At 29.4% G+C, this 141732-nt stretch overlaps 16 protein-coding genes and 4 long non-coding RNA genes across 54 annotated transcripts in view; 10 read left to right on the top strand and 10 right to left on the bottom strand.

Annotated features, from left to right (window-relative positions):
- Positions 1-3367, top strand: part of LOC149876924 (uncharacterized) — a 3441-nt gene extending 74 nt beyond the window's left edge. Inside the window, exons 1-2 of the long non-coding RNA XR_016448299.1 lie at positions 1-2874; positions 2958-3367. The exon at positions 1-2874 is cut by the window's left edge and continues 74 nt beyond it. This is a non-coding gene — a long non-coding RNA (uncharacterized LOC149876924). The remainder of the gene's footprint in view (positions 2875-2957) is intronic.
- A 3923-nt stretch (positions 3368-7290) lies between these two features.
- LOC149876923 (uncharacterized) lies at positions 7291-11069 on the top strand. 16 transcript variants are annotated; one of them, XR_016448357.1, is made up of 7 exons: positions 7291-8600; positions 8801-8950; positions 9145-9260; positions 9438-9505; positions 9964-10063; positions 10150-10347; positions 10447-10850. It is a non-coding gene; the product is annotated as an uncharacterized LOC149876923 (long non-coding RNA). The 16 variants fall into 16 exon arrangements; XR_016448346.1 differs by having other exon boundaries at positions 9135-9260; XR_016448352.1 differs by having other exon boundaries at positions 7567-8361; positions 9135-9260.
- A 971-nt stretch (positions 11070-12040) lies between these two features.
- On the top strand, positions 12041-23027 carry LOC145182757 (3-galactosyl-N-acetylglucosaminide 4-alpha-L-fucosyltransferase FUT3-like). 6 transcript variants are annotated; one of them, XM_090074558.1, is made up of 4 exons: positions 12041-12533; positions 12626-12717; positions 13138-13597; positions 16769-17877. In XM_090074558.1, the coding sequence occupies exons 3-4, from the start codon at positions 13417-13419 to the stop codon at positions 17767-17769; spliced, it is 1182 nt and encodes a 393-aa protein (XP_089930684.1). In that variant the 5' UTR covers positions 12041-12533; positions 12626-12717; positions 13138-13416; the 3' UTR covers positions 17770-17877. The 6 variants fall into 6 exon arrangements, with proteins under 6 accessions (XP_089930684.1, XP_089930683.1, XP_089930682.1 ...); XM_090074557.1 differs by having other exon boundaries at positions 12068-12533; positions 12626-13050; XM_090074556.1 differs by having other exon boundaries at positions 12068-12533; positions 12626-13597.
- A 417-nt stretch (positions 23028-23444) lies between these two features.
- LOC149876922 (zinc finger MYM-type protein 1-like) lies at positions 23445-24684 on the top strand. The gene has a single exon (XM_090074555.1). The coding sequence runs from the start codon at positions 23445-23447 to the stop codon at positions 24681-24683; it is 1239 nt and encodes a 412-aa protein (XP_089930681.1). The 3' UTR covers position 24684.
- Positions 24685-25996: 1312 nt separating this feature from the next.
- LOC149876921 (uncharacterized) lies at positions 25997-28797 on the bottom strand. Its single transcript, XM_090074763.1, has 3 exons — positions 28595-28797; positions 27810-27962; positions 25997-26576 (listed from the first exon to the last, which is right to left on the bottom strand). The coding sequence occupies exons 1-3, from the start codon at positions 28674-28676 to the stop codon at positions 26086-26088; spliced, it is 726 nt and encodes a 241-aa protein (XP_089930889.1). The 5' UTR covers positions 28677-28797; the 3' UTR covers positions 25997-26085.
- A 1031-nt stretch (positions 28798-29828) lies between these two features.
- Positions 29829-30578, bottom strand: LOC149876920 (uncharacterized). The gene has a single exon (XM_090074765.1). The coding sequence runs from the start codon at positions 30576-30578 to the stop codon at positions 30222-30224; it is 357 nt and encodes a 118-aa protein (XP_089930891.1). The 3' UTR covers positions 29829-30221.
- A 1401-nt stretch (positions 30579-31979) lies between these two features.
- On the bottom strand, positions 31980-33255 carry LOC149876919 (uncharacterized). Its single transcript, XM_090074647.1, has one exon. The coding sequence runs from the start codon at positions 32765-32767 to the stop codon at positions 32246-32248; it is 522 nt and encodes a 173-aa protein (XP_089930773.1). The 5' UTR covers positions 32768-33255; the 3' UTR covers positions 31980-32245.
- Positions 33256-39166: 5911 nt separating this feature from the next.
- LOC149876918 (uncharacterized) lies at positions 39167-40917 on the top strand. Its single transcript, XM_090074659.1, has 5 exons — positions 39167-39246; positions 39976-40095; positions 40258-40360; positions 40626-40685; positions 40786-40917. Exons 2-5 carry the CDS (start codon positions 40012-40014, stop codon positions 40860-40862), a joined length of 324 nt encoding a protein of 107 aa, XP_089930785.1. The 5' UTR covers positions 39167-39246; positions 39976-40011; the 3' UTR covers positions 40863-40917.
- A 7224-nt stretch (positions 40918-48141) lies between these two features.
- LOC149876917 (uncharacterized) lies at positions 48142-48699 on the top strand. The gene has a single exon (XM_090074872.1). The coding sequence runs from the start codon at positions 48254-48256 to the stop codon at positions 48581-48583; it is 330 nt and encodes a 109-aa protein (XP_089930998.1). The 5' UTR covers positions 48142-48253; the 3' UTR covers positions 48584-48699.
- A 5476-nt stretch (positions 48700-54175) lies between these two features.
- LOC149876916 (NAD(P)H-hydrate epimerase-like) lies at positions 54176-60847 on the top strand. The gene is made up of 5 exons (XM_090074705.1): positions 54176-54313; positions 58048-58254; positions 58930-59069; positions 59565-59823; positions 59927-60847. The coding sequence occupies exons 2-5, from the start codon at positions 58056-58058 to the stop codon at positions 60136-60138; spliced, it is 810 nt and encodes a 269-aa protein (XP_089930831.1). The 5' UTR covers positions 54176-54313; positions 58048-58055; the 3' UTR covers positions 60139-60847.
- A 1975-nt stretch (positions 60848-62822) lies between these two features.
- On the bottom strand, positions 62823-63896 carry LOC149876915 (uncharacterized). Of its 2 annotated transcripts, XR_016448376.1 has the most exons (3): positions 63518-63896; positions 63183-63241; positions 62823-63003 (listed from the first exon to the last, which is right to left on the bottom strand). It is a non-coding gene; the product is annotated as an uncharacterized LOC149876915 (long non-coding RNA). The 2 variants fall into 2 exon arrangements; XR_016448375.1 differs by having other exon boundaries at positions 63183-63896.
- Positions 63897-64472: 576 nt separating this feature from the next.
- On the top strand, positions 64473-67703 carry LOC145186308 (uncharacterized). Its single transcript, XM_090074802.1, has 2 exons — positions 64473-64919; positions 67572-67703. Exons 1-2 carry the CDS (start codon positions 64473-64475, stop codon positions 67701-67703), a joined length of 579 nt encoding a protein of 192 aa, XP_089930928.1.
- Positions 67704-69679: 1976 nt separating this feature from the next.
- On the top strand, positions 69680-71339 carry LOC149876914 (E3 SUMO-protein ligase ZBED1-like). 2 transcript variants are annotated; one of them, XM_090074855.1, is made up of 2 exons: positions 69680-70690; positions 70896-71339. In XM_090074855.1, the coding sequence occupies exons 1-2, from the start codon at positions 69680-69682 to the stop codon at positions 71211-71213; spliced, it is 1329 nt and encodes a 442-aa protein (XP_089930981.1). In that variant the 3' UTR covers positions 71214-71339. The 2 variants fall into 2 exon arrangements, with proteins under 2 accessions (XP_089930981.1, XP_089930982.1); XM_090074856.1 differs by having other exon boundaries at positions 70936-71156.
- A 366-nt stretch (positions 71340-71705) lies between these two features.
- Positions 71706-77840, bottom strand: LOC145194085 (uncharacterized). Of its 4 annotated transcripts, none has more exons than XM_090074757.1 (9): positions 77783-77840; positions 77054-77093; positions 76479-76530; positions 73741-73816; positions 73273-73556; positions 72787-73122; positions 72498-72691; positions 72192-72351; positions 71706-72085 (listed from the first exon to the last, which is right to left on the bottom strand). In XM_090074757.1, exons 4-9 carry the CDS (start codon positions 73794-73796, stop codon positions 71997-71999), a joined length of 1119 nt encoding a protein of 372 aa, XP_089930883.1. In that variant the 5' UTR covers positions 73797-73816; positions 76479-76530; positions 77054-77093; positions 77783-77840; the 3' UTR covers positions 71706-71996. The 4 variants fall into 4 exon arrangements, with proteins under 4 accessions (XP_089930883.1, XP_089930884.1, XP_089930886.1 ...); XM_090074758.1 differs by having other exon boundaries at positions 77626-77788; XM_090074760.1 differs by lacking the exons at positions 77054-77093; positions 77783-77840 and adding an exon at positions 75336-76318 and having other exon boundaries at positions 76479-76540.
- A 1744-nt stretch (positions 77841-79584) lies between these two features.
- On the top strand, positions 79585-94198 carry LOC145182690 (acetyl-coenzyme A synthetase 2-like, mitochondrial). Of its 2 annotated transcripts, XM_090074694.1 has the most exons (14): positions 79585-80171; positions 80588-80684; positions 80841-80987; positions 81322-81374; positions 81533-81711; positions 82426-82578; positions 90841-91126; positions 91399-91491; positions 91571-91683; positions 91978-92104; positions 92251-92378; positions 92902-92965; positions 93162-93283; positions 93979-94198. In XM_090074694.1, exons 1-14 carry the CDS (start codon positions 79823-79825, stop codon positions 94168-94170), a joined length of 2103 nt encoding a protein of 700 aa, XP_089930820.1. In that variant the 5' UTR covers positions 79585-79822; the 3' UTR covers positions 94171-94198. The 2 variants fall into 2 exon arrangements, 1 of the variants encoding a protein (XP_089930820.1); XR_016448405.1 differs by lacking the exons at positions 93162-93283; positions 93979-94198 and adding an exon at positions 90670-90776 and having other exon boundaries at positions 90863-91126.
- A 1812-nt stretch (positions 94199-96010) lies between these two features.
- On the bottom strand, positions 96011-96843 carry LOC149876913 (uncharacterized). The gene is made up of 2 exons (XR_016448406.1): positions 96712-96843; positions 96011-96231 (listed from the first exon to the last, which is right to left on the bottom strand). It is a non-coding gene; the product is annotated as an uncharacterized LOC149876913 (long non-coding RNA).
- A 1872-nt stretch (positions 96844-98715) lies between these two features.
- LOC149876912 (mRNA decay activator protein ZFP36L2-A-like) lies at positions 98716-101780 on the bottom strand. 3 transcript variants are annotated; one of them, XM_090074697.1, is made up of 3 exons: positions 101641-101780; positions 99309-100252; positions 98716-98854 (listed from the first exon to the last, which is right to left on the bottom strand). In XM_090074697.1, exons 2-3 carry the CDS (start codon positions 100235-100237, stop codon positions 98836-98838), a joined length of 948 nt encoding a protein of 315 aa, XP_089930823.1. In that variant the 5' UTR covers positions 100238-100252; positions 101641-101780; the 3' UTR covers positions 98716-98835. The 3 variants fall into 3 exon arrangements, with proteins under 3 accessions (XP_089930823.1, XP_089930821.1, XP_089930822.1); XM_090074695.1 differs by lacking the exon at positions 101641-101780 and adding an exon at positions 100673-100844 and having other exon boundaries at positions 98722-98854; XM_090074696.1 differs by lacking the exons at positions 98716-98854; positions 101641-101780 and adding an exon at positions 100673-100844 and having other exon boundaries at positions 99030-100252.
- Positions 101781-104742: 2962 nt separating this feature from the next.
- Positions 104743-130049, bottom strand: LOC149876911 (uncharacterized). Of its 7 annotated transcripts, none has more exons than XR_016448402.1 (24): positions 129703-130049; positions 129500-129571; positions 129203-129274; positions 128989-129060; positions 118086-118157; positions 114473-114544; positions 114039-114110; positions 113597-113668; positions 113179-113250; positions 113016-113093; positions 111901-111972; positions 111721-111792; positions 111573-111644; positions 111246-111317; positions 109553-109624; positions 109362-109433; positions 108910-109066; positions 108631-108836; positions 108202-108474; positions 107793-107983; positions 107389-107479; positions 106779-106862; positions 105898-105965; positions 104743-104959 (listed from the first exon to the last, which is right to left on the bottom strand). XR_016448402.1 is itself a non-coding variant. In XM_090074691.1 (23 exons), exons 1-23 carry the CDS (start codon positions 129879-129881, stop codon positions 104811-104813), a joined length of 2331 nt encoding a protein of 776 aa, XP_089930817.1. In that variant the 5' UTR covers positions 129882-130049; the 3' UTR covers positions 104743-104810. The 7 variants fall into 7 exon arrangements, 2 of the variants coding, with proteins under 2 accessions (XP_089930817.1, XP_089930818.1); XR_016448400.1 differs by having other exon boundaries at positions 108910-108981; XM_090074691.1 differs by lacking the exon at positions 105898-105965 and having other exon boundaries at positions 108910-108981.
- A 2-nt stretch (positions 130050-130051) lies between these two features.
- Positions 130052-133323, bottom strand: LOC145182748 (uncharacterized). Its single transcript, XM_090074693.1, has 6 exons — positions 132808-133323; positions 132178-132310; positions 131051-131114; positions 130863-130955; positions 130624-130689; positions 130052-130539 (listed from the first exon to the last, which is right to left on the bottom strand). The coding sequence occupies exons 1-6, from the start codon at positions 133238-133240 to the stop codon at positions 130246-130248; spliced, it is 1083 nt and encodes a 360-aa protein (XP_089930819.1). The 5' UTR covers positions 133241-133323; the 3' UTR covers positions 130052-130245.
- Positions 133324-134967: 1644 nt separating this feature from the next.
- On the bottom strand, positions 134968-139213 carry LOC145182688 (uncharacterized). Its single transcript, XM_080057889.2, has 3 exons — positions 139042-139213; positions 137581-138723; positions 134968-136463 (listed from the first exon to the last, which is right to left on the bottom strand). Exons 1-3 carry the CDS (start codon positions 139100-139102, stop codon positions 135166-135168), a joined length of 2502 nt encoding a protein of 833 aa, XP_079914015.2. The 5' UTR covers positions 139103-139213; the 3' UTR covers positions 134968-135165.
- Positions 139214-141732: the final 2519 nt, after the last annotated feature.

Raw genomic sequence — 141732 nt, 5'->3', positions numbered from 1 at the left:
CGGGAACGGGAATTCCCGTTCCCGTATTTTAAAAAGCGGGAACGGGAAAATCCCGTTCCTGTTCCCGCTTTTCACCTGGAACGTCTAATATTTCCTGGTTTTTTTTCCTGCTTTTTTTTTTCTTTTTTTTTCCTGGTTATATAATTTGTTTGTTTTTTTTGTGGTTTATTTTGGTTTAGGTGTTTGTTTTTTTTTGGATTCTTTTTTATTTTTTTTTTTTATTTTTTAAATTTATTAACTTAACAACATAGAAGACTTTTACAACATAGAAGATTTTTACAACATAGAAGACACACAGGGGAGTTTTAATAAAAGCTATGTACCTAAAAAAAAAAAAGGAAAAAAGGTTAATTCTAACTAATAACTTATATTCAAAGGAAAATAAGGTAATTAACAAGAAAGATACCAAAGATATGAAGAAAGTTAGTAAAGAAAAGACGCAAGTTAGCAAAGAAAAGAAGAAATTAGTAAAGAAAAGAAAAAAGTTAATAAAGAAAAGAAGAAAGTTAGTAAAGAAAAGACGAAAGTTAGTAAAGAAAAGAAGAAGTTAGTAAAGAAAAGAAAAAATTAGTAAAGAAATGAAGAAAGTTAGTAAAGAAAAGACGAAAGTTAGTAAAGAAACGAAGAAAGTTAGTAAAGAAAAGAAGAAAGTTAGTAAAGAAAAGAAGAAAGTTAGTAAAGAAAAGAAGAAATTAGTAAAGAAAAGACGAAAGTTAGTAAAGAAACGAAGAAAGTTAGTAAAGAAAAGACGAAAGTTAGTAAAGAAAAGAAGAAAGTTAGTAAAGAAAAGACGCAAGTTAGCAAAGAAAAGAAGAAATTAGTAAAGAAAAGAAAAAAGTTAATAAAGAAAAGAAGAAAGTTAGTAAAGAAAAGACGAAAGTTAGTAAAGAAAAGAAGAAGTTAGTAAAGAAAAGAAAAAATTAGTAAAGAAATGAAGAAAGTTAGTAAAGAAAAGACGAAAGTTAGTAAAGAAAAGAAGAAATTAGTAAAGAAAAGAAGAAAGTTAGTAAAGAAACGAAGAAAGTTAGTAAAGAAAAGAAGAAAGTTAGTAAAGAAAAGAAGAAAGTTAGTAAAGAAAAGAAGAAGTTAGTAAAGAAAAGACGAAAGTTAGTAAAGAAACGAAGAAAGTTAGTAAAGAAAAGAAGAAAGTTAGTAAAGAAAAGACGAAAGTTAGTAAAGAAAAGAAGAAGTTAGTAAAGAAAAGAAGAAAGTTAGTAAAGAAAAGAAGAAATTAGTAAAGAAAAGAAAAAATTAGTAAAGAAAAGAAGAAAGTTAGTAAAGAAACGAAGAAAGTTAGTAAAGAAAAGAAGAAAGTTAGTAAAGAAAAGAAGAAAGTTAGTAAGGAAAAGAAGAAAGTTAGCAAAGAAAAGAAGAAAGTTAGCAAAGAAACGAAGAAAGTTAGTAAAGAAAAGAAGAAAGTTAGTAAAGAAAAGACGAAAGTTAGTAAAGAAAAGAAGAAGTTAGTAAAGAAAAGAAGAAAGTTAGTAAAGAAAAGAAGAAATTAGTAAAGAAAAGACGAAAGTTAGTAAAGAAACGAAGAAAGTTAGTAAAGAAAAGACGAAAGTTAGTAAAGAAAAGAAGAAAGTTAGTAAAGAAAAGACGCAAGTTAGCAAAGAAAAGAAGAAATTAGTAAAGAAAAGAAAAAAGTTAATAAAGAAAAGAAGAAAGTTAGTAAAGAAAAGACGAAAGTTAGTAAAGAAAAGAAGAAGTTAGTAAAGAAAAGAAAAAATTAGTAAAGAAATGAAGAAAGTTAGTAAAGAAAAGACGAAAGTTAGTAAAGAAAAGAAGAAATTAGTAAAGAAAAGAAGAAAGTTAGTAAAGAAACGAAGAAAGTTAGTAAAGAAAAGACGAAAGTTAGTAAAGAAAAGAAGAAAGTTAGTAAAGAAAAGACGCAAGTTAGCAAAGAAAAGAAGAAATTAGTAAAGAAAAGAAAAAAGTTAATAAAGAAAAGAAGAAAGTTAGTAAAGAAAAGACGAAAGTTAGTAAAGAAAAGAAGAAGTTAGTAAAGAAAAGAAAAAATTAGTAAAGAAATGAAGAAAGTTAGTAAAGAAAAGACGAAAGTTAGTAAAGAAAAGAAGAAATTAGTAAAGAAAAGAAGAAAGTTAGTAAAGAAACGAAGAAAGTTAGTAAAGAAAAGAAGAAAGTTAGTAAAGAAAAGAAGAAAGTTAGTAAAGAAAAGAAGAAGTTAGTAAAGAAAAGACGAAAGTTAGTAAAGAAACGAAGAAAGTTAGTAAAGAAAAGAAGAAAGTTAGTAAAGAAAAGACGAAAGTTAGTAAAGAAAAGAAGAAGTTAGTAAAGAAAAGAAGAAAGTTAGTAAAGAAAAGAAGAAATTAGTAAAGAAAAGAAAAAATTAGTAAAGAAAAGAAGAAAGTTAGTAAAGAAACGAAGAAAGTTAGTAAAGAAAAGAAGAAAGTTAGTAAAGAAAAGAAGAAAGTTAGTAAGGAAAAGAAGAAAGTTAGCAAAGAAAAGAAGAAAGTTAGCAAAGAAAAGAAGAAAGTTAGTAAAGAAAAGAAGAAAGTTAGTAAAGAAAAGAAGAAGTTAGTAAAGAAAAGACGAAAGTTAGTAAAGAAACGAAGAAAGTTAGTAAAGAAAAGAAGAAAGTTAGTAAAGAAAAGACGAAAGTTAGTAAAGAAAAGAAGAAGTTAGTAAAGAAAAGAAGAAAGTTAGTAAAGAAAAGAAGAAATTAGTAAAGAAAAGACGAAAGTTAGTAAAGAAACGAAGAAAGTTAGTAAAGAAAAGACGAAAGTTAGTAAAGAAAAGAAGAAAGTTAGTAAAGAAAAGACGCAAGTTAGCAAAGAAAAGAAGAAATTAGTAAAGAAAAGAAAAAAGTTAATAAAGAAAAGAAGAAAGTTAGTAAAGAAAAGACGAAAGTTAGTAAAGAAAAGAAGAAGTTAGTAAAGAAAAGAAAAAATTAGTAAAGAAATGAAGAAAGTTAGTAAAGAAAAGACGAAAGTTAGTAAAGAAAAGAAGAAATTAGTAAAGAAAAGAAGAAAGTTAGTAAAGAAACGAAGAAAGTTAGTAAAGAAAAGAAGAAAGTTAGTAAAGAAAAGAAGAAAGTTAGTAAAGAAAAGAAGAAGTTAGTAAAGAAAAGACGAAAGTTAGTAAAGAAACGAAGAAAGTTAGTAAAGAAAAGAAGAAAGTTAGTAAAGAAAAGACGAAAGTTAGTAAAGAAAAGAAGAAGTTAGTAAAGAAAAGAAGAAAGTTAGTAAAGAAAAGAAGAAATTAGTAAAGAAAAGAAAAAATTAGTAAAGAAAAGAAGAAAGTTAGTAAAGAAACGAAGAAAGTTAGTAAAGAAAAGAAGAAAGTTAGTAAAGAAAAGAAGAAAGTTAGTAAGGAAAAGAAGAAAGTTAGCAAAGAAAAGAAGAAAGTTAGCAAAGAAACGAAGACAGTAAACTACTTAAAAAAATTATAATTAGGTCTTAAACCTAATTATAATTTTAAATTATTATAATATTTATATATATTTACCTTATAGTTATAGTAGTTTGTTCCTAGTATTAGTACCAAATTTATAACATAAATCTTAAAATCTTAAAATAAACGGGAATATATGCGCGCAAATCATAAAATAGCGGGAATCCCGTAAAAAAGCGGGAAACTTGGTAAAATGCGGGAAACTTGTAAAAATACGGCTTTTCCCGTATTTCTTATATTATATTATAATATATAAATATATATATTATAATATATAAATATATAAATATGTATATATATAATATATAAATATATATATTATATATATAATATATATATAATATATATATATTATATCATAATATATAAATATATATATATTATATATTATAATATAATAATTACGGGAAAACCCCGTAACATCGAATGACGTACGGGAACAGGAACGGGAATTTCCTGTTCCCGTATTTTATTTATTACGGGAACAGGATCCCGTTCCCGTATTTTAAATACCAAAAGCAGGAACAGGATCCCGCTCCCGTAGTTCCCGTAAATACGGGAACTTGGCGCACTCTAATCTGAATCTATAAATTTTATTCATATTGCAGCATTTGTTACTATTTCTCACACATTACAGCTTCTTTTATTCTTTTTAATCCAACCAAGACTTCAAGCACTGGCAAGCTTGAATGGTATCTGCAGAGAGAAGATTTCTTTTGTCAGTAATAAGATTTTTTCCTAATGAGAAGAGCCTTTCTGATGATACAGATGTAGCAGGAATGGCCAGGTAATCTCTGGCCATTCTGGATAGGTTTGGATATCCAGGACAGTGCAGATAGGTTTGGGTCCAGGACAGTGCAGATAGTAAAGCAGTCACTAGTCAAATTATAATATTTTGACATTTTTGCGAGCGCTGCAACTGTAGAGCGGTGTAGATTATCTTCAGGGTTGGTTTTTGTGGTCATCCATTCAGTAATGTGATCCAAAAGAATATTGAAGAGAGGAACCACCAAAGACAATGTGGAATATGAATCACCACTAATGAGCTGGGTAAATTCCTTGAATGGTTCAAGATACAAAACAATTGTTTCAAACCTGTTCCAAACATCTGCTGAAATTGATAGACAACAGTCTGGATTGTTTGCAGTTGAGTCAAAATCGCAAAAATACGCAATGAAACCAACTTTTAATTCCATTGCTCGTTTAAGCATATCAGCTGTTGAGTTCCATCTTGTAGGGACATCAAGTATTGGTTTTAAGGTGCAATTTGATTGCTGGAAACCTTTGAACCTAGAATATGATTGAGGACTGGATCGGATTTTTTTAATTCCTGTTCTAAGTTTTACAAGATCATCTTTCAAAACATCCAAACCTGCTTGCGCGCCCAAATTCAACACATGAGCAAAACACCGGATATGCTCAAAGGTGGTTTTAATTTCGTACTTGGAATTTAAAATATCCATAAATGAATTATTATTGGAAGCATTATCTAAGGTAATGCCCATTCCTTTGCTTGTAAGACCGAATTCAATCAAAACTGACAAGAATGCATTAGATAAATTTGAACCTGAATGGGAATCAGGCAAGGATTTGAAATCAAGAGTTTTGGCATGTAGGTTCCAGTCTTTGTCAATGTAATGAGCCGTTATGCCCATAAAAGCAATCTTGTTGGGTGATGTCCAGCAGTCAGTGGTGAATGAAACCTTTGAGTCAAGATTCAAAAAAAGGGTCTTTAGTAATTGTTTTTTGGTGTTGTAAGTGTCCATTATCTGGCTTTTTAATTGGCGCGCACTCATGATTGACAAATTTGGTTTCAGTAGAGTGAGTAGTTTACGAAAGTGGCTGGACTCTACCTCATTAAATGATTGATCATTCTTGACAATCAGCTAACTAAGTATTCATTGAATAGATCTGGAGAATAAACGATTGGTGTCATTATCATGTCATCTAAACGTCGTTGCTTTGGTTCTCTGTCCCCAAGTAATTTGCTTTTGTGTTGAGAATTTAAATGGTTCATTAGATTTGTTGTCCCACCTTTATTGTAAGCATACTTGTTCTTGTGCTTTGGACAATGCTGGCATATGGCCTTGGTTTTGTCATGCTCATCAACTGTGAAATGATCCCATACAATTGATTGTGAACGTTTGGTGGTTTTTGTAACAGAAAAAGATTCGGGTTCTGGATTATCCGACATAATTAGGAATGTAATATATATTTCTGAAATAGATACACTTCAAGGTTGTTTACAAATAGTAAATATACTAATATTAAGTAAACACCTAATGAAAATGATTAAAATAATAATGGTTTAAATAATAAAAATAATATTAATAATAATGATAACAATAATAATAATTATATATAAGTCACTTGTCTTTATAAATACAATAGCTACATAAACAAAGTTAGACAGTTACAAACAGTTAAAACTGATAAAACGTAAAAGTAAACAATGACATATAGCAACTATTATAATGAAAAATAATTAATGAAAATAAGAATAACGAATATTAAAATAAATTTGAATTTGAATACACGACGGAAAATACAAACAATAGACAAACATACAAGACAATATACAAAAACGCACAGAAAATTAATAAAATTAAAAAAAAAATTCTTTGCTTTCAAGCAAGCCATTATTATATTTTTTTATTATTTTCTTTTTTCGAATGATTGTTTCTTTCAATGAATGTTTTTCGATTCGTTATTGTTTTACTTTTTCCATTTTTATTGTGGTTAAATTGTATTTGCAATTTTTTCTTTTGATTTTTACATATATTTTTTTCTACGTTTTTTCTTTTAATCTTGTACTTTGTTTACATTTCTTTTCTTTTTTTCTTTCTCTATGCTCTTTACTTTCTCTTTAATATTAACAAACTTTAATTAAAAACTCTTTTTTTTTTTTTTCCGTTATTGAAAGGCGACCGCCATTCCGGAAACCACTGCAAAGACCCCGGAATAAAGTGATATATATGAATATATATTGCGGGCCAGTAAAATTTGGCGTTTTTTTTTCAAACGCAAAAATTGAGAACAAAGTGAATATTTGAAAATCAAATCCAAATCCTCCAGATATTTGTCAAATCAAATTCAAATCTATCCCCTCAAAGAACAGTTCAAATTCAAATCTTTAAAGGTTTGACGTATATTTGATTTTGCCGAACACTAATTATTCAGAATTAATCTTTGTCAATATCTGTCATAATGGTTCTAATCCATAGTTGTTCCGTTCTGATAGCCCAACATGGTGCAGCAGCGATTTGAAGACTTTTTTCTTTCTACTTTCAACTTACAAAATTTAACAGATAACCTGCTTACACAGACTGGTGACAAACTTGCTGATGATGATTGCTTGATCAAGAAAACGAGAACTCTTAACATACCTCAATTTTATCAAGACTTCTATCTCACAATAGAAACACATGAGTTCATTTAAACTCTGATATTTTAAATGTGTTAAAAAAAGTTTAAAAAGTAAGTTAAAAAAAAATTTTATTCTTCGAACTGATCAAGTTTTTCTAGGACAAGAATGTCTTTTCTAGTAATCAATCAAAAGGTTTTTGAATCATCAGTCATTTACATGGAAAACTAAACTGGCTAAAAGAAGAGTTGAAGAGTTTGAAGAGTTTTTGGAGAGGAGTTTTTGAAGACAGTTTTTGAAGAACAGCTTTTGAAGAGGTTTTAAGATGGCAAAGTAAGAGTTAAGAAGAGTAAGAGATTTAAAAGAGAATTTTATGAGAAAAGAGATTTAAAAGAGAATTTTATGAGAAAAGAGTTTTAAGAGATTTAAAAGAGGAATTTATGAGAAAAGGATTAGTAAAGATTAAAGAGAATTCTATGAGAATTATTTATGAAGATTTTAAAGAAAAACTTACGAGAAGAATTGGTAAGAAAAGATATTTGAGTAACTTTAAATAAGCGTTATTATCTGTATTGATTTATTGATATTTGCATGAGTTAATTTTAAGAGAATATATATTGATGAGAATATTTGAGAATATTTATTAAGAAAAATAAGTAAGAGAAGAAGAACCAGTAGTAAGTACTTTTGTTTGCATTTCGATTATTAATATTATTGTTGTTATTACTATATGCGTTAAATACTGTTATTGAAAAGTTTAAAATTTACCGCGCACCTTAGCATATCCGCGCCATTACACTTACGTCACACGAATATAAGAGTGCTTACCGTTACACCTTAATAGAACATTTGTTGTGTTTTATATTATAGAATATACTGAGGACGGCGAATTTAAGTTAAGCCTTTTTGATTAGACCTTGCTCATTCCTAACCAAACTATTCCCAAACCTAGCCCTTTCCTAACCAATTACTCGCCAGACCATCAACCTAGTTCCCAACCACCATATACCTAATCCAAACAACACCAAACCCAAACCTTCCCCTTACCCCTTTCCCTCAAACGTAAGAAAACATAAACATATAAATAAAATAAGAAGACAATATAAATATAATAAAACACCACCGCCCTCACATTACGCTTAACTTTATTCTTTACCTCTATAACTATTTTCTTTATGTTTATGTACATTTTATAATTTCTTATTTGTGTATATGTGTATATACGTATGTATATGTAAATACATTATAATAACTATTTGGTCTATATTTTAACTTTTTTAAAAGTCTGTTTTATAAGTGTTACTTACAATTTTTGTAAAGTTCTACTTTTACTATGTGACTAGTTTATTTCTTATGTTTTTCTCTTGTCTTTTTTTTATCTTATTTAGGTCATTACGTTTTATTAGTGAATTACTATTTGCAATGACCAGTGTTTTTTTTGTAACATCCTTAACACGAAATATATTCATATTGATATTGATATTGATTGATATTGGTATACAAAACTTATGTAGAGGAGAGTTTTTTAGTATAGGAGAAAATGTGGAATTGAAACGTTCTGTTCCCTGCGAGAAAGCGACATGGTTAGAAAATAGATTTGCTTTAAAGATTTTTGTTCTTTCATATAACTTCTAACTACTGATTGACATTAATCATGGTTATCACATTTTATTTGAACTATTTTTAATGAATTATTAAATACAATAAAGTTATAATCCTATAATACCAACAAAGTATTTGGTGTATAAATTTAAAATGGTTTCAAGAATTGAAAGAAGAAAAAGTCGTGATCAACTTAATATTTTTATTTCAAGATTAAAAGGTAATACAACAATATCTGTCGTAGCCAATAATCTCGATAATTTAAAAATATCAAGGTAATGTTATAAAGTAATTATACTATATTGTTGCTTTTATCTCATCCTGTTTACTGACTGTCAGACAAGTATATGACTGCCTTTTTTTTATCTAAACTTTTTTAACTTCTTTTTAAAAAGTTTTGGGCAAATATATTTATTTTAGTAGAATCTTCCAGTTATATGAAGCAGGTTGAGCTTGTTATAGAAGAGGAGAATATTAAAATTGGAGGCGATAACATTGATAGAAATGTGCCTACCGTTTTTGATGATGTGGCTGGATTATATGACAAAATGGAGCACGAAAGCAACAAATGTAAATTACGATTTCCTTTGTTTAATCTAAATTATTAATTTTTGACACTGACACTCACCAAACACGCACTACAAAAAAGATTGCTGTCAGTTTTTTTACTCAGTGTAATTAGTCAAACTAATTGAACAAACTTATACATTTCTGTACCTTACAGTGCTAAAAAGCTAATTTAAAAAGAAAATAGTTTTTTTCAGGAGAAGTTCCATTAAGAGAAAGTCATGAAAGTGAAGAAGAATCCATGTGTCATCTTTCATCTCTCCACATAAAGCTGTTATATTTCTGTTTGAACTTGACTGAAAACAAAATTCAAGTATTTAATATCATCATTTGATAATATCATTTTCATTTAATTCAAGTCTGATTGCATAAGAACATCTCTTAGTTTATCTGATATAAGTAAAAGTTATTTTTCTGCTTTTTTTTGTGATGAGGTGATTTATTTGTTCTTATATGAATGGGTTTTGTTGCTAGATTTTTTTTTTTAAAGGTTCCCAGTTTTTAACTACCTGAATCACCTATCCAGCCAATTGTTAGTTTTTGAATACTGGGATCTAGGTATATATTTTTTGTACACAAAAGTTTGATTGTGTTTTTTACTGATTTCTTATAGGTTTCAAGCATTCTACAGTCAGATTTTTAGTCAATTGTATGCTGTAAACTATTTATTGTTCATGTATAGGTTTTCTCCTAAGCTGATTTGCATTTATAGCAATACTACTTATATCTGGGTTTATAAGGCTACCATGCTCTAAAACCTTTGGATATAAATAATCATGAGCTTTGATATGAATCTCAGCGTCCATATGTAGGAGTACATATGGCCCAAGGAGTACATGCAAAATATGTATTGGTGTGCATATCTTATTAAATCAAATTAGAAATATACTTTTATATTAGCTAAGCATTAGTTTTGTAATTGTACAAAAGTGCTATAGATTTTTTTTTTTTGAAGGGGAAATTGTAAATCGTTCGAGTTATATAACCATTGAAAATAATATTTGTTGTAACTTTAGTTAAGTCCCCGTGATTCCTCTGATTCAAGTTAACTGGGTATGCATGATAGTATGCAAGATGCTTGCAGCCGGCTTAAAGTTGAATCATTTAGTACACAAGGTTTAAATGTTTTGTATTACTATAAAATGAATGGCAGTAGTATTATATTTTAAGTAGTATATTGTTTATTGTGGTTATTTTCATAGGACAGTTTATCATAAGTGTGTACATTCTTCGTGAACTGAATACAATCCAATCTAAGTTGACCAATCTTAATCAATGGCAGGGAAGATTGGAGGAATGTGTTGCTAGCGATCCTGGTGATCAGAATGCCTGTAATACGCAATTTTCTACCTTAGCTTCTCTGCAGTAACATTCTGAGATGGAAAAGCACTAAAAATATAGTAAGTTCTTTTCAATTGTCATGATGTGTTAATCTTGGCATGGGAGTATAGTATAAATGATGGTATAACATCCTTAAGTTGTTAACTGATCTTTTTTAGTTAACATTGATGAAGCATGAGGGAAGGTTGACTGTAATGAGCACATTTCACGGGTGCTTAACAAAATGGTGGCGCATGACTTACAGCAGAAGTTCAATAGGCCTGGAACACATGGGAAGCAGAAGTTTTTTGATAGCCTGGAAAATCAGCTCAAAAGTGAGTGCAATCTACATCTTCTGTGAAAAGTAGTACAAATCTGAATCTGTCTGAGTGTGATTCAACAGTTTGACTCGTGGTGTTTGACTTGAGACAATAAAATAAAATAAAACAATTAAGATCTTTTTATATGCAGATATTATTTATATTGTCAATGGGACAACATCAAACTATACAATATCTAATACATGTGAACCCATTTAATTAGATGTAACTATAGAAATTGATTATATAATGATTGATTTAAATTAGTATTTATTAAAATAATTTTTCCCTTTTTTTTTATATGTAATTAAACAACTATAGCTTTAACTCTTCACTTATTGCGGCGCTGCAAGAAAAAGACACAAGTTTCGATTGAGGAAGAGAGTAAAGACGATGACAATGAAGGAAAAGTAGACGACAGTGAAAACGAAGATCCTTGACAAAAAAAGACTTAGAAATAACTTTTATAATAAAAGATATCATGTAATGATGATTTATATAAATACTATTATATAAACTGTATTTAACTATTGAGTAATATTAACTAAAAAAAACAACCACGCTTTACTACTCATACAGGATGAGTAGTAAATCGTGGTTTTTTTTTGGCCGCTTTAGGGCAACTCCTTCAGGGACCCTGAAGTTTTTTAAAAGCGGGTAGCCGGCGAAAAAAAGTTCATTTTTGTTATTTTTTCAAAAAATTACAAAATAAAGTGCAATTTTTACTCTAAAACAAAGTTTGAAAGGTCAACTTTTCACACAAATTTTTTTTACCCTTTTTAAACATGACATTTTATATTTTATGATATTTTTTCTAGGAACGTGTTTTTAGTTGAAAGTCAAGTTTACTTTATATCTTAGTTAGTTATTTAGTTAGTTGCTTAGTTACTTAATTAGTTAGTCTCATAGTCTTAAATCCTATGAGACTAAATACGTCCTTTGGATTTTAATGCAGGATTTTAAAATGATTCCTCTTGCTTATAATAAATCTAGGTTAATTTATATGTGCTTTCTGATGTTGGTTACGTCATTAGGTATTCTTACAGTTAAAAAACTCTTTAGCGCATCAGAAAAAAATTAAGTTCGAACTGCAAAATTTTCCTTTAGGTATAAATTAGTAAGTCATTTCCTTTCAAATTTATTCTAAGGGAAAATTTTAATATTTGACTAAAATGTTTTCGTATCGGTAAGTGTTTCGTATTGGTAAATATATTCGTGTCGGTAAAAATACCTTTAAAAAAATGAAACCTTTACTTATTTAACTCTGTTTTGTGTACAAAGATACAATCCGAAATCTTTTTATAACTCTCTTACAAGAAACACAATAGCGTATCATGGGAAATTCAGATAAGTAGAAAGTTAAACGATTCTATTTATCTACCTGCTTACCCCCGTGTTTTTACCCCCGTGTTAGTAAAAATGTTTAAAGTAAACAGAAAAAATGTGTAATTTCGTCACATTTTTAATGATTGAGTTAAAAGGTTGTGTCTTTTACGAATCCAGCTTGTTATCATTTTGCAATAAATTTATTTTATATTGAAATAATTTTTTGTTTATAAAGAGTAGAAAGATGGTGCAAAAAAGTGATAATTTGAATTTTACTCCTCAACATAGCTTTTATCTTACACATTGGTTACGATTGGTTATTAAAGCTTATGTAATAATAAAATATTAATGACTGTATATTTGCTTTAAGCAGAAAACATAAATTTCAAACTGGGGGTACTGATTTACAAAAAATATAAGATTGAAAACAGAAACCGGAGCCAAAACATTTTTCTCAGTAAAAATCAGCGAATCGTTGAGATGTATTTTATTGATTTCTCCCTATAGTTATTATAAAATCAATTTCTTCAATATAATATATTTTTAAACATATGAATGTGCCTCTTACTAGGAAATAACGCTTTCGAATCAACACGTTGTTAGATGCCTGTCAAAAGTTGGTATGTATATAAATTTGATAAAATTTATTTAGCTTCAATCCATAGTTTACCTGGTTTCACTGATGTAATATTTACAACTAATATTCCAACAGAGTCAGAGAAAGAAGAAAAACTAGCGTCGTGTTTCTACAAGCTGTTATTTTTCCGCAAATGTTACAATTTACAACTTGAAAATAGCCGCAAGGTAAAAATTGTTAATAAAAACCACTAGAAAAAAAAAACAAACTTCTTTGAGAACTTTTTATAAACACGTTGTTATGACTTAATAAATTTGAAACGCTTTTAACTTCCTTACAAAACGCTTAACGCTTTATGATTTGAAGTTTTGTTTGTTTTTGGTGTTTTCCTTTTTTTAATTTTAAAAACAGAATAGTTGTGATTCACTCTGCGGAGGGAAAATTATTTGCAAAATAGTTTACAGTTAAAAAAAGTTTTTACGAACAAACAAAAAGAATGCTGAAGTTGAAAATTGTTTTTATCGAATTGTAAAATTTGTAATTTAACTTTTCAAGTAAATGTAAGTAAAGATTTTTTGTGGTAAAAGTAAATTCTCTGAAAGGCTAAAGCAAACTTCAAATAACGCGTTCATATTTTTTAAATGTAGGTAGAAGGAGAAAAAAAAGAGAGATATTAAGAAGTTTGACAAGAACGTGGAAACAGCAGCATTTTCTTGCTCAGACACCTTATTGCGTTGTCTATTTTCATTACAAAAATCAAATTTCTGTAAAAATTTTTCAAACACTTACGACGAGGTGTCATTTCACTTTTAAACATTAATTTTTGAATGAAAGAAATCGCTTTTTTAAAAAATCAAATCAAAATAATATATCAAATGCAACACGCACATTCATCATTTCTTTGTTAAAGATTGTAGTTTTTGAAAATGGAGTTTTTTCAATGGAGAATTATATACTTAATCTTTATTTTTTTATTCATTTATATAATTTTTTCAATTACTTTAAATTACTCAAACAACTCTATAATACTTAATCTTGTACGATCACGAATCATCGAGAAAGTTCCAAATAATGCATCCAATACAGATGAAGAGGACAGAAGACCAGGTGAAAAACATTTTATTACAATATTTATTATAGTTAACTGAATTTGTTCTGCTGCATTTTATTAGTTTTTAGCAATAAATAAACACATTTTTTAACTTTATTGATTTAATTTTACTTATTTTAAATGTACTGTTAACTGGGTATACTTAGGACAAGAGGGGCAACTTGGGCCTTAAACTTTAATTCAATTTTAGCTTCAATTCAAGTTCAACAGCCCTATTCCATAAAAACAGCATTGAAATTGGCAGGTTTATTGATGGTATTAGTTTAATATTTTAATTTAAATAATTATTCAATACCAAGGCTGACTTGCTGAAAAAAAATTAAATTTTTTCGTCCCAACTCATCCCTGCTGTCTCAAGTATACCCCCTGTTTCTTAGTTTCATATCAGCACTTTGAAGTGTATGCGGCAATTTTCATGCTTCACAATAGCAATCTTCCGATAAAATAAATAAGAATTTCTGGTTGAAATTGTATGTATAAGTGAAAATTTAAAACACATCAGATAATAAGGTTTTTATCAGTACAGTTCGTTTGAAATTTTCGCTGAATTACGCGAATCAATTACAGTTTTTGAGGTCAGTTTTTGAAGTGTCGATTGGCTTTTTTTTTTTTTTTTTTACCTAAGAATTTGAAAAATGAAAGGTTCCAAAATGTAGTTATCTAAAAGATGGCATTGTCTAGTTTTATTCTGTCTTTTTTTTTTTGGAGAATTTTGTTTATATTTTTTATTTTTTCACTTATTCAAATATACGAAGTTTTAAATTTAGGTTTTCTAATAATCAGAACTATTATTAGTATTTTTAAAGCCTATAAAGCATATTTGGAAGTCCTTTTTACAGAAAAGCACTTCTGATATCATTTCAAATATCGACTATAGTTATGGTAGATTTTCTAACCTCTGCCATGCGAAGCAGTCATAAATCATTTTAAACCAACAACATTATACAATAATTAAAGTCGAAAAAGATACAAAAAATACACAGTTGAAGTCGTAAATGATATGAAATATACACTAGCCTTTTTTTTTTCTTCTCCGTTATATATTTTTTTTAGACAGAGGGAGAATATTTTCTTTTAAATTTTTTTAATAATGCTTACTATTCCCGCCAGACCTTTAAAAATTATTTATCCAATAAAATCTTAACCTATTTATTGTTTATTTGTCGGTAAAAGTAGTCAAACGATCAAATGTAATTTATAATGTATTGTTTAATAAAACTCACATTATTATAAATTGCCCTGAAGAATGCTTATGGCTCTTCAAAAAATTAGATCAGATTTTATGGGAGAATGGAATTTGTTTCTTCAATCTTTAAAAAAATTGTTTCTTCAATCTTTAAAAAAAATTTCCAAATAGAAAAAAAATAGTGTAAAAAAATATTGTTATTGTAAGAGATCTTAAAACAAAAAATAATCTAAAAAAATTTATTTCCTAATTATATCATTGTTTTACAAAACGTCATGATCCTACATCTTTATTTCCTATCATTGTTTTAAAAATTTATAAACCATCATGGTCCTGCATCTTGGTTCTAGAAAGAAGCTATTTCCTCTCTATTCTCCTCAGGATGTTTCCAACCAGAAACCTGTGTCTTTTGCTGTATAATTTTGATCATTTAACTCGTGCTTTTGGTTTAGGATAACGGAATCCTCTTTTTCTAGTAGTGAATGACCGAATTTTCAGCCAAAGCCAAAAGTACCCAGATTTCCGTTCAGTAGTTGTAATCGAAACGTTGACCGAAATTCGAGTGAAGCCGAAACCGAAACTTGGAAAAGAATTGTTACAAATCCCTAAATAAAAAAAAAAATGTAAATTTTTTATTTGCTAACTAAAAATGGATACAATAACAATAAGCTCAATACAAAAAAAAAAAAGTCAATAGAAAAAATGAACAGAAAACATATAAAGGAATTCTCAAATAGCTCGAACAACCCCCCCCCCCTTCCCCGTGCTTACCCTTTCTGGCAAGCTTTGCAATTCGTTGCATTTGAGCCAAAGAAAGTTGGGTTACCGCTTATTGATCCAAATGATTTGAGTACTTATCAGAACTATCTTATGCATGTGATGGAGTTTCGGAAGGTAATGTATTATCTTTTTCTCAGCGTGATCCTAGGAAGATGCCACATTTACTTTTGTTAACGCCTCTAAAAAAATTCTCAGGTTATAAGTAGCTACAACAAAACCTTCAATTACAAACGAGGTATACTTTTCTAGTTTGTTTGAGATAACAATGAATTTTACATAAAGGGATCAAACTAAGTTACTAAAGTACTCAAGAATATAGTGGATTGAATATTACATAGAAATGCGTCTTTTGACCATCCAAAATTATTCAGCTAATGATGTTGGCTGGCAAACAAAAATACATTCGGAATTTAGGTTTACGACGGGTTCTTAAAATACAAAAGTTTAATAAAAGAAAAAGATAATCAGGGCAATGGAGTTTTCAAAGTACCAAGATTGAACTTTAATGCTAAAGGTTATGTTATATTGATTGATTGGGAGTTCGATGATGTCACTGAGCCATGATTAACCAGACATTTCTACAGTGGATTTAAAAAATAGCTATCTATGAAAATAATGACGTTTTGAAACTACCTTGCCACACTCAGTCGGTGGAAATGAGCATTAAGCTAGTAGTAACAGAAGCTTCATCTTCAGTTTGTGGCTAAAAAGCAACAGTTGAAGTCATTTGAGTCACTCCTGCATCTTGAAACGACTTATCTAAAATTGAAATTAAAAAAATGTCGGCTGATTCTACAGGCCACCCTCTACCAAGTACTAAATTTACTATATTGTTGTAAATGATTTTTTAGGCTTCCAGTTTTGTAAAATTTTAACAGTAAAAAAAAAAGTTTCAACTCTCTCTTTAAACTTTTGCATTGTAGTTTTTAAAAAAAATTTTGTAAATATTTTTTTTTGAAAAGAATGAAATTAACTTAGAGTCATGTAAAGTAAGAGTTATGGTACAGTAGAGCTTCTGTGAAAGGAAAATGTTTTCTAAGAAAAATTGAAAAAATTCGTTCCCTAACATCTGAACGTTATTGTTTGAATGCTTACACCCAGTGCGTATATGTACTGTATACGCATGCGTTTCATTGCTTAATCTTTAAATTCAAAACTCGCTTTTTTAACATACGTCATTGAAATTTTATCTTTTGTTTAGAACTTCCTCCAGATCCTAAACGAGAATACGTCATACTGACGTATACATCCTTTTTCGGTAGCTTACCGTGGCCATATTTTAATCCTGTGCTAAAATGCAATTTTAACACCTCTAACTTTCGTATGACGTTCGACAAAGCATACTTTAGCAGGAGCGATGTTGTGATGTTTCACTCACGTGACATGCCATCAACAGAACAGTTGGAAAACCTATCGAGCATGCGAAAAAAAGGTCAGCTGTGGATTTATTTTACAATGGAGTCTATACCCAATAATCCTAGTGTGGAAAATATTGATAAATATTTTAATGCTACAGCTACATATGGAGTAGATACAGACATTCCCCTACCGTACAGGTTTCATAGCAGGCGCCATCTGCTCGAAGCCAGCATGAACAAAAATTATTTTTTAAACAAAACCAGGATGGTAGCATGGGTTGTTAGTAATTGTGGTGGTGATGCTAGAAACGCTCTTGCGAATAAATTAATCACCTACGGTGTAGACATTGAGGTTTCAGGATCGTGTTCAACAAGTTTTCCGAAGAGATTTACTTCAACTTGCAAGGGACGACCGTGTTTCACAGATTTAAAAAACTTTAAATTTTATTTTTCTGCCGAAAATTCGTTATGTGATGGGTACATAACAGAAAAGTACTGGGAAACTGGGCTAAATAATGATTTAATACCGATAGTATTAGGTGGTTCTAACTATTCTGATCCTAGATTAGCCGTCCCAGGTTCTTTTATTGATGCTATGAGTTTTAGTTCGCCAAAAGCTTTGGCTGATTATATTTTAGATGTGAGTTCAAATTCTACAAAATATAACTCTTTTTTCGAATGGAAGAAACGCTGGCAGCTAGATAATGACAATTATTTCTGTAGGCTTTGCAAAAAAATAAAACGTGGTTTAAAGTTTCGCAAGAATCCTTTAATAAAAACTATGGGTTCAGAAAAGTGTTCCCAACCCAGAAAAAGATTCGACATTTGGATAAATAAAAGCTAGAAAAGTATGAAGCAACTTTTATATTAAACTTTCTCACTGGCATTTTTATGGTTTATTTAGTGTTAACGTGCAACACTTTGTGTTGTTAGAATAGTGTTATAAATGTTCCTTTGGCTCTTTTTTTTTTCAACCTCTGCAATCCGTAATGCCTTCCGACGTCCCTGATACAACTATAATTACTCATTAAAAATGTTTAAAATCTGAAAATATTTTGTCTTTGTTTTGAGTTAAATTGCGAGCATTGTTTTTTAAGATATACATATACATATTAAGAAAAACATATTAAGAAAAACATATACATATTAAGAAAAACATATACATATTAAGAAAAACATATACATATTAAGATATACATATACATATTAAGAAAAACATATACATATTAAGAAAAACATATTCGTTCTTTAAGATTTTTTGAAATTATTGATCTTTTATGTTATTAGATGTTTTGATATATTGAAAATGAATTTTTTAACCAATCAGAGCATTTGTTTTAACCGTAAAAAGACCACGGCGTATATTATCGAGAAATATAGGTAAGGTGAGCTTATCCCAACAAAAGTCATTCTGATGTGAGAGAAAAAAATGTTTGTATTTTTTTGAAACTTTCAGCCCTGGATCAAATGAAAGTAAGAACTTTTTAAAGTAATGTAAACATACAATCGTATATAGTTTTCTCGTTTGACCGAGGACTTAATATTTACAAAAGAAGGTTTGATCTTCAGAAAGATCCAACTCTCTTTGCACTGATACTCCTCCTCACGATATTTAATACGGGGTCTGACAATAAGTTCTCATTAGGTCTCTGTAGCCTCTTTACTCATCTTGATGATAAAATGTTCTCTGAAGTTTTTAGTTTGTGATCTCTGTGCTCTCTTGGAGTTTTTCTTTAGTAGGCTTCATCTTCCTGCTGAAAGACAAACCTACTAAACTAAAGCTCATTTAAAATATATCTCATCATTTTAGAGCCTTATCTTTAACACGGAATATGTTAAAACCAAAAATATATATCAGTTTTAGTTAAAAAAGTGAAAAAATAATAAAAAAAGATTTAAGGTTATGAAAAACTTACCATGGTTTATTCGGTTGTCAATGGTAACCGATCCTCCGGATTTAGACAAAACAATCACCAGGTCTAGTTTTGTATTCTAAACCTCTTAAGTCTACAAAACAACATTGAGGAAGGTTTCTCTTTGGTCCAAGTATTTGAGATACATAAAACATGTATGGGAAAGATTCATCTCAGTACTCGTGCTTTTTCTTAAGCAATTTTGAGATATTGATTGCCAGCTCATTCTTTTTTCAACAGCTCCAGATCTGAATCTTGGTATTATGTTTTAAAGTATTAATTATCTATAATTAGAACTTTGAGCCGTATCATCTTATGCTATTCTGCCCTACTTAAACAGTAGTACAGCAATAATTAGAAACTTAGATAGGTGATTGACTTAACAGTTCCTCAAACTTAAATTTCTTGGACCAGTATGAACCATTTTCAATAAGAACGCGACTCCGCTCTAAAGATCGTCACATTTTAAAGAAATAAGCGAGATTTTACATCAAAAATTGGTGAGGTTTTAACATGAGGTGAGAGATGATCACTGATTTTAATTTTTGAAAAAATTAACATAAGCGGAAAATGAGTCGAAAGTACAAATTATCAAACGCTTATTGGTCAGGGTCGCAGGTGTATGGAGTAAAGTTTTACTGCTACTCTTTTTAGACATGTTACGCTTTTTGTTAGTTTTGATTGTTAGTTACGCTTGATTGTACAAATGATTTCGTTGCGCGAACAAGGAATAAAAAGAGTTGAAAAATAATCAGTTTGATAAAACCAAACAAATAAATAATTTTATTTTTGTGTCTTTATTTTAACACTATTTTTTGCAAGTTGTGACCTTAAGTTTTTATTAAGAAAATAAAGCAAATTTTTAAATTTTGTTTATTGAAGAAAAAAACTTTCATTTTCGAGGTCTTAACTAAGTGCAAGGTCCAACAGCGCAAAACATTTTTTAACCAACATTTTGTCTTAAAGATAAAATTACAGAATGCTAATAAATTACAGAATACAGAATACTGAGTGTTAATAAATTACAGAATGTTAATATATTAACTTATATTTACTTGGTTATCATACAAAGCTTTAAACCTGTTGAAAAAAAAAATTATTTGAGATCAAGTTATCAAATAAAGTTTTAATAAAACTTGGTTACTTTTCTTTTGACGAAATAAATACTTGAAAAATCCGATTTATTATATGAAGTATTTAATACAGAAAAAAAACTGCCATCTTTTAAAATTTACGAGAGGACTAGAACATTCACAAGAACGACATTTTATTTTTACATTACAGGTACGTTAATTTATGATTATTAGCTTTTTCTTAACATTTTTACCTTTTTGAAAATGTTGGATAAATGCATATTATTCCACCATCAAACTTTTTCAATGTAGACGAATTTGGATTGTCTGTATGCCATAAACCAGGAAAAGTTGTTGCCCTGAAGGGAAAACATAGTGTTGGTGGCTTAACAAGCTCCGAAAGGGGAAAAACAATCACAATAGTTTGTTGCCAATCAGCAAGCGGATTTTTTGTCCGTCCGATGTTGATTTCTCCACGTATTCGAGTGAGACCTGAGTTTTTAGATAAAGCGCCAATTGGTTCTATTTCTGGTAACAGCAAAAATGGTTTAATCATTTTTTACAAGCAGTCCAGCCACAGTCAAGAAACCAACCAGTTCTTCTAATTTTAGATGGACATTCAAGTTATAAAAAAATCTTAGTATTATAAAAGCTAGCGAAACAAATGTTATTATATTATCACTTCCGTCCCATTGCACTCACAAACTGCAACCACTTGATGTTTCATTTTTTAAAAGCCTCAAAATATTCTATGATCAAGAAGTTGATACTTGGCTTCGTCACCATCCAGGTCGTCCTGTAACTGAATTAAAAGTTAGTGATTTATTTGGAATAGCTTATGGGAAAGCTGCAACTGTTCAAAATTGTCAGTCAGGGTTTAAAAAATGTGGAATATATCCATTTGATAGAAATGTGTTTATTGAAGGAGACTTTGCTGCAGCTAAGGCTACTGATCACTCATATGTTGTATCAAAAATTTTAAAACTAAATATTACCTCTGAAATGCACCCTTCTCTCGACAATGGGTTAGACTCTGCTAAAGATTTAGATCATATTGATTTTGTCACAGAATGTGTAATTGCTTCTCAGAAAGGTAAATCATTTTAAAAGATGTACTATTTTTACCATCTTCCACCATTTATTTAAAACATAAATGTAGTTTTTTTTAAATCAAGCAAAATGATAACTCATCTGTTGTTTTATTAACCTAAAAAAAAGTTTCTTAAAAAAATTGTTCAAATTTTTTTAAAACATTTAAACTATTTTTTTTATAATTTACATGTTGCATAATTTTATTCACCTTTTTTAGTTTAATATTTTTATATAAAATCTGCTTCACCAAACTCACCATTTACACTTCAGAAGTCATTAGAATTAGCCACCTCTGATGAAACCTCACAACCAGTGGCGGAACTACTGGACGCAGGACTCTGCGTTGCGGGGGGGCCTACCAGCTATTGGGGGCCCTCATATAAAAAAAATTATACTCTCAATAATATTTATACTATAAAACTCTTTTCCGCAGGTATAGTGGGCCCTAAAATATAAAACTTGGATAAAAAAATGTCATCCATCGTCTTAAAATATATTGTTCAAAAATTTTTTTTTGTATTGGAGTGCGTAGTTTACATTTAAACGAAAAGTTTTAACCTTTTTAAAATTGCTTACGCAATTGAGAAATAAAGTACGATTATCAGCTGCGAACTGCCAGATATTATTGTATAGTTAATTTTTATACCGTTATGTTGTGTTTGTGTATGAATTAGACAATTAGGCTGAATTCGGTAAAAGTAATAATTTGTTGCGTATAAATTTTTTTTAAACTGTAAGAAGTTCTTCAATTTATAAGTTCTTAGTTGCATATTCAATATTTTTAAAATATAAACAATATTATTTGTTATGTCGTTGCATATCAAGGATAATGATTCTATAATCCTTGTTGCATATACAAATTAACTTTTAAATGTATGTTCTCATTTTCAATTTTATATTAAATCTTCCGTTGTATTAAGTTAACTTTTCATTTCTTATTTTATCTGAATTACTAGTCTCCAATTTATTTAATCGTGTTACGAATAATAAAGTATTGTTGCACGAGAGTTTATTACTTCACTGATATTATTTAATAAAAGGTAATTAATAAATTTGTAATAATTAAAAATTTTACAACAGGTACTGAATTTATAAATTTGTAATAATTTAGATTTTGACTCATAATAATGGAAAAGAAATCAAGTAGTACAAGCGGTGCAGCAAAAAGAAGAAAGTTAAAAGAAACAAAAGCTACTTTAGCTAAATTGCCGAAGCTTACAACGTTTTTGAAACCAATCGAAAAGCGAGCGGAAACGGAAGTGGAAAGTCAAAACTCTGCAGAAGTGGTATGTATAAATCAGTCAGTAGAACATGATGATATCGAAGAAAACATTGCTACTGGTAATAAAAATGTGAACGAAGAAGATGTGAATAGGTCTCCGAGAAACCACCGAAATGAAAACCAGGAAGATTCAAACTCTGATACGAATGACGCCATTGAACAAATTAATTTAGAAAAATCAAGTGAATTATTTTCTACTGACATTGCAAATTTTCATGGTAAAATACTAACAAAAGATATTAAGAAAATAATTGTATTATCGGAATCGTGTCGGCCAAAAGGTCCTTTTATACGCGACCCCTTGCAAGAAAACCGTAGGTTTTCCAAGAAATATTTTAAAACTACCACAAAATATGGATCTATAGAAAGAATGTGGCTTTGCTATTCCCCAAAACTTGATGCCGTTTATTGTGAGCTTTGTTGGCTTTTCTCAGAAGAACGAAAAGCAAAGGATAACTGGCGTGAGCATGGTGTCAGAGATTGGCGTGGTCTTTCTAAAAAAATTAAAATTCACGAAAATAGTCAACAACATATATTTGCTTGTTGCATTTATGAAAAATGGCGACATAATGAAACAGTTGATAAAAATATAGAAGAACAAATACGATACCAATCAAATTTTTGGGTGCAAGTCTTTGAGCGGATAGTAAATATAACATTAGCACTTTGTAAAAATTCTTTGGCTTTTCGTGGTCATCGTGAATCATTTGACAATGAATATAATGGTAATTTTTTAACCTAAGTTCAACTTTTAGCTAAGTATGATAATGTTATGAAGCAAGTTTTGAGTATGCCAAATGGATCTATAAAATATTTAAGCCATCAAATTCAAAATGAAGTCATACATTGCCTTGCAACACATTTAAAAGCCACTCTTACTGCTGATATTAATAGTTCACCTTTTTATTCAATTATAATGGATACAACACAAGATATTACTAAAAGAGATCAGCTCAGTCAAGTATTTAGATAAGTAAACATTATTAAAAATGAAAAAGATGAAGCCACATCAATTGAAATTAAAGAAGTTTTCTTGGGATTCACGGAAATATATAACCACACTGCTGCTGGACTATATGAAGAAATTTTAAATCTGTTAGAAAAACATCATATAAAATTAAGTAACTGCAGGGGTCAAGGTTATGATGGTGCGAACGTCATGAGTGGGATATACAATGGGGTTCAGGCCCTTTTTAAGAAAAATCAACCTAATGCTATGCATATGCATTGCGCAGCTCATAATTTAAATCTTGTTATTAACGATGCGGTTAAATGTTGTGTTGAAGTTGCTTCATTTTTAGAAGATGTGTATTCATTTTTCGGAAATAGCATAAACAGGTGGGATCTACTATCCAAATATACAGGAGAATCACAAATAACATTAAAAAGGTTAAATCCAACGCGATGGGCAGGACGATTTACTTCTCTTTTCGCCGTTAAAATTCGCTTTCTTGATATAATGAAAGCTCTTTCCGAGATATCAATAACAAGTACAAAACGTGAAGAACGCGAAGAAGCAGTACGAATACAAAAAAATATGAGCAGTTTCGAATTTGTTTTTTTATGCGTGCTTTTGTCTAAAATCCTTAATGAGGTACATATACCATCAAAATTGCTGCAAACTAAAAATTTAGATCTTACGGCAGCTTCAGGTTCTCTAGAAAATGCCAGCAAAAATTTAAAACAATATAGAAAGATGTTTGATTCAGCAAAACTTGAAGCGGTAGAAATAGCGACTACGTGGCAGATTCCTGCAATATTTTTTCAAAAAAGAAGAAAAATTGTGAAAAGGCATTTTGACGAATTATCTACAGATCACCGTTTTGATAGTGAGGAAATTTTTCGCATCAATATTTTTATAAAAATTTTGGACGTCGTTATCAACCAACTCGACAATAGATTTAAAGGAATGCAAGAAGTGGTACAATTATTTTCCTGCATCCATCCAAATAAATTAATGGTAATGAAAGAACGTGAGATCATAAGCTGTGCAGAAGCCATTCAGAGAAAATATAGTGAAGATATAACAACTGAATTTCCGCTGCAAATGGTTATGGTAAAGTCAATGCTACACGATGAAATATCAAAAATATCATTTATACGTGAATTGGCTGACCTTTTAATAGTAAAATTGTCAACTATAGCTGCAAGCGTTCCACAAGTGATAACAGCATTGTTATTGTTTCTTACATTACCTGTTACTGTTGCATCAGCTGAACGTTCTTTTTCGAAACTTAAAATAATAAAAAATTATTTACGAAATACCATTGGTAAAGAACGTTTAAGCGACCTTGCAATAGTTTCTATTGAGGCAAAAGCGGCTGGAAAAATGGAAATGAAAAACATCATTACCGATTTTGCCAATATGAAATCAAGGAGGAAAGTTTTCACTATTTAAGTTCGGTTAAGTTTTAGTTTCGTTTTGAATTTATCTTTATCTTTATTTAATTTTTTGTTTTTAAATATGATATATGAAATAAATATCTATTTAATATGTGAAGCTTTATTTTTTTTTAAAAAAAAACATTCTTTTGCGGGGGGGCCCAAATTTTGAAGTTCCGCCACTGCTCACAACCTCAAGGTGTCCTGCAGATATATCTATTAAATAATAGTTAAAAGATTGTTTCAAACTTACAAAGTTTTATGTAAAAGTTTTTTAAAAAATACTCAAAAATTACAACTTTGGGACCTAGTATGGTAATGATCAGCTAGTGATCCAAATGTAACCATTTGGATCACTAGCTGGACTTGACATTAAAAATACAAAACGAACAGGTATAAAAAGGAGGGTAAATCATGCTGAAAAAATTACTGAATCACCATATAAATCTCAGCTAGAAGAATCTTTAACTTTGAAATATAAGGACAGGCAGCCACGTAAAAAGTTTTGTATTTTATTTTTTTATGTTTAACTATTGAAGTTATGTAAAATATTATTTTATCAACTACTTATGAGCTTGTAAACATGAATTCTTATTTAAACAGAATTTAGAAATAATCATCGAAATCATAGAAGTTAGTAATCATTTTATTTACAATTTTACTTTGGAAGCACATTTTTCTAATAAGGTTTCTGTTTTGGGTGATGTATTCATACTTTACTAAAATAGGTAGTTCAAAAATTATTAATCTTTGCTATTGCAACGCCCTTAATTAAATGCCAATTAAATGTAACAAATTCCATTTAAGAGACAATTACTTTATACAATGCAGATTTATAGCTGTTTATAATATTTTAATTATATTAATGCGTTTTCAGCAAACGTCTTGTAAAGTTGTAATTTTTGAGTATTTTTTAAAAAAACTTTTACATAAAACTTTATAAGTTTGAAACAATCTTTTAACTATTATTTAATAGATATATCTGCAGGACATCGATATGCATGATTTTTTAACGTTATTAAAGCAACCATTGTCTATAAACAACAAAATAGCTTAATACGCCGAAATTACCCTACTTTACCGTATATATATATATATATATATATATATATATATATATATATATATATATATATATATATATATATATATATATATATATATATATATATATATATATACTTTACCGTATATATATATATATATACATACATAGTCAAGTTAAAAACTATTTTATTCTAAGATAATAAAAATTTTTCAAGATGTTATATATATATATATATATATATATATATATATATATAAACATTTTGAAAAATTTTTATTATCTTAGAATAAAATGGTTTTAAACTTGACCCAAAGTTCTTTTTCTCCGAACTTTTATTGGATTGTGACAAGCTCTAAATTTCGAACAATTACTACAAGACGTCCGCAACACTTTCACCGCTCCATCTTTTGTAATAAACATTTCGATAGCCAATATTTGACGAATGTATTGCAAAAAAAACAGCAACTATTGAGAGAGTTTGTGAATCAAGCGCTATTGTTAAACCGGCGACTGTAGAGTTTTTGTTCGGCCTTCCTTCATGGTGTAAGGACGATAACGAAGTTTTGTTAAAATGAGCGAGCCTGATGGCTTCTTTAATTGACAGTTTTTTGGGCTCCAAGCAAAATTTAGTGACATTTAAATTTATTTTCGACGAATTGCTGATGATTTTCTTCGTTGCAAAATATCCACTTTCGAATTTTTTAATATATTTTTTACAAAAATCTGTAATAACCTTTGGGATGATTGATTTATGAGAGCCATTAAAAGAATACTTCACATCTGTATCACATTCTTGATTAATATATGATGATAACGGCGCTTCAAGGATATCACTTGGGTTCGGAATCAATGATTCTGGTGCTAAGATACAAATATAAATTATATATATATATATATATATATATATATATATATATATATATATATATATATATATATATATATATATATATATATATATATATATATATATATATATATATATATATATATATATATGTATATATATATATATAAATTTTAGGTCAATTTTTTGAGAAAAATTAAAACATGGTTACATTCAAAAATGGCGCAGAGAAAGCTCCATTCCTAATCTAATCTTTTTTGACAACAAAATTATGGTTTAAGATATATGACAATCTTGTTGAAACTTCTTTGGACGTTGAAACTTCATCTTCTTTTGGATGTTGTTGACCACCTGTTCTAGAGCCTACTGCAGTATTATAATCAAAAAATCTTCTCCTTTAATCCCACCATTTTCAAAAATTATTAATTAGCATAAATCATAGCAGTAAAAAATCATTCCACCGTGAGCGATTTTAATGAAAATTTTTTTAAAGTAATTTTTTAAAAGAATTGAGAGAGAGTTACGGATTAATTTTTATATTTTACAATCAAAGATACACTTTCCTAATGAATAATCAATTTTGTATTATTTTATAATTGAATAATTCTTAATATATTTATATTTACTAAAACCTTTTATAACTTACATCAAAACATTATTAAATATCATGGGAATTTTATAACTACTTGCGTACAAAATGACGCAAAACATTTAGAATAAAGATATTGGCGTAAAACTCCAACATCGGATTATCTTTTTTTATTAGTATAATAAGCTTTTTTTTTTTTGTTTTTTTTTGTTTTGTTTTTTTCATATACTAATTTGTTTATAAGACACTCGTACTAGAAGCCCCAAGATCTTAAGATACTATTAGTACTAAGTTACTTTTCGATAAGAAACTTACTTTATTAAGAGTTCGAGGAATATTTCCAAATTTGTGTTCTGTTCAGGGACAAACCTGAGGATTATATTACATTGAATGATGTTGATGGAATTCAAATAATTTTAGTTGACAGTAAAAAATTTATCTTACTTGTTGACATGTTTTTCAAATTGCATTTTTTTTTTTACTTTTTTTCTCTTTTGATACTTAAGAAACTCTTAAGAAACTTTTAGTACTAGAGTTGTAAAAAAAAGTACCCTTTAAAATAAGAAACTTTTGTAGTAAAATTTACTTGGTTTCTTATAAAAAGAAACAGACAAAAAAACAAACAACAAAAACGTGTAATTTCATCAATTGAACTCACCGGAACAAAATTCTTTTGGGCAATCTTCGCTCTCAATATATATTCCTACACATCCTCCTGTTCCAAAGGCACATTTTCTTTCCCGGTATTTAGAACCACTGTTACAATAATTAGATTGGCTGCATCTTGTCCATTCTCCCCATTGCAACCAATCTTACAAAAAAAAAAGTTCAATTGAAGACAAAATAATTCAAAAACGCGTAACGTATCCCCCGTTTTTTGTTTTGTATATCAACCCTTTTTTTTTTTTTTTTTTTTTATCAACTTTCAAATGAATTGATTTTTTTTCTCTCTCTACTTTGGCTCTGAATTATCTCAAAAATACAACATGAAAACAAATCAAACAAAAAAGTGACAACTCAAAAATCCTGTCGTGAATAAAAAAATGTTCAGAAAAATGGAACATTTGATGTTTTTCAGTAAAAGTTCAGATGTGACATTTTGAATACATCATAATTTTTAGGAATTTGCCTACGTGTATTTTAATAAATAAAAACGTGGGAGAAGTTGCGTTACTTTTATAAATACGCGATTATTTTTGTAAATACGTGACCATTTTCAGGTACAACAGGTGCTTTTTAACCTTCGATTTTACTGCGCATCGTAAAACTTATTTAAAATTTTTTTTCTGGATTAAAACGATTAACTTTCTACAAAAATACTTTTCGCGCCAGTTTTAATTATTGTTAATATTTTTCATTGAATTAAAAAGAATTTTTTTTTTATCGTTGACGTTATTCATTACAGTTAAAGCTTTTGTTTACAAAAAAAGTTTAAATATTTACCTGTTGTAAATTGAACGTATTCGTCGTCTGCGAATACATTGTAAATAAATAAAATAAAAAACGAAAACCTTCCTAACTTCATTCCTTAACACATACCTAACGTGAACACATACCTAACGTGATTTCTTGAGTTGTTTTCTGTATAACTTATAATCATTCAGATGTTTAGAAAACTTCTTGTAGATCAACTCAAAAATTCACGAACTTGAGAAATATTTTTGGCAAGTGACAGTTTAAAAAAAAAAGCAAACAATAACAGGCTTATTTTTATTAGGGAAAACAGAGTTTTAGGAATGAACAAGGACCGATAATCGATTATTTGCGTTTATTTTAATACTCTTTCTAGCATTCACCTATTTCTACGACGATTCATATATGTTTTAGGTCAAGGATCGTTTCGCCCTGAGCAACAAAAAGATGCATTAAAGTATTTTAACCATCAGGTGTGGGCTCTTCATGCAACTCATCTGTTTATCAACCGGAATGTGATAAAGTTACGGAGATGAAACTAGAGGTGAAGTAACAATAGGAAAATCGATCGTTTATAAAAGCAGTAGAAACCAATTTTAAAGCATAAGGGCACAATTAGCTTGGCTGCTGTGGAAATACTGTTTAGTTTCTTGCCTAACGGCAATCATACCCATAGTATACATATGAAAAAGCATTTAGAGTTACATAAATGGTTCAATAAAAAACTGATAATCATATTACTACAAAATAGTGCTGAATTCCTTACTTGCGTCATCCGTTAATGCAAAAAGAACACTTAATACCTGCTAACAGGATTATGCTGGTTATCTGATGTATAAGCAGCGATAACCTGCGTGAGTTTTGAGGATGTAAAAGATTAAAAAAAACTCTAGGACACATTTTAAGACTCAAATTTCACGAAAATTTTCTGCAGTAAAAGAATTTGTCGCTGCTCGTTACACCGCGTAATTTTGCAGTTTTCTAAATTACGGGGTAAATGAGCGGGTAAGGAGGGCCATTTCACCTACCAAGTTTTTAAAAATGCAATAATAAGCGCATTAATAATTCCTTTTTTTAAACCATTTCACCGGTTGTTATTCGTTTTTCAATTATTGCAGCGATAAGATATCAATTTAACTTACCAACCTCGTACTTTACTCTTTTTTACCCAAACCTCCTACGGTATTTTTTTAAAAACGCTTTAAAGGGTGAGGAGCAAAAAAACATAATGAATTAAAGGGAAAAACACGAGATTTTGTAAAAATAAGAACAGTATTAAGTGTAATTTTGAGCAGGAGAAGATTTTGACATTTTCTTCAGTGAGCAATGTTAATTCTACCTATTTCAACAACCTTTTTAATCTTATTCACTTGAAACGAGTCGATGTCAGCGATTTAGACAAGAGATTTTCCCTTCAATCGGCAAAATAAACCCTAGTGGAGGTTAAGAATCGATCAATAGTTGTTTTTCATAAAATCCGTTTCTTGATCATTATTCACGTTTTCGTTTTCTTTGAGAATGAAAGCTTTCATCGTCCCTTTTAATAAACGATTTGCTTCCATACCATACAGGTCGAAGCTTTCTCTTCGGAATAACATTCCAAATGTGAAAATGCAACTGGTATTCATGAAACTTTACTAAAGAGAAATAGTACTACCTACTGAATTCCACATTCTTTCGGTTTAGAAAGCTCCTCAGCGTTTTCAGTGAATTTAGCAACAGATGGGTTGCTAGGGTTGTTGTAGTTGCTTGATGCCCTACTACCCTTTAAGCTGTATTTTTCACGAATATTTGACCGGAGCTTTTCTCGTTCAATGTTTCGTTTTTGTGCGCGCTCTTCGCGTTCTAATTTTTCTTTCTCCTGGCGTCTCTCCATATCTTTAAGGAAGTTCTGGCGTTTTATCTCATTTGCCTTTTCGTCATCTTCTGACCAAAGCGAACTCACATTTTTTGTCATATCATTTTTAAGATTTGATGCTTTAGTCTGTAAGAGTACCTGTGTCATTTTATCCATTTTTGTATTATTTCTAAAAATAATCAAACAGCATTTAGTTAATAAACCATATTTGCATTTGAAGACATCACAACTCGTTTCGTCTTACGGAAGTTATAAGTAACTTGCGAACAAAAACAAACTTTCAGATCTTTTTTTTTTTGAAACAAATTTTTTTTAAAAAAAAAAACAACTTTTATTTACTGATCTTCATCGCATTAAAGTATATTGATAATGGTGGTCTTTGTGCTTTCCATCTAAAAAAGAGTTAATCCAACCGTGTTTTTTTTTTTTTTTTTTTTTTTTTTTTTTGCTCGAAATTCTCACCTCCTTGCGAAACGACTTTCATTTCTTATGTTTACTTACACTGATCAATTAATCCAACTATCCGGTTGAATTTAATTATCAAAGACACTCCTTCACAAACTAATTATACACACTTCTCCTCTACGATATTTTTTTAATATGAATGTAAGTTGCATAACAGTTAACGTTATTTATAAAAGTAATTACCCACTTATAACAAAAATTTCCATATAATTAAGTATTAAACTCTTTAATGTCGAAACGCGCTTAAAATTTTACAGGGGAAAGTTTCCCTTTTTTTCCCCACTTTTTCGGGATTTCTGTTTTGATTATAGAAAAAAGTAAATTTTACATAATAATAGAAAAAAGTAAATTTTACATAATAATAGAAAAAACTAAATTTTATATAATAATAGAAAAAAGTAAAGTTTATAAATAATAGAAAAAACTAAACTTTATATAATAATAGAAAAAAGTAAAGTTTATGTAATAAAAGAAAAAACTAAGTTTTATAAATAGAATAATAGAAAAAAGTAAAGTTTATATAATAATATAAAAAAGTAAATTTTATAAATAATAGAAAAACGTAAATTTTATATAATAATATAAAAAAGTAAAGTTTATAAATAATAGAAAAACGTAAATTTTATATAATAATAGAAAAAAGTAAGTTTTATAAATAATAGAAAAAACTAAATTTTATAAATAATAGAAAAAAGTAAAATTTATATAACAATATAAAAAAGTAAAGTTTATAAATAATAGAAAAACGTAAATTTTATATAATAATAGAAAAAAGTAAGTTTTATAAATAATAGAAAAAACTAAATTTTATAAATAATAGAAAAAAGTAAAATTTATATAACAATAGAAAAAAGTAAAGTTTATATAATAATAGAAAAAAGTAAATTTTATATAATATTAGAAAAAGTGAAGTTTATAAATAATAGAAAAAAGTAATATTTATGTAATAATAGAAAAAAGTAAAATTTATATAATAATAGAAAGAAGTAATTTTTATATAGGGTAAAGGAAGGTATGTTCGTGATAAATTAACTAGATGTGTAATTACAAAGTCAGTTTCAGTAATTTTACTTAATTACTTTAATTGTTTGATGTACATAGAGTAAAGTTACTAGAATCTATGCAGTTTTGGGATTTTAAGTCCTTTGATAAGTTTTTATAAAAGCTCAAAAGTCATTGAGAAAAGTTAGGTAATTTTGTGATATGATATTTAATTTCGTGATAGTGGTTAGGTAATTTCGTGAATACACAATAATATTTAAATTTTTCTTTATTAATTAAGTATAACATCTGGTATAATATAACAAAAAATATCAACACTTGTTTTGAATTCATAACTATTCAATCAGACTTTAAGTTCATAAAATATAAATATAGTCAGGCTTATTTTTTTTTACATCACTGTTGTAACTTTTTTTACAAACACCGCACTCCCAATCATCATCTTTTGAAGCATTTTTATTTTTTTTACTTTTTTTAGAACATACAGGAATAGAATCCTTTGAAGTTAATGGAATAGGTTGATCAGGAGGAGTCAGACACTTTGCACTTGAATCCCTTTTTGGCCTATTAGGGTTAGGTGTGGTTGGCTCTACAGATGGAATAGTTAACAATGTTTGTATAGCAGTATTACTGTGTGGTTGAATTTCTGTACTTTGAATCTCTCTGTTTGTCAATTGAGATGGAGCTATTGCTTCTGGAGGAATGGCATTTTTATTTAAAGGGCAAATGCCACTTTTTTTAAATGCATTTTCTATATTTTTTTTAGAAAAGCTTTTAATAAATGCTGGATTCAATATTGTATGAAAAGTTGTCCGATTTGGATAGGCTTTACTGCAAAAATATTTGCAGATTCGTATAGAGAAAGATATTATTATCATTTAACTATATAGTTATATCGTGCTTAAAACAATTTTTAATGTCATTATATTTAATAAAAGAAACATGATTAAAAATGTAAATTCATTTGAGGTGAAAACGTTAAGAAAATGTGTAACTGCGATAAGGAATCATAAGTTATAGGAAGTTAATAAAAAAACAAAAGTTTTACCATTAAATCAAGCATCTTTTCTAGTTTAATATTTAATAAAAATAATTTACTTACCTTAAAACACAAGTCTGGAAATAAAAATGTTGGACAAGTACTCCAAACAAATGTGCTGAACGCACGTTAAATAATGCTAAAGAATGTACAAACTGATAGTAAACAATTGACGTATCACACGCACCCAACGACTATTTGTGAATCGACAGTAGTACCCCGGGGTACCATTTGACGCAATTTCGATGTTTTTGACTAATAGGTATGTTCGCTACAAATGCCGAGCGAAATATCACGAAATTACATATATCACGAACATACCTTCCTTTACCCTATTGATAGAAAAAAGTAAAATTTTTATAATAATAGAAAAAAGCAATTTTTATATATTGATAGAAAAAAGTAAAATTTATAAATAATAGAAAAAAGTAAATTTTAAAAATAATGGAAAAATGTTAATTTTGTGCAATATTTTCCTAAGATAATCATCAGTTGACGTTAAAGAGTTAAAAAATAGATTTCCCCATGAAAAAGAGGCTTGAAGTTCGTCATATGATTCACAGAGCTCTAACAAAAATCAATTTTCCATTGAGAGGAATATTTCCTTACGATCGAGGATTCCTCCATGGAAAATAAATTCTTGTTTATTATAAAATTTTTACATTTTTGGTTTGAAGAAAAATTTCATCTTGTGTTTTTATAACAGGATCTTAAAAAAATCTTTCACCAGAAAAAAAGTCTAAAACAGTTTTAATAAAGATACGTTTTTAGTTTCGAAAGCTGTTCAATTAACTGTTGTTAAATAAGAGCCTAAACTGATTAGTGACCGATCCGGATAGAAGAGGGGGGAACAGGGTAATGTTACCAGAATTCAACCCTCCTCCTATTTCCCCACCCCTACCTCGCACTAAAAAAAAATTGCGCCGAATCGAGTGCTTACATAATGGCTTAACAGTTCATTTATTTTCGGAACATTTACTTCCATCTAGAAGTTAAAATATTCATTTGTCTACATTAAGGACAACTTATATACATAACCACCTAACATAAGACATCTTTAAAACGTCAGTAACTTATCTTTAACTCGTCTAGTCGTCTGCAACTAGTTAAAGACCTGTTTAAGACGGCTTTTACACGTCTTTAAGACGTCTTCCGACAATCAGTTTAAGACGTCCTTAAGACATTTTAACAAGATGTCTTTCGGAATAACCAGTTTAAGATGTCTTTAATCATGGAAGTATAAGAGATGGACGTGTAGCGAAATTTTTTTTTTTGAAAACCATGCTGGTTGCGCATTTTTAAAAATCTATTGTTTTAAACAAATAGAAATTTAATTCTCTTAAAGTCTGTCGGATTCATCCAAAATTTTTGGTCTTGCCTAACCAGTCACTTCAACTTCCTTTTACTTATTAAAGATAACAGCAATAGAACCAAATTTTAAGCTGAATTTTATATAGATAGACTTTCTTAATATTTTAAGAAATAATGCGGTTGATGAAAAGAAATTGAGATTATTTTACTTGACTGCTTTGGTACATGTATAACTTGAGAGATAAGAAATAATGCAAAATATCAATTAGTTATGTAGCAGTTTATGAATATTATAAAATTTTCTATTTGGGTTTGCTCGATTAGAAACTTATATATATATATATATATATATATATATATATATATATATATATATATATATATATATATATATATATATATATATATATATATATATATATTTATATATATATATATAAGCGCTATTTTCGCACCCACCTACCCCCCACCCCCACCCCCTATTTTTATTACAGATTATGAAAGATCGTCGTTTAAAAATAAGAAAAAGTATAAAAAACAATATTTTTAGACCAACTTAATGTACTCTAAGCTCAATTTGAAAAATTTAAAAACTCGTACGAAAATGCGAATTTCGTCATTTTTTCAATGCGATGACGATTTTAAAAAGATAAATGTTGCAGTTATAGCCCTAGTTTTTATTTCTTGGTCGTTGCATCATAATTTCCGCTATGATTAGCAATGGAATGAAACGTTAAAAATTTTAAAATTTAAACAGCAGTGAAAACCACGTTTAATTTCTAAATAATTACTTTCACTTTTTAAGTATATATATATCAATGATATATTATATATGCTAGATGTCTAACTTCAATCCGAAAAGTGAAGCCGTGGAAGCCATTTCTAATTCGAGCAAAAACTTGTATTTTTATCTTTTATTTCGCACGTCGGACATAGCTTTTGCCCTTATTACAAATGGTGGATTCAATTTGTAAACATAAAAAGCGGCTTCACTTTTCGTCCAATAAAATCCCGCAAGTTAGACATCTAGTATATATAATATATCATTGATATATATATACACACACACGTTTTAAGAAGTCAAGCCCAGTTTAAGACATATCAAGACGTCTTAAATTCGTATTTAAGACGAATTGTTACTGGGTGGGTACATACATACATACATACATACATACATACATACATACATACATACATACATACATACATACATACATACATACATACATACATACATACATACATACATACATACATACATACATACATACATACATACATACATACATACATACATACATACATACATACATACATACATACATACATACATACATACATACATACATACATACATACATACATACATACATACATACATACATACATACATACATACATACATACATACATACATACATACATACATACATACATACATACATACATACATACATACATACATACATACATACATACATACATACATACATACATACATACATACATACATACATACATACATACATACATACATACATACATACATACATACATACATACATACATACATACATACATACATACATACATACATACATACATACATTAAATTGCTAAAATATTTTTTGATGATGTTTGTCCATAAAGAAAGTTCTTTGTCAAAGTAAAATTCGTGTCCAAGTCCCTACGAAACGAAATAACTGTTTTGTTTTCAGTCAACAAGATATTATTGTCATAATTAAGAAGTTAGAAGTTCAGCTTTGTTCTTCATTTTGAAAGATTTTTGTTGTGGAAAAAAACCATTTGAAGTTGTATAAACGAAGTAAAAATTGGTAGCATGATTGTTTTTCATCCCAAATCTTGGTGAAATCCTAATTGGTATTTCTATTTCCCTGGCTGACGAAGGTTGAAGATTGTCAAAACGGACCAGTGGAATTAAAATTAATAATGGTTGCTGAAATGACTAACAGGTCGATATTTGTGAGGTACAGGTAATTTTTTTGTCGAGAAACGTAAAATTAAGAAATTTTTGTTGTTGTTTTGAATGATATTCTTTCTGCCCTGTGTTTCTGAAATAGAATGCTACTAAAATTTATGGCATCTGAAATAGAATGCTACTAAAATTTATGGCATTTGTAGGTCAAAATGTTGGTCAAAATGTTGGTCAAAATGTAGGTCAAAATGTTGGTCAAAATGTTGGTCAAAATGTACTTTTCTGTATTAAAAAATATAATTTTCTTATTAAAAAATGAACTGAAGTTAAGGATTCTAGAAACTAAAATCGTTTCATTACTAATCAAGAATAGAAGAATGGAGATAAAACGCCCTTATCAGCTGTGTATCGTTACGGACAAAGAACAATCGATTAAAGGAATATAGTAGTGAGACAAAATGATTATATGTTTCATCGTTTGTGCTTTTAAAATATACATCTATGCTTATTGTTTCTGCAAACTCAACCAGAATGAATTGTAGGTGTTTTACGTATTTAAATGTCTTCTTCTTGCCCGGTCCTTAAATTTGCATCCATAGTATTTTCATATAAAGAAGTTTGGTATGTGGCAGTTCTATGCATTATTGGAAGACCGTCATATGTAAACTTCTAATTTAATCATGTTGCGAGTTGAACTAAATATTAAATTATCTCTGTTTTGTGTGTGGCGTCAATAATAAAAAGATCTCTTTATATTAATTTGTTTAGAAGCTTTTCTGTAATTTAAATCTTATAATTTATACATTTTTGCGTACAATTGGTTTGTTATTGTTTTAAATAAAACTTATAAACAAAATGAGTTCGGATGAGTTCCAACAGTAGTTTATCTGCGAAAGAGATGGTCATATCTGAGTCATCCATTAGTGACTATTAACGTATTTTGCTTCTTTTTACATAAACTACAGACCAACTTCATTAATCAAATGCATGAAGTTGATTTCTAATGTATGTAAAAAGGAGCAAAATATGCTATACATTACCGAAACCTTAAGCTTTATCATGCGGTTGGTATGAGTGTCACAAAAGCGATGGAGAACTTGCACCATAGCATTTAGGTTGACTTGGATTGTGGTTGAAAATAGAGAGGATGTGTCGATTTACCTTAGAGCTAATTTACTTGTCGCATAAAATATTTATTAGAGACCTGGTAACAATATTAGCAAAAAAATGAAACTCAAGCTGAACACCCAATATAAGTTGGCCAGGGTGTCTTCGATCTATCTAAAAAATTGATGAATGACTACTGGTATAATTGATGAATAACCACTGGATGAATGAGCACTGATGTAACGATCTAAAGTTAGATATGGTGACAAGGTTTGCTATGTTGCTCCAGATTGAGACTGAAGATACCCACAAATATATGCAGGAACACTCGGAAGATGTTGGTATCCGCAAATTCCCAAGTTTATTTTCCAGATGAATGTAAAGGTTGTTTTATAGCAGAGTTTGTTGTAGAAAATCTCAATAACTGCTAGCAGGTTATTATACCTCTGTTGAATTTGTAGAACGATTTATCACAAAAGCAAAGCACAAGTTCTTCAACCTTTTTTGTTTTGAATCGCTCAGGAGCCAATTGATAATCGCTCTGTGAGCCATGCAGCTCTTTTAGATATTCCGAGTTTACTTTTCAAATTAAAATTTTTGCAAATTTTTCAGAAGCCAAAGATATTCCACCTCTAATTCCTATCTCAATTAACTGTATCAAGATCGCAACACCCGAAGAAACATTTTTCATCCTTTTTTTTTTTTCATATTGACTATGCCATTTAAAAGCTTGCTTTTTAGAAAGCGGAAATCAAAAATAACGCAACGACTATTTTTTGTATCGAGGCTAAATTCAGTTAGTCGAAAGTCCCATATCTGGGCAATGGGGTCATCCATAATTTACGACACGTGCTAAGGAGGATGAGGCATTCATGTTTTTATTTTCCTCTTTTCTAAGCATTCAAACAAAAGCAATCGTAAAGTTAAAAGACTTCGAGCAAATCTACAAAAAATGCCTCTAACAGGTTTACTCTTTTTCGTGGCTTAAGATGATGAGGCAAAATTTTGATGTTTCAAGATTAAAATACTATTAGCTGCAACCACACTCTTGATTTTCAGGTGAAAAAAAATTTTTTTATTTGTCTGAAAATCAAGAGTATGACGCACTAACAGTATTTTAATGATGTTATTGACTTTATCTCCAAAAAAATCAACCAAATCACTCCGGATTTTTTTTTTTTTTTTACAAAGTTAAGAATACCGTAAAAATTTGCAAGTATTAAAAATCGGTTAAAGCCATCTGGCATGACGTCAAACTTTACAAATTAGTAAGATGTCACTAAAACGCGCAACAATTAAATTGACGAATTATTGTTTCAGCTTGCAGCGAAACTAAACGCACAGAGTCCATTTTTTTTTAATCAACTTCAGAAAATTTAATCTTATAGAACGATAAAGAAGTAAATTTAACTTTCATCCAAATTACTTGTTAAAAACAAAAAAAGTTTAATGAAAATTTTAGTAAATATTAGTACCGCGGTAATTGGTCACACCGCGGTATTATAAAAACCCGATAAATTACGAAAAAACAAATTTACTGGTGTGCAACAAAGCGTGAGGAACATTTTGGATGGTTTAATGTCTGGGAGGGATCATAAACACAACAGGCAGCAGGTGATTTTTCAGCCAATACAAACTTTGAAACAATTTTCTGTACCTATTTAGTTTCTCTTTATTAGATTGCAAATTACACGAAAAAAAAAAAGATCAGTTGCACAGAATTTCCCCTTTCTTTCCACTCTCCCCTTTGACTGCCAGATTAAAATATACATTGCGTTGACGTCTTAAATTGGGTGGTAATATCCATTGTTAAAGGATAATTTTTTGTTAACCTCAAAAGCCTTCTTTTTTTTAACAATTATAATTCTTTCGGATCCAGGCTCCAAAAGTTTCACATAAATAAGCTTTGCAACGTTAAATTAGAGGTGTGATAAAGAATCAGATAAAAAGAATCAAAGTTTTAGGTAAAACTTTTTGTATTTTTTTTTTTGCAAAAATTTTTTTTATCAAAATTAAGCATCGGCCGCTTTGATTTTCCGTTCATTTATTTCAAATATCAGACATATGAAATAAATCGAATTTTAAAATAATTTTTTTATTTAGACCTACAAAGTTGTAAGACTCCAGAAAAATTTTTCGATATCTTATTTTGTTTTAACCCATCAAGACGCATGCGCAGAATTGCAATTCGATTAAAACCGTTATACTAATTTTCCAAATGTAACAAACTTGTGTGTAAAAATAGTTTTTTTTGCACAAAAAAAAAATGCTGTTTTAAATGCACACAAAGTGGTATTTTAACAAACTTTAGAAAATTCAATTTATTTTAAAAGACCGATATAAAAATTTGTCTTATTATTATTTGTTTAAACGAAAAAACTGAACGCCGAAGCTTGATTAAAATGTTTTAAAAGGAAAAAAAAATGAAAAAAAAAAAAAAAAATTTTCTTCTTGTCGTTAAAATTCGCAGAATAAGGAAAAAACGCTTACGGTTTTTCCTTTACATTTTATGATTTTATTAGTAACTAAATTTAGAATCCTTAGCAATTTATCCTACTCATGTTGTATCATTACTGCTCCGAAAACTGGCTGTTGCCAAAGGTTTCTAATTAAAAATGTCAACTTTTGATGGCATTTTAGGATCAAAACTTGAATTAAAAATGAAATTAAAGTCTTAGTTTTTTTTTTTTTAGCCATCCTTTGAACTGCCAATATCTTGATCAATCAATATGAAGATTCAAGTAGCTTTTTTGACTGCTTTTTTGACTGCTTTGCTTTCAAGTGTTATTGCTGTCCCAACCTATGAGTTTGTTGTAAGTTATCAAGCATATTCAGAGACAAAAAATAGGATTTGAGAACTTAGGAACATCAATTTAACTATTGGTGTATTAATATATTGCGCTGTTGATGTGTGCAGGTTTTTTTGTTGTTGTTATTTTTCGATTATATTTATTTTAATTAAATCAAATATTTAGTGCCCTTCTGGAACTGAATTAAAAGGACGAAAGGATTGGACTGACCAGCAGCCAGTTGGAACTGCATTTGCTGGTTTTACTTGCTGCCCGGTCGGATATCCAAGTGAGGATGATTATGATTAATAATGAGATTTGTAGTGCAAATCTCGCACTAAAATTGATAAGCTTTTTATTTGTCGATGAAGACAAATTTTTTTGTCTACATTACTTGCAACATACTAATTATAATTTTTATAATTATAATTTATATAATTAATTATAATTTTTATTAATGCATGCAATACGTTTTTTGATTTCTATTTGCACACACCCAGGCATAAAATGATCACTTTTGCTCACACGATGTTTTTCCCGTTTTCTATTTGCAGGTTTGCATTATGTCAACGAAAACTATTTTTGCTGCGAAGCTGGTTCCGGTGCAAGTTGCAGTGAGAAGTTTATTTTTAAAATTAAGATTTTTGAGTGACGATTTTTTGATTCAAATTATAAAATGCCTCTTTTGTTGCAACTGCAATCTTTTTTTTTTAGTGAGTAATTCGTGCAGATGCCACAAAGGAAAATTGAAGGGTGGAGTTATACCAAATATAAAGAAAACAAGCAGCTGAATGAAATTTCGCAAGTTTGTAACATTAAACTCGAATAAATCATTAAAAATTTAAAGTTTTTTTTTTTTTGTTTTTTTTTGTTTTTCATTCACCAATTTCAAGTTAATTTAACCAAATTTCTTAAAAATACGTTTAAAAGTTCGTTATGTCAGAGTCATATTTAGTAAATTTAAAAAATTTATTTCATTTTTTATTTTGTAAGTTAAATCACGAATTTGAGTTTTTAATTGAATTATGCCATTAAAACATTTACGTAAGTTACCTAAGTTGTATAGAAATGAGAGTGGTCGCCCATAACCACGATGCCGACCGTAAATCCAAAAATGGCGAAAATTATGCTTAAATTTATGGTTTCCATAATTAGACCATAAAGTCCAATTATTAAATCACCAAAAAAAAATTTGGCTATCAACCATTTTAAGCAAACCTATTAAAGAAAGCTAATTAGAAATCTTGTATGTGAACTATGGGTGCGTAGCACACAAATAGTAGTCGAAAAAATAAAAGCAAAATTTTCAACTCAACAACCCTGCTATCTCGTTTATGAACGTCACAATGGAATTCCATTCTGTTATCTCGTGCAAACATCTATCAAAAAGAAATTTTAATGCAGATGTCTATCGTACGCTCCACAATTTTTTAAAAATTCAATTTTTTCACTAAAATTTGTACAATTGTACATAACTCTTCACCTTTATCAACCCAAATTTTAGTTGGTTTTTGTTGATTGAATAACTTTTTAAATCCTTTTTGCAGCTGTCTTACCTGTTTTATCTTTTAGCGGAATTAATCATCCGTATTTTAAAGAAAATATCAAAAACTACTTACGAGTATTTTTATGTCTAATTAGATCAGCAGCCTTTTTTTCGTCAACACCATCAACAACGACTTTTCTTCTGACAAGTTTTCTCCTCACTTGTTTATGTAATCCATCTGCGAATTGTGTTGTGTGTAAATGGTTCATGTTCTTTTTAGTTCTTTTTAACCACGTGGCAACGATGGCACGCCAAACCCATTCCAAATTTCATCTTTGTTCCAATAATATTTTCAGCAATAGGTTTATCTAACTTTTCTCTTAGTGTTTGGTGAACGATGCATCTATTTCTTCTAACATTTTTTTTTTACACACTTTATTTTGAGTTTATACATTTTTATTTAATAGATGCATCATGATGATATGCAGCATTATTTTCCTTCATTATTACAAAGAAATCATTTTTAGTTTTACCAAGATTCTTTGAAAAAAAGACTATCATATCCCCTTAGATAGTGAAAAACGATGAAATTTAGAGGTTTGCAATGAAATTTAGAGGTTTAATCACACATTAAAGCAATTTACATGCCACTGTTCTTATATATTTTCCAGTATAGTGACACAAATATGGTTTATTTTCATTAGGCTCAACCATTTGGTTATGAAACATGCTGCACTTTGATTCAGTTTCAAATCTCTTTTTTTTTCTTCGCCATTGAAGAAAAAAAATATTTGAATAAGCAAAATGTCTGTCATATTTTTGACAATCAGACTTTTTGATTTATTCTAAGTGGGTATACAATTGTTTGTTATCCAAATACGCTGATTGATATATCTAAATAATATTTTTCAAACTTGTTTATAGTGGCATGTATGAGGTACTTTTAATAGTTCGTATTTAACAGTGCAAATTTTAAGAGATGTTTTATTGATCAACCACTACATTTCTAATGAAATTTGAAAATCTTTTAAAAAAACGATCAGTTATACTATCATAAGTTATCAGAGCTTCTAAATTCAATTCTATTTTTTAGAATGAAAGTCAACATCTTGTTCAATGATATCTCTAATTACAATACTAATGCTTTCCATTATACATTTTAGAACTAGCTCTCCTTGGTTATTGTGTTGTCAGCCAAACAATTTTTTACTTTAGCTCATATAGCGCATTTGAAAAAAGATTTAGGACCATATTTTTTACCATTAATTAATTATATTACATCAGCATCAATAGCAATAGCATTTAAAAACTTTTTCAAAGCAAGCTGTAATTTTCGGATTAGAAAATTTCTTGAAAGCTTCATGATACAACTTAATTTTTATAATTAGCCCTAAGATTGGGAGTTGTGAAAATATTTTTGGACAGATGTTCAGAGTAAATTAAAGACTCATGTAAATGAAGAAATTAAATACTTACGTATATGAAAAATTTTTTAAGCCTAAATGGTGCATATGCACCAGATCGTTATACAGCCCATCTTCACATATTACCTCATACAGCTAAGTCATAAATATTTTCCCTAAAAACCTTTATTTTGTAATATACCAGGTTCAACAAATTTTTATATTAAATATTATGATACTATTAGTAATACTAATAATAAGATTGTAATAAAATTGACATTGGATTAAGTTACTGCTCGGCGTATTTCTAGTCTGATATTCCAACTCCTTGCCTTGAGTCAACAATCGTTCTTATTCAAGCCTAGTTTTTAAGTTTCTCGCCCGGTGTCCTCCTATTCATTTTAAAGTTGTCATTTCTATTGGAATAGGTTCCTGCTCTGTGTAATTCTAGCCTAAATCTGCAATTTGTAACCTAGTGTCAATATTCGTTTCAAAGTTGACATTTTCAACTGGATCAAGACTTTGCTCAATGTAATTCCAGTAAAATTCTCGTACTTCTTGCCTGTGTCAGCATCTGCTCAATTTGTTAATAAAGATGGGATGTTTTATGGCTTTATTGTTATTCAAGTATTCTAATTGAATTCATATCAGTCTAAATTTCAACAATTACTTTAACTTGTTAATATCAACTTAGTGTAAGTGTATACACTTACACTAAATTGATATTAACAAGTTAAAGTAATTGTTGAAATTTAGACTGATATGAATTCAATTAGAATACTTGAATAACAATAAAGCCATAAAACTCCATATATGGAGTTTTATCCATATATGGATCGTTTTTCAATATTCCCAATGATTTCATATGCAGCTTTTTTTTATTTTGTTTGATTTGTTCACGTTCCGAGCACATTCTCACTTTTATTATCCCCCGCCTTAATATGCTGGCGTTATAACAATGCTAATGACCGATAGAAAGTTTATTACAACAATTTTGTTGAAACACAAAGGTGTTGCCAAATCTAAGTTGATTTGGCGAAGATTTGAAATTTTGGTCCAATATAACGGCACAAATGGTTTCATCAATAGGTTCTGATTTACCAATACCCTGCCATGCCATACATCCCTAGACCATACATCACATTTTCTCTACCATATTTAACCGTTTCTTTCGTGTAGCTCAAATGAAAAGATTCTTTCCTCTTTCACCAAACATGTGCTCTAATCAATTTTATATAATATATTAAGCCTAGTTTTATCAGACCAAAAGGAGTTTTTCTAAAAAGAAAATGGGATCAAATGTTACGTTTTTGCAAAGTTCACTCGTTTCTTCTTTGAGCTTTTGTTAAAAACGGTTTCTTACGAGTTTTATCAGATAAAAACTATTTCTAACTAATATCGATAAAAATGTGGTAACTGTAATATTTTCCAGATTATTTGCAATTTTAATTGCACTTTCAAAAGATTCCAGTAGTCTTGCCCAGAGTTTACCATTGATGAGGTGTTAGCTTCACATGATTATTTAGAATATGGATATATTGTAGAGGCTGATTCTCAATATCTAAACAAAACGAGAAAAAAAAAAAAGAAGCAAAAGACAATCATGTTCATAATCGACTCGTTAATTTTTGATCTCCAAGTTGCACTTTTATTTACATTACTTTCATTCCTTGTGTAAAGAGTCTTGATTGGAAGAAATTTCCAAGAAACTTGAGTTTAACTTGTTGTGAGTACTTGCTATCATTAATAGACTAGTATTCTTTACTTAAATCTTAAACTTCGTCTCAACAACAGCTTTTAAGTAATAGCGTGAAAATTGCTACAAGAAATCCTAATTTATCTTAAAGTCTTACTATTTTATTACAAATAGTATTTTATGTAATTTACTTGTAGATCAGCAAATTTATAAATCTAAATCTGAAAAATATTAAAATAATTAGTAATTGTTATTATTCTTTTTTAATTACTAGATTACTTGATTATTAGATTAGATCTGTAAATTAGATTTTATTAAATTTGCATGGAATTAAATGTGATAGCAAGTTTGTAGGCTTGCTGTTGCATGTGAATCAACAGTAAAGGGATATTTACATCAAGAAGTGCTGTACCAGGGTATGCGGCATATGAAGATAACAACTAAGATATACAAGAGAGGAAAATAACACTTAAAAAGAGCAAAAAATATTCCTAATAAGTCAAAACCGATGAAATTGTTGGGCAATTCATTTCTACATACAGAAGTTTTAGTTTCTGCAAATTTTTTATCAGAATATAGTTTGTTTATGTCAGCTCTGTGTGAGTGCCTTCTGCACCATCTAAAGAACAATAGAAAGCTTCTTTCTTTGTCTGTCATGATGGAAAAGGAACAGAAGGATCAAATGAAGTATGCTCATATGAACCTACCTCAAAAAAATATCCCTTCCATCATGTTTTTTTCCATAGATTTTAGGCACAAAATAAAATCATACTTTAGTTTGATTGATGTGAATCTTGTCATGGTTAGGAGGGAGGACTAAAGAACTTATAAACATTATCTTTAAGAAAAACTCGATCAGCATAAAACGTATTTAATCGAAGAAAAGTTAGAGACAGGTTAAACACCAGATGAACACACGTGTACAACTTCATGAACAACAAATCAGTCGCAACATTAAAGTTTTAAACTGTTTTCGCAATGATGACCGAAAATAATGACCAGAAGTTCAATTGTAACTTCACTGATAAATTGATAATAGTTCAATTAGTAACACACCCGACAGCTCTGTAATTACTTTATATGATTTTTTACAAACAAGTCGAGGCCAGAGACAAACGTTAATAGATAGATAACTAGTAAAGCCTCTTTAGATAATCATGACTAAGAGGTCAAAACAAAAGCACTTAACAAACTTGAAGATAAAATCCATTGTCTATGCAAGGACAACACCTGATTTAAGAAACATCTGTAGACACATAGAAAAAGATCAGTTAAGAAAAACCGGAGGATGGATTGAAAAATTTTATGGAAGATTGATAGAAGATTTTATGGGAGCATTGATAGGAGAATTTGGGAGATTTTTAAAAGAGAATTTAAAAGAAAAGGTAAAGAAAAAAAACTAAAGGGATATTTTCAAAGAGAAGAAAAAGAAAAAGAAATTTTCAAAGGTTTTAAAGTAAGAATAGTTCTAATATAGATAGACACTTTGGCCATGAATCCAAACGTGATAAGAGAATATTTTAAAGTGAATTTTGATTGCATATTATCAGTATTTGAAAATATTAAAAGAATATACTTGAGTTAAATATTTGAGACTATTTATTAAGTGAGACGAGAAAGACTATTAGTAAATATCATTTCATTTACACTTCGGTTAGTAGTTCCATTAGGATTTCTTTGTTAAGCTTTACATATCGCGAGGTTAAAATTATTTTGTTCTATCTTCCATTTTAAACGTTGGAAGAAAGTGAATTATTAATTTTAGTAAATAATGATTACTTTTAAAATAGATTTTAATTTTTTAAATTTTTAAAAAATTTTGCTTAAACATAGATTATTTTAAGCATAAGTTATAATTTCTTTAAAAGTTAAAGCTAAAATTTTAAATAAATTTTACTTTTAAAAAAAAAATCTAAAACTTTCTCCCAACGTTTAAACTTGAGGATAGAACAAAATAATTCCAACCTCGCGATATGTCTAAAGTGTTTAAAGTCGAGGAGTACATCGTTACACAAACAATGCACTAACCAAACCCTACCCGAATCACACACAGTCACACACACCCACACAACACTGAGGGCAACCCAATAACCCAATCATAAAACCCGAAGACTAAGCACACCTCCGCACTAAACAAATCACCGCCCTTACATTATCTCCACCCTCACACCATCTTCCCGCTCACAATCACCGCCCTTACTGTATCAAATAATAAAATTTCAGAGAATTCGTCAATACTTTCCTATTCCAGTTTATTTATTGTTGTCTCGCAAAGGAGGCTTTGCTGTTTTTAAAAGGATTTAAAAAAACAGATCGAGTTTACACTATTGAATAATATGCTAAACAAATAACAAGTTCCACGAAAGTTCAAAGGTTTGAACTGTTTATGGTTGACACTGATGAGATTAAAGTTTATAAGTAACTGGGGCAAAGCAAGAAAATGATAAAATCAACAGCTTTTTATCGTTTATTTCGTATTATGACTCTAGAATGGTAGCTGATGTCAAAAAAAAAAAAAATTGTTTATTTTTTTTTTTATCACGGATTAAATCTTGGTTTACCATTTTGAAATAATAAATAATAAGCAATCTCAGCGGGAGATGTAGCCATCGCTATATAATTCAGACTAATAATTTAAAAGCTTTGTCACCAAGAGGTGCAGGTAATAAGAAAACAGTTTCTTTTGATTTCTCAACAATTTGTGGACAGTGGCTTATAGGCTTTCTGAAATAACTGTTTCATTCTTTATAACTCCAAAGTGTTTAGCTCATTTGCAAGCTGTCTGCTTAAAGTGAATTAGGTTTTACGTAATAAAAGTTTAAACAATCATCTTGATCTATTTATAAATAGAGATAATCAATTTTAAGCCTTCGTTCTTCTTGCGAAATAAATCTGCGGAGCCTACTAAGAAGAAATAGTTAAAAAAGTGCGATTCAGCCCTTTTGCCTTCTTTATTCTTTCTACATTGGCGCTCTGCATACTTGGGTTTTTTCGTCATCCCTCACTCGGCTATAGTGCCAGTCCCCCACTCCATATCAAAAAATTTTGAGTTTATTTCTTAATAATCTAAATTTCCTCGATTTGAATTTTGCAACTACTGCGAGCCTGAGAACGAGCCTTTTTTGAACTTGCTGATAGGTGCACACTTTTAAAAAACGTTAAACGTTCCTTAATGTTAATGTTGATAAGCGTCTGAGATACTAAGCCTTCGAAACAACGTAAGATATCAAATAAATTTCGAAATACATAGGATTATTAAGGCACGAAAAAGGCACATCTCCTTCAAATATTTATTTTCTATTTCTGGATTAAATGAAAAAAACAGAAACAAACATAGTCTCTTTTTACTTTTACATTAAAATGAATTTAAATGATTGAAACTGAGACATCAAATAGCACTTTTTAAATCTAAAAAAACATCTAACTGGGACAAATTGCGACATCCAAGCTTTTAAAAGCTGCTACGTGGTTTGCAAACAAGTAAATGAAAGCTTAGACCGTTTTGAATGACATCAAGTGTAACCGAGCTAATATTATTTATTATTCTTTCTAGTTAAAAAAGCTGAACTTTAAGAAAAATACATTTCAAGATTCAAAATGGGAAACAATACTTTCGAGAAAGTTCTTTTTGCGCTTTTCTTGATTTTTTTCTTTGAAGGCATTTACACAAAATCCATCAAGAAAGATTCGTTGAGTGATTTGACAGATGATTTATCGGAAGAGATCTTAGATGATTTAGAGGATGAGATCGAGGAAGATGCTCATGTTAAATTATCTGACAGTCGATGGAGATTTCGCGTTCCTTCAAAAGCTAGATTGATTTGGAGAATGATAAAACCCGGATGTCTTGGTTGTGCTGGAATTTGTGAAGAAAAAGTTCCTGGTAGATGTGCCTGTCGACCAAAGCGAAACTGCAGATTTGGTTAATAGCAATAGAATTGATGCCTTTAACTAACTTTATAATTATCTTTTATTTTTTGCGTTGCTGAAATATTTTTACTTTGTATTACAGAGTTCAAAATTATTAAAAAAATTTTCTTCAATTTCCTACAAAACAGTCCACCCCTGAGTTACAAAAGGTTAGAAAAAAGTGATCATCTAAACTGCAACTGGTGAAGTGGGAGGGAATCAAATTATATCTAAAGTAAAATGCATATTTGCACCTCAGTGCTTGTAGAAAGTGAACCTTAGGCGTCACTGAGATTTAAAGTCTTTTGTATGAACCTTCAAAAACTTGAACATTTTTTGCATAAGATAAAACTTTGTTTATTTTTCCTTCAAATAAAATAGCATTTTAAAAACTGGAGATCTCAAGTCTGCTTAGATCTGATTATCACTTAGATTAAAACTAGTTTAAGTCTAAGTAGTAATTAGGACCTTAAGTGTTAATCAGGGCGATAAGGTGATAACCAGGGCAATAAAAGATAATCAGGACGATAAATGATAATCAGGACGATAAGGATTTTAATTTTCTTTTTTGGAATTCCACCATCAACTGCTTATATCTGGACTTTGGTCATAAATGACTTTAACAAGAAAAAAAAAAAAGAACGTTAAATATCAAAAATATCAAATAAATATACATAAATATCAAATAAATATACATAAATATCAAATAAATATATATAAGTAATAAAAAGTTTAAAAAGAGTTTAATTAAAGCAAACAATTTTTTTCTCATTTCAATTTGAAGAAAAAACAAAAGTTACTTATAAACAACGTTGAGAATTGAAAATGGATTGACTTTTTTTTGTTTTTAGTTGCATACTCACTATCTTATTTGACTGTTTCACACCCAACTGTCAGTTTTGAAGTTCATTTTCTGACCAAATCAAGTTTTACTTAAATATGATTCATCTCTCTTTACCAACGCCTTGAGTTAAAGGAAAAACAATAAAACATCGTTAATACATTTCAATAAAAGTTTGCACTTAAATTTTAAGAAGTAGTTGGAATTGTTTGTATCATAGATGTGCAGTCTTTAGTTTTGATACTTTAATACAAGTATGATAAAATACAAAAGAAGCATTAGAAAAGCAGTTTAACAATACCAGATAACTTTGAACTTAAGTTGATAGGAAAGTATTCGGATCTGTACACTAAGTACAGATCCTAATATTTTTTATTTAGGTTCCCCCCTCATGAGTCAATGAATTGTTTTTAGCTCCAACCTGCAAAGTAAAATATTAACAAAATTTGACTGCTTCATTCCATCCAGATGTAAAGACTTTAAAATTTTAGAACTACTAAATGTAAAAGATATTTTAAATAAGTAGATAATTTCTCGAGGCTTTTGCGAGCTCTGCACGCGGTGCTCAAATGAGGAACTTTTTTTAACAGAGTTGTATTAGGAGTAATGATGATTACTCATAAATATTTTCAAGTAATAAAAAGTAAAATTTCACTAATCTTAAAATCAACTTTTCTTTTTAAAATTATTTCTTGGAAAAGAATTGCTACTTCTTAATAGCAACAATACCCCCTCAGTAACCTTGGAGGGATTTGTAAATCTTTGGTAGTTTATCACTTATACTCAGTCAAGACTAAAAATAATTTCAAGAGTTAGACTTTAATATAGCGCCAAAATAAATAAGAAATTCGTAGGAAAACCAAAAAAATCACGAAGATCTTCATGAATAAAAGTGTTTTGTCTTGTCTGGCCACTGTAAATTTCAATTGGCAAAGAAATTTGTTTTTCGTGAAAAAAATTCGCCGCGTGGAAAACCTCTTTTGTAACATTGTGGCTTCCGCGTGGTTTGTAACTTATGGTTTTAGCACTCTGTTACTTAACAAATAATGTAATCAAAAAATGATGTTCGTAATTTTTTTAGTAAACTTTTATTTCATAATAGTTGAGTTTAGCTACTTCATCATTAAAATCAAATATTTCGAAATCAATGTTTATTAACAAACAATCATTAAGATGGCCGAAGATATCAGTTCTCAAAGTAAGATGGCCGAATATTTCACAGCAAAACTGAAGATAGTACAAAATAGCAACATTTATTCATCTGTTGTGAGAAAAAAGCCTTATCTAACATTTTCATGCACAAATTCTAATCAAATTTTTTGAAAAGAAAAACCAGTGAAAAGGAAAACAAGCAAGATCAAATATTTCTTCTACGGGGGTTTGGCAAACTCACGCAAGATTTGAATTTGCCGCAATTTGTGCAGTAAAGTGTGGGCAACAACAACAAAAAAGTTTGACAGCTGACAGTTTTGGGTAACTAAAAATGAAGCGTTACACGTGAGAACTACGCGTTTTCATTATTTAACAATATTTCAAAAATAATTAAAGTTTGGCGGCCACAGTTACGAAGTAAAATCAATATTCCGATCACATTTTGTACGAAAAAAAATTTCGTACAAAATATGATCGGAATATTGATTTTACTTCGTCGACTGAGAGGATTTGTGATGCAAAACACATTGGTTGTTCAAAAACAAGCCGCTCAAATGTCAATATGAAAGCTGTGCGTTTGAGTGGTGAAAGTCCAGGAACATCAATTCAGCGTCGTGTACAAGAATTGGAAGTTTCAAGAAGCTCTTACAGCGTATACTCATGGAAGATCTACGTCTTTATGCTTACATAGTTCAATTGACACTAGAACTGAACCCTAATAACCATGACTGATGACCAGCGAAGAAAGTTCGTGGATTACTGAACATTAACAAGTGAATACAGATTTTTCGAGCAAAATCAACTTAAGCGATGAAGCATATTTTTACCTTGATGGCTTTGTTAATTTTCAAAATTGCCGCATTTGGGGTTCTCACCTACATGTGAATGTGACTGAAAAAAATAAAATCCATCCACAACGTGTCACTGTTTGGTGCGGATTTCGGACTGGAAGCAACATTGGGCCATGCTTCTTTGAAAATGAGGTTGGTCGAGTAGTGACTGTTACTGTTGCTCGATATCGCGACATGATCGCAAATCTCTTTCTACCTATATTGGATGACATGTGGTTTCAATAAGACAGTGCCACATCCCATATGCGTATGAGCCAGCAAACTATTGGAGAACATTTCCCCAATGTACTGTTCCATAAAGAACCCTATCTTATGTTTTTTATGATTCAATAAAAAGATTACAATCGAAAGAAAAAAAAATTTTCTATTCAATTCAAATCTTGCTACACCCCGTAATAATGCTTACTTAGAGAAAAACACCTCTTGACAAGGATATTAACTATAAGATTGTAATTGATTACGTGAAGGTTAAAAAAATTGTAAGCAGTGTTCGGCTTAGAAGTGCATTTATGTCAGAAGTCTTCATTATGCAATGAAGACTTCTGACATAAATGACACAAAAAAAAACAACATTTTCTGACATGTTTTTCTTTTTTGTATAATTTACTTGATATATTATCCACAAGTATGGGGGCTATTGAAAACCAACTTTCAAGATAACAGAGGGAAAAATTTGATTAACCGACGTCAATTTGCTTTTTTATGTCACCTGTACAGGTTTCAAAATGGAAGTTTTAAGATTGTTTATCAATACCTTTTTTCAAAAAATCATAAAAAAGCAACTATAATAAAAGCATACTTCTTTTTATTTTTTCTTTGGTTAACAGAAAGTATATTTCTCTACTAAAACCACTAACAAGTTTATTAGCTTGTCCATTTTTTTAATAATTTAATTTACTTACGTGCATATGAAAAACATAGAAGAAAACTTTGTAAAAAAAACACAATATTTTAAAATGATTTTTGTTCTAATTACTTCTCAAACCAATGTTAGTTTAATCATTTTTCAAAAAAACGTTGCATAAAATTGTTAAAAATAACAAGTTTTATTTAAAAATGACGTTAAAAGTTACGTTAAAGATTTTTTGAGGCTGAAAGTTAAAATGCATAGATAATGATCGAAAAGCAGTAAACTTAGCAACAAAGTGGGATATAATAGGCATGAAGGATGGTCAGAGGACATAATAGGTATGAAGGATGGTCAAAGGATCAACAATAAAGAAGCATTATTAATTCCTGAAAATTGCATCAAAAGTATCTAAAAAATTTTAAATGACACTTGGCATTCTACGTCATCCAAGATCTGGAAGATCTGGAAGATATGGAAGATCTGGAAGATATGGAAGATATGGAAGATATGGAAGATATGGAAGATATGGAAGATCTGAAGGATATGGAAGATCTGGAAGATATGGAAGATCTGGAAGATATGGAAGATATGGAAGATATGGAAGATCTGGAAGATATGGAAGATATGGAAGATATGGAAGATATGGAAGATATGGAAGATATGGAAGATATGGAAGATCTGGGAGATATGGAAGATATGGAAGGTTATAAAAAATTTTGGGTGGGCCAAAAGTCTTATACTTCGTCAAGTTTGAACCAATCAAAAATTAAGTTATTCATGAACTTTGGAAAAGCTTAAAAATCATTTTCATCAGGAAAAAAGTTGGTAATCATGCAAAACTGATAATTATTCAGCCGTTAGAAAACCGATTATGATAATCAGAAATAGGCTTGCAAGATTAAGGTGGTATAAACCCAGTGAGCACGCCACGAAGTATAAACGTTTTATTCACGTATTTTATTCGTGTTTCCGAATAAAATACGTGAATAAAACGTTTATATTTTGTGGCGTGCTCACTGGGAAGAAAGAACTGCTTACACCACCAAAATCTCGTGAGTTTATACCACGTTAATCTGTGTGACTAGATCCCATTTGGAGAAGTTTGTTTTGAAAAATCTTGTTAAATGCAAATAAGATGCAAGACTTCCACGTTTTTACAAATACTACCATTGATGTTATTGTTGCTGCACCAATTTTGACTTATCGCAGGTGTTTTTTTTTTTTTTTCTTTTTTTATTGATTTTTTTTTTCTGTTTTAGTATGACATTCTCATTTAAAATTTACTTAAGAATGATATTTACATGAAGAAGTATAATGCAAATATCTTTTTAAGTTTTTAGGTCATGAAATTTTAAATTTTTGACAAAAAAAACTTAATTCTCCTAAAAAGTACAGAGAGCTGCTGGAAATTGTTTCGTGATGTTTCTGACAAGCGTGCATTCTGAGTCGGATGTCCACTTCATGGCGCTACTAATTAACAATATTTATCTTACACATTGATTTGAACTTTTTATTGAAGAGTTATCACGTTTAAATATTTAAGAGTGTTTTAATATTTATATCTATACTAATAAAAGTTCAAAATATTGTTTACAAATAAATAATGTGATTATTCTTTGTTCTTCTCCCACCCAAATCCCTAAAATGCTGAACATGGAAGATACAACAAGACTTTTTCGATCAATGTTTCAGAAATACGATGCATTTAAACAAATTACAGACTTGTGATTAGCAATAAAAATAAACTGATGATTGAAGAATAGAATAGAAGAGTATTTTAATTTTTTTTTATTTAAGAAATTAATTTTATCAATGATAAGAAAAAAACTTTTGTAAGTATCATTAACAAGTATCATTAGCATGTGACACGATTGTTGTATAGCACGTAAGTTTTAAAGATCATACTTTAAAATATCGGATTCAAAAAATCTTGCGCATGCGGGAGAGAAAGAAAACGACTTATTAGCCCAATATTTAGACAATGAAATGAGGTAAAAATATTCCACAGCCTAAAGACAGAAACTTTCATTTGTTTTGATGCTCAACTCATTCAGGTTTATGGTTTTTCTTTTGAAAAAACTAGAAATATTCAAAACTGTTTTATCCAAAGATATTAATTTTAATTTTGCTTAACCAAGCTGATCGTTATATATCAAACTAAAATTATAATAATTACAAAGAATTTAAATATTTATATAAAAATGTGAAATGCTAGACCATATCCATAAATATTTACATATTATTTCTTTATGATGAGTATGTTTTATTTTTATGCATGTGGTATGTTTATATTTATACTTTAGAAATGCACACTTTTTAAATTCATGTATCCATATTTAACATAGGTTTGATATATTTCATGAAATGATATATCAATGTAGATATATGTAGTATATATATTATATATATATATATATATATATATATATATATATATATATATATATATATATATATATATATAAATATGTATGTATTTGTTTACAATTTTTTTCTAAATATTAGTCCCCAATCTTGATTGTCTGCAAAAATATTTAGAAAAGGGCAAACATGTTGTTTATCACAACTCTTCATATTTGAAAAATAATATAATCTACAATTCCAGCTTATGAGATATAGGAAAGAAATGAGCAACCAAATGATACCTTGACAAATGATGTATCTGCTTTATAGAATGAAAATTATGTAAATTAAATTTATCTGTATAAAATCAGGCCTTTAAAGTTTTGTTTATATGTTACTTAGTAAATATTGTAGCTGTTGTATAATTCTAAAGAAAACTATTAATTAGGAGAAATGGTCAATGAAACGATAAACAAATTTATATAAGTAAATTAAATAAATTTATACTTACTAACATCTATTAAAATAAATAAATTTATTTTAATAGATGTTAGTAAGTACAAATCTTAACCTATTTTCAAATAATTTGATTATTTTAAATATAAAGTATGAAGTGTAAGAGAAAATGATTTTTTTAAAAATTCAAAAGAACAAACATTAAATATATACTTGTATAACTAAATTTTGCATTTTATAATTTAGAATTTATGCAATTTAATGTAGTGCATGTGCTAAATTCAAAATTATGTAGCAGCTGCACATAATAACTTTTCAGCTTTTACAACTGCAGATATATTTCTCATTTTTTTAAAAGAAATTAAGCTCTTGTTTTTCATAAAATTCTAGGGATAATTTGCTGAAAATAAAGCTTAAGGAATCTTAACTATCAGCAACAGAGGGTAGCAAGTAGATTATTAATTTAAGAGTATCACCAGGATCCAGAGTGCAACAACATTTTGCTATAAATTATTGTAAGCAGAAAAAAAAAATTCCATAAAAATTTTTAAAAAAATTCTAAATGGTTTTTTCAAATACAGTAAGTAAATTTGGTCAATATCTTTTTTAATTTTTATTTTATCAAAGTTTTACAAAAGGTTTCAACATAATCTTACTGTGTTTTATACATATTTGTATATATAAAGCATATTAAGATTTTCTTGTTAGGAAGGTCCAAAAAATGAATTTTAATAGATTAGGTCTTCATTAGCCTTATTTTCTATTCCAAGCCATGGTTCTACAGAAATTAGTACTATTTGATTGATATCTAGGGGTCACTCAAGGTCAAACTGTTTGATATTATAACTGTTTGTCATTATTTTGATGAATCTTACACAAAGTGTAATCAAATCTGTTGCACAAAGTTTGTTTAGAAAGGTACATTTTTTTTACAATGCCAAAAAAAGATATTGTTATTGATTTTCATCTCTTGGGGTTATGCCCGAAGACATTGTAGCAAGACTTAGGATAAGTTAATTTAAAAAGTTCGGTCACATAGAGAGCAAACCAAGAAGTGGTAAGAGAAAGACTGTAAGGATTTAAGGTTTGTTAGAGCAGCCTAATGCTGGATTCTGTGCAATCTGCATGTCTGACCCATGAAAAATATGGCCAAGGAACTCTCTGTGAGTGAGCAAATAATCAGAAATGTTGTTAAATAAGACCTGAAGGCCAAGTCTAAAGCTGGTTCCGAAAGGTACCTCTTACAGAAGAAGTCAAATCCAAATGAGTTCAGAGAAGTAAGAAACTTTTGTCTATCTTTAAGAAAGGTCAACTAATTATTCTGTTCTCAAATAGAAACCTTTTTACAGTGGATTCTATAATAAAAATAGGAGAATTGATTAGTACATGAGCACCTCAAAGTCAGAAGATGTTACAGAGTGCATTAGGTTCAAATTCAGGACAAATTATCCTGCTTCTGTAATGATATTTGAAGTTGTTGCCTCCAATTGCCTGAAGATGCCTGTATTATTGATGCAATGGTCAGAATCAATGCAGATGTTTGCAATAAAATCTTGGAAGACCATGTCCAGCCACAGATCACCCTTAACTTTGACCCTCATGCTAAAATTGTGTACCAGCAGAATGGGGTTCTATCTCATACAGTAAGAAAAACTTAGGAATGGCTCAGAAAAAACAAAAGCTTTTTGGGAGAAAGTTTTGTGACCACTGAGTTTCCCAGATTTTAATCCTCTGACCTGCAGTATATGGCTATATGTTAAGTAAAAAGCCTTGTTACAAGTAATGTTAGGTAACAAGTAAAGTAATAGTGTATTGCTTGTCAGTTTTTGTACATTTGCCACTCTTCCTCGCAGTATTTGAATGTGAATGTGTGATGGGTTTTTTGACAAAGTTTTTGTATTAACTCATGACCAAGCACCATTGCAACTGCAGAAACAATATGTGGCACCTTTGTCAAGTATATTTACTCTGCAACAATGGGATCTTCAGAATGCTGACATTTACTTGTTTTTGGCCAAGATTTCAGTCTAAGCTTAAGAGCACAAGGTTAGGAATCATCATTGGAATCTGCAGGGTGAGAAATGGAAGTGGTTAAGATGTTATTATGGAGTCCCAAAACTGCCATTTATTGGACTCAACCACTCACTAGATTGGTAGACATTTTAGGAAAGATTGGATGAGTACTTGATGGTAGAAAGGGAAGTTATTGGGTTTGCTGTATAAGTTTGAAAATTTTCTTCTCAAATACACATTTTAAGAATAATTGACATAAAAAATGATGTTTCTTTTAGTCATGAGTCACATAGACCAAGTTAAAAATTAAAAAAATATCCCAAATTGTTTGAAGAAGTGAGCCTGATACCTTTCCCTATCAACCAAACTTTTCCTTATAAACCATACTGAAATTAGATAAATTAAATATTATGACAAGTTGACACTACAACTGAACTGGTGCAGTATGCACACCCAACTATTGGTTACATCATGCTGTGCATTATTACTGGAATGTTCTGGACCTTAAATGACTTTGAGTGACCCCTAAACTTGCTCCAATCTGGCTATATACACTTATTTTTAGTTTAAATAAATAAATTATTATGTTCAGGAGTTAGAAAGCTTTAAAGTAAAATGATTAGAAATCCTGTTTAATGACTTTGTAGCAATATCATATGTTAGGTGTTAAATAGGTTTTAATGCTGTATTTTAAATTAATACTTTATCCGATAAGGTTCCTTCATTCCTCAATTACATCTCATTAAAAAGCACTGAAGCTCAAAATACTTTCTGATTTTAGGTCCCATCATCTACCACTGACCTCACCCCTAACCCATTTACATTTAAGCCTCAGATATATTAGCCCAAATATGGTGAATTTTGTGCATGAATAAATAGAGCTTAAATCTGTTGATCTTTATATTTTGCATCTATGCATGATGCTTAGGTTTGATTTTATCAATCAACCTTAATATCACCAATTTTTTTTTTTTAGAAATATTAATGCACAAACATCTTTTTCTTTTTCTACAACAACCAACAATTTTTTCATTACCAAAAGTCTTACTTCGCTTTCAATTTACTTCATATAAACATAGCCAAAGGAACATGAAGTTTCTGAACCAGATTGAAGCTCAAAATATAGATGTAGAGTTAATAAATGATTATAAGTACACTATCGAGCAGTTGATGGAGTTGGCAGGTGAGCATGAAACTTTTTACTTGTTTTTACTCTCTTTTTTAAATACATTTTTAATATTTCTTTTTAAGTTAATTTTTTTATTATTATTATTAGTTCTGGATTTAAAAGATTCGTTTTAAAAATGCTTCCCTATTTAAAACAAATTTTAGCAACTTGTATTAGAATACAAGCATATATACAAATTCATATATTCAATACATAGAATAAATGAATTCGCATTCTTATACAATTTACCTTGAGAGAAAATGTGATGAACTCAGTTGTTAATTACTCTAGCCGATGAGCTTTTTTTTTTCCCACCCAAACGGTGCTTAAGAGATAAGTATTTTTGATGGGAGGTTATAACAAAATATCCAGATAAAGAATTTTTTTAACAATCAAGTTTGATGAATAAAAATCAGGAGTTTTGAATTTAAAATGCTGTTTTGTTGCATTTTTTATTTAGTTCTAATATACGGTTATCTTGTTTCAATACAAATAATCATCTTTTTTTCTTTCTTTTAGTAGGTAAAAACTTAAACATTTACAGTGATATACTTTTACTAAATGTTAAATTTACGGAATGTTAAAAAAAGAAAAAATCTGATTTTTGTCAGCCTTTGTAAGCACTTACATTTTGTGGTTTATTTATCATTTATTAGTAATCGATGGTTTACTTAATCCTTTGTTTTTTAGGTTTAAGTGTTGCGAGTGCTGTAGCAAAATCATTTCCGTTGGATTCCTTATCAAATCCAAACAAAAAGATATTAGTGTGTTGTGGACCAGGTAACAACGGAGGAGACGGACTTGTTGCTGCACGTCATCTTAAGTTATTTGTGAGTTTTTTTGGCTAAAAAATTTATTTAAAAACAAATATTTTGAATTTAGATAAAATATTCAATCACCTGCGAATCATTGAACATTTTATGTTTTAAAAAATCTGAATCTTTCATTTGCTAAGTGAACGATTGATGATGTAAAGTGTAAGAAATGTAAAGTGAACGATTGATGATGCAAAGATTGATAAATGTAAATGATTGATGATTGAAGTGTAAATGAACGATTCAGATTTATTTATGAAATCGATTTAGAATGTAGAAAAATCGGCGTGTTTTTTAGAGTGGGATTTTGAAAAAAATACTTTTTACTTTTCATACATTTTAGAGGTACACAGAATCACATGTAATTAGATTTTCCTCTCAATCATAAACTGTATGTGATGACAACATTTACTGAAAATTCTTTTAAGATTAATAAGTAAAAAAGTTTGGTTTTATTTCACAACCTTTTTTTATTTTTAGTTGTTTTTTTTTTTCTTTTTTTTTTTTCAGGGTTATTCACCGGAAATTTATTACCCAAAACGACCGAACAAAGATCTTTTCAATAATCTTGTCATTCAGTGCAAGCGACAATTTATAACTTTTATAGAAGAATTACCGGACGCCGGTTATATTAACGAAAATTATAACTTTATAATTGATGCAATATTTGGGTTCAGCTTTCGCGGAGACGTGCGTCCACCTTTCGATTCAATGATTGAAATGTTAAAAACCGTTTCAATACCATTGGCATCTGTCGATATCCCTTCAGGTACTTGCGCCATCTTTCTTTTTGGAAATTGTTTTATAAATGTTTTAAACTTTCTTTGACGGTTTTTTGTTTTATTTATTTTTTTTTTTTTTTCGTGTCACAGGTTGGAATGTTGAAAATGGCAATCCTGATGGAATCAAACCCGATGTTCTTATTTCCCTCACTGCACCTAAACTTTGTGCAGCAAGATTCAAAGGTGAACACCACTACCTTGGAGGTAGGTTTGTTCCCAAAGCTGTTGAGAATAAATACCACTTAGACCTGCCTTTCTTTCCTGGTACAGACTGTGTTGTACTGTTACCAAAAATTAAGTAGATGCCTTTTATTTAAGAGGTTTCTCAGTGGTTGTAATAGGTGGAAAATAATATCGAGATAATGCGAGATAAATAGTGTTCATATTTTGTTTCAGGAAAGTCTTTTGATCTTATTTAAGATTCTTAATTTCAATCAGTTATCTAGATGATTTAAATTTGATTTACATGTACACCTGAATGCAACGAGACTCTTTCAAAATGTCAAATTCATCTTCCTGATACTGGTACTTAATGGACTAAACTCTATTTGTAAGTACATAATATGTGGTTTTTATTGATGCATGTTAATTGACCATTGATCATTGCAAAGAAAGTATCGATGACATAGTGTCTACTTTTTTTCTTCCTTGTCAACTGGGTAGAGAACACAAAATGAAGAGTTACACTCATTCATTAAACGCGTGTTACGCGCATTCATTTAAACACATGTTTAGGAGTCTAGCCAGCCTAGAGAAGTAGGCCAGACTTAGCTCGTGTATATCACATCAATTGATGTAGAAGTTTTTCCAAGTGGCGTAAACAGTGAAACTTCTAAGTAAACCAAACAAAAAAATTTAAATGGAATTTATTTTAAACAAATATTTTTAGAACGTAATTTTAAACAAGCAAATATTTTTAGAACTTAATTTACAGTAATTATAATTTTTTTTTTTTTTTTTTTTTTTCTCGATTAAAAAAAGAAGTTTTGTGGAGCTTTTCCACGAATTTTTCATCGTTGTTTTTTTTTATGCACATATTTATCTCCGAATATACTGTTAAAATATCCTGCTAAATTTAGTCATTAAAATTTCCCCAGCATAAATAGTTTCACAAAGACATCTGCAAGAGCAAATTAGTACTGCTGAAAATTGCCATAGTGCGGGCAAATATACCAAGTTCTATTATTGGGTTCTCCTAAATTTTCTTTTAAATTGTCGATTTCAGAAAAAACTGGTAAAATAGCTAGTAACAAGTAGTGAAAGGATGGAAGGTAAAAAAAAACAATAGCCTTTATTGCTTGAGTATATTGGTAAATGGCGTCTGCTTTTGGACTATTCAGGTTTTCCACACACCGCGTTATACATTTGGATTATGAATTAATATATCGTTTAATGAAGTTTGATTTGCACCTTTTTTTAATGTGTTTGTGACATTCTTAAAGTCCAGTGACGTATTCTTGTCGCTAAAAATGATTTTAAACACATTCGATGTATACACTACGTGTATTTGAATTAGATTCTATTATGTCTTACTATACTGCTTATGCTACTATACATACTTTTGTAGCAAATAAAATTGTTCTGGTAATGAAGGATAGTATGGACTTTACAAATAACACTTCCGTTTGGGGTTTCAAGATAAGATGTCATTTTCCTAATTGATTTTTCTTCCATAACATTCCGTTAGGGAAGAAATATCAATTAGGAAAAAACTACGATTTCCAAAAACAATTTATTTTTATTCATATCACTAAAATAAAGTAAAATAAATAAAAATTTATTTTTATTAATATAGCTATCAACATAATTAGTGATCAGGAAAGAAAATATTTTCTCAATTTTGTACAATTAAAATGTAGTAAAATTATTCTTGTCTGAAACAAGAAGCAGCATCAAAAGTTGCAGGTTTTTGTTAACTTTAACTCACTCAACATAAGACGTCTTTAAGACGACTTTAAGACGTCTAGACGACTTAATGATGACTTAAAGACGTCTTATGGGTAGGTGGGAAGGACCTGATCATCTTTCATTCGTAGGCCTCAAAAGTATTGGTTAATGAAGAAAACTTTTAAAAATACAAAGTATGATCTTAAAACAGTTACTTATGAACGTAATCTACATTTAACAAGTTATTAAGAAGTTGTATTTTTGTGCTTTGGTTGATAATTTCTTAATTTTCACCAAATATGAGAAAACTGCACAGCAGCAGATAAGATTTTTGTAACTAGCTTGCTCAAGCAACATAAGCATCTTTATTGCGACGTGAAAAGCATCAGAATTTCACCAGAAGTTACGACATTTTTTGCTATCTTTAAAGACTGAGTTTTATGAGATTTTTTTACAGATTTTTGTGAGTAGAGTAAGATTTTAAGAAGAGTTTCACCCAACAAATCGAGAGGTTAGAATTATTTTGTTCTATCTCTAAGTTTAAACGTTGGGAGAAAGTTTTTGATTTTTTTCTTAAAGTAAAAGTTGTTGAAAATTTTAGCCTTAATTTTTAAAGAAATAATAACTAATGCTTTAAATAATTTGTTTAAACAAGTTATTTAGAAAAAAAATTGTAAAATCCCAGTGGGCACAAGAACGTTTTGCAAACGTTTTTTAAAGGTCCCGTGAAACGTTTTTTAATGGTTTTTTGAACGTTCATATGAAACGGTGGCCGGACGTTTTCCTAAAAACGTTTTTTGAACGTTTTCTAAGGGTCTCACAAAAACGTTTTTTAATGGTTTTTTGAACGTTCATATGAAACGGTGACCGGACGTTTTCCTAAAAACGTTTTTTGAACGTTTTTTAAGGGTCTCACGAAAACGTTTTTTTGATGGGTTTTTATTGTGTAAATGAAACGTTTTAATCTTTTCAAGAATTATCCTAAATGGATTTATTTAAGTATAAGTTATTTCAGTAAATAACTTATGTTATGCAGAAAAAAAATCTTTTACAAACGAAAATTTAGGAGCAACAGCCTTGATCCCGATAATTTAATAAATTTCTAAAAGTTGAATTTTCTGTTTATTTATAATATAAGCATACAAAAAAAGCATACATTTATAAATAAGCCTACAAAAACGTAATAAAATAATTGTTACACTGTTCTGTCAAGAGCTCTCTTCAAATGATCTTCAACTTATCGACCGAATCGAACTTCGTTGTATGTGACACCAGTGTTTCTAAAAACAGAAATACTATAGAAATCTTTCATGGATTCCAACTAGCACATATAAAGGGTGTTACTTGAACAAACATTTATACTCATGGTAAATTCTACACTTTACTTTTAGTTTATTTAACAATTTTTTTAACCTTGTTATAATTTGATTATGTAATAAAATAAAAAAAAAAAAAAAACCTGATGAAAGTTCCTCATAACAATAAATTCAAGTGATGCTTCTTGGGTAGATTTTTAAACTTGATGAAAAAAAACTTCATATATTATTTATTAACGTTGGAAATACTTTCAAACTTGATAAAAAATATTTATTTACAAAAAATGTTTAATAAAACCAGATGACATTCTTTGATAAACTTACATTCAGCAACTTTTTGCACTTTAAAAATAGGACTTGCTTCTCTTATGTGCAAATAACTGTGATATGCTGCACTGTTTAATTCAAATATGAATAGAAATAGCTTCATACATTTATTAAAAAATTTATTTATAGAATATTTTTAACTCAAACATACCTTGCATTCATTTGCTTGTAACTATGTCTGCACCTTTGATACTCATAATTGCGAATAATAATTTTAACAACTGATTCTTAAAAGCATTTAGGCTTTCAGCATTTACCATCTCACCTGGTAGGCAATTCCAGCTGTCGATAACTCAATTTGAGAAGAAGTTACTTCTGTTATTATTTGATCAAACTATCTCTTTCACAAATCAACTTCTATGACTGTGGCGAGATGCAGAACGCATCGGAGTGTGGTGCCAGTTAACAGTTTCTTTACTATACTCGATTTTAAAAAGCTGTATTAAGACTCTACAATGATATCTTTCTTTGTAGGTGGTCATTTTTAAATACTTAAAATGAAATCTTAAAAAAAAATTACATGCAATATATATATATTTATATCTATGTATGTATGTATGTATATATATATATATATATATATATATATATATATATATATATATATATATATATATATATATATATATATATATATATATATTTATATGTATATGTATATATATATATATATATACAGTGCTTCCAGAAAGTATTAGCGCACTCGTAATTTTTTTATTATGGACAACTTCAAATCAATATAAATTGTAAAGTAATTTAAATTTTGAACTAATTTTTTTTTTAAATGAAAGGTAAAAGTAATGAAATTAAATTATAATGTCAAATATTGTCAACCTGCTTGTTTTTTTTATGAGTTAATTAGAAGTTTAATGATTACTCGGAAAAATTTCTGAAATTAAGCGTGCAAAAGTATTAGCGCACTCATTTAAAATGTATTAGCACACTCGTTTAATTCCTTTGAGAAAAACTTTTTTGGTTAATTTTTGTTAAAAACTCTCTGCTGATTAATAATAGTCAATAAAAAAATATAAGAGGAATAAATTGAAGTGGCGGAAAATCATTTGAAATACAGCTAGTTAAAACTTTAAAATTGCAACAACAAAAATATGGGTTTAAGGAGCATATCAATTGAAACAAAGTGGCAAGTTGTTGGCCTGAACAAAAGTGGTCTCAGCAATCGAGAAATCGGACGTCAACTTGATATCAGTGAATGCAGCGTTAGAACAACGCTCAAAAATTATAATGAGTTTGGAACAGTCAAAGACAAAAGTCGCTCTGGTCGTCCCAAAAAAATGTCAGAAAGGGACGAAAATAAAGCAGTTATGCTCGCTAGACGCAACCCAAACATGAGCATAGCCGAAATCGACTCAGACCTGAATACAGCGTTGGGTGCACATCAAGTTAGCCGATCAACAATTAGCAAGCTTATGAAGAAAAAACACCTCTATTCATACCTTGCAACAAAGAAGCCACTATTAAGCATCAAAGACCGTCTCAAGCGTAGAAAATGGTGCAAAGAGAGAGCTGCATGGACTGTAGAGCAATGGAGAAAAGTAATTTTCTCGGACGAGTCAAATTTTGAAATTATTAATCGCAAGAAAAGGGTTGTTGCGAGGAGATACAAAAACGAAAAATATAATCCTCGTTTTATCATGTCAAAAGTTTAAGGAGGAGGAGGTTCAATTGGCATTTGGGGCTACATTGCTGGATCTAGCAATGGACTGGCGCATCTTTACACTGATCGCCTTAATCAACATCGATATAGAGAGATATTAGAAGATTATTTAAAGCCATCAATGGACGTTTTCAAGGCTGAATCCAACTGGCAATTTCAACAAGATAACGCTCCTTGCCACACAGCACGCTCAATAAAGCAATACATGGAAGAAAAACGGTTGAATCTAATGCCTTGGCCCGCTCGCTCACCTGATTTAAATCCTATTGAAAATCTTTGGAGTTGGATGGACTGCAAATTACAAAAAAGCAAGCCCACTAACTTGGTGCAGCTCAAAACGCAAATCCAAGAGTTGTGGAACACCGTGCCACAAGAACTAATCAGAAAACTTATAGATTCTATGCCGCGTAGAGTCTTGGCATGCCTTAAAAACAAAGGTGGTCACATAAAGTATTAAACTTTCTTAGAATCTTTGAAAAACTGTAAGTGCGCTAATACTTTTGCACGCTTAATTTCAGACATTTTTCCGAGTAGTCATTAAACTTCTAATTAACTCATAAAAAAAACTAGCAGGTTGACAATATTTGACATTATAATTTAATTTCATTGCTTTTACCTTTCATTTAAAAAAAAAATTAGTTCAAAATTTAAATTACTTTACAATTTATATTGATTTGAAGTTGTCCATAATAAAAAAATTACGAGTGCGCTAATACTTTCTGGAAGCACTGTATATATATATATATATATATATATATATATATATATATATATATTAGGGCTTGCAAAGTTAACGCGTTAAAAACGCGTTAAAGCGCTAATAATTTAACGCAAGTTAAAAAAATTAACGCAGATGAAATTTTTTAACTCATAAATTTTCATAAAACCCTAACCCTAACCCTGACGATTAGATTAGATCATAAATTATTTTGGCGATGCTAATTTTGGTTAGCATCAAAAAATAATTTTTGAGCAATAAAGAAATTTTTATACCACTTTCTTATTTCTAATCAATGTTTACTCATTGATGATGCCATTTTGTTTTATTTGTCTCAATTATGTCTCTCTTACCTTATAATTTTTGTTTTCGAAATTGTTTTGATCGCGTTGTTGTTTTGTTAATAAATTTATTAAATTTCCAAAATTTTAATATCTTATCCTGATGAACTTTATTTGTTAATAATTTAAATTATGGGTTCAAACGGCAATCAATCTATCCTCAACGGAGCCTTTATTTTTAAAGACGAATCAAAAAAATTGGTTATCTGTAAATATTGTTCCAAAGAATTTGCATATCACCGAAGTCTTACAACGCACAGTGGAAAATTGTAGAGCAACAGCATATCATAAATGTTTTTTACTAATGTCGCTACTGTCATTATATTTCAATTTTATTTATTAGTTTAATAGTCAATCATTACTATAATGCAGGAATTTCATATAATTTTATGTAAAAATAAAAGATTTGAAGCCCTACTGTTTATTACTTTTACGGATGTTCATTTCAAACCTGTTCGCTTCATCACTTTAAAAGTTAATTTTCTATAAAACTTTCTAGGAATAAGTATAAAGTATTATATACTTTTGAAAAGCTCATGTTATGGAAATTTTAAGAAAATTTTACATTTTTACTTATATGGTTCAGTTTAGGAGTAATTATTTGAACAATAAAATATATGAAAAAAAATAATATTCTTCAAGTTCACTGAGACTTTTAGTAGTTACCCACGCTTCCCCACGCTTTACATTTAATGTAGTATTGTAGCCTAGGTGTTTATTAAAAACATGTATAAGAATGAGTTGCAGAAACGTGCGGTTTCCGAAATTATCGAGAAAAGAGTGATAAAAGTAAAAAAACAGAAAACCGCTTTTTATCGTGGTTTCAAATTTTGTTCATTTATAACAATAGCTTGGTATATGTTTTTTAATTTATTATCAGTTTTTTATTGATACCATAGCATTCTTGTATTTTTGCACTCATTTTGTGGTGAATGTACACTGCCAATATATAAAGAGTTGAAACATTTATATCAGTATAACAAATTCACAGTGGAAATTAAACCGACTCGTTTGACTATTGAATCTTACTTAAGTTACTTTTGTGACTTGTTAAAATGACAACTTTTAAGTGTTTGAAATGTAAATTATTGCTTTCCTATATTGATGGAGGAAAGACAGTTGAAGCACTGTCAACAATTTTAAAAGAAAATTATCAATTTTCTGGGGACAACTTGTGTTTCATCATTAGTGATATTTAAAGGCACATTATTCAGTCTTTTAATAAACGATGGATACTGGCGTCACGGAAAAAGGAAGCTTTTTTATCTAAGAACAGTAATTGGTTGGATATTGTGTATCTTTACCTAACTCAGAAGAGGCAATTACCGACTCCACGCCATCTACCTCTTTTGAAAAACGTGGAAGGCCGTGCGTGTCTTATGGAGATTCGTCAGAATCCAGCAAAAGAAGAAAAAATACCATGTTACTTAAGGAATATGGATTTGAACATATCTTTAATACATATCTTCAGGTGTTGCGTTTAATAGGAGAAGAAGCAGAAGCAAAACTTGTGGAATCATTAAGGATTGCTGATAAAGAAAGAAAAAAAATTAATATCGAGTTTTATGGAAAACGCAAGCCAGAAAAATATGCTAACGAATGAAAAAGCACTCAGCATGTTTATTAATTTAGATTTAACAAAAGCACAGTATTTGTACATGAGGAAGATGACAAATGAACGAAACTGTTCCATATTCCCACCATATTGTAAAATTCAAGAAATTAAACAGACCTGCTATCCACCATCTTCTGCAATAGAAATTACGAACACACATCCGAAAATTCTGGAACTGCAAGATTTATTGGATCACACTGTAGCTAGAATTTTGACCATAGATTCCGTGTACAGTATTGAATTCAAACATTTACTTTCATATAGTAAATGGGGCTGTGATGGTTCCTCTGGCCAAAGCCAATACAAGTAGAAACTTCCAGAGGAATCTGAACTTATTTCTGATGCAAATTTGTTTACTAGTTCTTTGGCGCCTATCAAACTAATTGATAAAGTAACTGGCGCAGTTGTTTGGCAAAATCCGGCAACTTCATATGTTCGTTTTTGTCGACCTATATGCATAGAATTTTGCAAAGAGACTTCTAAGAAAACTAAAGTCATTGTAGATGAAGTAAAGAGCCAAATAAACTCTTTGCGTGAAATGTGCAAGAACTTGATGAAGATACTCTGCAGCTTTTGAAAGTCAACGAACTGATTTCAGGAACTGAAAGTCCCTATGTAGTTATGATATAGTACCTTTAAGGTGGTACCAGGGTAAAAAACGGCTGTTTTTGATAAAATTTTGAAAAATACCAAAATTAATGTTTTGAATTCTTAAATCTACCTATTTCACTATGTGTTTTGCAAAAACGCATATTGAACAACGACCTTAGAAACGCTTTTTTTCTCGCTAAATCTCAATTTTTCAGAAAAAATAAGTTTTCATAGAAAATAGATAATGGGCTGAAATTTTGCAGGTTTAAAGATGAACATATTACGAATGTTGTCTATGAAGCAAATTTTTGTTATTTTTTATTTAAAACCCATTTTTATCATGCTTTGGTCCCAAACTTCCCTTATATTTATATCTTAAAGTTCGAATGTCAACCTGGTAAAATTAAAAACGTTTTAAAAAATTCTGCTTTTAGAAAACATTCTTAATACATTGAAGAATTCATGTTCAAATTTTCAAGCAGTTTTGACTCTTTTTGAGTTAGTTATATTAGATGAAAGAATAAACAGTTTTGGGGGTAACATAACACTAATTATGCACATAATTAATGACGTCATCACTTTTTTTTTTTTTTTGGCTACTGTTTTATATATTTTTTTTGTTCATTAATAGAAAAGAGCTAAAGTCTATTAATAGTTTTCAATTTCTTGTTAAAAAGTTACCTTTACCCTGGTACCACCTTAATATACCTATACATTATTTCATAAAAACAACTATTTAAAAATTGTTATTAAGAAACTGTCTTAAATATTTCTATAATTAGTAGGTAAGCACTTTATGTATTTTTCGTAGTTTTTAATAATTTTAAGGTATTTTCATATATTTGTAAAGCATTGTGTTAAAGTGTAAATTAACAAACTGCCAATTTTGAAGTTTTTGATTTTTATTTATTTATTTTTAATATTGTATTACAAAAAATTCTTATAAAGAGTATTTCACAAGAAGCGTCATATACTACTTTACATTTGTGCAAAATTTCAAATCTCTATTTTTAGTAACAAAAAAGTTATCGATTTTTGGTCCGAAACACACCTTTATTTTCCACTGTGCAACGCTTCAGTATCATTTGAACAGTAAACACGTGTTCTTCGCAACTACTAGTAAAAATCAAAACAAGATCGTGAGTTCCTCAAAACAACTTACAATTGAGGACAGTATTAAATCACAAAATGGCGTAAATAAACAAATTTCTGCAGATAAATCAAAGGAAATTACGGAAGCCATTGTTTGCTGGGTTGCCAGTAGCTGTCGACCACTCAACATTGTTACAGATCCAGGTTTGACGAATGTCATTCGAACAGCAACGTCCGACTACAGTTACAATCTTCCCTGTCAAAACACAATTAAAATTAAAATGCAAACACTCTATGAAGATGAGAAGAAAAAAAAAATAGACCTCGTAAACATGGCTACTAGTATAGCAATTACCTGTGATCATTGGTCTTCAATGGGTAATGTCAGTTACCTTGGTTTAACATGTCATTTGATAGATAACAACTGGATGTTGAACTCATTTGCCTTAGGTGTTCATCAAACATTGGACCGACACACCAGTGACAATGTTTCAACCCACATCAGAAATATTGCAGATGAATGGGGATTATTTGAAAAAATATTTTCTATTGGTACTGATAACGGTAGAAACATTGTAAAGGCTGTATCAAGTTTTCCCTTCAAACATCTTCCATGTTTCGCACATACCGTTCAGCTAATTATAAAATCTACCATTGAAGAGACTGCATTTGACATAACACTAGCTAAATGTCACAGAATTGTTGGACATTTTAAACATAGTCCAGCAAATAATATGGAATTACATGAAAATCAGATTGACCTCGACCTGCCACAAGAAAATCTAATTCAGCATGTTGTTACAAGGTGGAATAGCATGTATGATATGCTGAGACGTATGTTGAAACATAAAAAAGCCATCACAGTAACACTTGATGAGCAAAACCATTACTTACAGACTTTGACAGAAAGAGAGTGGGAAAAAATGGAGAAAATTGCTGATGTTTTGCAACCATGCAAAGTGGCTTCAGAATTGTTAGGTGGTAATAAATACGTATCTAGTTCGGTGGTTTTACCAATTATATGCCACTTATCACGTGAAATTGTTATTCAAGATGATGATCCTCGTTACATCGCGCTATTTAAAGAAAAATTTGTAAATGAAATGGAGCGCAGATTTAATGATTTTTCGAATGATAGTTGGTTGCAAATCTCGTCAGCATTGGATTCAAGATTTAAAAATTTATCGTTTATAGCTTCAAATGAAAGATCAAATGTCTGGCAGAGATTATCGAAGCTTCTTGAATCTGTTCCAGACCTCAGACCAGTATCAATAGAACAAGAACCAAAAGAGGTGAGCATTTTGTAGTAATAAATTTGATATTGTTTTTTTATTGAATTATTCTAATGACATAATAATAGATTCAAAATTGCATTTATTAAAATAATCGTTTTAATGATAGATAAAACTCTATGAGTACTATAATATTAATTGAAATAGTTAGATAATATCTATATGCTTTATTTATGGTAATATTTGAATAATTATTTTGCAACAGCCATCAGCAAAAAATTTTAAAATGGCATTCAATCTACCAGATCTGGATGAAGTTGATTCCCCAAGTGAAGATGAAGTGAGTCGATATCGAAAAGAACCCTGCGCCAAAATGGATTCAGATCCTCTTCAGTGGTGGAAGCTACATCAAGGTTCATATCCTCGATTAGCAACAATCGCAAAGAAATATTTGTCAGTTCCAGCGACTACAGTTCCATGCGAAAGACTGTTTTCAACCGCTGGATTCATTGCAGACAAGCACAGATCATCTCTGCTGCCAGATTCATTGAACATGTTATTATGTTTAAAAGACTGGCTTTAAGAAATTTTTTGTTTCAAGTTTTTAAAATATTTTATTTTTATTGGTTGTATTAGAAACAATATAAACTATAATTAGAACTTTTTTATGATGTTTTATCATTTGCATGCAAATAGATCAAATGATTTAAAAAACTTTTCCTGTTTGTTTCCTTTATTTATTTAAATTGTAATGTTCGATTAATCGCGCGATTAATTATGATCAAAAAATTTAATCGTGCGATTTAAAATTTTAATCGCATGCAAGCCCCAATATATATATATATATATACACACATATATATAAATGTATATATATTTATATATATAAATATATATATATATATTTATATATATATAAATATATATACACACACACACACACATATATCACTTACAAATTTACCAAAAAGTTATAGCTCTGGGACAAACAGATTATTTGGGACATTTTTGTGTGCACATAAAATTTTTGTCTCTTTAAGTAAATTTTTTTGTAAAAAAAACAGTCGTGGTAAAGAACTTGTAAAATAATAAACTAATTGAGAAAAAAATTACAATTAAAACGTTTATTAACGTGTTTAAACATAAATCTTGCTCAAGCGACCATTAATTGTTTACTAAACATTTGCAAAACATTCTCGTGCCCACTGAGTAAAAACATTTTGTATCTATAAGTTAAATAACTTATGTTATCCAAAAAAAAAGTCCTTAACAAAAAGAAACTTAGGTGTAACACTAAGACTTTTAAAGTTTATTTATTTTGTATTCATTTATAATGTGAACATAAAAATACTAAATAAACTATTTGTTATTCTATTCGATCTGGAGCTCTTTTCAAATGGTCACCTATTAACTTATCAACCAAAACAGATTTTGTTGAATGTGACACTAATGTTTCTAAAATATAAAATAAATTTATGCATTTTAAAGCACATACAAAAGCGGTTTCATAAACACACACTTCCACAAGAAAAAAAATTTTATATCAATATTTAAAAATTACCAATAATAGCTTTATACAATAATGTTTTTCTAAATGATCTTTTGCCATGTCTCCCTGCTTTGTTAAATAGCGATTGAACACTTTTAGACATAATTTCATCTAAAACTTTATTAACTGAGGCTGAAATCGAACTACCACCTATTTGTTTAAGTTGACGGACCTACAAAAGTTATAGAATATCATTATCAATATCACTACTATTTTTTTAATTGACAAAAAAAATTATAAAATTAACAATGCCATTCAATTAGATTTATTTAGAAAAGCACCATATATTATATATATTATTATATACAAAAACCATACCAACAAATGAAACTTTTCTTTATCATTTAAAAATGTTTCTCTTTCATCAAACTCTCTTATATCATTTGATTTACAAATATAAAATAAGGTTTCTTCAGGCTCAGTTCTTCTTCCCAGCTTTTCCATTGAACATAAAGATTTTTGTATTTCAGATTTTAAACTTGCTAACTCCATAAATATTGCATATTGAAAACCTAATATAAATAAGTTAGAACTAATTTAATAAAAATTTTATATAAACTCAATAGAATCATAGTTTCAATACAAGGTTCAATAAATATTAACATACGCCTTTCATCCATTGCTTTAAAGCTAGCTGGTGGTTCATCATAAAAAAAAGTACCACCAATCCCTCTTGGAATGGTTTTTTGAACTGGTTCCAAAAACAAATCATGTTGACAAACAGAGGACAAACTAGATTGACTTTTATTGATTTGATATGATTTTGAATTCAAAACGTTCTCTTCTTGATATTTCTGAGTAGATACTATCTTAGGATGTTTTCTAGGAGATTTACAAAATGATGTTGAAGAAAATAATGGCGATTCAGCAACCTTTTCAACTGTAATGTCAGGACTACTTTCTCTAACCCAAAGACGATTGCAATATGTTTCACTATTGCATTCTAAAATTGATATTAAAAAATGAATACACAAGACTGTATTATTTTAATAAGGTACTTGCAATAAAGTACCTAAATAAAGAAAACTGACAAAACTAATTTTAAAAAAACATTTTATAGTTTAAAAGCATGTGTGTTAAATTTACAAAATACCTGCTTCTTGAAAATCAGAATTTGAAGACTCAGAGTCAAACTTCATGCAAATATCACACATCTCCTTTGTTCCCTTGTCAAGATTTATTTTTAACAATATATATTCTCCCCACCCTTTATCAGGTGAAACCCAATTACTAATATAGTAGTTTATTTGTTTTTTGTCTTTCGGAGGCCAATATACAATACTTTTGAGTTCATCTACCCAATGCACAGGTACAGTCATTTTCTTTTGTTTTTCATCTTCAATGATAGTCACTACAGAATAAAGTCTTTTTATTGGGCTAAAATCAAAAACAAAAAAATGGAAAAATGATCCATAGATTTTCTGATGTCAACATATAAGATTGTTTATTATTACAGTTAATATAAATAAACAGACTTTATATAATAAAATATAAAAAAAAATTTATTAGCAACATTTATAATGAAGAATTTATTTTAAAACTGTTCTCTCATCAAACTTACCTTGTATTGGGTTGTGATCGCTTCCTTGTGACTGTTCTTGCTTCTTTAATATTCATAATTGAGAGCAGCTCCTTAACTTTCGAAGTAAAATTGAAAGATTCATATATATATATATATATATATATATATATATATATATATATATATATATATATATCTATCTGTGTGTGTGTGTGTGTGTGTGTGTGTGTGTGTGTGTGTGTGTGTGTGTGTGTGTGTGTGTGTGCCACCAAAGATATAAGAAAATACTTATATGGCTATAGTAAAGAGTAAAAAAAGTAAAAGCAATTATACTAATAATAATACTAATAATAATAATACTAATAAAAATACTAATAATAATAATACTAATAAAAATAATAATAATAATAATACTAATAAAAATAATAATAATAATAATACTAATAATAATAATAATAATAATAATAATAATAATAATAATAATAATAATAATAATAATAATAATAATAATAATAATAATAATAATAATAACAATACTACTACTAATAATAATAATATATATGTATATATAAAATATATACATATATATATATAAATTCCTTTAGTTAACTAACACAACTCTAGTGTATAGCATGTATTGAACATTAAAAGTAGATATAGATAATTACAAAGTTTAGCTTAGCATATGTTGTGCAACAGTTTACTAATAACAAAGCCATCTTTTATTGGTAAACAAACACATTTGTTAACCAAAGTATCTTTATGTTTAACTCTGACAACATGTCGAACATTACTTCTTAAGAAATATACATCTATATCCTTTGAGTTTAAAAAGTGTGTAAAATAATTATCCATACAATCTTTTCTATAATAGAAGCACGAGTATTGATCATTCCCTAAATTAACTTTTATGAAAACCACACCATGTTTGGTTAAGAAGCAACCATCTTTTAAGTTGGTATTAATTTTGGGTTTTTTTTGCTCAAACCTATTAAAAATATTGATTTCATCAAGCCTTTTACATATTTGTGATATAGGATTATGTTTAGATCGAACTAATCTTTTAATCTGCTGTAAGAAATTTTCAAACGGAAAAGCAGATAAACTGTCAAGCGGAGCATTGTAAAACGCAACATCATCACATATATGCAGAAGACTATGTATGTTATAAACACAAAATAGTTGACCAAATATTTCGGTTCAGTTTATAACAAAGTATTTAATCAACCGACGAGCATTCTCTAAATTTGATTTTCGAAACTCAGCATTACTATCACATAAAATCCGTATTGGTATTGATAAACTTAAAAAATGTTTATATGTATGCAAATCAATGATGTCTTTTAACACTATCATGCCGTAATATAGTAAAAAAGAACGTAATTCTGTTGCTTTCCATCTATCTAAATCAGAGAGAGACCTAGGCTGTCTAGCAAAATCACTGGGCAATTTTCCATTTAGCTGCAATAAACTGTTTGAAATTTGGTCTAACATGTTTAAAGAAATTTTTCCATGATTAGTTCCTTTAATCCCACCCTTAAAAAAATATAGAATTCTCAGAGTAGCTCCTAAACAAACAAGGTGCATATAGTCCAAAGTAAACATGTTTATAAAATCAAGGGAATTTATTTCACTGAATATAGACTTTTCATGTTGGTGACATCTTCCATTGTGATCTCTGTTAGCATAAGTATAATCAAGAAATTCAATATTTGTACGCAAATCTACATTTACTTCTATATGAGAAAAAACAATTCGATTTAATATACATCTTCTAACAATAGTACATCGTTCACAAGAATGATAACCGGTATGATTAACTATACCTTTTAATAAGGAGCAAGCAGGGGCATCACAAATAAAAGCATAAATTTGAACCATGTAACTTTTGTCATTAACTACAAATGGAGAGCTTGTTAGTATTTTTAATTCATCTGAAAAATCTTTTAAAAATAAATGACATTTAGGTTTAATTGATCCACAATACATTCCAATCAAAAACGGATTGTAACCTTTAATACGACCAACAATAGGCCACAGCTGTGTAGAGCTGGATTTGTACAGTGGTAAACCATCTATATTAAAGCTTAAAGAAATGTTAACATCAAGAATTGAATGATAAATTATTTGATTAGTGATCTGTTTTTTTAATCCAAGATATATATAATTTCCACCATCAACATTTTTGGAACAAATACTTCTTTTTGTTTTTAATAAGGTTCTACAATCCAAAGGCACTTTAAACTTATATTCAAAAAATATAGCTAAAATTTCATTAGTGCATTGTCGCGTACAGTTGTTTTTAAGTGACCATTCCTTAATTTTTGAGCATAACACTAGATCATATTCTATTTTATTATCAGATACCACATATCTAGAGTCAGAAAGACTGTTACTACTTTCCTCAAGTGCTGAATTTTGAGATAAATTATGATACTTAAGATCATCACTCTGAGATTTTGGTAACTTAAACTTGTCAAAATTAGATTCAATGAAATCATTATTAAATTCTGTTTCCACTTCAACAGTCGGATAATTATCGCTTTGGGCAACTAAAAAATTTTGATGATTATTTCCAAACTTTTCTAGAACTGCATTTCTTTTTTTTCTCCATATACTAAAATAGCAGTTTTTATCTCATTTACATTTCATAAATATATAGTTAAAAAACTTAATTCATTTAAAATTAAAAATTAAATAAATTAAATAAATAAAAATTAAAAATAAAATAAAAAAAAATTAAAGAGCATATTATAAAACATGCTCTTTAAAAATACCTTGAATTTGGTTGAGATTGTTTTCTTGCAACTTTTTCTTTGCTACTCATTACTAAGAACATATGCACAAAAATCTTTGTATTACATTATATCTATAAATTACAGTAACAAATATAAAAACTACAAATTAGAAATTAATAGTTAGAAATGTACTAAATTGTTGTTAAAATTGAATAATCTTATTTTAATACTTTATAATAAAGTGTGTATTACAAATACTAAAAAATTTAAAATTTTATACACTAAATAAAAAAAAAAAACTACTTTATATATATATATATATATATATATATATATATATATATATATATATATATATATATATATATATTTATATATATATATATATATATTTATATATATATATATATATATATATATATATATATATATATATATATATATATATATATATATATATATATATATAACTCTAATTAGTAAAATCTCATCCACTGTAAGCTGGAGATGCTTTATGCAATAATTTATACTATGTGAAAAACCTCAAAAATTAACTTTACAAATCATATAAACAAAAATAGCTTATTTATTAATTGTTTTCAATTCAAATATACCTTGTATAAGTTTATGATCAGATGCAACGGAAACGCCAACCTTAAAGAAAAGAAAAACAGTTGAAAAACATACGGAAAATACATATATTTAAAGTTATTGTTTTTCGGTGAAGATTTTATCAGGTTTTTTAAGTTTTTTAATTTTAAATTAAATTATGATTTTTTTTTTTTTTTTTTTACCGTTTTTACAGGATAAATTTATAAAGTTCCTCTATTCAAAAGAAATTGAAGGTAATCAAAAATAATTATAGAGTTTTTATCTGAAGAAAAAAAATGAATCAAATTTAAGTTTTAAACATTTTTTGTTAATAATTTTAATTTTAGCATATAAGTCTTGCTTTAATTTTAACATATAAATCTAATTTTAACTTTAGCATATGAATCTTATTTTAATTTTAACATATAAATCTTGTTTTATTTTTAACAAATAAATCTAATTTCAATTTAAACATAAAAATCGTGTTTTAATTTTAACATGTAAATCTTGTTTTAATTTTAACATAAATCTTGTTTTAATTTTAACATATAAATCTTGCTTTAATTTAAAAATATTGTGTGAGAATAATAAATACCGCTTTTTAACCGAAAGCTGGGTGCTGCCAGTTTGAGATATAACCCCTAACCCATTTTTTAAATTAAATTTTAAACTGCCAATATTTCTTTCACAACATAGAAAGCCCTGATTTATTTCTTTGCCAAATTTGTCCTACTTAAACCAGAAATTCTTACCAAGATTTCGCTATTTCTGCATATCCAATGATATATGTTTATTAAGGGTCTGCGTATCGTTTCATTTCTATTTCGTTATCATTCCGATATATAGAAAAAAAAAATCACCGGAATGACGAGAGTTCCGATATATACCGTTTTTTATTTAAACTAACTACGATACCGGTTAAAAGTTTTACAACGATATTATGTCGTAATCATTCCGATTACACTTTTTTTTCCCCGATATCATATCGGTATGATTACGATATGGAAATGAAACGATACGCTGACCCTTAATGTTTATAAAGCTCATAAATTTTTTACTCGAAAAGTTAGAGATTTCGCAGTAACAACTTATGAACTGTGCAATATATGCGATATATCCTAAACATACGTAGGGTGTTCAGGATATATCGTGTGTGTGTGTGTGTGTGTGTGTGTGTGTGTGTGTGTGTGTGTGTGTGTGTGTGTGTGTGTGTGTGTGTGTGTGTGTGTGTGTGTGTGTGTGTGTGTGTGTGTGTGTGTGTGTGTGTGTGTGTGTGTGTAATAAAAAGAAAAAGTTTTTTTACAAAAGTTTGAATAATGAATAAAATTTTGAATAAACAAATTCCGAGCCATCAGACCATCAGATTACTAGAAATCAACATTTTAAAAATATTTCCTAATCCAAGCCTACTAACCTTGACGGAAATGACGGAGTGTTAAAAAAAATCACTTTACTTCGGAATACAAATATTTCAAGAAAATATTAATTGTCAGTGGAGGTCTAACATTGCGGAAGTCAAAAATGACTACTGCATGAGTGAAAAAACTTGTAGGATGCGTGTTTTTATATGGTATATCATGATAATTATCTTATTATGATAGATATGATAATTTAAAACTCTAATTTGGTATAGTTTTTTTACTCTCGTAAAACAGCCATTTTTAACATCTGTCATAAACTGACGTCATCTAGAACATTTTTGATTTTAAGACTGAGATAACAGGCGTTGAATAATTGCCTAATTACCTAATAATTTAATTCCATGACGAACTTACGTATTAAAAGGTTAGTTATAGATTTCTCAAAAGAAATACCGGTTTTAAGGTATACGGTAAACTAAATTCCCTTTTCCTTCGGTAATCATCCCTAGGCAATCATCCCGAGGAAATCAATCCCCTATGTCGCCCACGGGGGTCCTTCGACATTCAATTTCTTGGATTGATTATTATTGCTTTATTTATCAAACCTAAAAAAAGTTTTATAAATATGTCAAAACTGACGAGTTTTTGTCATTTTTTTGTGAGATTTTGAAAAGATTTGAATGTTAAGATAAAGAGAACTGGCTCGTAAAGCAAAAATCAAAGCCCTAACTGTTTCCCAGAGGTAGCGTCAAAAGATTAAGGTTGTGTATGAAGAGATTGGAAAAAGTGGAAGAAATTTTTAATGATAAAAGTATTGTTGTTTGAATGAATAGAAAAAGTTTTTTTAAATCTAAAAAGTCGAGCAATTGCTTTGTTTATCAAGGTTGTAAGGTGATAGGAGGAGGGGGGGTAGTGTTTGTGCTTGGACTGCTTTAGTTTGGTGTATGCAGTATCTACACAGATCGAGTCAACCAAAACTACATAGAGACGCTTGAGAGCGGTATCAGCATCACATCAGCAGACATTCACTTTATCAGAATGTGAAAACCGTTGATTTTTGAAATCACTTAGCATGCATTTTTAAAATGTAAATTTTGTGTATGCGTATTAGAAATATTTCTGAACCAAAAAATAATAATTGTCAGATAAAATATCGTCCGTTTATTCGACGACTCTTTACCTCCTCTATTAGCGTAGAAGAAAATCTAAACTTGTCTAGGGTTGTTCAACTGAGCCGATATTTGTTGTTTATAAATCCAAATGCAGCGAGTAAGAAGCACGTGGTTAATTGTTATAACCTCATCTTTAAGGAAGTTCAAGTGCCTCTTATGGCATTTCTGTGGGCATTGGAGTTCATCTTTTTTAAACTTAAAATAAAAAAGCTGTATATATAAAACCAGAGCGCAAATCTGCAGATAACGTTCTAACAGAATGGCATTGATTTATAGACGAATCTTAGAGTCCTCACTATCCACTTTAAAAAAGAATGAATATAAAAGAAGCATGTTATTGCAACTCAGTCAAAGTTTTAGGTATCTATCTTCGTGTGGATATATTCAGCAAAGTAATGGTAAAAATTTGGATGTAGTTTCTTCACTTTCACACGTATCCAAGTATCATGGTGATCTATATGAGTTAAGTCTAACTGATCCAACAACTTTTTGGGGTGAAATTGGGAGAAAAAAATTAAAATGGATGAATGAATTTCATACTGTAACTGACTCTAATATGTCTGAAGGACAGCATAAATGGTTTCTTGGTGGAACATTAAACATTTCAGGTGAAAGTTATTGATTATATAAAGCATGGATTTATGTTTAATATCATATTCTCACAAACACACACATATACATGCATTTATATTACTTACATATATATTACATATTCATGCATTTGCACTGTTTGTGTAAACTGGTGGATTAAAATGATCAAGTCAAACAAGCTTGCTTTAAAACTTTTATAACGAATTTGAAAGGTTTTTTCTCTTTGTTTTCTTATATAATGTAATATGTAATAGTATAATGTGTTATGTGATAGTTTAAATATAGCATACACATCCAGTTATTCAGATTGTATTTTATACTGGACTAAGTAATATTTTGTATTCTTTTAGTAAAAGTACCTATAAATAAAAATATTAAAGTAAGATGATTTTTAAAAAAGCATTTATGAAATATTTTTGAAATATTTGTAAAGAGAACTGTCTTGATCGACATGCAAAAGAAGATCCAAATCGTGTTGCTCTTATATGGGAAAGAGATGAACCTGGAACTCATGTTAATGTTACTTACAGGTGTCTATTTTATGCATTTTGTATCAAAAAAAATTTAGCTTTGTATTTTTTAAAATATTTAGGTCAAGTGTAAATAAACTTATCCAAAGTGATTTAATATTCTGGTGATGATGATATGATTATTATATTCAATGTAAAATGTTCATTTATTTTTAGTGAACTTTTGGCCATGACCTGTCAAATCTCTAATGCTCTAAAACGAAAAGGTGTCAGTAAAGGTGACGTAGTGTGTTTATATATGCCTGCTTCTCCATTAGCTGTTGCATCCATGCTTGCTTGCACAAGGATAGGGGCTGTTCATAGGTAGGTGTAAAATAAAATTATTACTCTAACTTGTTTTTCACAGTTAATTTTTGTATTTATTTTATTTGGATTTCATTTGAGTAAAATAAATTGAGTTCAGTTTTTGTAATCCTTTATCTTTTTCTTTTTTCTTTCTTCTTTTTTTTTAAGTCATTACAAATCTTCTACAGTTACTTTAGTCAATGTTTTTAATTTTTACAATTTTATGTAAAACAGAATAGTTTTTGCAATTCAGAGGCTTAAAACTTTTCAATGAATGATACAAAAATTTACCCTAATAATTAATAAAGTAGGTTTCACAAGAATTTCTGTAAAAATCAGTTTTAAATTTTAGTGTGGTGTTTGCTGGATTCAGTGCAGAAGCTCTTGCTGCAAGAATAAATGATGGTACAATACTAATACATGGAAAAATTATAAATTGATTATACATTTTTACATGAAACATTAACATTGATGCAATCAAAAAATTTTTCTCTACTCATTCTACAAATAAAATTATCTTTGAAGTGTAATAAATTTTATGAGTTTTTATAAATTACTTACAGCATCTGTAAAAACTGTCATCACAGCAGATGAAGGTTTTCGAGGTGGTAAGAAGATCCCCTTAAAGCAAACAGTTGACATTGCTTTAAAATTGTGTCCAAGTGTTACAAACGTTTTTGTTGCTCAAAGATCTGGATTTGATGTACCCATGGTAAATGGAAGGGATGTTTATCTAAAAGAGGTTTGCTATTAATCTTTAAGTAAAATAGAATGGCGTTTTACTTAAAACTTGAACTATTTATTATTTGATATTTAAACTCAATATTTTATCAATATTTTGGATGCAATACAATCAATATTGACAAGCATTATAGATGTCATTTTTGAAAAGTAAAAGATTTTTTTTTTTAAATATTAAAAACTTCTTTTTGTTTTTAGCTTTAGTATTATAAGTTGAAACAACAGTTCTTAGGTAAATATTGTTGAAAGGAAAGCATAATGAATACATGTAGGCAATACATTTTTACAAAATCCTTTTTTCAATTTTTTTTTCATTTTCACAAATGTCACTTTGTCCTAAACTAAACCTCTGATATTGTAATTTTGAGTTTAGTCACTTGGAATTTTTTTATGCACACTGATATTTTTGTGCTAAAATTTCATTGGTCATTACTAAATTTTGAATAACAAAAGGAGAAATTTTCCAAGTTGTTTTTTCAGAATTTTTGTTTATGGTAGAAAGCTGTAATGAAAAACTTTGTTGCAATGGCTGACTGCTTGTATCATTTACCATTTGCCACTTTTGTAAAGATTTATTATCTTTTGATTCATTATCTTAGAGGAAAGGGGTTCAGTCAGATCAACTAAATCAGCTATAGTATAGAATGGAGAGTTTGACTGTGCAGAGTTGTATTAACTTTGTATATTATTGTTACAAGAGAATTTAACTTTCTAGGCAATGGCAACTGAAAATACCTTTTGCAAGCCTGAAGTAATGGAAAGTGAAGATACAATGTTTATATTATACACATCAGGCAGCACTGGAAAGCCAAAAGGTGTAGTGCATACACATGCTGGATATTTGTTGTATGCTATGATAACACATCAGGTTTGTTTTACAATTTTTCCAAAACACATCATTTGTTTACATATTATTTTTTTATTGCCAGTCCCCAATATTGAAGCTATTATGAATGATTTATATATATATATATATATATAAATGGAACACATGAACAAAATTATTTTGATGATAATTATAAAATTGTGATGACAGTTAACGCACCACTTACACATTTCAATTTATTTTAATTGTGGTCAATATTATCATATAGTTAGACAAACATATTAAAAATAGAACACATGAACACAATTATTTTGATGATAATTATAAAATTGTGATGACAGTTAACGCACCACTTACACATTTCAATTTATTTTAACCTCTTATAGCCCACTTTAATTTCTTGTTGTGTAAAAAACATACTTTTTTTAATTTTAGTCACTTATGATCCTACTATAATGATGAAATTAAAAAAAACATTTGTTTTATTTTTTTTGGGTCAATTTGGAGTTTGTTGCTTTTAGGCAACAACGGACGGATAAAGTACTAAAATAATTTTTTTTTTTTAATCTGATATAATAGTGTTTTACATGAAAAACCATGTTTTCTTTTATCTCTCTGATTTTACATTTTATTTAGAGAAATGTATTTAAAAATTTAGGATTCATGAAAAGTTTTAAAACAGTTGAATGTTGGCGTAAAACAGAAACGGACATCACACTTGGAGCACTTTACCTTAGAGAAACCATTACAACCAGGATATCTACATCTTCCTTTCTTATCTGTAAACTCTGGCCAATGTTCGTAACCATCATTTCGAATGAGTTTGTTTGGAATTGGCGCTGCAAGACCTCTTTTTTTCTTTGCATTATAGTTCAGATCAACTGATGTTGAAGGTCGTCCTTTTCTGATTGACCTTTTCCCTTGCATAATCAATGATTCGACAATTGACATTTTGAAAGATTTTAATGACATTTTCTTTTTATCATTTGCTAAATCTTTTCTATACAAAATTCATGCTTGGACTACTGAAACATCAAGAAAATGCCAGATTAGCCGATGATACCACTTTTTTGAACGAGCAGGAATACAATAGTAGCTCAATAGTCCATCTAAAAGATCAACGCCTCCCATGCATTTGTTATAGGTGGCGATTGCAGAGGGACAATCAACCAAAATCTCTTTTTTTTCTTTTTTATCCCATCTTTTTACTTAAGTTATTGGAACTACTGATTCATAAGTAGTGAGTATATTAACAGATCTATTATCAAACCACTTAATTGCACGAAGCTCAACCCCATTATTTTGGCATATTTTTATTTCAACTGAACCTCTTCCTTTATTTTTCATATATTTGTCAGTTGGCATTTTGCAGTCAGTAATCCTATTAGGGCGCACAGTCCCAACTAAAGCAATTCCTTGAATGAATAATGCAGTTGCTAATTCAACACCTGTGTACCAGTTATCTATAAACAATTTATGTCCATTGTGTCTTGGAATATTTTTTAGCAATTGCATAACAATATTTCCTGAGGCTTTAAGATCAGATTGACCTGTGCATGCAGAAATGGAGCCTGTATGGATTTCAAAGGCATAAATAAGGCCTTCTGGATTTGTCAGGATGTAAAGCTTGTAGCCTCACTTTTTAGGCTTTTTAGGATTATATTGCTTTAATCTAGATCTCCCTTTAAAAGGTACAACTTGTTCGTCAATGCATAACATTTCAGCTGGAACAAATAATTTAAAACGTTCTTTTAAAGCATCTATTAAAGGACGAATTTTAAAAAGTTTGTCTGGACAGTTTTCTGACATATTCAAATTATTATTGCAATGCAAAAACCTCTTGATACGCTCGAATCGTTGAATGTTCATAACATTTGCTATGCGCTCATATTGAAGAAATATGTCCCAATATTCGCATGTACCAGGCATTTTTACTATTGACATTAAGAAAAGTATACCAATAAATACTTCCAACTCTTCTGATGAAAGATTAAGAGGTTTAGTGATGTCAAATTGGACTGCGTATATGTTACTTTCTTCTACGATGCGCATGATGAGATCGTAGCTTATGATATCTCGAAAATACTCTATTGGCTGCCGCACAGGCAATATTCCAAGAGTTGGAATCCCAGTGAAAGGAATTTTTTTGACAGAAATATTACATGGCTCTTTTATTTTCCATTCCAATGGTTTAGACTTTTTTGACTTTAATTTGGTTTCAATAGCACTTGTTTTTTGGATTGGAGCAATGTCTGCTATTGGAAAAAGTTGGTCAATATTTTCCAAAATGAATCATCAAACTCTGTTTCTAGTTCCAAATCAGCATCTAACTCTATTTCTGGTTCCGAATCAGTAAGTTCACAATCTAATTTATTATCATTTAGTACAACTGTTTTATCACTTTCAAAAGATAAATCACTTTCCTCTGATACTGCAGGATTTAAAATTTGTCTAGGTAGAACTGATTTTAGTTTTTGACCATAAAATTTATAAGTATCCATCTAAGTAAGTAAAAAATAATACCTATAATAATGTCGTTTATTAGATGAATTTAATGTAATAGACTTTCTGTTAATGTGCAATGTTGCCTGAAGTCAACAAAATGTGTTTTCAAGCAAAACTTTTCGGTTTAATTTTTTAAGCGGGTATGCGCAATGTTGCTTTAAAGCAACAAAGGTTTAAATTAAATTTAAAAACTCATTTGATGAAAAATTAATATGAAAGATATATAAGATCACATTAAATATGTTATTAAACAAATTAGTCATTTTTTGAACTGCAAAAAGATGATATATTTCTGAAAAATAAAGATTAAAAAACTTACCTTATTTACAAACACGCAAAAATTGAATCTTTAAAAATTGAAAAGCTAATTAACTTGAGAATTCAAAGAATAAACTTTGGTGTCTGTTTATTTTGATTGGTTAAATACTGAACTAAAGTTATCAGCATTCTTTTTATTATAAAATATCACTTTAATTAAACTTTTAAACCATTTTTTGGTATGTTGACTACAGGCAACTCGGGGCTACAAGAGGTTAATTGTGGTCAATATTATCATATAGTTTGACAAACATATTAAGAATAGAACACATAAACACAATTATTTCAATGATAATTATAAAATTGACTTTGTGGTCCAGAATTGTCACATTAGAGGCAAAAATCATATCTTCACCATTTTTGAAGCTAAAATGCTAAAATTTTCGGTGAATATTCATTATACCCTGACCCATAAAAGCAGCTATTATAATGTCCCTCATCATACCTCTGAAGGACACGCCAACGACACGAAGCCAAGGACAAATGACACAACGAACAATAAACATGTGACACATATTTCATACTTAATTTTCAATGAACTATTGACTATAAATTAATAGAACATTGAATTGATTCTATTGATTAGTAACCGGCATGTATGATAAGTTTTTGCTCGATTGGATAAATATCATACAAGTGCAGAACACCAAGAACACATAACATAAAACTTACATTTAACAGACTTATTTTAACACTTATTTTACGGAAGAACTTTTAACTTAATATTCTCTGGAGAAGATGTTTCATTTTAACATAGTGGTAGATTTAGTGTATAGCATAAATAAATTCTAAAATACCACACCAAGGACACATGACATAACATGTGACATGCTTTTTGTAATTACACCTATATTTTTAGATCTATAAGTTAAATTTTATTTCCATAACATATTTGACTTCCTGGTCGATTAAACAACAAAATCTTCAAGGAGACTAGACCAAGCACACATATTTTATAATTACCTAGACATGAATATTCTGTGCATATGGTTGCACAGCAAGAACATACGACAAATTAAAAAGTGTGTGTAATGTTGGTTTTATACCAAGATTATAAATAACAATAAAGTTTCTTAAATATTTCTATATTTAAACCATTTTTACTAAACTGAGCTATTTGAAAAAATGTAATTATAAAGGTTTTGAGTTTTTAAAAAATAGCAATTAAACATGTGTCACATCCCTACTGTAAAAAAAAAGTACATATACCCCTATTTTAAGCATGCAGCTTTTTACAGATTTCTTCAAATAAAGTAAATAGGACCCATACTATCAATACATCAATTAGATATGAAGAATATAATATTTTTATGAAAATTACAAAAGAAGGTCTAAACATTCTTCTGGAAGAGCAAGCTCCTTCTTTGATTCAGAACTTCCCCTCATAGAAGTGATAAAGGGGTCTGATGAGTAGAGCAATCTTCTCATTACATCTTCATTTGTAACTTTTCGAGAATATTTTCTTGTAAAATGTTTCGAAAGTTTTTAACATCTTTATTTCTACTTTCCTGAGCTTCTTCAGATAAGAGTCCAATTGGAACCGGCTTGTCTCTTACAACCTGATGTGAATGTACAATCATCTTGTGAACTCCAGCAGGCATAGGATACCATTTAAAATGTGTTACATATGTTTTAAATGTATATTTGCAATATATTTCAAGTTTATCTGGGTCAATTGGGTGCTTACAGGACAGCACACAAAGGATAATAAAGAATCTTTTAACAAGACCTTTATCAACTCCAAGTATTTCAGCAAAAGTTTCATGGCTTCTAAATGCCCTTCTTGCTGTGTTTCCATCATTGGATGTACCAGAGCCACCACTTCTTGGCACATCAACAACAAGTCCAAGTGTATTTTTAATTTTTATCTGAATTTCTTTTTTTCTGCTTGCAAATATTTGTTTCTTTTCAGGTGTATTTGCATGAAAAAATCCAGAATCATTATATCCTGGTCTTCTTCTCTGTCCAATATGTAACAGACATTCAAAACAGCGAATCCAGAGATGGAGAGTGTGGATTCCCAGGTCTAAAGACATCTGATTAGTTTGTCTATTATAAGCAATTTCAAAGTCATTCATTTTTTTAGGCGTTAATCCGCAAACATTGCAAACTTGATAAGAATCACTTAATGGAGAAAGAAGATTCTAACTTGTGCTTGACTTGAAATAAGTCTATGGTTGTTGCTCTCAGCTCAGTTGACATAAAAAAATCATATTCTGCTTTAACAATTTGCTGATTTTCTTTAGCGAATTGCATTCGAACAGGGCGACAATATTGGGTTGAGGATGTTTTGGGGTTAGTCCAAAGAATAACATTAGTTTCCTGTATTTTAAGTTGCACAGGTACTGTACATGAAAGAAACAAAGATTCTTCAACTGGAACTGGAATTCTGTCCTCTTCATCTTCAGTTCTCTGTTTATAAACAGACTGTTCAGTTGAACCATCAAATCCAACTTTGCTTATAAGAAGAAGAGTATTGCAAGGCTCAGGTAGTTTTGATTTATCCATGACTTTCCAAATCCTGTTTGCAGTGTGATCCATTATTCCTTGAAGATTCACAGAAGCACTGTAGTCTGAGGTAACAATTCCGGAATCTGGAATGCAATCATTTTTAGCTTTCACAATATAATTGTAGGCAGGGTATAACATGCAACCTTTATCTAAGGCCCCTTGGCGAATAGTTTGATAGTCAGCCCTACTCATTCTACAGTCTAACATTAAAGCTAGAGCTTCTTCTGGTGAGTAGCTTTTAGAGCATGATATATTGCAGGATCCATCAATTTTACTTTCCATCAAATGTTTCAGAACTTGGGCGTCTTTAATTCGTCCTTCTTTGTTGAGATTAAGAATAAGGGCATGAAACAGGATTTCATTGGTAACTCCTAATTTTTTAATAATGTCTGACAATCTTCTTTTCTTAGACCTTATTGAGAGATCTTTAAATAATTTTGATGGTGCACCTCGTTGTAAATTGTTTATTATAACTTGCTGTTGAGGTTCATTTACAATAAATTCCATATGTAACCATTTCTCGTAACGATTTATAAATCTTGCTTTTTGTCTACCTATTTGATTCCATTTCTTTTTAAAGTCTTTCATAAACTTTTCAGTTAACCTAATCTGATTGTGCTTGGGATAACATTGAGAAAACAATATACTAATTTCGGTTTGTGCTTCCTTACTAATTAAACTTACATATTTATTCTCATATTTTCCTTTAAACAAGTAATCAAAAATGTCTTTGTTCTTCATATAAAAACTTGGTTTCACCAATTATTAGTTACTTGATTTTTTGTGAATGTTATTTGTTTTGATTGTTTTGTTTATCCGTTTTTTCCGCTTTTATTTTGGAATATTCCGCTATTCGTTTTCACGGTTGAAACTAGAAAAAACAATATTTCAAAACATTGGGAGTCAGAGGGGAGATGCATTTTAGTCTAAATACATCATGTTTGGACTAACCCTACAGGTACAAAAGCAAACAAAAGCAGCCAAAACTTTTTCTACATTTTTCTAAACACGCTATTTTTTCAAAAGCAAAAAATTTCAAAGTGGGCAAACCTGGGCGAAAATTTTCCTGGTCGATCAAAGTTTTATTTTTTAACAATTTATTTAAAAAAGTGTTTAACAAGCGGTAAGTTGTGTCTTTTGTAAGCTTTTTTACATTTCTAAATTATTTTATGCTGACCTTCTACATTTCCTAAGAATATTCAAAACAATTTTCATAGCTTTGATATCTGTAGGAGTCAGCATGTATAAAAGTTTGTAGACAGATTTTTGCCCGAAAAAATGTAATTTTCTTCAGTCTTTGAACTTCAAACCCTCCTTAGACAAATTTTTAAAAAAATTATGGACCTTAAAAATTGAAATATGGTCTTCACATAACATATATAATTCAATTTTAAGATAGTTTTTATTATAAAACAATATATAATTTTTTATTTATGGCATGGTCCTGGACCACTTTTGGGTGGTGAAACAAAAAACTAAAACCAAAAATATGGCTCATTTAACAAAATAAGGTAAAATGATTATTATTGCTATGCACATTGATCAGCTTAAATTGAAATATTTTTGACTTATCAATAACTTGTATTACCACCTCTTGATGCTATTACAGCCTGACATCACCGTGGATTACTTTCAATTAGAGATCTAATCATTTCTTGAGGGACATCTTCCCACTCGCGGATATGACTTTGTTGCAGCTTGTCTAGGCTGTTAGGTGGTGGATGTTGGCTTCTAACACAGCATCCCATTATGTCCCAAAGATGCTCTATTGGGTTCATATCTGGACTGCAAGCTGACCACTCCAAAACTTTTATATTAACATTATTTAAGTATTCAGTAACAATATGTACTGCATGTGGTCTAGCATAATCCTGCATAAGAAGGAATCCATCCCCAATGTACAGTGCAAAATAGTTAAATTTGGAGACTTTGTGCAGTAGTGAACCATTCTCTCAGTGTTTGAAGCATTAAAAATCGGTCCTCCATGGCATTGGTAGCTCATAGTCTGCCTTGGCCAAGTTGTCTAGCGTAATCTTTTGTCTCTACAAACCTTTGTAGAACCCTACCGACTTGTATGAGACACTCCAAATCTTCTACCAAGTTTGCGATTTATTAATCATTCATTGGATAAAGAAACTAATGCAACACATTCATCAAGACTTAAATTTTATCTAGAATGCTGCATTAGGAACAGATGTACTGCTCAAATGACAGTTATCTATTCTACTGTTAAAACAATTTAAAAGCAGTGCATACTTTTCTTCTAGAAGTGAGGTTTAGTTACAGCAGAACTTGCTACTTATGAAAAGCTGCTATAATTTCATAAATTAAATAAGGGAAACAGAATAAACATTACTATCATCAGAAATTTGATCAGGTCATAGGTTTATTGAGTTATCATTTAAACTCGTCATATTTCATAAAGTATGCGGGTTTTTTTTATTTGTATATATAAATCAAATTTCCTTTCATTTTTCTTGATTGCTTTTAAGAGGTTCTCTTTAAGTAAATTGAATAAGGAGATTAAAGTAAAATCATCATTTTTTATATTACATACCATAATTACAAGTTCAAATATATATTTCATTTTTTCATTCTTGACATAATTGTTTTTTTATGTTTAAAACTAACAATACGGATACTTAATTAAGTAGTTGTAGTAAAGTTGCTGTAGCTGTAGTAAAAGTAGTTGTAGTCTTTGCAGTGGATTTTAGAGTTTGTTTTTTTTTTTATCATTAAAATGGCCAATGTTTTTATTTTTGCGATAATCAAAAGTCAGTGAAACTTTTTAAACTGTAGATAGATTTTGCATTCATCCTTTGTATGATGATGCCAAACGAGAAAAAGAGGATCACAAAGAAGATGTGTAGATATTGACAGGGTTGACCAAGAAAGTTAACATGCTGGTGAATATATTAAATATTTAAAAATGTGTTTAATATGCTCTTTCTCAAATGTTTTATATTACAGCTAGTGTTTGATTACAAACCAGGAGACATACATGCTTGTGTTGCTGATATTGGATGGATTACTGGTCACTCCTATGTTGTATATGGACCTTTAGCAAATGGAGCAACAACTGTTCTTTTTGAGAGTGTCCCAAGCTACCCAGATCCAGGACGCTACTGGGAAATGGTAGAGCGGCTAGGTATCAATCAGTTTTATGGTGCACCAACAGCTATTCGCTATTTGCTCAAATTTGGAGATGAATATGTTAAAAAGTACAATCGCTCTACACTGAAAGTTTTAGGTTCAGGTGAAAATTTTTCTTTAAGTTTTAAAAAGTTTTTTGTAAAAATCATTGTTTCATTGATCTGATCGAGAATAAAATTTTCCTTTTAAAGTTTCCCAAATAATCAAGAGAAGAGTTTCTTATCTTTGTTACTGGAAACATGAACTAAGTTTTTGCAGATAGCGTTTTTTATCTGCAGAAAATACTTTCTCCTATAAACAAGTAGAGTGGAATGAGACACCAGAACCTTTTAATTAAGCTTTTGTTTTCTATAATTATTGTTTCTTTATATTCAGTTGGGGAGCCAATAAATGATGAGGCTTGGCATTGGTATTGTGATGTAGTGGGAGATGGAAAATGTCCTGTGGTTGATACTTGGTGGCAGACAGGTAAATTGCCTTTTCCAGTTTGTGTTCCATTTGAAACTGTTGTAGGATTTTGTCGATGGAAATTTTTTTTATAACGAAGAAACTGGTGGAATACTTATGACACCTCTGCCTGCTCCGGAAAATGCACTTGTGAAACCTGCTTGTCCTGTGCGTCCTTTTTTTGGAGTAGAGCCTGTTCTTCTTGATGACAAGGTTCTTTCATTCATTTATTCATTTAGAATAATTTTTTTTAGGTTTGCATAAAACAGGTTATGAATAAACAACAAAAAACAACCCATTAACTAACAACTTAGTACTCAGTAAGTTAAGAATGATACAAGGATTGCATGACAATTTCTTGTGAAAAATAGCAAACATCAAAGTTTAAATTTTTCTGCAGCACCTAATGTTTGGATTTGTAGTGCCTAATTTATTTCTCTTTTGTGTTCAACATTATTTTTTGGGTTAACTGATGTTTTACAATAACTATTTGATTATTAATCTTAGGGTAATGTGCTACATGGGAATAATGTTAGAGGAATGCTATGCATAAAGAAATCAATACCAGGAATGTCACGAACTCTGTTTGCAAGCAAAGAGAGGTTTTTTGATGCGTACTACAAACCTTTCCCAGGTATTTTTTTTAAAGTAGATTTTTCACACTGCTCGATGGAAACTCAATGGTGAATTATCTTTGTTTTTATTATATTTTATGTTAAATATTTCAGTTGTGTTGAAAATTTTTTTTATTTGAAAATGTACAACAAGAAAATATTTTAGGCTATTACTTTACTGGAGACGGAGCAATGAGAGACTCTGATGGTCATTATCATATAACTGGTAGAGTTGATGATGTCATCAATGTAAAGGGAATTAGATTGGGAACAGCTGAAGTTGAAGATACCCTTGTAAGTACTTTTGTTATCTGTTTAGAATCTTAGTTCATTAAAAAAAGAAAAAAACTGGAATCCAAATAGAATTGTTTTTTGTTTTTTTTTTTGTTTTTTGTTTTTGTTTTTTTTCTAAAAAATACGCCTTTTCAAAAAAAAAAAGGATATAGAACATACTATTGCTTCTTCTTTTAATCTATTCAATTTAAAACTGATTCTAAAAAGCCAAAAGATTAGATAATGGGTGGCAAAAAGTTGATTTTTAATGTTTGTTGTGCATCAGATCTGTTTTTAGATCAGTGATATTAGGTAGAAATTTTTGGGGTACAGCTAATTAGTCTTGTATTTCTTACAACATTTCAAAAAAAGTATTTTTTAAAAGTCTTTTTACCATTGAATGCCGTACTTTTTTTCTGCTTTTTTTCTGTTTTTTAAATTCTTACAAAATGTTCTTGAATAAAATGTTTTTGATTATTAAAGACAACTATTTGCTTATGTTAACAATTTTGTTACATGTAGTAATTTTTTAAAAATGTAACAGGACCATCATCACTCAGTTGCAGAGACTGCTGTTGTTGGATATCCTCATGAGATGAATGGAGAAGGTACAAAAACTTTCATGGTTTCTACTGGAGAACTTTTGTATGAAATGAGCATTTTTTAGTCAAAATTGATGATTATTATAACTACTGTATCATTTTAAAATTAAGACTCGCAAGTTTCTGAAATCTCTCACAAACTTATTCTAGTGGTAAATTCATGTTGCCTTACTTCAAGCATTTGTGTATTTACTAACCTTAGGTGTGTATGCTTATGTCACACTAAAAGAAAATGTTACTGAAGATGAGGATGTCATTAAAAGCGAGTTGCGTTTAATGGTAAAAAAGGCGATTGGATCTTTTGCTGTTCCAGAAATGATTCAGGTATTCTTTTTTTCTGCTAAGTTGTTGTTGGTTTTTACACTTTCTGATTTATTTTTTACTATATTTGCATAAATTCAATTTTATTCAAAAGATTGACTTAGAATTTCGTTATTTAACAAAAATGGCCTCCACTGTAAAGAATGGTTTTTTTATTTATACTTTTGTAGCAAATGTATTGAAACATTGGCCAAGGTTAAGAATCTACCCTGAAAGCCAATATGAAACCTCTTTACTTTATTATATTTAATTATACTTTATGTAAATAACAAAAAACCTTTTTACCAAGATTATGTGCCGGTCCCATAAGATCAAAACAACCTGAATATTGTTACAAATAAAAAAAAAGAAAATCATTTTTGTCGAGGGGGGCGCCCATAGTGCGTTTAAATTTAGATAATAACTTGGTGTCATGTTTACAACAAATTTTTACTTGCAAATTTTTTTTATCAATGTTGGATAAAACAAAAGATCTTGTTGTTTTCTGAAAACAACCGTTTAGTTTTTTTACTGTTACTTTGAAGAATTTTTAAATAAAAAAGTTTAACTATATATATTATTATTATATATATTATATATAAAAGTATAACTATACTTTTAACTATATATTATTATTATATATATGTTATTGTATATAAAATTTTAACTATATATATATATATATATATGTAAAAGAGTAACATATTGTGTGTATTTAGATTAGCCCTGGTTTGCCAAAAACTCGTTCCGGAAAGATCATGCGTCGCATTTTACGTTGTATTGCTGCTAATCGTATAGATGACATTGGTGATGTAAGCACCCTTGCTGAGCCTGAAGTTGTTGATTCTATTATAAAGCAGCATCTTAAACTTTTGGAATCCATTGAAATAAGTAAATTATCTAATAAGTAAACCATCAGAAAAGTCATTTTACTCTCCAGGAGTTTGTTTTTTTTTTATGAACATTTTAGTCCAAGTTTATTCCTAATTGGTACCTATCGGATGATAACATTTAATTTGGCTTGCAGTTTTAGATTAATTTCTTGGCACCAGAATCAGTTTGAAACATTTCAATTACATTCAAAATATTACGAATTTTCTCTTCTTTAAGAAAATTTATAAGTTGTCTATAAACTTTTATTAATTGAAAAAAAAAGAGGTTTCTAAGTCAGAGACCTTAAGAAATCGTGTGCACGAATTTTGTAAAACGCATAATGGTGAAGGGGAAAAATTAACTGCTGACTATTTTAAGGCAGAATTTGTACCAAAATCAATTATCTATACTATAATAAGACGTATAGAAAGCGGAGCTAGCTTTCAAAAAGCAACAGGATGTGGTCATAAACTCAAAATAATGACCAAAAAGAATGTCAAGCCCTTAAAAGAAATGTTTGACTAGAGGACAGAATTTCTCAAAGACAAGCAGCCCAGAAGTTTGATTGTAACAGTAAAACGCTGGCAACAAAAACTGAGGTCCATTCGCAAGAACAAAATGCGAAAGACTGAAAATTTTTAAAATCGAGCTTTCATCTTAGATGACGAGTCATCTTACTTTAGCTCATACTAGCATTGATGGTAACAACAGACTTAATGCAAGCAATATAAATGACACCTCTACAAATGTAAAATATAAATCTATTGTTCTTATAAAGAATTGCCCTCACTGTCCTCCTTAAGTTTAAAAAGCTTGTATTAAAAGGTTATCAAAAACTTGACAGCATTAAAGGAGAAAGACTAAAATCCTATTTGTGTCACCATCTCTTAGATAGTTTGTTTTTTAGAATAAATTCTTAAGAATTAGAACAAGAAAATATGTCATAATATAAACTTTATTCAATTTATAAACAGTTTTTTTTGGTTTTGTTTTTTTTTTCATTTAAAAGAACTTGCAAAAATTGAAAAAATCTTTTAAATACATTTCTCAAACTTATAGATATCACTCGATGAAAATGAGACTGTAAAGTAAGTTGGTAGTGCTTTTTACAATACCACGTTCTTGTTTAAGTCGTCTGCATAGGATTTCTCTGAAAATTTTAGATTTTGATAGTTGTATCACCTCGTCAGTTTTTCTCCGATTCAGTGCATTGAGACACGAGCCGAAGCTCTATTCTTGTTCGCCTAAGATTATCCAGAGGTAATTATCATTGCTTTCTAGCACGGATTCTGACTTAGAGGCGTTCAGTCATAATTCAACAGATGGTTGCTTCGCACCACTGCCTTTTCAAGCAAGTGCAAAAGAATGATCAAATCTTTTTTTTCTTCTCTGAACTTCTTGAAGCTTCTTAATGATTTTTAATCTTCCGAAAAGTCTAAATTTACCTGAAAAGATTTTTTGTCTTCTTGGAATAACGTCATCAGATCTCATCAATAATTCAAAACTACTCGAGAAATGTTAACTTTCAGTTTCAGTTTCAAAAATGATCGAGAAAAATGATCGAGAAAAATGATCGAGACCTGACTAACACATATAAGCTCTGTACACCATCAAGATCGATTCTTTAGAGGAATAACGTTACACTGGATTTGAGTTGTGTAAGCTTCTCAGACAATCGTTATAAACTTCAAACAAAATCCTTCAAAAGTCTTGAATTGGTTTAAATTAGCGAAGATTTGGAGGGTTTTTGTTTTCCTCAAAAAAATTTACTTTCTTTCTATTTTCTCTTTCTTTCTTTTCTTTCTTTTCTTTCTTTTTTTCTTTCTTTCTTTCTTTTCTTTCTTTCTTTCTTTCTTTCTTTCTTTTCTTTCTTTCTTTCTTTCTTTTCTTTCTTTTCTTTCTTTCTTTTCTTTCTTTCTTTTCTTTCTTTCTTCAATTTCAAGGTTTTTGACTTATAAGTCTAATCACTACCAAATTTCTTAGCAACCAAAATTTCACTACCAAATTTCTTAGCAACTTGCCTATGAGAATTACGATCTCACAATTACTTATTTTCACCATTTTAACACGTGTTTAATTTGATTTTTCAAAATCGAGTTCTAAAGAAAAAAAATGCTACTTATATTAATTTGTATATACATAAATATTTTTGCAGTTGCAATTTTAAGAAACCTCAGGCATTAACGATTGATGGCAAAAAAAATCCAGTTTTTTGTTATCAACCGTTTTATTGGCTGAGAGCATGAGTATTTCGGGGAAGGTTCTCTGTATTGTGATTGGTTCTTTGTATTGTGATTCTGAATTTCAAATAATTCTTTCATGATGATTAAGACAAAGCGATGCTTTGAATGTTCCCTTAGTTTTGATTATCAGCGCATTCAAATTTTAAAAGATTCTAAAAACTTTTTGAACCAGATGCTCAAAAAATCACAAACCAAAATAAAATTAGACCTTCAATTTGTTGTACCATTAACTGCTCAGCCTGTAGAAAATCTAAACCTGTATGAAGCTAGATTGTCATTTTGCAATTTCAAAATGTATGTTTTGTAAACAAATATAATATATTTTTTCATATTTACCCCGGTAACTCGAACACCGGTTAATTCAAACTTATATTATGTCGAACTGTTTTCTTTTGTCCCTTGAAAACTCAATATGGAAAAACTTCGTATAAATCGAACATTCATTGCGTCAAACATCTCCTTGGTCCCTCAAAGTTTCGACAGGGATTTTGTTGCGTATTAATAGTTTATATCCTAGTCTTTATATCCACTGGAGTTAGTTTTATATCTTTATATCCACTAGAATTACTCTAAAAGGACCGTTAGATGCAATTCAAACAAAATTTGAAATGTTAACACTTCATTAGGTTTTTAACCTATTTAAATATTTGAAACGATAAGTCGATAAAAAGTAATTAAACAAAAAAAGAGCCGAGTTGCAAAAAAAGTCTGTTAATCTTCTAGATTATAACGCCCTAAAAAAAACTTGACACATTTTTTCCTAAAGATGGCGCCTGACACGGGGGTTTACATTTTAATCCATAAAAAATCATTTTATATTTGAGAAAGCATAACAAATTCGAGAACATGTTTATTCTCAAATTGATATACAGCTTTATAATTCGGGTCGAATTATTTGTTTACACTATAGACGTAAATTTATGTTACGTATTTACATTATATAGATTTTAGTCTAATATTTTTATTGCTAGATGCAGTGAGGTGTTAACTCGCTAACAAATAGAAAATTTAAAACAAAGTTCAGAGAGAAATTAAACTTTAAGATAGAACTCTATAAAAACAAGCGAGGTGATAATCAAACAGATTAAGGAAAAGTGGCGCAGGTTTAAAAGCGATTAGTAAACCATGCAGCTAATTGAACTCCACCATAGGAGAACAAAGATGCGAGTCATTTTCTGATTAAAATTTTTTAAATGCTTTTCAAGTTACTGAATATAATTCATTTGAGTCAGCTTTCAGTAAGCGAAGGAAATTTGTGTTAAGGTAATTTTTTTTTATTAAAAAAAAAAGAGAAAAAAAAAAAGAAAAAAAAAAAAAAAAAAAAAAGGAAGTTATGACGACATAGGCGACAAAACAAATTTAGAATTTCCTTTAACGCAACGACATAAAACCACTGATTATATTAAGCACATGTACTTAATGACTACATCTTAAATTTACAAATTTATGGGGGAAAGGGGAAAGCACGCATATAAAAAACAAGAATCAATTGAAAAAACTGATCAAAACGTTTATAAATTACAACTTGGGTAGGAATGCCTACAATACAATAAAATCTCAACCAACCCACAAAACAGGTTAGGTTGAGACCTGTTATAAATTAACCACATAATTTATTCTTTTTTGTATGTTACAAACTAATGTACTAAATAAGTATAAAACTTCACCAAATGGAGGCTGGCGACATAAATAGTGACGGGCTTAGAAACAATTTTAAATTTATATATATATAAAAAAACAAGTTTTCATCATTAAATCTGAGGATTAATTTTGTTTGATATTAAAAACAAAAAAACAAAAAACAACACGGCTTTTATTTACAAACACAGTTCTTTTGCTACAAAACGCCTAAAGAATGAAAAATCGGTCGAAGTAAACAAATTTATTGGCCACGCACTGCTAACGTTTGCTTCAAAGCTGAGCTAACACTCAATAAAGTGCAAACCTCCTCCATGGCGTCTAATATATATACACAAGGAATTCTCCGAGAGAAAAAAATATCACTGAATACATTCAACATAAGATGTTAGTTTATAAATTAAATTTGAATAAAAGTCTCGTAAAAGGATAAAATATAATATAAGAAAAAAGCCAACTAAATGTGTTTTAAAACAATATAATACTCTTTTCAATAATATTATTATAATATAGTTGCGGCGTAAACTCTTCTAAGAGATAACACAATTTCCGCACAACGTAGCAAAAATAATATATTACAAAAAACAAAAAACAAAAAAAAAAAAACAAAAACAAAAAAGGTCAATAAATAGAACATTTTAAATAACAAAGACACTGAGCGACACCAAAACATTTTGAAATAATGTTCGATGATAAATTAAGATTATATTAGGATTTTCTGTCGTTAAAAATTACGAAACTTATGACTAACGTGCGAGCAAAAAAAAAAAAAAAAAATCAACGTGATATTTTCAGTCAGGATTAAGTGACGCGAATTTCTCATCAGAAGTTGCTAGTCAAGCTATATAAGAGATAAATCGAATACACAATACCGCTAACAACAATATTCAATAAAAATCATTATGAAGCTTTTTTAAGTCAGACATCGCGGAGCCCTGACCGATATCTTAAGATAACATTAAAAACTGCAACAAAGTAGGCTCGCACCATCACCGAAATAAAAACTCCATGCTTTTTATCAAAATTTATACGCATAAAACTTCGAAAAATAAAATATATAAATATAAATATATTTCAAACAAAAATTCTTTAACTTTGATTAATCGTAAATCTAGCGTTAGAACAAATATAAACGGGCGCATTTTTTTTCTGCTTACCCGGGGAATTTCGATGAAGAAGAGATAAGATCGTATTATATACGATCTCGTAAAATAATTTTTTAACTTATCGCTATACATAAAAAATTTCCTTTATAGAAAAAACAAACGAACAAAAAAAAAAGAACTCGAACTCACTAATTCAAACCACCGAATACTGGTAGGCGACGAAGCTTTTCGACTGGAGAGGGAGGGTTGGAAGAGCCGGAATCTGAAGGTGTTGTTGTGTAGCGTTCGTTTAACGTCGACTTCATCCCTTGAAAACTTAATCCACCAACCATGGAAGTTAACGGAATATAGTCGCTGTTCCTAAGTTTGTTTATTTCGACCGAATTGCACGGAGATGGATAAGAGTTTTCCGGAATGACACTCATCGAGTTTTGTCCACACACAGCCAATGGATTCTGAGCAATATGCGAAGGTTCGTCAAAGAGAAACACATCACCGCCATAACCTGGAGATGTTGGCGGTGTCAGAGAATTACCAAACGGTGAAGGGGCTATATCGTGTGCAGGAGATGGAGGAATTGAGTCCATACTGGATATAGAGCAGGAACGACCTAGGCTAGCTTGGGCTAACTTTTTCTCCTCATCATTGTGTATAAAATGACACCTTGGTCCATAAGGACAGAAGCCAATGGTATGATACGTTCGACAGAACTCAGTTTTGTATTTAGGATGTCGATTTAATCCTCTAAGTTCATGAAAACCATGAGCAAATTGGCATTTATCGCCGTATTTGCATGCTCCATTTTCTTCGAATGGTCGACACAGTTCTGTCTTGTAACGACTAGAATTGGTAGAGTTTCTTTTTCTTTGTTGAGCGTCTAATTCTTCTTGGAAACTAGCACTCTGCGCCCTTTCGCGAAATGGCGAAATATTTCCCAAAAATCTATCTTTCGGCGAGGGAGGCATCGGATAAAAGCTAGAAGAACTGGGAGACAAAACTTGGGATTTTGTTATTTGTGCGCTTAAACTAATTACAGTCGTTGAGTTAGTTGAGTGACGTCGAGGAATTAGCAAATTACTCGGTCTTCGATCTTCCAATTTTTGACGTAAATCTAACATTGGTCGCTGTTTACTCTATAAAAAAACAAAAAACAAAAAAAAAAACATCGGGAATAATTTTAAACGAGATTCGTATTAAAAGCTGCAACGATATGTCTTTCAAGTTAAACACATAAATTCATAAACGAACGTTGAAAGAATCTTATAAAAAAAAAAAGAAAAAAGAAAATAATTCAAAAGTATAAAGAAAATCGTAATGGCTTTACAAGTTCATATTTATGCTAAATCTAAATCTGTTTTTATCTTCTGCATTATATACTCGTTAAAAACATTCCCAAGAGAACCCTTCTAACTAAGTTATACAAAGTACACAAAAGTAAAACAAGAATAGTTTATCTAATTACATTCCCTGAGAGATTTGATTAGGTTAAAGGCGGCAAAATAACTGAAAGTATACGACGAAATTCGCTTTTTCAACTTAAATACATTCATTACCTGTTGAATAACATCACTAATATCATAAAACGCTGATACCAAAGCTGTACTCATTTTTTTTTTTGATTATTAAATAAAGGTTTCAACAACTACAAAATAAAGCCTAACACGTTCCACGCGTTGAAGTCTGTTTGAGACGATATAAAAAAACATTGACGAAAGGTTTTTGTGCGATATATAAAGGTTTATTCAGTGGTTAGAATCGAGAACAATACAATAAACAATCAGGCGTGACTAAGAATGCATGTCAATCAAATCCTTTTGTTTTATGTTTTGAAAGCATTTTTACTTAACCAATAGAAAGGTTAATAAAGATTTTCAATAGGTGGGAAAATGTTTTCGGAAAAACATTATAACGCTCTGCTAATTTAAGCATATCGATTTTTTTTAGAACAAAAAGAATGAATATTTTACAGCAACATTTTTTTGTTTTTAAAATAGAAAAACAAAGTTTTTTTTCACGTGTTTCAATATGCAATAATTTCAGAATTACAAAATATTTTAAGTCAAAATTAGCAAACATGATTCAAAGGAGTCCCAATTATCTATATAAACTATAACGATCTCCCGAACGAAGGTCAATTTGTTGACTTTTTGTGAGGTCGTCTGGTATTTCCAAAACAACTAAATGGATTAAAACTAGTTTCTTTTCATAAAATTGCGAAGATAAGTATGCTTGAGACGTGAGTTAATTTTGTAGAAATGTTGTTAGATGGTCTAATTTCTACAAGTAGATTTAAAAGATTAGAGCAATTCATAAGGAGACGTGAAGTCTAATCAAACAACTTCGACTTAACAAACAAATTGGGCGCCACTCGAACACAATCTTTGCTATTTAACAAAATGGTCATAAAAATTCTAGATCGAATGTAGAGATGAGTTATTCTGTCCGTAAATAAAATTCTGCAAATACTTGTGTAAGCTGAAATTGCCTGCGAAACTTTTATAGAAAACACGAAAAAACTAACCTCAAAAAATCATCTGTTGTTTTTTAACTTTATTCCTGCACCTTTTCTCAGGTTTACGACGCTAATCTCGAAAAAAAACAAAAATAAACTGCGGGAACTTGGATCACTCACAGTTTGTAGAAATAAAACGTTGCTAGAATGAAAGTACGTAGACCAAAACTTATTTATCAAGTCTTTAAAAAGCAACGTCATAGACGTTAAATATTTAGCAGAATTGTAATTTACGTTAAACGATTATTTAACTTTATATGCTGAGTTTAACAAAAGAAAATTTGATTACTGTTGTAAATAAGGATAAGAAGATTCGTTAGACAACTTTATACCTTCGGTATTTCGGAGAACCAATAAAAAATATTAAAGAAAAACATGATATTTTTCGGCATTGCAGTTTAAAAAAAAAGTAATACGCTTTGCATAATAGAACAGGTGCCCGTAGGGAATTAAGATCTAAATAAACGTTTCATTTTTATTTTCTGATTTGAGCATCGTGTTTAAACTTTTAACTTCTGGTCGGTTTAAAGTCGAAAGGTTGAAAAAGTATTCGGTATAAAATTTGATGCAAAAGAATATGGTTGCCACCTGTAATTGTAACTATAAAACCAAAATGCTGTTTATTCGGAAAATTCGAATTGAATTTCTTTCTTTTTAAAATACTTTGAAATGGGTAGAAATGGTATCAGCCTACCGATGGAGATTGATGTAATAAATATGATGGATCAATACCATCCAAATTTTTATATTTCCGAACAAAATGGCGAATTATTAATTTGAACTTTATAATTAGGTATTATTCTACTCTTATTTTTTTTCCGAACGGCGCGAGTATTGCAAAGTAAATTTAATACACAAAGTTAATCAACCCGATCCATCAACAAACCTTTTAAAACTTGATCTCTGCAATTTGCTAAAAAGGTTTTTTTGCGGTTTTTGGTAAGATTTTGCGTCATTTGCCAGGACGAACGTTGATTTGCATATTTTTCAAACTCATCAGCTTTTGGAAATCAAAATGCGCATTCATTTGCATGTTTCGAATTTATACCGTGAAAGAGGCAATAATTATGTCCTCCTATTGACATAAATCTTTAATGGATGAATTTTTTTTGCGATGAATATATAAAAACCTTATAACCCAAAGATTTTTAGAAGAAGTTTAAGAAAATGAGAGCAACATTCACACAAAAAAGAAAAAAAATTTAACTGTTGTATGTTGAGCAAGAGTAAGTGACCATATAAAATGGAATTTTTTTTTGTTTTTTTCGTATGTATACAATTTTCAAAGATGCGGCCCTTAAAATCTTTCAACAAGTATTTAAGATGAAGCATCTTCAATTCAAAAGTGTAAAATACGGGAGTTCTTGGAGCTCGAAGTAATCGTTATAAAACTCCTTTTAAAACGTAAAATTTCTCTAGAAATTAATTTCGTTGCAATCCTATCAAATGATCACAATTTTTGATACGGGTTCTTTAAACCTGGATTTAACTTTAGACCTGGATTTAACTTTCACCAAAAATTAGGGTTAAAAAATTTAAAAGGTCCTTAAAAATGTTGGTTAAATTTTTAATGAGCATTTTTAAAAATGAAAAAAAAAAAAAATAACTTTTGCATATTTCTGTGTAGTTATTTTTGTTTCTTTTATTTCTTCATGTTTTGTTCATTAAATAAATTTATAAGAAAAAGAAAAAAAAAGCGTTTAAAATAAATTAAAAAGAACTGTTGCGAGGCTTGGATACTAATTTACTAATGCCGGCAAAATAAACTCTAAAAAGATATTCCGTCTTGTAAATCGCTGATCGTTCTTATCGCACATAATTTTAAAGATAAAAACCCAAGAAGCCACTTGGAATTTCCTAATTTATATCATTTGTTACATATGGGTCCAGAACCATATCATTTAAATAACTGAGAGCACATATGCAGAATATCTTTTGTCTAGCCACTCTCTGCAATTATCTGAAATAAGATTGAAAAACACGCCAATAAAGATTTTTCTAAGCTTCTTATCAATAGCATTAAAAATACACTTATCTACAAAAACATTGTGCAAAAAAAAAAAAGCAAACAAAAAAATGCATTTCTGTACACAACCCCCCTCCCCTCCAAAAAAAAACAAAAAACAAAAATCGGTGCTCAAATATTGAGAAAATTCTGTCAGCGGTTTACTCGTATAGTTTAATTTTTACTCGTATACTTTAATCGATGGCGAAAGATTAACACTTAAGAAGCTCTCTATAAAGTGTTCTTTGTGTAACATTACAGATATACAAATTTTCAGACTTATACAAAGAGTGGACTTACATACCATTTAAGTCGAGGTCACTTTTTTGACCCATTCTAAATGGATTAGTCTCAATTTATTGACCGGTATAAACCGTAAACGTGTCTTATACACATAATACAAAGAATGCATGCATATGCTTTTAGTTAAATGCCATCGTTAAAAAATTTAGTCTTGAGCCAAGAAAGATCAGTTGCGTTTGCCGCCCTCCCTAATCCTTGTTTTGGGATTATGTATTAGGCGCCAGTTCGTTATGTTATAATTATATTGCGTATTAACATAAAAAGTGTAATTAAAATTTTGAGATTAAAAAAGATTTAAAAAATCAAAGTTGTACTGCAGAGAAAGCGAAAGTGAATCATATTTTAAACAATCCAAAATAAAGAGCTGCTTCCTGCTAATGAAATAATTTGTTCGGCGTTTCTATAGTATTAAAAATATTGATCTTGAAAAAAAGGCATGGGCTCGAAAATGTTTTAATCCGTTATTTTGAAGTTTCATATAAGGGAATTTTTTTGCTTTACTAAGAAGTGTAATCTGAGCTCGCACGTCATTCATTTTCTAAGTCTGTTCGAGTTTGTTCCGGCTGGAGTAATGAGTGGGTATTACACCACGGATTTGGATTTTGAATCGTGCCATAGAGGTATTTCTGAACATTTCGAAATAGTGACGTCAGTTTAAGTAATTGGAAATAAAACGCGGAAGTAAATCATCCCTCAAAATGCACAGCGAATCAAACTTTAGTCAATATTTAAAAATTCAGATTTAATACTTTAAAAAAATAATAAAAAGATAAAATAAAATAAAATAAAAAGGTCAGATAGCAGTAAATAAACAAATGATATTCGCAGAAATTTATAAAAACACTGCAATTAATGTTAGAAACAACAAGTCTCAGAAATCTGCGCTTTCTTCACTGTCTAAATCATCTGTTCCTGACCCATTTTCTGTCCCTTCGATAGTTCGGTCATTTTTCTCTGAAGAGAGAGTAGAGTTTTGATTCCAATAATCTGTTTGATTATCCGTAGACGAATTATGATTGCCTGTAAATAGAATGCAAGTTTTAATCGAGTCATAATTAATAGAAAGCATTTTCCATCCTTAAAATTTTTAATATTTCATTTCACTTCGCACAGCAGCACGGAACAAGCAAAAAAAATGACAAAATTCATTTAACGACATTATACGAATGTGTTTAAAGAATCTATATCAACATGCTAGTTGAATAATTCTCAATCAGTTTTTTACTATAAATGATTCATTTAACAGTTAATGAGATCACTATCAAGATTTGGAGAGCGACGGGGCACACTTAGAATTAAATTAAATGGTATTAAATTAGCTGCAAATGCAAAACTTGAGCTCTCGTACAGTACCAAATGCACTAGATTAATATCACATATTGTCTCAGACAGTTAGATATAGTCTAAATACTGAGGCAGGGATTTAGAGGAATTTAAGTTTGAAAATTAGTGTTGTACGCGTAAAAGAAAATTGAATATTCGATCCAGAATAAGTGAACTTCATGGAGTTGAAAAGTTCTATTTTTGTCGAAATTTTACAACCTTAACTTCTCTTAAAGCTGAATAAAGGTTAAGAATTTGGTAAAGAGAGTCCAGAAAGATATAAATTATTGATAAGCCGCAGTTTCAAAAGAGTTTTTTGCCGTGTAGAGAAAACACAGAAACGCTTGATTTACTTATGAACGATTCTAAATATTTCTCAGAATCTACAATTGGAACAAGAAAAATTTTCAATAATTTTATATTCAATAATTTTATATTATATTTATATATGATTTTTATGATCGCTTTAAAATTCAATTCGAAAATTGAAAAGATTTTGTGATTTGAAGTAAAATAACTCAGGTGAGTCAAAAAAAGACTAAAAAACCAAAGATTTCCGAAAGGAAACTTTATTCTACAAATTATTAATAAGTGCCCAGTTGAATCCAAATAAAATATCAGAAAAATGGTTTTACCTCTATTTAGGGTAGTGTTAGATTTAGCAGGTGTCTGTCCATGATATTTTAAGAGCCTGATCACTTTTCTAATGAGACATAAAAAATTGTGTTTAACGAATAACATTTTGAAATACTTCGAGAAAAAAATGTTGAAAAGTCATTTGTGAATGTGTCAATAAAAAATTTGATTTTTGCGTTTTGGATGACTTTCATTTTCACCCAAACACCTCCGTACACACGTGTTTGATAGCGCAACATTTTTACTTCAAATTTGAATCCCTGTTCCTAAATACAGCTGATTTGTTACGTTTGGTCGGCGCATTTAATTATAGATTTTTAAATGTCTATCGCTAAAATTTTATTGCAGAGAGAAGTTTCAAAATACGTGTTAAATGCGAATGCTGAGCTAAAACTCCATAAAAAAAATCAGTGTTACGCATGCGTTGTAATACCTATTTTAAAAAGATTCCAATAGCCAATGACATTCATATTTTACACTTACATCATTCCCTTAAAAAAAGTAAATAATTTAGCTTTTTTAAGAGAATAATGTTAATGCAAAAAACTCAATATTTTTTTTTTAAAAAAAAATTTAAATTACTTGATTTAAGTCAAACTATTTTGCATCGGACTTTACTATTTAAGATTTCAAAATGAAACGTGAACGAAACTCATATGAAAAAAAACACTGACAATTTCGTCATTTTCTGGTGATAGCCGTTTTTACTTTTATTCACAATCACACATTTAAAATGTTTGGAGTAATTGAGACCAAAATGTACTTAAATTAGTGACACATTTTAGGCCTAAAAAATCTTTTTGGGGATTTTTTAATAATTTTGAGGTAAATATAGTCGTGGAAATAAATCAGCTTCATTTTTTTCAGACTTAACTTCTACCTTCATTTGAACAGCAACACACAGGCTTCGTCCAATACAAGCAATCCTTGCACGTTGAAGTGAATCTTCCCAAAGAATTTTGATCTAATTTTAAAAGGGTTTTTAAGATTAGCTAAAAACTATAAAATAGTAATGGAAAGAAAAAAAAAATCACAAAAATATTTCTTTAGAAGATCAGGACAAAACTTTTATATGGTCAAATTTTTAACATTACAATATTTGAGTCGCAGTTTTTTAGTACAATTTTTCTTAAGATTTTTTTTATTGAAAAAAGGTTAAACGTGAAGTAAGTTACGTTAACTAAAAACTCATCTTGATGTTTTCAGAAACTCAGGCATATATTCGTGTTGAAATCAATAATACCCTTTATCTCAAATTTTCTATTTCAAACCCTGAGCTTGGTGGATTACAGTTTTGATTGTATGTTTCATTATCTGGAGCGATCTCTGACGAGCACGTGCATTTCAGAGCACTCTTTTCAATAAAGATTTTCTTTTTTTGGGAAATAACCTTTTTGCAGCCAAAGGTTAAATTTAAAGAGGGGTTCGATGAAATTTACATAGAAAACAAAAAGCGTCCATTTTAAAATTTTAATCAGAGCGTAACTGACCTTGTTTAACTTGTAAAATTATGGTTCTAAAATCAAAACCCAACTCATTGTGTGCTTCACATCTATACGTAATAGTATCTGTACGAGGTAACTTAAAGAAAAACAACAATTAGAAAATAAATAAATAAAAATAAAAATAAAAAAAAGCTAAACCAAAAAAAAAGCATAAATAATTATCATCGAAGTTAACACTATTATGGCGAGAGGTCAAGAAAAGTGATCCGATTTCAAGACACACTATAAAACTGAACAAAATAATTAAAATCGTTCGTCAACTTTCCATTTTCAGATGTAATCATTCTTGACGACAGGAAATAATTCTCGCACGCTGAGAAATAATCGCTTTTTATAATCTTAAATTTATAACATAGAGCGAGAAATATTTAATTAGCTGTTAAAATTACCCTGGTGATAAGTAAACCACCGTTATGCCTGAGAAAAGAATAGTTGCGGGTATGGTCTAGAGGAACATCATTCATGAACCAAATGTGCAACGGGAAAGGTGTCCCTGACGCATTGCATTGCAATATTATCGGCAGATCAGATATTCCAACGAACGTTAACTCTTTTCTTGAAGATAGCATCGTTGGTGGCGCTAGCAAAACACAGAAATCAGTGTGAACTTTGGCGCTTTAACATTTAGGTTTACGTCAAAAGACCTGCTTTCACCGTTAGTACTACGTCAATTATTACTATTTATAAATATTTAAGCAATAACCAATCAAAATAATATTCAGATAATAATAATAAAAAAAAAAAAAAAAAAGTATAAACATCTCATCATTAAAACCAGAAGTTTAAAAAAGGAGATACTTCCGACTACAACTTCTACCGACGCTGCACTAAACCGCCCCCTGTTCATTGCGACGCACGTGTACTGACCACCGGAGGTATTTTGAGTATTTCTAAGAAACAAGATGCCAGATGTCATCAAAAAAAAGGAATCTGATGCAGGAAGCAAAAAACCATCTTTCATCCACGTAAAGTTAGCCAATACATTTGAAATGCATCTCAAAGAATGGGAAGACCTTTCTATTATTACGGAAGACTTCGGTTCAACCCTCACATGCATTTTCTCAAGTATTTCTTGAAAAAAAAATTTCTTGAAACAAATCTCACCTTTAGTGAAAATCTTTATATACCATTAAAACTACAGACAACTAAAACTCTATAGTATCTTAGTTCGACATTAAACCCGTTCAGATTTTTTTTTTAAACAAACTTTTACATCAAATCACTCACCGCATTTGAACAACCCATCATCGATACTCAAAATATTCTTTCCCATCAAAAACTCAGGCTTCTCACAAAAAATTGTAGAGTTTGATTTAGTTTTACTCAGCCAAGCTTTCAGCCACAATATATTGCAATCGCATTGCAACTCATTACTTTTAATTAAGCGTAACTTTTTGCTGGATTGGACAAGCGAAAGAGGGGCATACCAAACACTAAAACAAACAATTAGTTAAGAAAGATTTTTATACAAGAAGATTAAAAACAAATTTTAGCTAAAGAGCTTACATTGATCTTAACTTCTCCAAATGGCTGAATGCACCTTCTGCAATAAATGAGATGCTATTGTAAAACACCACTCTGAAAATAAATTCTTTAAAATGCAGCTTTTGAAAATATTGTAACGACGTTTTCTACGTTTAGGGGATGATTTCACGGCTGTTTTCTAAACGAGGCGAATTTTAGCACGAACTTTGAAAAACAGGATGAAATTTCATCCCAGGCTATAATCAACTAATCTAAAAACATTTTGTAAGTCAGTTCCACCATGAAAGCTGAACGTCAGCTAAGAAGGAATTTAGCGAGACTGATAAAGCAAAAGGACTTTTTTTATTAAAAAAAATTTACAAAAAATAAATTGACAAAAATTTTAAATGTTTTTCATTCTTTTAGTCATGTAATTCATTTCATATGAATTATATAAGAATAGAAATTTTACTTAATGTAGATGTTATACTTACAGACGGTACAAATGTCTCAGATTCCGAAATGCACCAGAAGGGATTGTTGTAAGGCGATTTGAATTAAGTTGACTAAAAATTTTGTACATGCAAATAAAAAAGTGGAAACAAATTTTATGAATAAAATAATATAGGATATTAACATCAGAGATTATTTACAAACTTATAAATATCTAGAAATGTAAACGTACAGCACTAACAATCTTGGAAGTCCATTAAAGGCGCCATTTGCAAGACCAGAAATGTTATTAACCCCAAGATTTCTAAAAAAGAAAGTTACATTAAAATACAATATATACTTAAATTACTGCAGGACTTAAGATAAGATGAACAGCTCATAATGTTGTTTTAGGGTAGGGCTGGGCTAGTTGAGCATAGGGACAAGTTGGGCAACTAAATTATCTCAAAAACTACGCATCAAATGACAAAACAACTTAAAGATGAAAGCTAGGTTTATGTAATGGTAGTAAAATGCGCTTTAAATGGTTGTAGGACGGCATATATATGTATATATATGTATATGTATGTATTACAGAATGAGAGAGAAAGAGCGTTAGTGCCTGCTTGTATAACTACAGTTTTGTATACACACAATTATGTGTTTGTGTAATATACACACACACATATTACAGTTATATACCAATAGTAAATGAAACAATATATAACTCTGTATATAAATTATTTATTTAGAGTACATATAATCAAAATATAGATAAAATATGCAATACCATCATAATAAATATAGAAAGCAAATAACACGTAATTCAAGTTTAAATCAAAATTTTTATTAATGAATTTTTAAACTGATATATTTTACTAAGTAATATTTAAGTAAAAATATTTTTAAAAGAAGCAAAAATTAAATAGTTTTAAATCATATTAGTATATTTAAAGAGAAAAAAAAAAACAAAAAAAAAAAAAAAAAGGATTTAGGATATTATCTTAAATTGTTAATAGTATTTAACAATGATTAATTTAAAAGTGTGTACGGACCTTAAAATGTTTACCCAATGAAATTTATTTCTCTGTATCTGATAATGCCATTTTGTTAATTTTTTTTAAAAAAAAAAATGGCTGAGTATAATCGAAAATCAAATAAATGGGTAAAATATCAACACTTAAGTGATGTCAGATAAATGTTTTTTTAAGCATCTAAGAGAAAAATAGCAAAAGTTTTTTTTTACTTTTTTGGTCCGATATTGAAAATGTGCCTGTTCATCTCACTTGTCTGCCATCCAATAACCATTACACATGTATTACAGAATGCTGTCCAACAACACATGTATTACACATGTATTACAGAATGCCGTCCAACAACACATGTATTACACATATATTACAGAATGTGTATAGTCTCATTTTTATTTATAATATTAACAAGTGTTGTTTAAAAAATGCGTTAAAAAGTTGTGTTTAGTTTTAAGATTGAAAAGTATTACTTTGTTTTTCACTTAGTTATCTTTTGCCTCAGAATTATTAACTTTTATATTCATATCTTAATCAAATCTTATATATTCAGATCTTAAATAATCTGTTGAGATTTAAAGTATATATTCAATTTATAACAAAGCCATATTTTGGTTTTGTAAGAGAGTTCATAGTAGTCACAGAAATGCATTAATTTTTTTTTATTGCTCAACTTACCCCACACAGCTGCTTAACTTACCCCCCTGGGGTAAGTTGAGCAGCTTAGTAAACTTTAGGGAATATTTTCTCAAACAAATCTAAAGACATTTTTTTCTTAAGCAATTTTTAGCAGATAAAATTTCCTTTTTAATAGTGAAAAAACTGTGTAAATTTATTAGATTCAGTAAATATTGTTCAACTTGCCCCTCCCTACCCTTACTAAAGAAAGTTAAAGTTTTATCACTTATAAAAACTTACAGTTCAGATAGAGATGACAATCCTTCAAATGTATTTTCTTGAATATACAAAATCTGATTTCGAAACAAATATCTACACCATAATTATACAGAGAAAAAAAACAAAACATAACAAGAATCGTCAAGTTGTCATTAACTTTAGCATTAACATTAATTTTTTTTTTTTTTTTTTTTTAATTTTTAATCAACTATCATCATTATTAAACTATAGTTGTTATGTTAACTGTTGTTTTTATTTTGCTATTTTATTTACTGTGCTCATAAAAAATTTCCATGGAATTTTGAACTTCAGAAATTTACAATGACTCAAGCTTTACAACCTACTCACAGTTGTTGAAGGTTCTTCATTCCAGCAAATGAATTTGGTTCAATCCATTCAATGCGATTGTCTTGCAAAAACCTTCAAAGAAAGTTTTAATTGGAAAAAAAGTAAAAATTTTCATAAAAATTATTAGATAAAAAAAGAAACAACTTACAACTGATTTACGCTATAGAGACCAGAAAACATCCCTACATTCAGTTCAGTAAGACGGTTCCCTGACAATGACCTATAAAACATCTGTAAAGTCTTCATAAATTTTTATAAAATTTTCTCAGAAAACAAAAAACAACTTTAAGTTTTCAATCTAAAATTACATTTACACAAAAAAACTTACAAAACCATCAAACTGCCCAACGATCTAAATGAACCTGCCTCAATATTCTTTATTTGGTTTCCCAACAAAACTCTATAAATAGAAAATTTTAAAAACTATACTATGAATGACCATATAAAAACTATAGATTGTATGACCATATAAAAACTATACGATATATGACCATGTAATTGACCATCTGATCAATTTAACATTAACAGATTGATACCATAGCAAAGCACATGATTCAAAGCACAAGAATCATACTGTTAAGAAAAAATCCTAACCCCAACTGACAACACTCCTTTTATTTGCTACATACAAAAAAAAAAACAACAGGTTTTAAACAATCAGCACTTTTTTTTTGATTATGACTTTTACCCTCAGAAAATTTTACTACTGCATTCATGCAGCAATATAATACATTGTGGTACTTAAGTTGTATTAAGTCCGACTAGAGGAATATGCAGATGTTTTTCAAGCAGCAAGTGCAAATTTAATAATTTTTTTTGTCCCCTGTAATATTAAAGTTTATTTGACAACATTTCTCAAAAATGAAATACTTTTATTTTTTTACGAAACACTAATTCTAACAGCTTTTAGTTTTTCATTTTTTTAAACCTAAAACTTTTCGATCCCCCTTAGTTTTTTCAAACCCCCAGAGTTGTTGATATTGAGCTCTGTTCACAAAGTCATAAAGGTTTGGTAGTTTTTTCTGATTCTCAAAGAGGGGGATATTATTTCTGTGTTTGCAAAGGAAAAAATAAACCTCAAAGTTTATTTGCAAATTGTGGTAAAATTAAGATATTACATTTATTGTGATACAGAAAATTTTTAATATTTTTTTACATAAACTAAAATTCATTGTTTAAAGCAATTCCTTCTTTTAATACAAAACATTTTTTTATCAATATTTTTGCTCGCCTAATAATTCACTCACTTTTTTAAAACAAATGTTTGTGAAATATCTGCTTATAGGTATTTTATGTCAGGAACTTTAAAACTTTTATGAATACCAGATATAAAACTTTGATAGATGCCACATATAAGACTTTGACATATGCCACATATAAAACTTTGATAGATGCCACATATAAAAAACTTGAATTCATTTAAAAAAAAGGTTTAGTACTCACATTTTTCTCACAAAAGGGAAAATGTTGTCTCCAAAAGTTGAAACTGTAATTTCGATCAGTCGATTATTGTCTAAATAACTTAACAGAAAAAAAAACAAACAATTCCTAATTTAAATAATTGCATTAAAAAAAAAACAAAAAAAAAATTTGAGTAAAAACATACATTTCAGAAACTCTACTTAATCCAATAAACATTTCTTTTGTAATATTTGTCAGATGGTTATGTCCTAGTTGTCTAAAACAAAACAAAAACATTAACAAGTTTCAATTAAGAAAAAATTTTACACCAAAAAGACCAGGGATTGCAGGTATCACATCAGTTAAAACAAATAACAAATACAAAACTTTTACGTATAAAAAATTATAAACAAAAGTTCCTATGAAATCTATACTAGAATATTTATAGACATTTCTGACCACCTTTAGCAATAAGCCGGGTAAGTGAAAAAATTATACAGGTGAATCAAAACATATTATTTCATTTTATTCTGATTTTGAATTGAAATTGAGTGAAACTTTTTTAAAACAAATAATCTTAATTAAGTAAAACAAATTTCGACTAAAAACAGTAAAAGAAGTACAATTTCATAAGATTTGTGCATCCCAGAAATGATCCATTTGCAATCATCTTCAGCTTATTTTCATGAAGATACCTATAATGTAAGTGAATACTTTGTGACTGTTTGATAAATATGAAACTTTACAGAAGAAATACAAGAATTTTTTTAATATATGGCAAAGCCCAAAAGCTAACCTCTACTTTAAATAGAAAAGTAATAACTAATATTAGTTACTAAATTACAGAGTTATCATTAAACAAATAAATAATCACTATTGGAAGATGGCTACAACAACTAAAATCCCACAAACAACAATATAATTATCATGAGACTAGTATCAATGTATACAATTAAAAACACAGCATATAAATGATGCAACTAAAGCCAACAATAGACTATTTGCGCAAATGATAATAACCAGATATAAAATAAATAATGAGGCTACAAGACAAGTGAGACTTACAGACTGTTGAGGTTTAACAATCCCCTTAAGGAGCCACTAAAAAGAACTTGCAAATAATTTCGGTACAATGTTCTAAAATAAAAATAAGTTAAAATTTTTTATTAATCATTTACTACAAACATAGAAAATAATCTACAAATATAATCAATAAACTACAAACATAATTAATATAACATAATTACTGCAAACAAATATTATTTTTTGAAGTAAAATACATTTGTATATACTGATGTAATATAACATTAGGTTGTATCTAGTATTTTACTTCTCCATTTTTTTTTTTTTTTTTTTTTTTTTTAATATGATTAAATAATAAAATTGTTTTTGTTAACATAATAGAAGATAATAAAAATATAATAACAGAATATATTTTGTGATAAGTTGATTTTTGTCATATTTTCATTAACATTGTTAAAAGAACACAGTGTTCATACAATACTCTCAACTGCTCAAGTGGGACAAATGTTCCTTCAGGTATTGATCGAAGAAGATTTTCATGCAGAAATCTAAAACAAGATCACAATATACTTTTTCAACCATCTTCTGTATTTGAACTAACAAAAGAATAATCACATTTTAAGTATATACAATATTAACTATTTTTGACATATCTGTCTGTTTTAAAAAATCATCATTTAATTGCATCCCCTAGTTTGTCATTAAGGCTTTGCATCTATTTGGCATGGAAATAATCAGATTTTGACATCTTTCTAAAGGAATGCTTTTCCAAGCATTCTGGACAGTTTCATAACTCTTGCTGGTTTTTGGTTTTTCACTATAAAGAGCCTCTTTTACATCTGCTCAAAGGTTTTTGATCAGATTGAGATCAGGTGACTGTGCAGCCCAATCCATAACTACAACCCTATTCTCCACAAACGTTTTTTCACTCAATACTTTGGGCCTCCTTACATATATTCTATTTGACCCAAATAAAAAAATCTGCAATTTTGAAGCAGGCCAACTGACATGCATTTTTAAAAAACACAATTTTGCTACCTCATGACTTTTTTTCAAAAGGGGAACTTTTCTTGGGCTACAGATGACAAACTTACTTTTTACTAACAATCTTCATACTGTTTTTGAAGAAACGCTTAAATTTAAATCTCCTTAAACAAATCAGCAACAGCGGCACGTTTTATTAATCTGTCTTATGGCTCACTTGTTTTTTATCGGCCTCTTGTTTCACTTACGTTTTTCCATTTTAAAGCATTTCTGATCATCATAAGAGAAAAACCTAATATCTCATGAATAAATGCATATGTTTTCCCTTCTTACTACAATGCTTCTGCACTACAATGCTTTGCACAACCCATAATTTCTATTTATAAAATAAATTCATTCAATTATTTTATATATTTCATTAAATTACCACTAAAATCAATCATACCTTTAATTAATATTACTAAAAACAAATAAACACACACACACACACACACACACACACACACACACACACACACACACACACACACACACACACACACACACACACACACACACACACACACACACACACACACACACACACACACACACACACACACACATATATATACACTAGGGTGATGACTTTTATACAACCTCCTTTCCCTGTATTATAATTTAATTAGCTTTCATTTAAGATTAAATAAAGTATTACATTCAAGGTGATTTGATAAAAAAACCTCATGCACATAATGATTTTAAGAATTTTATTTATTAGCTTTTTGGGCAAATTTTTGAAGTCACTGTAATATAAAAGCAGATATAAAATTGAACACAAGCTGTAGAGCCACATGCATACAAAATTATATAGGATCATCAAACGCACAAGGAAATCAAATATTCACGATAATGTTATTAGAGAGGATCAATCTCAGTGGGAGGTTGTCCTTGTTGCGGCAGGAGTCGTGCAATTCTTGTATAACTTTGATGGCACGCTCGTAGCACTGGTTGCTTCGGGCAATGTTGATTGGAAAGTCATCTGTTTTCCAGTGGGTTTTCAAGCAATTGAGAGCTTTTGGGTAGTCATTCAGAGCTTCAGTTAGTCTTCAACGCGGAACAATTGACTGCTGAACCAATGGTCAGCCCATGAGTAAGAAATGAATCAACAGATTTTACGCAACCTGATCCAGGTTTCTGGCATCAGAATAAATGCAAGAAGGGCTAGAATGGCACGAGAGCTCCAGCATGCATTGCTGATGTTTGGGATCTGTTTGAAATTCATGAAGGAGATCTCATTCCTCTCAGTTAAGTGATGGAAGACACGAGTGAGGTGGTAGAGAAACTTCATGACATCTCTCCAGCCGCCTGTTTCCTTAATCTCAGTTTTACCGTTGCTGAAGGCTGCTTTCAATTTATTGTAATTGCTCATTAAATCCTGCACAAAGAAATACTTGATGTTTGGTGATTTAGTCGACCCATGGAGCTCATTGTCCATGACAACGCGAAGAACGCGGTCTAGCACATGGTGCTGGCAACTGATGAACTTGGGTTTGGGGTGACCTTTCTCTTCGTATATTTGCTGCAGCCGAACAACAACGCCTGTCTTCTTGCAGGTATTCACATTTGTTGTGTCGACAACAATCATCACAACTGATCCCCACAGATTGAACTCCTCTAACACATCCTGGAGTCCTTCTGCGAATGTTTGAGCTTTTCCATCTTTCAATTTTAGCGCAGTCAACTTAATTTCTTTAGATTCATTCTTGAGGACCACGGCCTGATATTCAAAGCCCTCAGTGTGTTTGCCGCCAAAGTGTATGCTCCACTTCTCCAGATAAAGCGTGCTCACCAAGAATTTCTTCACCTGAGCAGCTCTTATGTAGATAGCCTTGTGGATTGCTGATTGACATGGGGTTGGGATTTCAATGCACTCACCAGAAAGCTGGCGGCACACCACTGCTGCTCCGTGGGACGACAGCTTTGAGCATGTAACAAGACGTCTTGCAATACCTGTTGAGTTATGCGCCCTTTTGCTTATTGAAAATTCTACACATTTCTCTTCTACATAAATTATTGCACAAGTTGGTTATATATATATATATATATATATATATATGTATATATACTGTATATAACATAAAGCTATTATAACAACTGTTATTTATGTAGGCATTTTAGCATTTTATGCTAATTGTATATACTGTATAATACAATTACATAAAAAGCTAAAATGCCTACATAAATAACAGTTCAAAGTGGTTTGTGCGTGACCTTTTTCAATATTTTAATGGAATAAACTTCATTCGTGCTACAGGAAATGTTTGAGAAAAAAAATCAAAAAGTCATCACCCTAATATACACGTACAGTGATAACATCAGAAAAAACAAAAATATACAGTTAGTTTTCTAAACTTTTGTTCTGATACTGCTTCTGTTACTGTCAACCTTAGAGTTGAGATTACTCAATCATTTGCAGTAGGCCACAAAAGGATCAGCAACTCAGATACAGCACCTGTTTCACATAATTAACTCTCCTATAACATCATTTTTACAAAATTTTACAAGATTTCACCACAATCAAGTAAAGCCATCTGATTTGAGTAGGCTTTCTGGTGGACCTATATAGATTGATTAACACTGAATGTAGTTGCAATAGTTACTATAGTTCCTAGGTGTTGCATGAAAAGTATGCAACAATACTCATGCCAGGTGTTTTGACAAATACTTAAATGGCTAAACACTAATTGATGAACTATTATGCTACACCATTATAAAATATCATCTACTAAAGTAATCTATGTATTTAGGCTAAATCACTTTTCTTAGTCTTGTACGCATGCGCTTAATTTTTTTTTTTTTTTTTTTTAAATCTTGTTGATGTTAACCCTATACCCATCCCTATCCCTATCCCTGGATAGGGATGGATGTATTTGCCTTGGTTTTGATATCTACTGTTTTGGTACCATTACAGCTTATACCCACAGGCCACTTAGAGCTATTATAGATTTTTAAAACTAAGACTAATTGCTATTTAATGAAGATCTCATAAACTGGAGGCTAAAAAAAATTCATAAAGCTTGAATTAATCCCATTTTGAAAAAATATTTGAAAGATTTCACTTACAGAGTTTCTACTTTCTCCAAACCTTCAAATACACCAGGATTAATTGATTTAATGTAATTTGTAAATAAATACCTAAAAAAATGTGTGTATATAGTATACACATACATTTACATACATACATACATACATACATACATACATACATACATACATACATACATACATACATACATACATACATACATGCATACATACATACATGCATATATGCATACATATAAACATACATACATACATATATGCACACAGATATATACATATATATACATATATATATATACATATATATATATATATATATATATATATATATATTTATATATATATATATATATATATATATTTATATATATATATATATATATATATATTTATATATATATATATATATATATAGATATAGATATATATATATATATATATATATATATATATATATATATATATAGATATATATATATACATATATATATATATATGGGTAATGAGTTTTGAAAAAGATATTACTTTGATTTTCTTGTTGAAAATGTTTCTTGTTTCCATCAGCATTAAAATTTTTTTAAAATGTCATAATGAAGTAAAATTAATTGAAGAAATCAAATTAAGGTGGAATGAAGAACGTGAGAATTCACACACAAACCAAAAATTTTTATCTACCTCATACACATGTGGATAGAAAATTTTTATCTACCACATCACACATGTGGATAGAGGATTAACTTTATGATCAAATTAAATTCTGATTTTTGTAAGGGGAGAGTACTTAAATAGTTTTTAAGCATTTAATAGTTTACTGTTACAGTGTAAAACACTTTTTTACAAATAAAAAAAAATCTAATTAAAAGATTACAAGCTTTTAAGCTTGTAATCTTATAAAATGAAAATGAATGTGAAGTATTTCATCCACTTAAGGCATAGTTTACAGCAGAAGAATGAATGTCAATAGAGCATTAGTATTAGTCAGGAATTCCATCTTGCCTTACATAAATTTGGTATTTTCTGAAACTTCACTTTAGGAAATAAAAAAAACAAAAAAAAAAAAACAACAGAAAACTTGAGTTAAATGAAATAGCAATTTTATCTCATTATGCCATCTGTCGTTTCCATTCTTGAAAGTCATCCTGAGCTGTTCATAGTTCTTTACAAGTTCCTGAATAAAAGGCTTTTCCTAATGTCGATGTTTGGTGACATGTTGTTTCCTGCGAGTTCTTCATTGCTACATAAAGAACCTGGTCAAGGACATAGCATTGACAACCAATGAACTGTGGCTCTTCCCAATTTTTTTTGAAAAAAAAGTATTTGTAACTGAGTGACAACCCCATTCCTTCTTAACATTCTTAGTGTCCACTATCATTCTTTACACTCTTTTATAAACTGTATTCATAGAGAACGACTATTATGCCTTTGACAACCTGTTTTTTCTGCCTGGTAGATCTAGGGCTTGTAACTTAACTTCTCTTTATTTCTCTCTTTTTTAATAATAAATTTCTCTTTATTTTTTGACACTAACACTTGATATTCTTGGTGATTGCCATCAAAATGCAATTACCAGTTTTCAAAATGTAATGTGGTGTTTATTTCTTCTGTAAGCTTCTTAAATAAATATTAAAAATAGTAAATCTTAAATAGTAAATATTAAAAATAGTGAATCTGAATATGCCAGATTGTGAACATCAATCCTACCTTGAGATGTCAAAAAATGGTTCCTGCCTAATTAGTGATATCTTTAAAGATGTCACTAATTTGGTTACAGCTTTGGTTTTGTTATACTTTTTGCTTGTACTTATCAACTGTTCTTCAAAATCTTCAGACTCTTGTTACAGTAGGCTACAAGAACATTTTTCTTCTTTTTGATGGATAAGTAGTTTTTGAACTTGCAGCCTTCCCAGTATACCTAAGTTATCATTTGCTTTCTATCTGAAGATTATACAACCTTCTGTTCTCACTATAGAGCCATTCACCATCTTTTTTTGTAATGTCAAAAACTTCATTTAATGAATCATATTTTCCTTGTTTTACACATTCATTATAGGTCTTTAGCACTTGATCAATTTTTGATTGTATGATTTGAATTGATAAATTTAGAAAATTTTATCTTTTGCCATAAGCTTGCTACTTCTTTCTCAATTTAGTTTATGCATTCACATCTACCTTTGATGGATTCCCCCAGGAACAGTAGCAACCAACAACTTGGACTTTGAGTGGAATTCTGCTGTTATTTTCCAATGAGTTTTCTTCAAGTGGAACAGTTCTCCTTTTCCTATGTGATTCATGAAATTGTATGAGATCATCTTATTTCTTTCAGTAGCAGAAGCACTTTTTCTTATATGACATTATGAATGAAAAAAATACTTAGATATATTTCTGAAAAATAATAATATATACTATGAATCTTGCTAACTTCTATAAACTTCTAGAAGACTAAAGAAAGTGCTAGAAAGTTCCAGAGATTTCTAAAAACATTCCAGAAAAGTCTGCAAAGTTCCAGGAGGTTCAAGAAAGTTCTAGAAAAATGCAGAAAGCCATACTTATACTGCTCACAACTATTACTTATATACAATTTTAGAAATATAGTGTTTGTGTATGTATGTATGTATGTATGTGTATATATGTGTGTGTGTGTGTGTGTGTGTGTGTGTGTGTGTGTGTGTGTGTGTGTGTATATATATATATGATTCAAACAAAGTTTTTTACAAATGTTTAAAAAATAAACTCCTAACTGTTGTCACGTTTATCCTACTCTTTTGTTACAATATGTTTACACTATTTGTAAGTCATAAGATTATGTTTTTTTGTTGTTTTAGCGTTTGTGTAAATCCGTTTTCGCTTACATATAATTATGTTGATCAAAATAGATAGAGAATTATAAATAATATTATTTTATATTAGTTTACTATTATTGTTTTATTTATTACCAGCCTTTAAAGCAAATCAATGATAAAAAGTTATGATACAAGTATTTGAACTTTGTTTTATAAGCTGCCAGATAAGGAATATAAATAGAGTAAATTTAAAGAGATTAAATTTTAAAATATATGATTTTATGTTAACTATGCAAATGACATGCATGAACTAGGTTGAAATTAGTCCTGCCTCACAAGTTATAATTGTTTCAGAATCATCAAATATTCTCAGTTGGCTACTTTAGACGTCAGTTCTCCTTTTTGTGGTTCACCTATATCTAGTTTGTTTTTTAACTCACCTATTTCAAGCAGTAACAATTCATCACTCAATACAACAATGGAAGATAATGATTTGCTAGGGCTAATTAAATAAAAACAATGGAAGATAATGATTTGCTAATTAAACAAAAACAAGTAACAAGTTTTAAACATTTTAATTTCAGTCAAAACATTTTAGCTGTGTGCAAATCTGTTTGTCTCACTTGCGTGGATCATTGTTACATCATCATGTTACATCATTTGTTTCCGATTGTTTGATTGTAACTTGCGATAAGTAGTTTTAATGCAAATTAACTTTATTTTTAAATTAAATTAAAATCAATATGGAAAAAAACTTGTAATCAGATTATGGGTTTAAAGTAATCATTGGATATGTAGTCAGATATGTAATTAGAAATATGTACATCCTGTTTTATACACTTAACTGCTAAATTAAGGCACCACTTACACATTTCAATTTATTTTAATTGTGGTCAATATTATCATATAGTTTGACAAACCTATTAAGAATAGAACACATGAACACCATTATTTTGATGATAATAATACAAATGGCTTTGAGGATGATGAAACAAAAAAAATTTTAACCTTGGTTTAACAAAATAAAGTAAAACGATTATTATTGTTACGCACATTGATACAGCTTAAATTGAAATATTTTTTACTTATCAATAACTAGTGTTACCACCTCTTGATTTTATTACAGCCTGACAGCGCCATCGCATACTTTCAATTAGAGATCTAATTGTTTCTTGAGGGATATTTTCCCACATGCGGATAAGACTTTGTTGCAGCTCGTCTAGGCTGTTAGGTGGTGGATGTTGGCTTCTAACACAGCATCCCATTATGTCCCAATGATGCTTTATTGGGTTCATATTTGGACTGCAAGCTGGCCACTCCAAAACTTCAATATTAACATTATCCAAGTATTCAGTAACAATATGTACTGTATGTGGTCTAGCAAAATCCTGCATAAGTAGGAATCCATCTCCAAAGTACAGTGCAAAAGGAACCACAAAAGGTTCTAAAATTTTTGGTATGTATTGTTGAGAAGTCAGACATCCACCATAATTAATAAAACACTCTGTACGAGCTGTTAAAGATATTCATACCATCAATTAGCCGCCTCCATATAAAGTGGTTTCTTAAATGTTACAAGTGAAACATCTTTCATTTGATCTTCAGTATACTCTTGGGCAGTAATAAGAACTTACAAGGTAAAACCTTGACTCATCTGTAAATAAGACCTGTCCCCAATCATGCATTTCCCGATTCATATGCCTCCTTGCAAAAGCCAGTCTGTTTCTTTGGTGGTCTACAGACAATCTGGGACCAGTAGCTGCTACCCGAGGTCGTAAATTTAAAGCACAAAGTCTTCTTCTTATGGTTGACTAACAGCAGTTGCATGAACCTCTCCAAGTTGTATTTGGAGACTTCGTGCAGTGATGAACCATTCTCTCAATGTTTGAAGCATTAAAAATCGGTCCTCCATGGCATTGGTAGCTCATGGTCTGCCTTGCCCAAGTCATCTGTTGTATGAGACAAACCAAATCTTTTACCAAGTTTGTGGTTTGTTAATTTTTCATTGGACAAAGTAACAATTGCAACACATTCATCACTATTTAAATTTTGTCTAGAACGCTGCATTAGGAACAGATGTGTTGCTAAAATGACAGTTATCTTTTATACTGTTAAAACAATTTAAAACCAACACATACTTTTCTTCTAGAAGTGAGGTTTATTTAGAGCAAAACATGCTACTTATGAAAAGCTGCTATAATTTCATAAAATAAGGGAAAAAAATAAGGGAAACAGAATAAAACGTAGAAAAGGTGTAACAATAAAAATTATTATCATCTTTGTAATTGATAAATCCAAATTGTAATTGAAAAATACATAATATTTTTTAAAATAAGTCAGAATTTATAAGCAGTGCATTAATTTTGCAGTTATGGGTATTTATTTGTAGAGTACATCAGAACTTCATACTGGTGAGATTTTATCAGGCAAAGTTTCAATTAGCTCTAGGCATTATATCATTTAAGTAATTGTTCACAAAAAGACTACTGCAGATAAAAATTATCCTGATCCTATCTGGATTTTTAGGCAAAATCCTTGCTTTACTTTCTTCAATATTTCACAACTCTGTCACCCATCAGGGATTTCTAGAACAAAGAATGGAAAATGCTGGAAGAAAACAACTTGGTAATACCCACGGAAGTTTTTTTATTTCAAATTTACACCAAATTTTACAATAGCTAATGTTTCCATACATTTAAGTTAAAAATCAACTGAGATTTATTTCTTGTTTACAACCTTTTCTTTTTGCTATTTTTTATGTTATTTTTTATACGTTTGCTATTCTACATACAACTAAAAGTTAATATGAGTTATAACTGATAGTATTTACTTGTAAATATAGTATTTATTTGCTAATAGTGGTTTATTTGTTTCCAAAAAAGGAAGACAGATTCTCAGAGTGAGGACATAACAGATTCAAATGGAAGTTATCCTAGTGGGTTATCAGTATGTGCTATTTGTGGAGGTAACCATCTTTTACCTTGAGAGCTTTCATTATAATTACAATTAAAAGTTAAAAATAAATGACAATATTTGAAATATATTATGCAGTAAACTCCTGATAACTCAAACTACCAATGAGCCAAGAAAATAGTTCTAGTGAATGTTTTAGTTATCAGGACATTCTATAACTCAAACTTTAATAGATAATTGAAAGTAAAATTTTTTAGTAAGTGAAATTAAAAGAAAAATAAATAACTCATAAATCAAAAAATATTGTCACTGTCTCAGTTTTGAAGTAACATCTTTATTAATTAATAAAATTGAGATTAAAATTGAGAGAGCATTGAGCTTTGGTTGAACATCTTCATCACTAAGATTGAAGGTCATGTAGTCATACAGCACTTGCAATCCCCCCACAATATCACTAACTTTGGGGCAAACTGGGTCTATAAAAGTATTATCACCATTATCTACATCCTCTTTAAATAATTTTCTTTGTCTTTTGTATCAAAACTTAGCTGTACAATTCGCTTGAGAACTTAAGTGAATACACAACTTAATTAACTGACAAAAAAATTTGATTTATTGAAAGAAAAAGTATTAACTTTCACTAAGAATTTTTTTTCCCTCTAAAAAACTTGTTGAAAAAAAAAAAAAGATTGAACATTGCTTTAGACTTGTGTTATTATTTTTCAGTTCACAGGGACAGATAAGTGATTGGTTTTAGTAAATGTTTAAGTATTAGGGGCTTGAGTTAATGAGTGATTTTTATAAGGAAGTATTAATTAGGTTTCAATGGGAATTTGAAAATCCTTCAAGCTACTGGATGTTCAACTTATCTGGGTTTCTAGATTTTGGCAAGTTTACTCTCTACATATTTTTTGATATTCAATCTTTGTAACAACAGATTTCATTTATGACTTTTTAGGTGTTAAAAATCTTGAAGACGTGGAGAAGTTAGCCTCACTGATGAAATAAAGGCCATCTTCAAGTCCACATTCTTTCACAGACAGATGTGGATTGCACACAAACTGCCTTCTATATTTGAAGTGCTAAAGAAACATCCTAATTTTATTACAATTCTTAGTATTTTATTTCAAATGTTATCCTTTCAAGTGGTAAGTATTATAATTTAAATATATATTGTGACATAGTTGTTTTTGTTTATTTTAGATATACATCTTAATTTTATTTTATTTTAGATCTTAATTTGGATTTAAAAGACTAGTGAACACAATCTTAGCAAAGCATCATTGTTAACTTTTCAGATTGACATACAGTTTTCAATGAAATATCTGTACAGCTGATCTTTTAAGACTTTTTTTTTTTTTTTCAATTATTGAACCACTTTTCAGGTGCCCCTCAAACTCTCAGATAATATGTTTTGAATAGCTACTCTTACACAAGCCCTTTTAACAAATTTTTGTGTATATTTTTACTTTTCTTAGATAGGAAACTATAAGATGCATGTAAAACTAAATGTTGTTTACTGTGAAAAGAAGGGAAGCAGAAGTGTTCAACACCTGAAGTTGTGCAGCACATTAAAAAGATAAGCAATTTAAGAATTTAGTTAAAGAAATAATGGAATTATTTATAATTTCGTATCAGAAGTAGTTTCAGCTTTGCAACGTTTCATCATAATACAGATTTCAGATTTTTATTACATTTTTTAACTGATTTTTTATTTTAACCAAGCAATAATTTATTGCTTTTAGAGATTAATAAGGAAAATTTCTCAGATAAGAGTATTTATTTCATTCTATTATGAATGTTGCATTAGGTCAGATCAGAAATCATCATATGTCATAAAAATCATTTCATCAATAATATTTGTCTTTAGGTTGGCTGAAAACTTTCAGAAGATGCAGAAAAGGTGGAGCTTCCATACTCTTTACTCCTTGTGTAAAGACAAGAGGATGAAAGGTAAAAATTGCATCAGAGATGAAGGTGCTTAATGGTGGTGTCCTTGAGGGGTTTGATCAACTCTTTAAATCATACTGGGCCACTCATTTTAGCAGTTTATTCAAGACTTTTATGGTTTGCAGTAAAATGCAAAAGTGTGTTGTGGAGTTACAGGCTACACTGGATAAATATATCAAGTCCTACACTGGATAGATACATCAACTTCCCATGACAGCTTAGTGATGTCGCTAAATTTATTAGTAATTTTAATAATACTTGCAATATATCTTTAAACTTTAAAGAAATTTTAAGTCCTTTTTTCAGTCAGATTTGTTACTATTACACTTAAATTTATTGTTGAAATGTCAACAGTATTTAGTTTTTATTGTCTACAGATGTGTAACATGTAATGCCATATCTCCAACTTAATTTTTATAAATTGTTACACAGATTGTTGTTTATAGTTTCTATTCTTAAATTAGTAAAAACTTTTCATTATTTTGTTCTTAGTAAATGATTTGTTGGCATTTACTTCATTATATCTCTTGTATTGTTCAGCAGACAGTGTTATTTTACTATCTAATGACTGTATTTAATAAAAAATTTTGTTTTTTTTAACAATCAGTTTTTCTAACTTTTAATAAATATATCACAACAATTCCATATGTGCTATACAAACTCACATCTATGAGCTTTTGATCAGTATATTAAATGATTTGATTTCATCTGTGGTTGTAATGTTCCTGTGCTATTATCAAAAGAGGTGCATTTATTATCCTCTTATGTTGTAGTCTATGCTGCCGGCTATTATAAAAGCTTTAACTTATGGACTTATTTTTGTTTTACTAATGGATTTTATGAGCTGCATTACAAAACAAATGAACATTGTAATTGATACAAAATAATGCATTAATTTAACTTGCTATTACAATGTAGTAATTGATACAAAGTAATTGGTAATTTAGAAAGTATTTGTTACAATTATGTATTGATTTCTTACAATCTTTTAAAGTAGTTTACTCTATTACTTTACAAATCTATTAAATTAACAGAAAAATCTCTTGGTTAAATATTATTGGATAGTTCAATTACTTTCCATATTACTTTTCACATACTTTCCATGGACACTCATACATTCTACAAAATACCATCGCATTTAATAATATTTTTTAGAATGTATGAGTGTCTTGAATTTTTTCAATTTGGAAATTCAACTTGCCCACACTGGAATGGTAGACCAGGTATAAGATTATTTGAAGTCAAAAAAGTTTGATTTTGGTTAATGTCCCTGCCAGTTCAAGTTTGTGTGGAAAAAATCTACCATTATTTAGAGGATTGTCAAGAACTTTAAAAATTAACATAGAAAGATAATTTTTTTCTAGATGACACTTTTTAGCCCAGTAATCAATTAGCCAGCATAACTGGCAGAAAGTGATTAAAAAACCAATATTTACCTAAATATGTTGTACTACTGTTTAAAACTAAGACTGATTTATTTCTCAATTTATGTAAAACTCTACATGTAAAAATTATACCTGAGCACTTCTATTATCTTTAAGCTTCACATAGAAAGTGGGCTTGTCCCCCCCCCACCCTAATTAGAGGATGAGAATAATTTCACATGATTATTAGCAAGTATTCAATCTGTATTTTACTTCATATATTATAAGTTAGGCGATAAAACCATCATTTAGCTATTAAATGACAAAATGTATTTTGTTTATGTCAATCAGCTGATTAGCTAATGGTCAATAAAGCTGCATTTTCAGAAAATTCTTATCTTAGCTCATCTGCCGGCATATTGTAAATTTATGTTCTAGTTTATTCTAATTCTATCTGTAACTATCTGCAAAATTATTAAAGCTAAGTATTTACATTTTTTTTGAAGAAAAATGAATGGCAAAGTCCTCTGGTCTTTTTAACTGTCCAGAAAACTGCATTCTGATTGCAGTTAAGAAACCTTAGATACATGGAGGTTACAAATACAGGATAATGTCTGACTATAGTATAAGGTAGGCCCACAGAATTAGCATAATATTTGTAATTGTAATGGGTGGATAAAAAATTTTAGGGTTGAGTGGAGGAGTCTTTTATTTATTTATAAGTGGTCTTTTCTTAAAAAAAGAGTTTTTTGAGAGAGATTATTTAACTACAGAACTTGAAAATTTATCAGAATCTAGTGATGTAAATACTAGCGTGGAGTCATATTGTTCTATTGATACCACCCAGCCATGTTCAATAATTTTTCAAATAAAATGAGTTATTTATGGGGAAAGAGCTGCTGAGGAAGTAATGAAAAAGATATTGCTGATAGGAAAAAAGCATAAAGAGGTTTGGTGTCTCGGCTAACATTGATGGAGATATTAAGCCTATTGGTACACTAATGCTTGGTTCATGAAAAAGACTTTACTATTTGAAAATTTTATTGAATACACAGCTGTCCTATGATTTGACTTTGCCTTAAAAGAATGAGTTGAAGATAATTACAGTTTCTCTCTGCATTTTACTCTGTCTGGTTTTGAAAACTGCATTTTCCTCAGCTAGTTCTCATATCATTCCAGGATATAAAACTCTACTGGTAAATGGTGCAATAGAAAGAATACAATGAGAACTATGACACTGGTCTTAAGAAAGTTTACAATGCATTTGAGAACATTAAAAACTCTCTTAGGACCAGTCTTATCCCCTCTACAGAGGTGAGACTAAGCCTCATTTTTATTTTAAAATGTTAGAGATCCTTAGTTATATTGTTTATTAGTATTTATTGACCCAAATAAAAGAACAAATCAGTCTCAGTCATACATAGTAATACTTCATTTTTTGGTAAATATTATTTTTAGTAAATAGTATTTTTAGTAAATATTATTTTTACTAAATATTATTTTTAGTAAATATTATTAGTAAATATTATTGTTAGTAAATATTATTTTTTAGTAATTTCTACATGCTGACTGAACACATCCATATTTTTTTCTGGCCACTACCTAAAATTAATAACTGGGCTAAATTAGAGCACCTAGAAATTTCCCTTCAATGTTAATTTTAAAGGTCCCTGCCAGCCCACTAAAAAATGGTAGGTTTTTACAGACATATTGGACTGGCATGAACTTTGAAGAAGATGTGGCATCAATTACTTTGGGTTTAAAATTGTTTTAACATACCTGTTCCACCATTCCAGATGTGGGACACACACATATATATATAAACATATGTATATAAATATATAAACAAACATAATACAATATATATTTAAAGTCACTGCAAATAATTTTAAAACACAAAATTAAAAAACATACAGTTTGCGTAAATTTTTTAAGGTAGAAAAAGTCCCATTTTCAATAGCAGTTAGGCGATTTGAATGAAGAGATCTAAAAAAATTATTTTAGTATATATTAGAGAAAAAAAAGGACTTATTATAATTTAATAACTGTATTTGTAGTTAACTGCAACACTGAAAAGCCATTACAAAAATCTATAACACACCTACACAAAAGAGATAACAAAACCTACAGCTCAGTTAGTCTTTGTAAACCTTTGAATGCATCTTTGTGAATTTTAGAGAGAAAATTCTTATATAAATACCTAAACAAATATTGATTTCTGTTTTTACAGCAACATGTTAATGTTCAACTTAAACATCGACTTAATTTATTTAAAAAAAAATTAAATAATAATAACCACTTACAAACTTAACAACATTTTAATATAAGAAAAGAAATGAAATGCAAAGACTAGACTCATTTAAACTTACAGGAAAATTTGTTTAAAAAAAGTAAACAATGAAGGAGAAAATAATAAAAAACTTACAGTTCTCGCATGTATTTGTATTGTATAAAAACATTTGCAGGCAATTCAGTAATAAAGTTTTCATTCAAAACGCTAAAAATATGTAAATGTAAACAAAATGAAGATACAACTTATAGTTTGTTAACAGATAGCAAAATAACTTCAAAATTGATTATTAATATATAAAAATAACAAACACAAAGAATTATTTAACTTAAACATACAGTGATGTGACATAAGGTGAAATTCTTGATGGTATAGTTGTAAGAGTTTTCTTGGAGCAATCTACAACCACATTTGTAACACCTCTTAACCATGACGAATGACAAGTGCATTTTTTTGGACAAGGATCAGCAAAAACACTCAAACAGCAAAAAGTAACAAGATAATGAGCGAACCACATAGTAAAATCACTAAAGATGACCTAAAATTTCTCTTTATGAAAATCCTTTAAAAATTGACAAGTATAACTTGTAAGTTAAAAAATGGGTGAAAAAAATTGAAAAAATATTGCAAAATTATCAAAGCTAAAAATGCTGGGTTCAAAAATGAAATTCATTTTAAAAAACTTCATTATTATTATAGATTCTTTTATTCACACATGATATATCTATAAACTGTCTCTTAAGTTTCATACAACTAGTTTCTTTGTGGGTAAGTAACAAAAAAATGTCTATTATATCAACAGAACATGTTTGGCATATCTGCCCTTTCAAATATCTGATGCAGATTTTTATGGTATCCCTTTTTTTAGTTGTTGTTTATTGCTAAACAATATCTTCCTCTATGCCTTCATAAATAACTAAATCATCAGGTATACCAGTTTCTCCATGATCTATTACAAGTTCTTCTTCAGCAAAACTTTCTGAAGGTGAAGCATCCCTTTTTGAATTTGACTTTGCATGCGTTAGAATATGACTTTTAAGATTGGTTGATTGGGCAAAACATTTGTTGCATGAATCAAAAGGACAAACATATGGCCTGTCTCCTGTATGTATTCGAACATGTGTTCGAAGATTAAAATCAAGACTAAATCTTTTGCCACAACCTTCAAATGTGCACTAAAAAATATAAAACTTTTAAAAAATGTTGAAAATTGATTAAAAAGGAAAATAAAAAATAAAACTTTTTAAATGAAAAACAACCTGAAATGGTTTTTCACCAGTATGGACAAGCTGGTGTCTTTTTAGTTTAGAACTCTCAGTGAATGCCTATGAAAAAGATAATAAATGCATTATTGAATATTTACATATATTTATGTAAATTATGTAATGTTATAACAACAAAACAATTAAATATGTAAATACATAAATAACTATATACACTTAAAATGTGTATAAAATATTGTATTTACTAAAAAACGTATTAAAGAAAGATACTTAACCTTTCCACATTCTGCGCAAACATGAACACGAGGACCATGGGTATGTAAATGTTTTCGCATTGCTGAATTGTCTCTAAACAACTTTGAGCAACCCTTTGGAAGTAAAAAAAAAAAAAAAAAAAAAAAAAAAAGTAAAATAATATTCTACAACGAAACCCTAAGCTAAAGAATATTGAGTTCAAGTTTACATTGTGCGGACATGAAATGCTTTTTGGCGCTTCTTCAGTTGTTTTCTTTTGCTTCTTTGACTTTCTAAATGAATTTTTAAAAATATGCAGAAAGACAATCCTAATTAAACACTTTGCTTTATTTAGATTTACTAAATTTAGAAAAAGGCTGATGCTTTAAAATTTCAGAGGAACAGATTAGAGCAGGGAAATTTTAAGAACAAAGACCAGAAAAGAAAATTTCAGTAGATACAAACTCCTATTTGAATAATAAAGACCTGCCATTTTCCTAACAAAACTACCTTAAGTTTTTTAATGAAAATTCTTTGAAAAAAGAAATCTGAGGATCATTTTTTAAAATGATGACTGGAAAGATACTGATACACTCATCAGCATGTCTTAGCAATAGAGAGAAAAATTGCTAAGTATCCTTTTTTATTTTATGTGATAGAAAACTATATTTCTTATTATGTTATTCTTAACTTTTTTTTCTCTGTTAATAGATGAAATTTTTAATTTTTTCAATGAAAATTTAGTCATCAGAGTATTTTTAGTTTGTGATAAACATGACACTTATACATAAAAAAAAAACAAAAAAAAACAAAAAAAAAAAATTTGTTACTTTCACATCTGCAATTTTGTGCATAGCAATTCTTGAAATTTAAAGTAATTCATAGTTAAAGAATTGCCCTTTTAGATGGTGAACTATGACTTTAGCAAACCTTAATATTCATCAATGTTTTTCTTGAATAAACATAAAGACATTTTTCCCTTAGACATTTCAAAAACAATTTTTGAAATTGATTTTGTTGAATGCTATTCTTTAACAAATAAACAACATCTACTTTTACAACAAAATCTTGTTATGCTTTTTTACCCTCATTATAGAACATTTTGCTTTAATTCTAACCTGACAATAACAAAGTGATACTGTTTCTTAAAAAATTCTATTTTCTGGAAAGCTCTTTGGAAGAATGGTTAACAAAATTTTTTCTGAATTTTTAAAGATTTCAAAATTCTAAGAATTTTTAAATTTTAGTTTAATTATTGACTAAATATTGCCACTGCTTAAAGTTTTTAAACACAAAGCTTTTTTAAAATGATACTTTCATGACAAGTATTTTTCAAAAGTTAAAATTTATATGTACCTAGTTAACTCTGTTAGTTGTTTAGGATCACTAAGATCAACATCTTTGGCAGGTGAAATATTTGAAGTTAGATCGACTTGTTCAACAAGTTTTGCTTCCTCACTTTGATTTTCAATATTGGTCTCATTCTCATCTAATGAAAAAAATATTTCATAACTTGGCACTTTAATATATATCCATATATATATATATATATATATATATATATATATATATATATATATATATATATATATATATATATATATATATATATATATATGTATGTAAGCATGCATCTAAGTATTTATGAATAGGGTTTGGACTTTTTTTTAGCCTCTGTGTTCGTGTGTCAAAAGTTGAAGAAATTTGTTTAAAAGTCTTTGTACCATTCAATTTTTTAAAAATCTTTGCAGCATTAACTCATTTATATCAAATAATTTTAAAATTTTTATTGTATCTGTAAAAAGGAGAAACTTCATATTGAATTAATTTTGTCTAAAAGAACTATAAACTTGTATTTCATAACTACATTAAAGATTTTGTCATCTTATACGAAACTTGTTCTGTAGGGTGCTTAAAGTATTTTACCAGATTGTGTATACATGTGTTTATATATAAAAACAAATTGAAATATTGCCTAATAAATACCTGAAGCCCATACAAAAACTGAAAATTCCCCTTCAAATGTTTTAATCTGCACCTTTTTTCTGGACCATTTTCGAGGAACATCAACCTCATTTGCATCATCAATATCACTGTTTGCAGTTGTAGATTTATTTTTAGGTTTAATTTTCGGTTTCAAATTTTTGTTTTTTTTACGCTTATTTCCTGATTTCTCAGGGGTTTGTTGAATAGCAGCTTCAGTTGAAATTTCTTGCTCTTCTCCTACTAAAGGGATATCAGCTAAAGAATCCTCAAAAAAACCATCTGAAACTGTTTCGTTACCGCCTAAATGAGAGTTAGGTTGTAATGCTATCAATGGTTGAGAATAAAAAGACCCATCAATAATGCTCAGATTGTCTTCATCGACAGAAAGTAATGAATTACTTTCTAGACCATCAATTGTTAAATCGTCCGCCATTTTGTTTACGGCATTAAGTTTGTTACAATAGGACCGACTTTTTTAATTTACATCAGCCATTTCTTTTTTACAAGAAACTTTTTTATAGTTACGCAAAAGCCTCGGCGTTCGGTTTTTTTTAACGAACGATAACGAACAAAGTACAAATTTCTATATCAATGGAGCAAAATCAAATTTTCTGAAGTTAATAAGAGAGAACTCTTTAAGCCTTTAAAACTGAGGTCTTTGGTGTGACAAGTCTATATTTATTCGTAAATTTGCTATAAAAGTACCATATAAACATCAATGATATATTATATATACTAGATGTCTAACTTCGATCCGAAATGTGAAGCCGTGGGAGCCATTTCTAATTCGGGCAAAAACGTTCATTTTTAACTTTTATTTCGCACGTCGGATATAGTTTTTGCCCTTATTACAAATGGTGGATATAGTTTTTGCCCTTATTACAAATGGCGGATTCAATTTGTAAACAAAAAAAGCGGCTTCACTTTTTGTCCAATAAAATCCCGCAAGTTAGACATCTAGTATATATAATATATCATTGATAAACATATTATAGTAATAATTTTACGGTCTTCATCAAATAGAAACTCTGCAAAATATTTTGAAGGGTTGAAACAAATGAACATAATTTTGTAAACTTTTTTTTTTTTTCTAAGTATACAAGTTATTTTGAATAAGATATGATGTAAAATATGATGATGATGATGATGATGATGATGATCATCATCATCATCATCATCATCATCATCATCATCATCATCATCATCATCATCATCATCATCATGATTATGATGATGATGATCATCATCATCATCATGACGATCATGATGATAATTATGATGATCATGGTGATTATGATGATCATGATGATCATCATCATGATGATAATCATGATTATCATGATCATTGATTTTCCAAGGTATCATGATCACCATTATCATGATGATGATGATGATGATGATGATGATGATAATCATGATGATCATCATGATTATCATCATCATCATCATCATCATGATAATGGTGATGATACCTTGTAAAATCAAGATTATACAAGCAATCATGACAAAAGTTTAGTTACAAGATTCGGCCTGTTTTTTGTCTTTGATGGTGTTCTGAGTCACGTCCATCTGATTTCTATGTTGCCAAAAAGACTTACTTATAATCAAGTGAATTGTAATTGAAAATTTCTAAATAATTAGGCATAAAAATTTTACCGGAGCTATTTAATTCTCTATTTAAGCTCATTTTAACCTAATTGCAAGTTAACTTAATTATAAATAAAAATAATTTCAATTTTAACGTTTCACGGTGATCCGGTTATTGGTCATTTCCAATTCATTTTATGTCAAATTTATTAAACCGGCGCCACACATAAAATCGCTCCTTTAGCTATTAGTCTCAAATTGTAAAGCTTTAGAACAACTTTCTACGGGGGTTCAGAGATCCTAAAACTTCATTATATAGTTTACTTTTAAAATATTTATGTAGAATCAACAACAAAATCTTTAAAAATGTTGACATTAACAAAGGTTTGTCATCCGCCAATTCTTATGCTGTTGATACAAGTTCATAGTGGTGGTATATTTATTAACGACAATGTAATTTTAAAAACTCATGATATTGTATGAATGTATTAAAAAAGTTACAGATAAAAACTTTCATAAACATTACTTTTTTAACTTTTTGGTTTTTGAAAGATGTTGCCCCCCGTTCCATGCAGCACTTGACTTTTCTTTTTTTTTTCTCCACAAAACAAAAGGATAACAAAAACATAAGTTGCGCTTTATTTTAACGGATTTTCTTTTTTTCTTTTCTTTTTATTGTTACTATTGGATTTTAGTTATTATTACTGAGTGAAATATGGTAATCTAGCAAGATTTAATGTAAGCAAAATTCAGAACTACTGGAGAATAAGACTAGCGGTACAAAGAAACTCTCGGATAGTAAGCCTCTGGAACCGTAACTACTCCTCTTAGCTTACTAGTGTAGGGGTTGGGATTATTTGGACTCGGATTTGGGTTCATTATATTTGGTCGTTTTCTTTTTTTGATTTTTTCTAAGTTTGTTTCTTGCTCCTGCATTTGTTCTATTTCTTTTTGCAAACGAACTCTCTGCTGCTCTATCTCTAATCCAGCTCGGTTTTGCTCAATTTCCTTCTGAATACGAGGTTGTTCAAGATCTTTCTGAATTCTAGGTTGCTCATTCTCTTTTTGGAACTTTGGCTGAAAAATCTCTTTTTGAAAGTGAATTTGGTCAGGCTGTTTTTGGAAATGGGATAGTTCATTTTCTTTCTGCAAACTTTGAATTTCATTTTCTTTATGAGAACGAAGTTGTTCGGAATCGTTTTGAATGCGGAGATGATCAGCCTGATAACGAAATTGGTCTTCATCTTTTTGAAGAATGACAGGTTCTTCTGTTACTTTTTTAATATAATAGATCTGTTTTTCAAGATCGCTTTGAAATTGAGGTAGCTTCGACTGTTCTGTTTCTTTAAGAAAATGTTGCGCTGTTGAAAAACCAGGATCGTTATTTTTGTTAAAACGTGAATTCATCTGAATTTCAGCGTCATGATCCTCTTTCTTTAATGACATATTCATTGCTTGCTGCTCGTTTGGATCTATTTTAAAAATTGTTTGCTGCGAAATAGCTCGAAGTGGTGATGTAGCTACAATAGGTTCTAATACATCTTTTGCTGTCGTGGGAACTTTGCTAACAAGCTTACTCCATAAACTTTTAATATTTTCTTTGTCATTCTCCGTATGAACGAAACCTTTTGGGGAAACAACTAGCTGAGCCCCACCTATTGTTTCTCGTTCAGTTTCGACATCAGGCACAACACTGACAATATTGGATGCCTCTTTTATAGAGTTTTTAACGTCGGGAGAAGTTTCTTGCTCAAAGGTTAAGCACGGTATCTTGAGCGTATTAAAGTAAAGATGGCCAACGGCATCAGCTGTATAAGAGTTTGCATTTTTTAAGCAAGTTCGAAATTTGGCATCACAAGAGCAAGCCATAATATCATACTCAATATCGTTTTGAAAGCCATATTTAGTGCTTTTAGCTGGCACCACCCTCTGGCAATCATTATGTTCATTACAGCATATGTCTGTGGCACGAAGGCTTGAGGTAACATCTTCTGTGATATCGCCTTTTTTTGAAATTTCTCCTTGATAATGGATGTCAATGTGTTTCTTTGAACCGCAAACCCGGTTGCCTAAGTAAACATTTAAGAAACGTAAATAGGAGTGACGTCATTGAATCAAGAAAGTTTTAATTTTTCTTTCTTTTTTTTCGACTTCTTCACATTTTTTTTTACTTTGATTGATGCTCTGTATTTTTCCAGAATTTTTTAAAGGAAATATTAAAGTTTTAGAGCTTGAAACTTTTTATAAATTTTTTTTCTTGTTGATTATGTTATAATGATTATGTTGATTATGTTACAATGATTATGTTGATTATGTTACAATGATTATGTTGATTATGTTACAATGATTATGTTGATTATGTCACAACGATTATGTTGATTATGTTACAACGATTATGTTGATTATGTTACAACGATTATGATGATTATGTTACAATGATTATGTTGATTATGTTACAATGATTATGTTGATTGTTACAATGATTATCTTGATTATGTTACAATAACAGTTATATTGTAATTTTCTGAACTTGGAATGTAAACAACCTTTCTTTTCACATTTTAAAGGTAAACACGTGTAAATAACGTCGCTCACAAACATGAATACTTACTAGCATGAACACTTACTAACATGAACCCTTTCAAACATGAACACTTAAACATATGAATGTTTGCAAAGATGAAAGTTACAAACAAAAAAAAAAGATTTGAATTAATATTAAACATCTTTACTCGTTATAATAATAAAGTATATATACACAATCACTTTAAACCAATAAATTAATTTTACAGAAATGCATGTGTACATATTCAGACGACACGTTCGGAAGTGTGCTCACGCATTTTAAGTTAACTATAAATTCGTTCGGCACGTACAAACTTTTCCACACAAGCACTGGATGGATTTTTTTAAAGAGGTAAAGGTTGGATGAGAGAAACGATAATTTGGTAAAAAACAGATTATACAAACACTCTTACTACAAAAGAATTTCTTTGTGACTTTGGAACGAATAAAAATCTCAAATAAAATGTTTTGTTTTACAATCTATAAATCCATTGACTTTAGATATCCTTTGAAACTCGTTCACATCAATTGATGTCTGACATTTGACTTTTAGCTCATAGTCTCAAAATTTCTTTTACAAGGAAAAAAATTATCATTCATAAAAAAGTTCTTCTCACTTACCAATCATAATTGTTCTTTTGTAAGTTTTGTCGATTTTGGGGTGCTTAACAGAAGACGAGTTACGAAATTTCTTCATCAAGTGCTTGTGTCCGACTTTTTCCATTTCTTTCTTTTTAGATTTGTGAGTGTTCTGCGTTCTTTTCTTCACGTAGCTGAGGGCGCTTAAGTCTTCCGGTTGACTGGCTAATTGATTAGTATTAATTGGTTGGAATCCATCTTCAAGTTGCCTGTATTCATCTGGTGTAAGTCCAGTTGAACCTAACGTTCCTTGTCCTAAAGGTGCACTCCTAAACGCAGGTTCCAAGGCAGTGGCTCCTATACTTTGCACGGTATTTCCTACCGATGGTCCAACAGCGTCCATTCCGATATTTGATATGCTAGAACCAACGTTGCCTTGAAAATTATCAGAGGCGTAATTTGGCTCATCGTAATTCTGGAACGGATCCGTGGGCGTACTTGCGGTTTGTATTGGAAAACTTTTATACTCATACAATTGAGAATCTATCGGTGGGTTCTTCATATTATTTGGGTGAATGTTGTAGTTATAATTATAGCTTTGATCAATTTGTTGTGGTTGACCATTCCCGTTATCCGTATAGCTCGAATCATAACCATGACCTTCTCCAGTATAATACTCGTCGCTCTCATGGTACTCATTAGAAGCAGGGTAGTCATAAGATGTGCTGGTGTATTCACCATCATACTCTTCATCCTCGTAATCGTTTTCTTTTCCTTTTGACGATCCTTTGTGTTTTTTTTTATTTGGTTTTAAAAAATGATTTTTTAGATTTTTTTCTGATTTGTCTTTGCTTTTTAATTTTACAAAACTTGATATTTTTACAACTTTTTTTCGATTTTTTTTGTCAAGAATTTTATGGGTGGTGCTGTTCCCTTTTTCAGGCTTACTTTCACTTTCGTTTTTTAGAGATTCTAAATTTGCTTTCGATGTTTCATCGTTTTTTGCGGGAGGTATTTTTTCTATTTCTTTTACTGAGACGTGTTTGTCGTCCTCTTTTTTCAATGGTTCTGCAGGTTTTTGATCCAACTCGGTTTTATTGGAGAAGCTAGTTTCCACTTCCGACGAATTGAGAAATGGAGCAGATGAATTGGAAATTATCGTTGCATTCAAATCGGCAGATGTAGCTATGAAATATAAAAATATTATTTATCGTATGATTACAAATAATAATCACTGTTACAGATCACTGCTATGGCGAACAACCCTGACCCAAACTGAATGACAAAAAGCCTAGCTCTGTTATTATAATGGCTGGTGGTGGTGGTGGTAAAATATCTCAATAACAAAACCATGAAAATCGAAAAAATCTTCGGTTGGTCTCCATAGAGAGGGAATCTGATAAATTTGGAAAAAATGAATTGCGAAACAACTTTTGCGAAAACCGAAGTCAAAATACGTCATCACCTTTAAACACGAAACTATTTAAAAAAAACTTGTTTTACCTGATTTAATGCATATTAGACAGATAACCAAAAATAGCAAGTGCCATAAGGAACTGGACATAGTGAAGGTACTAACGAATCATAAGATATACTTTACGGTCTGCTCGCGTGTTACGTCCTATCCACCTCCATTATGCTGATCATGAGGTTGTCTACTGCAAAAAAAACATTTGCGTCGAAACGCTTCATTAGCTTTTATAAAGAGTCCCAACGAATCATGCCCTATGCTATTTGATGTATTATGTGCTAACTGCGCGAGATCCAAACAAGAACAGTCACGCTGAGAAACTTTGAGTTCTTAAAGAAAACTTAAGGTTGTTGCCATTATTTTTTTTTTTCTAGAAACCGAAAAATAAAATTAAACCGTTTTTTAGTTTAGAAAGTTGTAAATTGTGCATCATAAATGCTTAACCATTGTTAATGCAATATTTCTAAAACGATGACTTTCAATATAGGGGAAAGGTGCCTATGATGGCATACTTAACTTTAACGTTTCTCTGAGTCATTACCTGAAAACTTAAAAAATAATTTTTGACATGGGTGTATTCCCTCTAGCATGCAGAATAATAATGAAGCTCAGAATTTTTACTATTTTGATTTTTTATAAGTATATACCATTAAAAAAAAAATACAAGTATGCCATAATAGGCAACTAACTGCTCCTATGATGGCACACTTTAAAGAAAATAGACAAACAAGAATTTTTTTTGTTTTTTATTGATGGAAACACAACTTATCAAAAAAACAAAATTAAAAATAAATATTTGGTCTACAAGCATAATTCACATATAAATTTTTTTCTACTTCTCTTTATGCTTGCAGATAAACAATGACACCAAGATCCGCATTTTTGACAACAAATCCATGGTTCTTTAGAGCAAGACAGCGAATAAAGTTCATAACAATACAAAAATGCTGTATCAGATTCGAAATCCATTTTATCATTACTTCCTTTAATCTCCTCATTGCAGTATTTTTCTTCAACAGTCGTCTTTCTTTTTGTTTTTCTAACAAATTTTTCCTTTTCTTTGTTATCTTTTTCTTTTGCGTTATCTTTTAATTCTTGGATATCCGGTGTGGTATTCAGAGGTCCAGTTTTTCCACGTTTTCAATTCAATTTTAGAGGGTGCTAAAGGCACCGGACACAACTTTTGTATACTAGATCTTATCCTTTCGTTGAAACAGAAGATCCAATGCATATGGAAGCTTTTGATGGGGGAGATCTCATTTCCAAATGTGTTGGTTTCTCAAACTCTTGTATTTTATCTTTGTTCTTAGCCTGATCACCTTTTTATTAGCATAAAAATTTATTTCAGGCATTTTTTTCAATTCATTTTGCAGACTTTCCTATGTTGGCAAATCCTCGGTATGCCATCATAGGAAAGAGTCACCATATTTATTAAAACAAGCCGTGTCTACCTTATTCTACACAAAGCATTAAAATAAGTATTCTAATAAATGTACAAAGCTTTCAGATGAAATGAATGAAAATTTCACTTCTGTTTGATCTATAGTAAAATTGTAATCCTAAATATATGAGGGCATTAAATCTACAACACCACATGCGAAAATTTATGTCTGTTGATTACAAAGCATTATTTATGACGGAGGGATGAATTTTTACCAGAAGTAATGAATTACTAATATACACATGTTGGTCTAATCACTTATGCACCAAAAGTAATATTTTTGGAAATATGACCAGTATGCCATCATAGGCACCTTTCCCCTACAATTTATTTTTATGCATACAGTTACCCATCGAAGTTTTATTCAAGCTAAAACCAGTTCAGGCTTGGAACAAAACTTTAGATGCAAAGAGTAGACTAAACTTTTACAGACCAATTTAGATCTTATATTTTACAGACCAATTTAGATTTAGATTTTACAGACCAATTTAGATATTTTATGTACATAACGCTTAACTTATGTAACTAACGGAGACTTAAAAGGACAACCTGTTTTTGATTGCAAAATATTAGATTACCAGCATCTTTAAAGAAGCCTTTTAAATGACGCTGACTAGTAAAAGCCAAAAACATAAATAAACAAACAGTCAACCAGTAAAACAGTCAACCAATAAAACAGTCAACCAATAAACCAATGAAACAATCGACCAATCAAACAATCAAACAATTGAATAAGCAAACAATCAACCAATCAACCAGTAAAAGGAATATCCAAGGTTAAAGTACTTTTTCAGGCGAGTTCTTTTGCCCCGGAAATAAAGATTATGTGGAGTGCTGCAAATTAGGTAATTATCTCGTGCACTGCAATGCTTACTTTAAGTTAAAATATCGATAAGTTTCTAAAATTGAAACTCTCAAAATTACAGTATTGCGGTAGTATTATAGGATTTTAGCGCTGTTATCGATTTGGAATGCTTTTCCGTGCTTTACATTTCTATTAAGGTTGAAAGTTTTTTTGCCCTTCCGTCAATTCACAACGAGTATAAAAATACCATAATAATAATAAAAAAAGTGTTGCTATCAAATGAGTGTTTATGTAAAACAAATTTAAGGCCAGAAAATTTGCAAAAAGTTTATGTATTAATATAAACTACATTTTTTGATTTCTTTATACAAAAGTAAATCTTCTAGATGATCCGGGACCTTTAAACAAGAGCAGAGATCTTCTTGATAATCTGCCATCTTTTTATGACACTCGGTTAACATTAAATAGTACGATTCA

This window comes from Hydra viridissima, unplaced genomic scaffold (assembly GCF_058129835.1).
Source record: "Hydra viridissima isolate aposymbiotic clone 2 unplaced genomic scaffold, HvirCarnegie_v1 scaffold_17, whole genome shotgun sequence".
NCBI lineage: Eukaryota > Metazoa > Cnidaria > Hydrozoa > Anthoathecata > Hydridae > Hydra > Hydra viridissima.
The sequence above is the reverse complement of the archived record's forward strand: the minus strand, read 5'-3'. Positions and strand labels throughout refer to the sequence as shown.

Bases quoted from the DNA above. Each gene is read 5' to 3' on its own strand.
- LOC149876912 (XM_090074695.1), bottom strand. From the start codon at position 100,726: ATGAGTACAGCTTTGGTATCAGCGTTTTATGATATTAGTGATGTTATT. The intron at 100,253-100,672 runs GTAATGAATGTA...GTTTTTTTATAG, and splicing joins TTAGTGATGTTATTCAACAG to AGTAAACAGCGACCAATGTT.
- LOC149876917 (XM_090074872.1), top strand. From the start codon at position 48,254: ATGGGAAACAATACTTTCGAGAAAGTTCTTTTTGCGCTTTTCTTGATT.
- LOC145182757 (XM_090074558.1), top strand. From the start codon at position 13,417: ATGGAGTTTTTTCAATGGAGAATTATATACTTAATCTTTATTTTTTTA. The intron at 13,598-16,768 runs GTGAAAAACATT...TCTTTTGTTTAG, and splicing joins TGAAGAGGACAGAAGACCAG to AACTTCCTCCAGATCCTAAA.
- LOC145194085 (XM_090074760.1), bottom strand. From the start codon at position 76,540: ATGTTCTTAGTAATGAGTAGCAAAGAAAAAGTTGCAAGAAAACAATCT. The intron at 73,123-73,272 runs GTATTTTGTAAA...TATCAATTTTAG, and splicing joins TTCTGATTTTCAAGAAGCAG to AATGCAATAGTGAAACATAT. The intron at 72,692-72,786 runs GTATGTTAATAT...TATTTATATTAG, and splicing joins TAAAGCAATGGATGAAAGGC to GTTTTCAATATGCAATATTT.
- LOC149876914 (XM_090074855.1), top strand. From the start codon at position 69,680: ATGCAAACACTCTATGAAGATGAGAAGAAAAAAAAAATAGACCTCGTA. The intron at 70,691-70,895 runs GTGAGCATTTTG...ATTTTGCAACAG, and splicing joins TAGAACAAGAACCAAAAGAG to CCATCAGCAAAAAATTTTAA.
- LOC149876922 (XM_090074555.1), top strand. From the start codon at position 23,445: ATGAGTGGGATATACAATGGGGTTCAGGCCCTTTTTAAGAAAAATCAA.
- LOC149876911 (XM_090074691.1), bottom strand. From the start codon at position 129,881: ATGTGGTTCGCTCATTATCTTGTTACTTTTTGCTGTTTGAGTGTTTTT. The intron at 111,973-113,015 runs GTGAGTACTAAA...TTCTATTTATAG, and splicing joins TTCCCTTTTGTGAGAAAAAT to AGTTTTGTTGGGAAACCAAA. The intron at 109,434-109,552 runs GTACGTTTACAT...CAAAATTTTTAG, and splicing joins CTTCCAAGATTGTTAGTGCT to TCAACTTAATTCAAATCGCC.
- LOC149876918 (XM_090074659.1), top strand. From the start codon at position 40,012: ATGAAGATTCAAGTAGCTTTTTTGACTGCTTTTTTGACTGCTTTGCTT. The intron at 40,096-40,257 runs GTAAGTTATCAA...TCAAATATTTAG, and splicing joins TCCCAACCTATGAGTTTGTT to TGCCCTTCTGGAACTGAATT. The intron at 40,361-40,625 runs GTGAGGATGATT...TTCTATTTGCAG, and splicing joins CTGCCCGGTCGGATATCCAA to GTTTGCATTATGTCAACGAA.
- LOC149876920 (XM_090074765.1), bottom strand. From the start codon at position 30,578: ATGGATAAAATGACACAGGTACTCTTACAGACTAAAGCATCAAATCTT.
- LOC149876921 (XM_090074763.1), bottom strand. From the start codon at position 28,676: ATGAAGTTAGGAAGGTTTTCGTTTTTTATTTTATTTATTTACAATGTA. The intron at 27,963-28,594 runs GTAAATATTTAA...TTTTTTTGTAAG, and splicing joins ATACGTTCAATTTACAACAG to ATTGGTTGCAATGGGGAGAA. The intron at 26,577-27,809 runs GTGAGTTCAATT...TTTGTATCTTAG, and splicing joins CCCAAAAGAATTTTGTTCCG to CACCAGAATCATTGATTCCG.
- LOC145182748 (XM_090074693.1), bottom strand. From the start codon at position 133,240: ATGGCGGACGATTTAACAATTGATGGTCTAGAAAGTAATTCATTACTT. The intron at 130,956-131,050 runs GTAAACTTGAAC...TTACTTCCAAAG, and splicing joins GCATTTCATGTCCGCACAAT to GGTTGCTCAAAGTTGTTTAG. The intron at 130,540-130,623 runs GTTGTTTTTCAT...TATATTTTTTAG, and splicing joins CTGGTGAAAAACCATTTCAG to TGCACATTTGAAGGTTGTGG.
- LOC145186308 (XM_090074802.1), top strand. From the start codon at position 64,473: ATGGGTTTAAGGAGCATATCAATTGAAACAAAGTGGCAAGTTGTTGGC. The intron at 64,920-67,571 runs GTAATTTTCTCG...ACATATCTTCAG, and splicing joins CTGTAGAGCAATGGAGAAAA to GTGTTGCGTTTAATAGGAGA.
- LOC145182688 (XM_080057889.2), bottom strand. From the start codon at position 139,102: ATGTCCAGTTCCTTATGGCACTTGCTATTTTTGGTTATCTGTCTAATA. The intron at 138,724-139,041 runs GTAAAACAAGTT...TATATTTCATAG, and splicing joins TCTAATATGCATTAAATCAG to CTACATCTGCCGATTTGAAT. The intron at 136,464-137,580 runs GTAAGTGAGAAG...ATGTTTACTTAG, and splicing joins CAAAAGAACAATTATGATTG to GCAACCGGGTTTGCGGTTCA.
- LOC149876916 (XM_090074705.1), top strand. From the start codon at position 58,056: ATGCACAAACATCTTTTTCTTTTTCTACAACAACCAACAATTTTTTCA. The intron at 58,255-58,929 runs GTGAGCATGAAA...TTTGTTTTTTAG, and splicing joins GCAGTTGATGGAGTTGGCAG to GTTTAAGTGTTGCGAGTGCT. The intron at 59,070-59,564 runs GTGAGTTTTTTT...TTTTTTTTTCAG, and splicing joins CACGTCATCTTAAGTTATTT to GGTTATTCACCGGAAATTTA.
- LOC145182690 (XM_090074694.1), top strand. From the start codon at position 79,823: ATGGCATTGATTTATAGACGAATCTTAGAGTCCTCACTATCCACTTTA. The intron at 81,712-82,425 runs GTTTGCTATTAA...TTAACTTTCTAG, and splicing joins GGGATGTTTATCTAAAAGAG to GCAATGGCAACTGAAAATAC. The intron at 82,579-90,840 runs GTTTGTTTTACA...TTTATATTACAG, and splicing joins ATGCTATGATAACACATCAG to CTAGTGTTTGATTACAAACC.
- LOC149876919 (XM_090074647.1), bottom strand. From the start codon at position 32,767: ATGATAATAATATCTTTCTCTATACGAATCTGCAAATATTTTTGCAGT.